Here is a 125,304-nt window from a genome sequence, read left to right as displayed (position 1 = left end):
AAGAGCCATGGCTGAAAGCCAAACGGAGTTGGTCACTAAACAAAATTCCAGTTCCATTATTGGAATTGGTTTGGATTTTCCTCAACTGATGAAGCGCAAGCAAATGTTCTACAGCAGGTTCGCACGTCGGGTGGCAACACGACGAACCTGTTCAATCGTTTGAAGAGGAAGCATCGCAAATGCAGGCAAAACTGCGACCATTTAAAATAAAATCTGTTAAGAAAGGTTCTTTGGACTAAATTGTCTGTTTTTCATTTTTCAATTTAAGATCGTGATAAAATCGAAATCGTGATATGATATTTTTGCCGTATTGCTCGTCTTGTGCCACACTGCCACCTATTGCCAATTTCAAGTAGGATTCCACATGCAATAACACAGCCATGCGATGTGGTCAACGGTGCCAAACACGATGTGAAGGAGGTCAGAGAGATCAGAGCCTTGACTGCTTTCACAGGAACCACCACACATTCAAATCAAGCCTCAACATTGGAGTATACAAACACCAGCATCAGTTGATTCCCTTCACTGGATCCACCAGGAGAGATGGTAAGCAGGATTAGCAAAAACACAACACTTGGGAAACGTGGATATCCCAACCGGGTGTTGTCAAAAGCTCAAACCGTTATCCAAGACATGACAGGACACCCACACAAAAACACAAAAAAATGCATTTCCCAACACAAGTCATCAGGAAACAATTCAGCGGTCCATCTACACCTTCAGGCTTAAGGACACTGCTTTGGCAACAACAATATCCAAATCTTAGCCATAAAAATACAGACTATTGTATGTATACATATCAATTTCCAATACCGTCTCAACTACAGCGCCACAACAACTTTCACCAAGCGGCAGCCTACAGGTCTGAACTCGAAAGCCAATGAGGAAGAGCAAAAGAGTTGCGGTTCATCGCGTGAATGCTTGGAGCTGGCTCCAGAAGGGCGCAAAGCCCCACATACTCCCATGCTAAAATGCCAACATTTACAGCAATATTAAATCTGTTTACAACCTGGTACAAAAAAAAAAACAAACACTTCTGGTCTCAGCTTGTTTCACTAGTCATGAAAACTGTAAGGGGAGTACATCTCCGGTACGCCAACAAAGCTAACGAGAGCTTTTAACTATCAAACCGTTATCGTTAAGTTACAACGGAATTGATACTTTTACATAAAGTGTGCCGGTTTGAAGTTGGGAAATATTAGTCCACAACGTAAATTAGGTAACGAGTTGAAAATAGACAGTTATGTTCAACGTGAGATGAATAACTGGTCTATCAGGACTTTTCATCAGTGCGGAGAACAAAGATTCCTTATTACAGCCCAGATATGGTTGACTTTAATTTGTTAAACTATTATATATACACAGCAGTGATCCGGTTTGCTATTCTAAATATGATTTCGCTTATTACAATCAGCACAAAAGACCAAAGGAGTGTAAATAGAATTTATTGAAATGTGATCCGTAACTTGTAACAGAACTTTTTTAAATGACAGACATAAAACACAATATTATTACTATATACAAGAATAAATATAATGTAAAAGTAAACACAAAAACACATTTTTTATTATCACACGGGAAATTCGGTGCCGCCCGGTAGCTTGATGGCCTTGAGAATGATATATATATATATAAAATAAAAAATACACAGTATCAGCTATGACCCCAGTCCAGCTGGCTCCTCACAGGAAGGCGTTGTAGAGTCTTATGGCCTGAGGGACAAACGTCCTCCTCAACCAGTCCACGGAGCAGCACAGAGACAGCAGCCTGTCACTGAACAAGACTCTGCCGGACTACGGTGTCATGTAGAGTGCTGGACGTTGTTCATATGATGAGGATGTTCAGTGCTCTCTTCATCACAGGGAGTAGGAAATGTCAAACAGACGCACACGTCCAGTCTGCAGGTTACTTCTGAAGCTCTCTGCTAATGATCCACAACGTCACTACAGGAAGAAAATAAAAATTACTTTCATATTATTAATAAAAATGTTCAGTTTAAATTTAACAAAGTAACAGTAATTAATTCTGATTAAAAACTAAACACAGAAAAAGGCTAAACATAATTGTGTAGTATAATGTCTGCAACACAAATAATTATCTCAAGCGTGGTACAGCTTCAGGTTAACTTACCAAAAGTAACGCGAGTCGGGGCAAGTGACATCAAACTGGGAGCGAGGCCAACGAGTTACGGTAGCGATTAGCATAGCTCGGTAGCATAGACAAGACAAAGATGGGAGCCGGAAGTCCACCTCAAAAGTGAAGCCAAATCACGTAGAGCTCCCTCTGGTGACCGACTGCAATATAGGTCATAAGCTTCAAGGGCGCGTTCCGTCATTTTAGGTTTCCTTTTAGTTGGTTGCACAAAGGATGTCAACCTATCCATAAAGCAATCCGGTGTGGCCGCGGGAATTGTAAAAATTCATGCATATACGGTGTATATTCTACTCCAACATTTCCTTGTAACAGGTGGCGGTACAGCAGAGCACAGTACTAATTAAACGAAAGCGCGTCTGGTCAAAGTGTGGCGGGGTCATCGATATCGCAGTTGCACGTGCGCAGAATCTGGCTCCAAAGTCGCAAAATGGCGCCGCCCCGTATCCCCGGAAAATTAGTTTTATCCAATGCAAACAGGTGGCGAGTCATGCTCATATATAGTCTATGGTTTTAACAACCAGGCTCTATCTGGACAGCCTCAAAACGACCCCCATGCCCATTTTTGGAGTATCCGAGTGTGGGCGGAGTCAAGCACAAACATCATGGCACCATAACCCACCTGGGGCTCATTATTATTATTATTATTATTATTATTATTATCATCATCATCATCATCATTATTATTTTCATTCGTTCATTAATAATAATCCTTTAACGTAATCATACAAAAAAAGAACAGTGCATACATGATAGAACGATACCTTACATAACTAAAATAATTGGCTCAATTTTGCACTTCAGAAATACGATGGGTGACGTCACGACGGAAATAGCAGGTGCTCTCACGAGCCCTAATCAGTCAAAGAGGACAGGTGCAACAACGGGTTTTCATCTCGCTAGTAACAGACACTAGCCAAATACTTTTCCTGTTCGAACCTAGACTCCCGACAAGTCCCTCAGAAGTAAAACATATCTACAAGTCCGTCTGCCATTCTCTCGATAAGCGTAAATGCAGTACAAAACCTTTAACACTCTCACCTTAACAATGACCATCCTGCTCCTGTTTGGCATTCACCTTCCCCCTCTCTGCCTTAAAATATTACAACGCAAGACTCGCACAAACCTGCACTCAACTTAATTTCAGGCCACCATGACTCCATAACTAAAGACAGAAGGGGCATCCATAGAAGCCTCGTATCAAGTAAATTATTCTTACTGCGTACTCGACGTGCCGAGTCTTTTCTAAAGTTAGCAAACAGGAGCTAGCAAGCGTTAGCTTGTCTCATGTGCACTGAACTGGACATGGACGAGCTTCACACGAGTGACCAAACTTAAAACAGACAATATTTTATAATAGTAACTTACCGAATATGAAGGATATGCAGCACACACGAGCGTTTTGATGATCGCCTCGGTTCAATCCTCTCGTCTGATGGCGTCTAAGCAAAGTTTTCGTCTATATTTTTGACTCGGAAGGGCAGCTGGTAAAAGATAACGCTTCCGTTTGGGGCTATTAACCTCAATCCTCCGGTTTTGGCACCCGACAACACAGCTACACGGCATTTTTAAAGTGCTAAACGAACGCTAGCTTGTGGCCGTTCGAATCTCTCGCCAGCGCGTTTTCGCCTGTGACGTAATCCTGACGTTCGATTGGACGTTCTTGACTCCGCCTCTTCCGGATACTTCAAATATGGGTAAGCAGGTAAAACGTCGGCGGAAGGTTAACCCGAGACTCATGCAATACTCTTTATCTATATATATATACACACACACACTTCTGTTATTAAAAGTATTAGTTATTAGATTTTAAAGTCATATACAATTATATATATTTATATATAGAAACACACACACAGTACCTTCGTTAAAGAGCACCTGAGGATTTAGCAGATCATACAACGATTTCATAGATTTACATAGTACAAATTTATCAAAGCAGCCACTTCAGATTTAAACGACAATTCCTATTTTGACCCAACCTTAGTGCAGCAATGTGCACATGCTCTCCTCTGCACCTGTCACAAATCATACCTGTGTATCACCATGGCTACTTTAAATATAGATAGTTGACATTACATCATGGGCTGTACAAACGAAATGCACTGAAAGACTGACATCCACACATTTGAGCACATTAGTACTTCCAAATTTATATTCATTGTTATTGTGAGCATTTCCTTTACTCTCATTTTTCTCCCATAGTTACAGTGTGAATAAAGCAACCTCTGCATCCTGGATGTCTCTGTTGTTTGGTGTGGACTGTGGTTAAAAGCTTTCTCCCTCCGATTTCCAGTCCTTTAAAGAAAGAAAAGCACTGAATGTCCTCATCCTCCGCTTTGGCAGCACCGACATGGGGGAGGTCAGCAACATCAAGCTGGTCAACGTGATGAGGGAGCACCGGGTTCATCTCTGGCACCGTGGCATGATTGTATTTTTGGTTTGGACACAAATGTAAGAGGCTGGTGCCAATCCAGCAACAACTGGTGCAGCTCTCTGGGCCCACGCGGACACAATTTATAGTTTCCATCTTTTTGTGTTCAATGTACTTTTGTTGAAAATAAATCCTCATAACAAGGTATAGCTCACATTACAATGAATTTCAATCAAACAACATTGATGGTCAATCACTGGCCATCAATGTTAGAATTCACAGAAAAGGCCACTTAAAAATAAAACTACAAACAACTCATACAATGCTGATGAACATTAAGTAGATTTGCCAAGAGATACAAGTCTAGTTAAAGTAGAATGTTAAAATACTTCAGCTTTCAGTCTTCTGACAAGATCTCGAAACGTGGAGGGGGAAAAAAAATACGAAAAAATCTCAATATTTTAAGCGATAGTTATCTTGTATTAAAACTCACTGATCCAAGGAATGGCAACTTTTATGAATTTGCTGTTAAATGCACCATTTTTAAAACAACACAAATGCGATTACTACTATTCAACTAGTACTAAATCAACAAACAAATCAAAGACAAATCTTCCATTCAGGAAAACATCAACGCTAAAAGTCACACGACTAGACTGCGACGATGAACTGATGATGAAGCGACGACTCTCAAAGTGTCCTGTTAGTCCAGTTGTCGGGTTGAACGCTCACTGCAGCCTGTCTGGGTCACCTGGGGGAAAGTGTGCAAAGGGACAAAAATGTAAAAATGAAATCCTCGAACAAGCACAGTTGTCACTGAAATCACACAGACAGACACATCACCGATAATCAACACACACGCTTTGCAGAGCGCAGTGGTGCTGCATTGGAAATGAACTGCTGCACAGGCCCACTGAGAGGTGGTCGGCACTCATTAAAATGAATGGGGATGGCACGATGGAGTCCGCTTCCAACATACATTCTCAAAAATGCATCATGTCTTCTGTAACTTGCACGCCAGTAGCTTTAATCAAAAGACCTTGAGTTCTTTCCCGCATGAGCCTAAAAAGCCTCATGTAATGTAGAAGTCTCTATGACCTCATCCGGAGCATTCACCCACAATCCTCTGAAAATTTAAAGAATGCCTGGAAGTCTGACCTTGGGGTATTTCTTAGAGACATCATCGCGTCGCCAAGCTCGCCTTAATTCAACTCAGAGCAGTACACAGAGTTCGCTTCACTAAAGTTAATGGGCAAGGAGTTATCTGAACGGTGCCCCATTATGTCCCTAATGTAGAGGCCAGTCAGCTGACTAAGTACACATGTTTTAGCCTTTGGGACAAAAATCTTTGAAGCCTTCAGCAAGATGTTTGGAATCCATGTTGGTCCCGATCTGCTCCGTGTTCTGTTTCGTTTAATATCTGAAGACATTCATGCTGTCTAACCATCTAAAGCCTATTTTATCACGGCTTTGGCTAAACTTCTTGCAAGAGGTTTGATTCTTGGAAATAAAAACATGCTCCTCCTTCCTTTTCTCATTGAGTTAAAGACGCATCCATAATATGATGTGACATACACCTGTACAGTACCTTCCATCAACGTGGGAATAACATTTCTGGAAAACAAACGTAAATACAAAAAAACAAAAAAGAAATCACGTAGTTCTTACAGAATCTCCCTAAACTTGTTTCGACAAAACTCATTCATCATTAACACCTCAATGAAGGTGACAGCTATTGTTATGGCACTGCTACAGTACTTATTAGCCTAATTCATTAGCAGGCTAATTAGCTTGTTAGCCACCGTAGCTGTCGGGCCAACTCCAATGAGCACACAGAGCAAACAGATATAAGTTCACTCACCCAGAAAACGCAGCACTCATTTCTTTCATGTTCCGTTAGAAACTGCAACAATAGCAGCGGTGTTATTGTACAATATTTATAGAGACCACCGCCACAAACACGGCCGAGAGGTTGTCTGAGGTGAGGACTAGCAGAGACAGAGACGACACAGCGGGCCTCCAGTGACGTCTCACAGCTCCATTCCGACACCTGTCACACGACGTGACCACGCCCCCAATTATACTCAATTAACTTTATTAACCCTAACCTTAACAACAATCAAACGGATGAGTTTTACAATAATTCACCCTTCACAATAGCAAACAATAGCTACCGAGATCAAACCCGTTTTGGTACCGGGCTGTAAACATGTTTTAATTTTGCTGTAAACTTGTTCTCAAGCGGTATCTAGAGAAACGACAGTTTATGTTCACTTCCGCATTGGCTTCACTGCTCTCCATAAGGGCTCAAAGCCAGACCCGGAAGTTGCTGCTAATATATACAGTGCATATGACATACAATACAGTATACACTGTACATTATATGAATACAATTCCATTAATGTAGTAGATTAAAAAAAAACTCAAATGTATATTAATAATAATATTTCGGCTCAACAACAGCACGTAGATGCCATTTTTGGAAAACTAAACCACTGTTGTGCATATTAATGAATGCAATTTTGTATTTCAAGAAAACAAATGTGTCAAACACCAATGAGCCTTGCCTATAAGTTCTGGCTCAATGTTTTGATTCACAATTTCAATAAAGATGGGAAATAACCCACAATTGCTCTCTCTTACTTTTTCTATTCATGATATTTTGGCAGTCATGAGGCCATTTCTCCCCTAGAAGGAATTGGACTCTTTACGACTTCGATATTTCAGTTCTTTGCATACAGCCCTGCCTCAAGTACAAATTGTAAAACTGTCAGTTGTTTCTCAATATGACCGAACACTAAAATAATAATTGAATTTAAAGACAAAATAATTACTCTTTACTGGACACTTTCAACTTAAAAGCACAGGGCACATTGTGAATCAGCTTTACCTCACAGATATGACCAATGACAACAAAGTCTCAGACTGAGAGATACAAAAATTATCTTTGTTGATGCTCCACTGGGTGAAGCTCATAGGTAAACATACATCACATTAACATCTCTACCTAAAGCTCCAGGACACTTTCCAATCTGGCCAAAACAACACTTCTAAATCTCACACTTATTTTTTTATTTCCAGCAAGAGTTCATCGTAGCTTTGCAACAACAGAGGCACACGGCATCATTTTGTTCTGCAAAGGATGTCTGCAGAAATAACGACCCAGAAGCTGGCGAACTTATCTTTTGGAAAGTCAAACTGTGAAGGAAACACCAAAGCTAATCTCTTTCAGATGCCCGGAGTCACGAATAAGACAAATCTATATTTAGAAAGAGAGTTTTAATTCCAGACGCTGCCGTGATGTCGCATTATCGATTTCCTCTCCGAGTCTTTCAGAGCAGACAAAGCTCCCGCAGCTATTCTTTGTTAGTTTGTTTGTTTGTTTACTGTCAGCCTCTATTCTCTTTCCAACCAGAAACAAAAAAAAACAAACAAAAAGGTACTGGGAGGGTGAGGATATCTTTGCTTATGCAAACACACACCAACCAGGCATGAGCCAAGGCACAGGTGTCGAATGTATGGTCCGCGGGCCAGAGGCGGCCTAATCTAGCCCGCGCCCTGCATATGCCAGAAGTACACAGAGCACTGCATTCTTTCCACGAAAATAACTACTATTTCTAATTTGTCCACTATTTTAGAAAGAGAAATGGACAGAGAACAACACTGAGACCCAGGACTAAACTGCAGGCAGTAACGTGCCCTAATTGCACTTGTTTCATTTTTTAAAAGGAAACCCTATTAAATGTAAGCATTCACCTAATTTACTTATTCTTCTTTACTCTAAAACAAATGGAAAAAGTCTGGAGTTGTCATTACTTATAGGTTATTATGCTGTTATGGGACTGGTCGGCCCACTTGAGGTCAAATTGGGCTGCGAGTGGCCCTCAAACTAAAATGAGTTTGTCACCTCTGAGCTCACGTGTGCTCAAATATACCTCCGTGCACGCTTTCCGAAAATGGCACCCGTTTGCAAACGCGCGCCCGTCAGTGCGCACAAATGTGGCCGTGAATAGAGAAATGGGCCGACACGCGTGCACTTAGCGACACAGAAATGGAAAATGAAATTACATGGTCGGTGGTCTCATCGCTTTCAGTGAATCGGGACCGTGGACGCAACCACATGTGCGGTAATAGAGATAAAACGCGGCCGCATTTGCTTCTGCTCGGCCTCCTTCCTCTTGGTGAACACGTATGGACGCGTACGCGCTGGAACGATGCCGAGTCCCGGGGCGCAGGCTCCTGAATCTTTTAATTGGACGTGTGTTTTGACAGCCTAATCTCAAGAACAGGACACTGTCTGCCCACTAGAGTGTTTCTAGATTCGCTCCAAGACCACAGAAATGCATCTTTAATGACCAAAGTGACACATTTATTCAGTTTTATAACTGTGCCCTATCTGTCCAGACTGATACGTCTGCCTGAGTCACGTACGGCACTCCCCACACATATGGAAATATTCAGAGGTCATCTGGAGTGTAACGTCTCAAAAGCCATTAGATTGTCAGGGAATGTGGAAAGCATTTATTCTTCTTCTTTATCTTTTTATTTGAGCCCTGTTCCTTGAGAGCACGTCTGGATTATTTCAGTGTTCCACAAAACCATTTCCACTAATGGCTTTGATATAAATGTATAGCTGTTTAGTATGCAAAACAGTTACAATTACGGGCTTGTTACCATTGAAGCATGTCAATATTGGGGCCTTAGCAAGACATAATATACAGAACATAATTGCTGTATTGGAGATTTGTTAAAAACTACTACCATCACAATTGGGTGGGGTTAATATTAGGCACCACGAGAGCATGCTAACACTGATGCATTAGCACTACACAATTACAAATGCACTTGGTCCAAATGTCAGTGCTAGTATGCTAACACTGATAGCATGCTAGCAATGATGAATTGGGGTTAAACAAACGTATGTTTCAGTTTCAGAACTGAGCTCCTGCCGCTACTACTGCTACTAATAATAATAATACATTTTATGTATGTGGCACATTTCAGGTCACAACACACAAAGAATAAGGACCCACAACAAAACAAGCAGAAACAAAAAGAGTGGACAGGGAGAGTAGTGCAGGTCATGAAGCAGGGTCCAAATAGAGAGAGTAGGCCAGTTTGAACAGATGAGTGTCGTGATTTGAATGATGAGATGGAGTATGACTGTAGTATGTGAGGGGGAGCAGGGGGGACTGAAGGCGCATGGTGCTGAGGCATGAGGTAGGGATGGTAAGGTGGCCAGCAGAGGTTGAGGATGCTGGACGGGGTGCACTCCTAGAAGAGGTCAGACAGGTAAGTGGGCACCAGATTATGGAGGGCTTTGTAAGTTAGGAGGAGGGTTCCTATGTCGAATGCGGTAATGCGTGGGGTGATATGGTCAGATGATTTGGTGGGGGTGAAGATCCATAGGCCAGTGAGAAGAGAGTTGCGGCAGTCTATGACGAATGAATGGACCAGGATTTCAGTGATGGATTTGGGACAGTGAAGGGGAAAGTCTGGAGATGTTGAGGTGGATGAATGCAGTCCGGGTTTTTAATATGACGAGTAAACAAGAGGGTGGTGTCCAGAATGATGCAGAGGCTTTTGAAGTGGGGGGAAAAGTGTACGGCGAATCCATCAGTGGCAATGAGTTTTGGCTTTGGTTTCGCTGCCTTTGAGCTTGAGAAAGTTCCTGTTAATCCAGCTCCTGACATCCTCCAGGCAGGGGGTGAGGGAGGTGGTAGAGAGAGTGGGGGTGGGTATGGAGGCCACGTGGGCCGACATGTGTGTCGTCGACATCGCAGTGGAAGTGGATCCCGTGGTGACAAGGGATTTTGCCCAGGCTGAAGAGGTAGGTGATGAAGAAGAGGGGACCCAAAGCAGAACCTTGGGGGACACCGAGTGACGCACCAGAACACCCAGATGTGTGGTTACCAAGTTTTATGAACTGTTGTCTGTCAGAGAGGTAGGAAGTAAACCATGACCAATGAGAGCTTGGCGGTCCTTATCGCTCACTGCCATGCTCGTGTTTGACTGCGATATGAATAATAATGAGATCAATAAAAAGGAGGTGCAACATGCATGGCAACAATAGCAGAGACAAACCCTCTGTTCTTCAATGTTGTGACGCTCACACACGCACACGCACACACACAGTTTATTTCCTGGCAATGGCTCTAGACTTTGAACTGGAGCACATCTGAAAGCAGTCGTGTGGAAAGTGCAGGCAATAAGGCTTTGTCAGGCTGGCACATATGATCCGCCATGCTGCCTGATGTCTGGAATAGCAAGCGGTGTCCTTCAGCTGCATTCGGCCGGTAATATAAAAAGGTTTTATAGTCAAATTGCCCTGTCGGTGCACAGCTTGAAACCGCCACCAAAGCCTTGACAGCACACAGAGCAAACTGAGAGCCAAACACACTACCGTGCAGGAATGCACTTCAACTTTTGTGATAAACTTTCTTTTATTTTTGTCTTTTCAATCCATCTCCAGCAACTGTAAAAAAAATTGAGAAATGTTGACTTTGCAAAGCCTAACGTTACAACCCAAATTTCTACAACACATTTAAGGTCAAGTCTTTTATGTCAGCCAAGGCTAAAGAAAAGGGATTAATTGGTATAAAATCAAGGCACCTTTTTATTTGCTTTTTGTGTGCTCCAGATCATCTCGTGTCAGCTCAGAAAGTTTAACACCGCAAGAAAAACATGCTCCTGCAAACCTTATTTAACTGCCCTTGGTGTCAATGTGGAATAACAATGCACCTCACATATCCGAGCAAATAAAGAGAAAGTGTGAGAGAGTAAGCTGAGGGGAGGGGGGCCGCAGAGAACACAGACTTTCTTGCAAATTACTGCTCCCGCTTTCGTGACATCGGATAGGGGTGTATTTGTTTCATTTCCACTGTCAGAGATGGGGAAGAAGCAGAACAAAAAAAAAAAAAAAAATGAGTGAGAAGGGGAGATAAGGGGGCCGACTGCGGGGAGGAGATGTACTCTGTTCAATGACTGAATAAGAGTGGGGAGATTTGGACAAGGATTTCTCCCTCCGCTCCGTGTCGCATTAATTCAAAAGCTTTGCTCTGTTTACAGAGAATGCGCTGACATTTTCTCCTTGCAGCCTTTGTCGCGCTGTCGCACAATCAGAGCCTAGGATGCAACACAGTAATTATTAAAAGTCAATATTGAAAACATCGTTGTGCTAATTGGTGTGCGTTGGTTCTGACGACGTCACGCAACGTAATTTGGCCTATTTTCATCAAATTATAATAATAATAAAAAAACTAACACATGTCACGGGTGTCAATCTCGTGATTTTGACGGTTGACCTTGAAATCAGTCAATCTCGTTCCAGGCCATTTAACAATAACTCGTGCCACGGGCAAGTTAGTCCGCTTTCCATGTGCTCCGACTTTTGACAGATGCTCGTGATGGATGACCGTGGAAATTGAGCTGAGTAGTTCGAGATGGGCGCGTCGCTCTCAACTGGAACTGCGCTTTAGGCAAATTGCTGAGCCCCCTCCCCTTCTCCCCGTGTCTTCTACTTCCGTGGTCCCCTTTTTTGTACTGCTGGCAAATTGGCAGCTAATATCCAACCCCTGAGGAAAATTACTTGTGAGGACAGTTCCAATCTCAGGGCAGGTGGGCAAACAACACTTTTATCTGGCGGAAATTGGTCAATTAGCTGCAAATAAAGTCAAACGTCCCTCCAGCTCCCTCGGGGGGTTATGAACGACAAAGTGAAAGGGGAAAGAAGAGACCTTGATTTCGCTAATTTAAGACACGCTATGATTTTTAATTACCCAATGGAGGGAGTCTTTTATTGAGCTACACGGCGCCGCATTGTCACCTGTCCTCTCTAATTGTGCGCCTTCGCTCCTGAGGGGAGCTGGAGGGGAATGTAATTACAGTGGGATCAATAGTCGAGCATCAACGATGACTTGGTAGCGATTCATATTATATGCAGATTGATTCATTCCCAGGCATTGTTTAGTTTAGTTGAATGGAAGTCTGCGCGCTCGAGGCTCGAGACAATTATGTGGGCAAGTTCAGTTGTGTCGTAACCCGCGGTGAGAGCAACTAACAGCAGCTTTCGAGGCAATCTTGGAAGCGTGTTGGAAGCTAAAGTCAGTGAACTTTATTAGGTGTAAAGGTTTTACAAACAGCGTCTTTAAAGGCTGAGAAAACCCTTCTTTGTTTAAGTACAAAGGAGTAAAAGTTAGGAACTTAATAAATAACAAGTAATTTAAGAAGACCGTTTCACAAATGCAAATTTCAGTGTGACAGTTACGACAGATGTATATTAAAAGTTCAAAAAGGCAATTCCGATGTTACCGGAGCTCGACCTCTGGGGAACACGAATGTCTGCAGCAGGATTTGCTCCAGTGCATCTCGCAGTCAGTGATATTTCTGTGGCTGATTTACCAGGTGGCGGTGTTGCAGATGTCAGGGGGTCCCAGAGACAGCAGGATTTTCCTTCTGGACACCGTGAATGTCTGCACCAAATTACCTCCACAGGATGGTCAACTGTCTGCATCAAATCTCGCGGCACCCTTGCCAAGAAAGAGGTCAACCGTAGGCTTAGATTTATCTTTGCCGAACCGTGATTGCACACAGTTTCTACCTAGGATTTAACAAGATATTTCACTATGTTTTGGCAGTCCAACCACACCCCACTTCCACTGTCACCTATACAGCTAGGTCACTAAAAAATAAAATCCTTCCCTGACTAAAATTCTACAGGTAGAGTATTTTTATATTCTCACGCCCGGTTTCAACTTCCATCTGGGCTCAAGCACAAGAGGGGAATATAAACCTCAGAGGGAATATGCAAGGACCAGAGGTGAATCGGTACCGATATCAGACTTTTAACATTTCTTCTTTCCTTCAATGTTTCTCAGTGTCCCGTAGAGATGAAGTGAAAGAGAATATTTGATGGATGGGCCATCCACTTGGAAGGCCACTGAGGATATGTAAGAGTGTCTACCAAACACTTTCAAGTGCAAATAATCTACAGAAAGGCATTCCGCACGGCGCGCGGCTGTCTCCTCAGATGCAACGTAGCTACCGCCGCTGAAATGCTCGGCGGCTTTTACTGACAAAACCGGTGCGATTCAAAGTAGACGTCTATGGCAAAATGGCATAGTGGAGAACAGTGACAAAGGATAATGCTTCTAGTGGCTGAGTCATTTTGAGATGACACCAAGATAGATGGAGGTGGGGGGGAATAGACTAACAGAAACAGATAAAAAAAAACAAACAAAAAAAAAACAGAAGATGTATTTAAGGAGTGAACTAGAAACAGGAAATGTCAAAAATAGTACCCTCGCGTAACACTGGTTTTCTATACGGTACATCCCCCTGAGATGGTGACATCACCCCAAGTCCATAAAAGCAGCATTATTTAGTAAAAAGCAGAGGTCCTTTCTTTGCGGTCAGCTTGTGGCCGGTCATTGTGTCCCGGCAGACCGCTGGAAAAGGTCCGTTCGTCAGAATGGGTTTGTCAGACCGTTTCAGCCGAGTGTCCATTACCAAACCCCTGAATTCATGCAACATTTAACTGGCTTCAGCCCAGCTGGTCACTTTCACCTGAACGAGACTCCAGAGGGAAAACCTTTTGAGGAACCGTACACTACAAAAGAGAGACAGCGTGACAAATGAAGCAATATTAACTGGCGTGGGCCAATGTTTGTCCAAAACAGAGAGCTTGATTTCATTAGGATGCTTCAGCGGCACCATGATGTCCCCGGTGGACTGTTCTCTGAGTGAGATCCTTTTAAAGGGCATTTAAAATGTAGCAGGGAAACATTTAACAAAAGCCTTCTTCATTAATGATTAATACCTTACGTATGAACCATTTAGAGGGGCTCGGTAAGAAACTGAAACGTGTTAGAGATAGCTTGATGGTCCATGTTCAGCTGTTTTCTACTGCCATCAGCTGCAGAATTTAGTTCATTTGTATTGTTTCGCTGCTTTGGGCAGGTGTGAACACAGTATTTGAATTTGGGGCCAACAACAATCCGGTCGAGATCTTTGAGGTGGCCTCGGTCTGGTCCCAAGAAAACTCCACAGCGATTTGTCCGTGGTGGGAATGGGATCAGACCTTAATCTTTCCCAACTACAAGTCAATTTGACCTAAATGACCCCAGAGGCCATTAGCTCCCATGTTCTGTTCCATCATCTAAGCAAAGCCTGAAGAAGTGCAGTGTTTTCGCTGTAACAAGGTTTTTATTGCAGATGTACAGTACATGCAAGTCCAGAACACAGGATTATCCCTTTAGATGCATCCGAGCAATACATGCCAATGGGCTTAACGATGCATTTTAGTTGTCTTGTCTCTTTTTTTTTTTTCTCAGAACTTGGTTTCCCGTTGGTTTCATTTTCACAGAAAGTCATGTCAACAGATGCGGAACAAAGGAAGTTAACTGCAGGGCAGGTTTGTGGCTGTCTCAGCCTGACAAGAGGAAGCAGCGTGACATTGCAAACTCTACAGGTAATTACTGCTACATCTTAGACGCCCTTTGTACTATTCCCTTCCCTGGAATACACATTCTTCAAGTCAAGCGTGTACTCAAATGGTTCATAAGGGCTGTGTGTGTCAGTGCCATGTTACCATATCTTTGACACTTCTTGGTTTATTTTGTCTTCAGCTCAGGCTAAATCACAGTGATCACCCCCCACTCGTCGTGAGCGAAAAGACCAGCTATCGACGAAGCCACAGAATGGAGATGGCAGTTGATGAGCTCCGCCCTCGCTCCATCCCAGAGAGACCGGCTGCATTTGCACAGATCCTTTTATACCACCGACAAACGGAACAAGAGTTGAGTGAGGACAGAAATGCTCCAAACACCTCAGGCTGTCTTCATTTAATTTCTTTTTTTCTCAAAAAAAATTGACTTAGCTTTAAAGGCAAGAACCTTACTGATTTGCCAAAAATATTACAAAAGAAATGAATTAAGGAGGTCTAAATGTGAAAGGTTTTAGAGAGTACTAACCTAACCTGTACCCAGCAAAGATGTCAGGACAGTCATTAAACTGGCAGTAACTCCCGCTTGGTCCCCGGTGAGAAGCTACTGTGCGCGTGAGGGGGCTACCGCTACTGCTGGCGAGGGAGCTCGATTTCAGATAAAATCCATGCTGTCAGTCAGTATTACCTGAAACGTTTTGAGTCTGCGCTGTAGGCTGTAGAGCAGTCGCGCACGAATGTTTGACAGCAGGTTCCGAGAGGTTATTTGAAGGATAAAAGGCCACTGATAAAGGCGTAGGGCGCCAAAACAATCGTGAAAGCGCTAGCAGCGGCAAAGGCCAATGTGGTATTGCCTCACGTCCTGTGCAAAAGAAATTGCACCCAAAAACAATACAAAGTTTACAGCCAATGACCACCTGGAATGTACGCTCTGCGCCCTTGTGACTGGAAAGGTGGTCATTCCAGAAGGTAAACCGGAATGACTGGGTCTCCCGAAAAAGCTGGGACAAGTTGCAAACAGTCGTACGTAGCTAATGACAAAATTTGTCCGTTGGGACTTTCAGGTGATGTGACGATTAAAAACGAGAAGAGGCATTTATGTGTGCCTGTCCAACTGTGTCATTGGCCTACTTTTGCTGAATCAATTAACCACGCTGAAAAACTAAAACTCTGAGGGTTCTAACCCAAAAGTGCTTGGGTTGGAGACGATTCTCTCCAACGTAGGGGAATACACTGTCTCGCAGAAGACAGAGGACAATCCATCTCAATCTAAATTATATTAACTATTAAATTAATATAGTATGAGAGTTTGAAATGTAAGACACAGACAGGTACACACAGTGCTTGCACACATTACCCTATTATCTTGTGATTTCTCATTTATGGATAGTCCTGGAATATACTGCATGGGTAAATGGTTTACCTGGGTCAAAAAAGTTTTGATTCGCTGGGTGCAATCTGTGCTGCAACAGCCAAGTCAAGTTGATTCTTACATGCCCGCCACATTGCTCCATGTTATTCTCTTCCAACCGCATCCCCACCTTTTTCGATATATCACTGCCTGGTCGCTTTACCTGCCATTTTTCTCTTCTCGCCGTCTCCTTGTTGTGTAAAAATTTCAAATTACAAAACAGAATCGGCTCAGAACATTAATTTTACTTCAATTTCAAGGTGTCAAGATCAGCATTCATCATAAGCCTATCTGGTGTTACACTGATTAACTGCAGTGTGCTTTGAGCTGAGTGCACGTTCAGTTTAATAGTCATGAATCTTGTCCTGGTTTTAATCATATTTAGGCTACAACGGTTGGGTGGAAATTTAGTAAGCGCTCACTTATTCATATCCCGGTACACACAGCGGTGGAAGGGAGGACACTGTGAATCCAAAAAGTCCTATTAGATATATTAAACGGAACGCACGTAGAGTCTATCTGCAGAATTAAAACACGAGTACTGACTACGAGTGTGGCATTTTCAGGGAAAAAGTATTCATCTGGTTTGGTTCCCCTCCAGCTGGTGACCACCAAGTTCGCCTTTTCCAAATGACAGCGCTGCACCGTGCATATTTCCTCTGTAATTAGCCACTGCTGCATTATTAAGCCCGTTTCAGTAGACTGTTAAAGAGTTGTTTTGATGCTTTTATCGGCGCATATATTCGCATGGCGTGACTCATCTGCTAGACTCTGAATAGATGTGAGGCCGTGGAAAGCAAACGCAGACACGGAACTCCCTCCGCCTCGCTCTGTCCCCTGTTTCTTTGCAAAGCTGCCATCTCACTTAAAGTAAACTGACAGACAATGCCAGTCTGCGCTGAGGTGGAGGACTTCGGAGATTTTTGCATCGTCTTGGTAAGAGAAGTGCGCGATCAAGAAAAAGCTTCCTCATTTGGGATCCAAGAAGGATGGACCCAGGTTCTGCAGAAAGACATGGGTCAATTCATGTAAATCCTGATAATATGCAAATCTGGCAACTCCGGGAAACAACCTTATTGATTCTTGGCATGATTTGATGTCTGTTTCTATACCTAACAAGGTGTTCTGTGCACCAGCTAGGCCGTTCTCCGACAGTCACTGGGAAGCAGCTGCATCTGTGTGCAACAGCAAAACTGTCCAGAACTTCATCATCCTCTAAGAGTGTCTGGCTGTCTGGCTTCTATCAGTTCGTGCCCTACTTTTTAAACATCCTTGCTAAATTCCCAAGAGGGACCGAAAAAGAACCAAAGAAATCTCAAATCCAGCCTGCCAGCCTCGTGTTCTTGACCACATCCGTGTCTATGCCGGCTGTTAGCAGTGCTGATGCTGCCCTCTCGAAGGCCCATTCTGGGTCTAAAGCATAGTGACAACACATTAGTGTCAGCGCCTTCAATTGACAGACCAACATTCACACATCCCATTCTTTATTAGGAATTTGTGTAAAATGTTGCAAAATGCTTCCGAGACCTCTGCAGATCTATCGGTGAACACGCTTTCTCTTTGCCGTTTGCTCGGATCTGTCTGGAGCTACAGCCGGGATGCATTTTCATGAGAAAACACAGACCTCGTGGAGCTTCAAAGGCCCCTCATTTCTCGCTCTCCACAAGCAAAAATGCGGCAGATTCGCCGAAAACGTCTGAATTCCGAGATTAAGTCGACAGCAGCATCAGCAGCAGCAGCCGCCATGCTAGTGTAACCGACGTTTCTCCTCGCAGCGTGTACGTGTCTGTGTGTGCATGCTTGCATGGCTCCGGTTGCTATGGTTATGCCTTTCTCTGAATCAGTCTGCAGGCGGATAAATAATGCACACTAATGCTGGCGCGGTGACAGCACTGCAGCAAGCTGTTGCTCACCTCGGCTCTCCTCTGGAAGCACAAATACAGACATAAATATGCTAATGTCCGTGTGAAGCAACGCGGATGCACGGTTCCGTGCTTCCGTCTGCCCAGATAAAGCTTGTAAACACACTTAGAGAGACAGGAAGAAGGTATTTTTGTTTTACATCATCTTCGGTATCGATTGAACAAAAGCTTACCAGAGCTGCCAGGCTGACAGGCACGTTCCAATAGAGAGAGATATCAAAGTTTGTTTTGACACAAGCCCATCTAATGAAGCAGGTGTATAAACTCTGATGGACTCGATGCCTTCCCCACTCCGGGCTGCATTCAAAGATCTGCACCGGCTCTTCAGAAACCGGTGGAAACAAATAAATGTTTGATTTGACGCAAAGTGACAAAAGAGGGGCAAACAGCCTCCGCGCAGCGTGCTGTTGACTCCGTGTATATGGTCCAGGCGTGACGACAGCGGACTAGGCTTTCGTTTGCACATCTGGTCCGCAGTCGACATTTCGCAACCCGTAGGGGGAAATCTTTTGTAAAGGAGCAGAAATCCAAATGCCTCTTCTTCTGGGAAATGCAACCTAAAGGGGGGGCCCTGTTGACGGAAAGCAAAGTGTGAATTACAGGCGGTGGCGGCTCTTTTACCATTTGAAAGCGGCAAACGTCACATTCTTTAACGGTGGAAAGTGAATCTTCGCTACCTTAGTGGATTTATTGCTTTTTTTTCTTCTTCTTCTTCTTTCCGTTTTGATTTGCATTACACACTTTAATAAAATCACATTAGGGTTTTCAGGCGACACCAAAGACCGAGCCGTTTCCCGGCTGTTGTTTTTGAGGGAATGGAAATGCGGCCCGACGGCTGATGAATGCGCCGCGTGGTTCCCCGGCTTTGAAACTGACGGCAAAGGAGACGTATACATTAAAAGAGACAATTTATTCCTCCGTCTCCATAGGGGGACGCAGGCTAAATAAATTGGCGCGCGGAACAATGTGCGGTTTCATAAATGCGTTGCATCGCTCAGTCAGCGTCGGGGTAGAACAGCTCCTTTACTTAAAGCGATAAAGGGATGATAGAGAATAGAGTACACGGGTCAGATGACAAAGGGGGAAACAAAAGAGAGGGAAGGGTGATGGAGAGTCCTTTATGTTTCTTAGTGAATGCTTGAATGAGTCATTATTCATAAAACTGTCTTGATAAGTGGTGGGGAAAAAAGCTGTTTTTTGGAGAAAGGCTACATCGCTGAGAGTCAGAGTTTACACATGCCACTGGTTCAGAATCAAAGCTTCCCGTCCAAAATGAAACAGACTAATGTCACAAACGTCTGTAGTTCCCTTCTATTTTCAAACCGGTATATTATGCCACACTCTGGCTATGAGCCGCAGAGGCCGCAGAGATGGAAATATAATTAGTAACTTTCATAATGTTCGAAAGAAATAAACACACACTCAAAAGAAGTCAATAACGGCGGGGGGAGAACAAACAGGTTGCTCGCGATAAAGAAAGGGGAATAGGGAAGTGCAATAAGCCGTAACTATCGCAGGTTACTGTTGCCAGTCAAAGTAAATCAAATCCGACCTGGCTGCCTGCTAATGCTGTTTGAGAATATGGGAGAGAGTCGACACACCGTCCTGATATTATTCATTATAAGAGTTAGATTTCCTATATTTTATTCTACCAACGTGAAATAAAAAAAGTCAACAAAATCAATTAGTAAAAGAAATCACCCGGTTATTAAGTATGGCTTGTGTATCGAAAGCGATTCTTCTATTAAGAGGCTGACTTCTTCCTTTAACAGTATTATTATAGGCATTGCGGTTTAGCTAGAATTAATTCTAAACAACCCTAAAAGTAAAGGCTGCCACCGACCTCTGTCTTCAATATTTAGTCTACTAAGTGGAAACAATTACTTTTCTTAGATCGTTTTTCATCTTCATTTTGCTTTTGTTGGCCACATTAACTCTAATATTGTAAAGAAGGAGCATATGACCTTTTCATTTTCCACCGTCAACATTCTGATGAACATATTCTCCATCATCATCCGGCTCTTATGTGCATTTACAGCATCACGCTAAATGTTGTAACATGTTTTATAATTATTACATTTTTATTTTCAATCATTATGATTAAATTACTGCTCGACTATGCAGTAAATAAGAAGTGTTAAGCCGAATAAGCAAAACCACAAATCCTCACAGTGAACAATAATATCCCATAATCTTAATACGAATTTCTTATTAAGATTACGCCGTTGTTCTCAATTTCGCTGTGAGGATGCTTCTTCGTAAAACTGGTCATTATACAGAACGGAGCCGAACCACTGATTGAGAGTCTCTTAATCCGCTCTGTCCAGTAAACAACTTAGTGTTTTGTATAGTCATCAGTCTTACGCAGAATAAGCGCCGCTGAAACTCTCACAGTGAAAACAATAACTGCAACGTTCCATACTACTTAGATCCCAATTTGCGTGTTACGCTGCCGATGCTCGCATGCGAGAGAGTAGAGTGGCTGCGAGCGCAAAATGACATTTGGTGTGGTTACATTGAAGGCGTCAGCTGAACAGGCAAATAAACACATTAATTATAAGACACGGCGCAGGGGAAGGAAGTGAAACTGTAGGGAACTAGCAAACAGTCTGGTATGGCGTTGCAGTGTCCTTCACTGATGGAATATTTGATCAAATTATCCGTCTGAACATAACACAGCTGTGGTGCATAATGCCGATGGCGGTATTTAACATACCGAGAGCGTCTTCTTCAGTTTGTTTCGATGCAACCGTGTCAAAGGCTGAGGGTCTCTCATCCGCGCACCCGCTTATTTCCCACTCCTGCTCGTGCACCGCCTCGTTGTGATGGACAGACAAGGACGAAAACAAGAGAATAAAAGGAGATGGAGAGGACAGACAAAAGTGCAGCAGACACACCCGTAACCCATCCAAACCCATCGTTGGCAGTTTTATTCAAATTCTTCATCAAAACAACCTCCCAGCCTGTAACATCCAATATTTAGCTCCGTTGCCATTCACCAAAGTCCTCAAACATCCATAATAGCGAGCTTTATAATTAGTCTTCACGGCCTCTAATGTTAGGTGAACTGGAGCATTGATTTCCCCACTGGCTGGGCCCACTGATCACCGAGTCACACGCCGAACAAATGATTAACTACGACCTTATTTATTTAATCATTCGAATTTAATTTCTAATTACGTGCCACTCTTTGTATAATCCCGCATTGATGAATGAGACGGGAGGGCGAGGAAGTCATGAATAGTATAGAATCTCGCGCGCTCGATAATTAAAACAGATATGTCTCGACTTTCCGTTCCTTTAAAATCCAAAGTGAAACAGATGGACTCCTTTGAATGTTGCGAGGAGTGCTAATGGCTATTCTTAAACATGGCCAAATTTAAACTATTAATTTCAACCAGTCTAATAAGAAAAGAGCACCAGAAAGCAAAGGGGGAGTGAAATGACATCCGGCTTTGATACACACATTCCACTCAAGTTCTAAATTTGGGTGCAGCCGAGAGTACGCTCCGAGAGGATAATTAGCTTCATCTGGGCCTTATTCTCCCTGTTTTCATCACCGTAATGATTGCTCATATTTTCATTATTTCAGTGCCGAGCTTCTGTAGATCTCTGCAGTAGCCCCGCTATCAAACATGTTTGAAGGCTTAAACAGATAAATAATTAAAGCTTTAAACGCAATAAATAAAATATCGGACTCTCTAATAAATAGTCTGGGTATTTTGGTGGATAGTGGAGCATGGGTCTTCAACAGGGGGCCCCCGACCCCTAGTGGGCATGTAGAGGTACTGCAGGGGGCGGGGTTGCCAAATTTTTGGTTGAGTGGACATTTTTTATACATATTTTTTAATTTTTCTTTTTTAAATACACATTAACATGAATACAATATACTATAGTAAAGGGATAAATGGAGGCAGAAGACGTTATCTTTCAGTCACCACCTTACTTATTCACCTCATTTTACACCACTTAAACCCAACCTACAATCGCCATTGCCAGACGTGTTTGCCGCAATATTTACTGACTGAACAATCTGCACAGACTTCCACAGACTTGACTGAAGTCAACCACAGCTACATTGTCAGATCTCTCTAGAAGAACAAGCACCGTCAATGTCGCCAACGTTCCCAGCCCTAGGCAATCGTTTAACATCCGCCAGCAAACTGGATTCGCATCCGAAAACACAAATGAGAAGCCTCCTATTGTTTGGAGAGTACAGCTCGTCTCTACCCGGCGACAGAAAATGCACTGCATTTCAGTGACAGTTTACACTGCACACGCCTCCTCCTCTTCCTCCGCGGTCGGTCCGCATACTAGTCGCGCGCTAATCCGAGGCTTTGCGTGGATGGAGCGCTCGGTTTCTATCTGGGAACTTCTTGTCACGTCGCATTTGTCTCTGGCGCAATGTGTTGACAATCTCCGTGTTGCTTGCGCGGCGGATGATTGATGGCGAGGGTACGAGCACAAGTGATAGCTTCAGAAAACAATGGAGCAAGTGTCAGTTGACGTGACAGAGTCAGAGAAATAACTGAATGTACAATTTTTTTTTTTTTTTGACCAGAACCGGCCCTCTTGTTGTGCCTCACATCAACGCCAGTAAATAGGATGGATGTTTGCCTTGCTGCCCACATACCTGAGCTCTTTTTTCACTGAAATAGATCCATGTTCAATATGCCGGGAGCATTTTTTTTTAACAGATGTCCTATTACCTAATGCGAGGCAACGTCACTCGAGGCTTTTGTAGCTAAATTAGAAACCTGACAAGTCACAGTACGCTGCACTTGGGCCAATCTCCCAGGTGAACCGCTGTGCTATGCAAATAGGCCACACAATACCGCTCAAAATTGTTTTCTAACCGCATGCCTCGCGGGCCCCTCCGAATGAGATTACTCTTCAGCTCCGTCAAGAATCGCCTAAATTTAACACGAAATGCATTCTTACAGAAAGGAAAATGTACAAACAGCTAAATCAACGAGGAGAAGACACAGAAGAATGAGGTGTGCGGTTTTATCAGTGCATATTGAGCACATTTTGGGAGATGTATTTGTAATTTAACGATGCAAGTCTACAGCTGGCAGGTCGTTTTTGATTTTTAACCCTTCTGCGTGGTTGTGGGTCGACATCTGACTGAGGGTTTAATCACTCATTCCACCCTCGCCCACCCTGCATCACTTAGCTGTAAGTTTTCATGTCTTTTGAACTCCTCGGTCTGAACATCTTTATGAATTATGCCGACGCTCTTAAAGCTCAAAGTTCTGATGCATTATGCTGAAATGCGATACAAATCCGGCTCCGAGACTTTCACGGAATTTGGCCGCTTGAGGTTCATCCCGCAACTTGTGATGCTTTATGCATCTGGACAGATGAATGCTCCGCAAGCTCCTCGGCCTCAAACACAAAGATTTCTTCTTCTTTTTTTTTTTTTTTAAAGTCCTCCATCGTTATTCTGTAAGACACGCGTTTTCTGTTTGATAATTCTTTTTGAGTCGGGCTCCTGTTTTGACGCCAGGGCCGCGGAGAGGAGCAGCGCGGGACCCTGGTGAGATCTCCCCAAGGCTACAAATCAGCACATTTCAGCTCAAACAGCCTCCCCAGCAACACATGCAAAAAATTTAAAAAAAAGTGTAAAATGACCTCAGAAGTACCACTAATTCATCCTGGAATCTTTACAAATGTTTAACTTGTTGGCTTCGGTTGGTGAAATTGCTAAGCTTTGAACTGGGGACATTTTAAAGCTTTTTGCAAATAGCTGCTTATTAAGTTAACAAATGCTCCCGACGGAGAGTATGGGAGTAGTTGGAGTTTTTTTTTTTTTTTTTAAGAGGCAGCCCAAACAGAGTGCAGTCAATAAATTCCAAATGGGAAGGTCACATGGGGACAAGTCATAATCATATTACATTCAGCTCTATCGCTCAGCGCTGGGGAGTCGGGAGGCATGCGCTGCATTCCTGTGGACTGCTGATGAGAAGGCCGTCAAAGGAAGGCGACCCGGCATTGTTCTCGGGAATCAATGGGATACCCATCAAAAAAGGTGCGCTATCTGCAATGTGAGGAAGATCAGTTTGAACGAGATTAGCGCAAATTAAAATGCGTGAAACAGAACAAAAGGGATGGGAAGGTGGTGGGGAGACAGACTGAGGGAAGCCTGATAAAGCCGAGCGAACATCTGCTGATGCTTAATCAAAGTGATCTCTAGCCTGTCTCCAGTGTATTTTTCTTGCATTTATTTATCGCTTTGCTGAAGACGCTTCCTCCCTTACAGTGGCACTGCCTCGCATACAAACAGTCAAATAAATACCTCTTCGGTTCTACAGGCGGACGCCGACTGGCTCCGGCGGACCCATTTAAACTATAGGTGCAAGCTCAAGGGCACCTACGCCTCGTCAATACGACAGCACTCCTTCCATTTCTTCCTCTTTCTGCATTTATGTTGCACTCGCAAGCAAGCATTCTCAACCTCAAGGCTACTGCTGCCATCTGCACGTGGCTAAAAATAACTGTCTGGGAAAACGTTGCTATATATAAGCATAGTGCAGGGCGAGACCCGGACGCGAGACGTCACCGGAAGCCTCCGTTTCCGAAGCGATGCGCGCCGACGCCGAACCCAACCCGTGTGACCGGACCGGCCGAACTTCACTGGCCGCCATCGGCGCGCTCACAGAGGCTCTCTGAATGAAGGCGTGGGTAGGCGGGAGAGTTCCTCACCTCCTGAGGGCCAAGGAGGTGGAAAATAACAGTGTGAGATCCTTTTGCTTTAAATCCTGCACGGGGCACACATGCACCACGCTGAGCTTTTACCGTGGGGTTAGTGTGCTTTTGTACCAAACGGGTTAGCATGGATTTTGTATGGCATTCAAAATGAGCTCAAGTGCAGCTGAACTGAATGACGTGCAGGTTCGGCTAGAGGCGGTGGACAGCTTGCGTGTGTTTTGAATTGTAAGAGTGAATTAAAAAGACATTGGTTGATTTGCTTGGGTTTCAAGCGCTCTAGTAAACTAACACATCTGTCCTGGGAGGTTAAATGAGCCCAGTTTCAGATTGCCGTAACAATAAACAGACGTTTAGACCTGGATTAAGCCGTCATATTGCATTGAAAATCTACCCAGCACCTTCACAGCAGCCATTTCCAGGTATCCTTCCCTCCTTTCTTTCTTTTTCACCAAACTGGTATTTCCACACACTGCTCAGCCATTATGTCTCCATAATACGCTGCCGGGTGATGGTGATGCAAGCGAATCGCTCGCTCATGAAACCGCATTTCTGAGTGTAATCTTGTGTAGCCGCATCTCCGTCTCCAGCTCATGCAGCTCTGGAGGAACCTGACAGAAAATGTGGAGTAACAGGCAGCCCGAGGCGGTGATTTGATTGGTCCTCGCTATGAAAACATGCCTCGGACGCAGCAGCTCTGCTTTGTTTGGCGCCCTTATTCGAGATGTGCTCATGGTATTAATCTGATACAGATTCACACCTGTATAATGTAATGACATGTTTACCTTCGAGGAAACAGGGAACGTATTCAAGCTGATCATGAGCCGCCCTCATTAATCTGGTATTTAAGTATATATGAGATGCGTTTACTTGAATGAAACAAAATAGTGGTTATTATTATGCAATGCAATATGCTATACAATGGAAAACATCCTGCTACACTGATAAATGTACATATTTTTACTTCTTTACCATACAATATCCATTCCTGACAACTGAATAAACCAACTAAATGAAGTAATGTATTAGTATTGTGTAAATATGTTTCCCCTAAGTCTTAGGGAAAACATACTTACACAAAACAGCTGAAATTCCCTCTAGTCTAATTTTTTTGTATCCTAATCATAACTCTCCAGTTATATTTAAGGTAACAATACTTGTGTGCTTTGTACACCCAGCCATCTGCACCAACCTCCTCCCATTGATACCCGTGTAATGGACAACACAGTTCAATTATCATCTTAGTAGAACTTGTTAGAATGGTAAAGTTTACTAATTAGGGCCAAACAAAGTACAGCTGAGGCAAAGGGGAACACAATTATTTTAGCAAATACAGTTTCACAAACTCCAGAATTGGACTTGGCCTGATGTCGAAGAGTGGAGTGGCCACGGCGGTAACAGATTTCGTGACAATCCATCCAATAGCTGTTGGGACATCCACTCAATAGTATACAGTAAGTGTCAACCGTGCGGTGGTGTTAGATGAAAAGTTAGGGCCCCACCGACGCCGGGAAGCTTCCTCCCCCGGGAGACCACGTCAATGAATAGTACATGAGATGTTTCGGTGTGGACCAACAGGCTGACACATTCCCAGCAGAAAGACAAAACCTCTGAAATATATGGTAAGTGGTAAAACAAAATAGTGGTGAAAGTATAAATCAAATGGGACAAGAGATATAGAGTTGCTACAGTGTAGAGTTACTCCAATTTTCAAATGGCCACGCACAGAAGTTTCATTATGCCTCTATTGTAGCATTAAAATTAGTCTGCCAATAAGTAAAGCTCGATGGAACTGTACTTTTTTCTTTACATTTCATGAGGATGTTTGCTCTATTATTACCTCTAATTTGCTACTACCTTCTTTATTTTGGATAAGTAATAGCACTAAGCTGACATTCTGTTTTATTACATTTCAGCCTGTGTCACCTGAGGTAGTGACTTTATTAGATACTAAAATAACTCCGCATGTGGTTTACATTTTTAAATGAATTTGTATCTCCCGTTTCTTTTTCTAAATGCCTGTGTACGTTTTACAGCATTTTACATGAGTCTGTGCTGTGCAGGTGAACCAAGAATCTGCTGGAGGGCAACAGCACATTTTTTTCCTGGGCTATAGCACCTTAGGGATATTTTGTTCACTGGCACAACCGTTGTGGCTCATTCTTTATCGAGCTCCTAAAATTCAAGGTGTCACATTTCTCTTTAAACCCAACACTTTACCAACACCTAATCATCTTTGCTTTTTTCCCATGTCACACGGCTTTCAGATAGAAATGCAGACTTCAGTTATGTGTTATCAAGAGAATTTAAGGAGATTTTGACACGAATTATAAATAGAACACCCCTACACACAAATCATGCCAAATCAAATCTGTGCTCCTACTCACACATCTAACTACTTGCATCTCCTCAAATTATGCAGTAAAAGACACATGCAAGGTAGCTGTTCATTGTAAGCTTACATGCCTACGTTTTAAAGTATGCACACACCAGTCTGACATCTAAGAACCACTGGCAACAAAAGGTAATTGAATGTGCTTGAAGTCTCCAATGTCTTCCTTAAATGCAACCAATAATTCACTGTGTAAGAGCAGGTGGCTATATTCTTATTTTAAAACCGAGCAGTCATTAATACACAGGATGAGATGTTACAATCCCTTGTGCTAAGATCCAAGACAAAACGCATTTAGAGACCCACCAGCAGGCTAGCTACCACTAGAGACCAACGAGAAGACACCAGCTAACTAGCCTAGCCAACAGCAGTAGATAAGAAGTGACGGGATATGCAATTACACGTCAACCAACACTTCTCCTCTCTGTAAAACACAAGGCAAAACACAATTATAAACCCAATCCACCTGAAAAGAAAAGAAAAAAAAATCACCAGCATGCTAGCAGTTGCTATGCTGAATTGGATATATAGCCCCACTATTGGGATTTTGACCAATGGGAGGAAGCAGAGACGTGTCGCCCATATTTTATGCACCACCAAAACCAGGGACACAGACATTCACCAATAGGCCTCACTTCCTGTTGCTTCCACCTCGCCCTTGTGCTACTAGTATAGGCTCACTTCAGAATGTTAAACACTAAAATATATTTTTGCTTGAGTAACCAACCCCACGACAAAAATGTTCCATTTTCGTCCTTTACCCAGGTCCAAAATGGCAAAATATTTTGAACTGAGACATTGTATTTCCACACCAGAAGCAACCTGTAAATCCTCACCCTGTCCCCATATGTTCACAGCTACATTCTGGCACTTAAAAATGACACTTGGCAGGTTCAAGCATCGACAAGATGTGGAGGGCATGTGTGCGACAACCCTCCATCCCGGGATGTTCTGCCCATGGTTTGGTGTACAAGAGGAAAAAAATGAACTATGTGCGTATGTGCTGTTGTTGAATGTGTGCTTGTGTGTGTGTGTGTGTGTGTGTGTGTGTGTGTGTGTGTTTCAAAGCCCATCCTGTGCCAGGTTTCTGCTGTGCCAATCTGTAGCAGCCGTGGAGCATCCTGGACTTGCTCAGCCATCAATCAGTCGCCTGCCATGGCTGAGTGCTTACAGACAGACACACACAACCACAGCCACTCATGAGCTCACACAAACCTCTGAAAAACCTCAGTTCGGAGGAAAAAAAAAAAGAAAAACCAAGGCCACCCGCTACTTTATTAAAAGGCTACAGCTGTTGTGTACGTGGGCACGGAGCAAGAAAGATTTTCTCACCCAAGATTCAACACAGACAACAGGTCGCACTGCTTCGTCATTTTCTCAGCTTCTCTGCTTGTCATTACTCTGCTGACAGCAATCTGGAGGACATAAATTCTCAGTTTCACAAGTTCGTAGGACATCAAATTTACATTTGTTTCACCCTAGAAACTGCAGCTCTACTGGCAAGGATGTTAAAAGGCGAACCAAAATAGCACATTCGACATTAATTCAAAAACATTAATTCAGAAAAGAAATCTCAGTCAATCTTTAGAGTCAGGAGGACATGTAGATGATTCCAAGTATGGAACATATTTCTTAGAACCACATGGAATGATTCAAAGAAATACATGAGAAGCCTGGTGCGATGGCTCAATTATGCGGCCCTGCATGCAAATCATTTCGCACAAGGTGCAGAATTGACTCATGGCACAAATCACCTCACACTGTGTTCACAACATCTTATTTATGCCATAAAAAGACCTCGTGACAGAGGAAACCCTTGCCAGCAGCTTTGGAGCTGATAATATTGCAGTCTCACATTAATAATAAATGTCCGTGATAAGTTTTGTACGGATGCTAGGTCCAAGAACCCCCTAGGGTTTGCAGAGGTACTGCAGAGGGGTTGCAAAACCTTTGGTCGTTTAGACAAAAAAAAATGAATATTTGAACCTGTATATTATTTGAATAGCTTGATATTGAATTCAAAATGATCCTGTCCTTGGCCTGAAGAACATTCAAGACCCCTGCTATAGGACACTCACTTAATGCTGCCATCAATAGGTGGCTGGTCCATGTTGATACATTGTCAAGAAAGACACTTAACTGCAGTGGTGTACTTGGCGCTGGGCGCACCAGGAAGAATCCTAGCTTCAGCATGAGTGGGCCATCAAACACTGATGTTTCTAAATGACTAAGTTTTACCAGCCTTACCGGTCACTGAAATATGTTTCACTGTCTCAGACTCGCTTTTCTCCGCAGAACATAATCTCACACATGCAACTCCCATATGTGTGAGGCGTGCACATGTACCCCGCACATAATTCATTTAAGACTTTGTGGCGAGCCAATTTTTATGTTTCTCCGGTTCTTCCTAGCGATGCAGAAGCAGCAGCAGCAGCAGCAGCAGCAACAAGCGCAGTTTTGTTTAGCGTGGTGCGTGTTTGATGGCAGGCTCGGGAGCTTTAGGGCAAACTGAAACTGCGGGAGGTTGGGAGATCAAAAGATGGCTGGGTGAATGTCCTGGTGGTGCACGTAGGAGATGTGTTATCTTGCTGCTGGGTATTTCCCGAATGGTGATGCAGACGGTGGGGGTTGTTCTTGGCGGGCACTACTGGGGGTCTTTGAACATGTTGCATGTCCTGCGGAGGTGGGTAAGCAGTCTGACCTTAAAACATGAAGGGTTTTCCCCCTATATGAAGGTGAGCGGTATACAATAGAGATGCAAGTGTACCTGTTCCACAAAAGAGTAATGAAGGAGATAGTCAGGATTTTCATTTTTCCCCCAAATGCTTTCGTTCTAGATATACAATCTGGGTATCTGGGTATTGTTTACCATTCATTGCAAATTACTTGCTCAAGAAAATACCATGGCTGTTCATTCGAATGTTTTCAAATGTCAAACATACAACCCGAGACAGGATTCGTAAATAATGTGACGCCGTCAAGGAGATTGCTTATCTATAATGCACGGTTTTGTTTGCTTCACATCCTGCCAGGCGCCGTTCTTGTCATATTTGACAGATCGATAGACATATGGAAATGCGTTAGGCGACTGCCTACAGCTTGGATTAAATATTAAAACCGCTGTATATTTCTTGCGAAATAATCCCTGCAGGCGAGAATGCTTTCAAAGCATAGTGCTTAGCGTAAGCAGAAAGGTCCAGTCCGTGTGTCAAAGGAGATGAACTGCTGTCCGTATCCAGATATAATCAGATAAAGTGACAGAACCTTTTAACAATGCATGATTTACATAGCGCTGCTGTGTTTCGGTCACCTCTTAACGAGTGCAAGGATCATGGTAGGTATCTTTAGGTCTTGCTACAGTCTGTGCTCTCTGATATTTCCATGATACAAAACTTCGGAACAATACGGTATAATAATCTTGGCTTAAGGTAGAAGTGTTGGTTGACAAGTAGTTGCATATCCCATCACTTCGCACCTACTGCTGTTGGCTAGGCTAGTTAGCTGGTGTCTTCTTGTTGGTTGCTAGTTGGTAGCTGACTGCTAGCCTGCTTCAGTTGGACTGGGCTTCGAAATATGCTTTGCCTCGGATCTTGGCACAAGGAATTGTAACATCTCATCCTGTGTAATAATGAAAGCAAAAGTTCTTATTTTCCTCCTTCCCTAAAAAGAAAATCAATGGCCCCACGCCACATGAAAATCTCCAAATGACGCATGTCTAGATTTCTGCCAGTTGGAAAGACTGTGGCGTAAGCAAAAACACAGCAATTCAGGTGTTTGGTTGAGACGATTACAGCAGGTTAAAGATTGCAACTCAATGTAGCTGAAATTCAAAGAAAGCAATCGTAATGACACACTGAGGGAATTTTACCTCTACATAAAAAGGCTTCCCATTTTCTGCATCGGCACGAAACACTGACACGGTTGACGGATTCGCTGATGACAAAAAGTCATTAGAGAAAGTGCAACAATCACCTGCCGCTCCAGCTTTCGTGGCGAAATCAATAATCAAACCCCATCACCAAACAACATCAATCTAACACAATTCTGCAACATAAACTGCGGATTACTTTGTGTGACAAACAATGCCACTGTTGTAAAAAAGAAAAAAGAAATCTCATTTTGTATACAGTCTCTGAGCATGGCACTAATCACAGCTTATTATGTAGTTTTATCGGTTGCCGAGTGGGTTTGTGTAATCATAGAATAAAGTAGTGTTTGTTGTTTTCGGCAACCGGTTTTAAACCCACATTAATGCATATCTTGGATACGTTATGTACAAGAAATACAGCTTAATTTACCTCAAGCTAAGGAGCTCACTCGTAAGGCACAAAAAAATATATAGTTATGGCATTTTTTTCTCCGAGGAAGGTACTTCCCTAGCACACAAGTAACCTTTACTATGTCAGTGTACAGTGATTGGTCCAGTGGGTCGATTGGTTAACAAGACAACACCTTCCAGTGGTGTGTAATCTCATAAGGCTAACACTGAGGCTGTATCTTGACACCGCAACACCAACTGCAAGTCGGCTATTCCAAGCATCCCAATTAGCGGTGCCCTTGACGGTATGTAGTCCTCTTCTGGGAGAGCTTGGTCCAAAAGTGCCTTTGGATACCAGACTGCAATGATCCCCGTCAGCCGAGCATGTCTTCTGACCGCAAAGTGGCGGGACAACATCTTGCTCCATTAGACCGCGTTGCATAAATGCACGTACATGTTCACAGACTGACATGAGGAAAGACATTTAATATTTTAGGAGCTTTATGCAGTCACGGTTTATAAGATAATTTACACCAAAATAAACATCTGGAAGGATACTAAAGGGGGAAATAAAAAAAAGACAAGCCCATCATGAGGTGTCATCGAATGGACAAAGCGCATTGGAATGTGGCTTTTAAAAAGGTATCGAGGCTGAACAGAGCCGCGCGGCAGATGTTTACCAGCAAGCGGGCTGTAAATCCAGGTCAGATCACAAACTGATTTATGCTACTTCTTTTTCACTCTCTCGTTCTCTCTCTCTCTCTCCCACACACATGCTCGCTGCTCCCACGGGAGCCACAGGTGTTGGCATTGATGGCTCTGAAATGAGTTCTCCCTGAATGAGGGCCTCAGCCTTAATTTGAACCACGCAGCTTGGCAGAAGCCCGCGCCGCTCTCCGCGTTCTTCGGCTCGCATCCATTTACCACATTTCCCTGTTCTCCATCGCGATTGTCCTCTTTTCTCAATCACGCTCGTCCTTTGTCCCTCGTCCTTTCTTTCTGATGTCTCCCAGACGTGATTCTTCTTTTCTGAGGTCGCGCAATGATAGAAACGATTTCAGTTCTGACACGGCCTAGACATCTATTAGCGAAGACCGGCTACTGAGTTATAGTTTTCGATGATCTGCTGCCGCATGCACCAGTGTGTGCTGTAAAAGAAAATGTAAAAAGGGAGTAATGCATACAGATATTTGTATAATCCTCTCTTCGGAACATCGTGTTCACATGAAATGCATTATGGAAGCTTTGTTTGCATGTTCTGCGTCATCCTATTAGGGATTTTCAAGTGCGGTGTTGGTCTATTTCAGTGCATTATATCAGTCAAAACAGTCTCTGCACCGATAAAAATATATAAATATATATATATAAATCCTGCAGAGTTTGTGGGATTCTACCAAGGATGATGATGTGAAACAGTGTAGAGCCAATTGCCGAAACTACGGCACGATTTAACATGCGCGGTCAACCGCATAATTCTTCAAATGAGTTTTTAATCTGAGAGATTAAGAGTGTGTCGTGTTGCCGCAAAAGCAAAAGTTGGGTCAGCTTTACCGAGTTTAAAAGGCGCGTCGCCTTTTATCTAATTTGTTGTCATTCTAATTTAAGCTACGCGACTTCTGACATTCGGAATAATCCGAGGAGTTAGGAGTTTACTTCATTACCGGTGCAATTGGTTTCACGTATCTTTGAACATCAAAGGGGGGCATTGTTTGGAGTCAAGGACCTTCTCCGTGCTTTTTGATCTTCCCCCGCCGCCTTCTTGATCGTCAAATAAACACTAACCCATATTAATGGAGGAGCGCGTTCAACAATCAAGCCTCTTCTAATTGCCGGGAATGAAAGGCGGTTCTATTTTTCATGAAAGCAAAACAAGAGTTGGCATTGTCAAAAACGAGCGCCCCGTCCCCGCTTTTATCGCTAATAGCCGCCGAAGACGACTGGAAGTCGGGCCGTTTTGCCACACAAACAATGCCCACGCGCGTGGAGGCTGTGATATTACGGATATTGTGCGCACATGAATTGACAAAAGTATGAATTCTGGGGGAGAAATCTCATCCGAGCTCAATAATAAATGTGAGCCGCTATGCCAAAGAAAGAGACAAAACACTTGTTTGTATTCATACTGAGCGGCGTCTAAAGCTCCCTCTCTGTCGCACACACAAACACACAGACTGTCTTTATGCCAGCATATTGCAGGTCTGGGCTCAGGGTGAGCTGACAGACGCAAGGGTCACCGCCTCACAGCTTGCGATTGAGCTAATTGATGCCCAGTCGCTTCTGGAAAGTAAACAGACTCATGACAATGTCTTTATTTTGTACTTTGCCATCTTACACAGTCAAGGCTACAAAATAGCAGATTGAAATGGTGATCCTTAGCATACTATTGTGTGCCTATACCAGATGTCATCGCAAGTTATTCGAGTTGCCAGTCAGATTGTTTAAAATGTAGGTGACGACAGCTGGCCTACTTTTGTTGGCTGTATATAAACATGGATGAGAGCAGTTTTGAAGCTCAACATGGGTGACTCTGCTTGTCGCCATCTTGGCAGCGTCTGAATCTGCCTTACTCTCGGGTGACTGAAAACTCGGCAAAGAGATGGAGCCTGAGTGAACCTGATGTTTTGCAAGTACGGACAACAATTCAAAGTATGCATCTGAACAAGTACGCCGCCTTCTGCCTAGATATGTTCTTTCCTCGTCCATTTTTATTGAGGACAAACTGGAAGGTCATTTGTGTGGACTTGGCTGTTTGAATCATTTACCATTTTCCATCAGTTAATGTGCAATGATATGATTTTGTGTGTAAAAGGTACACATTAGTGTGAGCAGATAGTACTTCCACCACGTTACAAAGGATTGCGTAAAGTTAATCAATGCAACCAATATCTGGTTAGAATTTCATTATATGGCCTTCAAAGCAAACCAATACAAACACACAAAATCAACGTCAATCTCAATTTTTGGTTTATAAAAGAGGATATTTTGGGTTCCTTTCTCTGAGCTAACGGTTAATGTAGCTGGGAGTTAGCAAAAGCTAATCAATGGCCTAATCGCTTGCCAAATTCCTAACCTGGTTTCTCTTAACAAAGCCGCATGAATGCTAACGCACAAGTTCAAGTTCCCCATTGTTTTAAAAGGCTTCTTCAATAAAAACAAACTGAAAAATTTGCAGGAGGAATTTGGAATGTGTCCAAGTCTAGTAATTAAATCATCTAAGAGGAAAATTGCTTCACCGCAGCAGCAATGCACCTACAATAAAACAATATGAGCGGCGAATAGATACAAGCATCAATGAGGATTCACAGACAGAATTATGTCGTATATCAGCACCGTAAGCCCACGGAAAGAGGAGCGCAAGCCATCCTTACTCATTTTGTGTCCAGGCCTATTAACTCCCCGAGGCAAAGGGCACAGGATGAGATGTGGGAGAGAATAATTGAATAAGATTTTCACCTTTTTTCCATCATTGACCATTTAGGCTTTCGCCAGCACACAAAAGAACTCGGCTCCTACTATGTTGCCAAATTGGAAAACAGTGTCAATACAATTATTTCTGATTTCTACAGGAAGGCACACAAGATCAAAGAAAGAGTGGGTAGAGTCAAAGCGCCCTAATTCAGACTGCGGAAAACCAAGAACTCTCCGGTCTGGGTTCAACCTAGGGCACTGGTGGTGTGAAATGTTTTTCTTCACGGATGAGATGATCAAAAAGGAGAGAAGGTATGGTTTGTAGGTGGAAACTTCAGAATGACACTAACAACATGATGAGAAGGTGACACTAGAGGTTGATCTCTCCACGTCTCGGTGTCTCCGTCTCTCTTTGCAGAGTCTTCTGATGTGCCCGATAATCTATGTTCGTCACAAACGTTGCCAAATTCGTAAAACCCTCCCAGAAAATAGTTTGACCCCAATTATTCGGCGTTGCTCACACCCTGATCCCAGACAGCATCGCTGCAATTAAACCTACAGGAGACAAAGCAAGGGCACAGACGAGCAGTTCATCATCTTTGTCAGTCGGCTTTTAATTTCCAATACAAACCTACGCCTAACATCCACATTTGTAGATCTTCCCGTTAATTGAAAATGATAAGAAAAGCTTTTTGGGCCACCGCTACATTAGTCGACAAAGAAACTTTTTATTTTAAAATAGCAAGAATTATAAAGAGGCATTGGCATTTCAGGCAAAGCACGAGTAATATCAACTACGGAATACGGGGATAATGAGGAATATACACAGTCTCAGCCCAGTAAATGAGGCTAAGAAGTTGGGAGCTAGAGTCAAAAGCAACTACGTTGAGTGACTTCAGTGAACTGCGTTGCACGTGGCTATCTCAGTTGAGTTAAGTGAGGGTAAAACGAAACATTGTTCCTTCGCAGAATGCATCTGACTCCTCACACATTCACCAGGGTCTTCAGGATAACCACCAGCTACAATGCTAATTAGTTTTCACATGCTCGATGAAACAAGAGAAAAAAATTAAGCAGAATTAAGTTACTGATTCAAGGCAGACTCTTTTCTGTCCAATATCAAATCTGCTTTGTACCCAAAAACTAAATAAATCAAAACGAGTGACGGACTTGGCATTGCAACAGTACCAAGAGAAACTTAAAACAGACTGAATATTGTTACGGACTCCCTCACGACACTCTTCTCAAACATAAAATGGGGGCAGAGCGCGCGAGAGTGACATCATGCCGCGTTGGGAGCGGGGCTTTGTCTCTCAGCAGATATTCAGCTTCAAAGCGCTCTCGCGTGTGCGCCGAGGACACCGGGCATCTGTCTGAACATCGGCTACGTGCGGTGACATGCGGCTTCAAAGTGCAACTCAAACATGCATTGAGACCATTGGACATTCATCTGAACAACTCTCTGTTCCAGCATATATCAAAGGGTTCCTCTGCACCGCGGGGCGATCCCCTCAATCCAGCTAATGGGATTAAAATGAAGGGATGCCGGACAAGTTGCTTTCCGCCTTTTTTTTTTACCCGCTAAATGTGTTCTATCAACATTTGACGGCTTTCTTTCGTCATTTAGTGTTTTTCTCTCGGGTTGAAGTTGCAAAGAGCCTGTCTTGTTTGCACAATCATGAAAGAGATTGAAATGATAATGTATTCTCGCGGTTTATTCTTCTGCGTAGCTTCGTCACCTAGATGAACACGAGGGCCCTTGATGGATAGAGATGTTGCTTTCAGCGCGCAGTTATTTGAAAGGCCAAAATGTAAGATCACTTGTCAGCCTCAGCTTCGCTCTGACAGTGTTCTGACAGGCGCGGTTTCAAGGCTGACATTTTCTACAAACCTCTTTGATAACACATCAAAAACGAAATTGATGAGTGATTTCTGAAGACGCCGAGAGCATTTGTTTTCTCGCACACAGCCCTTCATAACCTATGTGACTATTACCGTGCCTTCTAAAAGTACAACTATGACCATTAAAAAACAAACAAACAAAAAAAAAACACAATGACATTTTCTTTGCACTCTTGTTCAGGTGTTTTCAATCAGCTCGCCAGCTCATGGGTCATTTCTTTAGGGGTGAAATGAGGTGAAACGGAGAAGTTGCCAGTCGAGTCTGCACCGTCTCCAACAAAACAAGTCTAATCGCGCAAGTAATTTATGTCCAGATTACGCCACTCCAAAGTAAGGTGTGGTTAAGTAGAAGGGAACGAGGAAAGGGCAGGCTGGAAATTGGACACGCTACATTCTCATTACGTCAAGACAAACAAAATCACACATCATTGCAATCAGTGTCATTAAAAAGGGGCACCGGAGCAGAAAATATATTGGAGGAAGACAATGAATTATCTCACAATTACGGGGAAGGAGAAGACGCCCGGCGTGAAAACCAAATTAAATTCCTCGAGGGCAACTGCACTCCAACAGAAATGAATACAAACCCCGCAAACTTTTGAGTGTGTGACAGTGACATCATGGAGACTTTTTTAAGAAGGTGAAGATGAATCCGTATCGATGAATGAGTCAGTCTAAATCTACAGCAGTCCTCACAGCTTTGTTATGGTCTCTGTAGCTTATTTCCATATTCCACTCTACAAATTAGCTTTAAAAAAAACGGATAATTAAAGGTGTGGCCACATTGAGTGACAGGTTGCTAGCTTAACTTCCCTCCTCAGCTCCCCTCAAAACTCTTCTCATTTTCGAAGCGGCTGGGTGTTAGGTGGCGTCGGGAACTACCGAGATGGAGATGACCAGAGACGCCACACTGAACTTCAAATCTAGTCTCTTCCAGTCACAGCGGCAATCTTTGCGGAAACTGCATTCATGTCATAGCACACAATTACGAAAAAAACATCAGTTTCTATGGATAAAAATGCATTTGTAAATTGTGCATATAAACTACACAAATAGTGATGTGAGCATTAAAATGTTATTCGAATCACAAACATGTGAGTACTATAGACTGTATATAGATGGAAGGCAGAACAGCTCCTCAAAAGTGAAACCAAAGCAAGTACAGCTCCCCCTGGTGACTGGCTGCAGTATAGGTCATAAGCTCCACCCCCTCCACGTCAGTGGATGGAACTGAAAAACTAAAAAACATGTCTGTCACTTTAGGTAGTTAATATAATTTTGATGCATGTTCAAGTGTCAATTGCTTGGATAAGTTTTTTTTTCTGCTAGTTAATAACACTATGAGTCGCTGCACTCTCGGACCGAACTGCGCAGACTCTGGCTCCAAATTTGCACGATGGCGCCACCCGTATCCCCAGGAAAGTAGTGCGAGATTAGGCAATGCAATGAAGCGGCTTGTGGAGAACAGGGTGTTAATTTACACAGAGCAAAATTATTGGTTTGAGTACGTTCAATGTCGGGCCATTTCAGTCGGTCTGTAAAGGGCGGCCGACGTCTGACCCTTTTAATTTAGTAAAATACTCTGAGCAGGCCTCACCGTGGAAAGAGCTATTTAGCCTTTCACATCGCCACCTCTGCCACCTGTGAAAAAAAAAAATCCCACTTCTGACCTCACCAATTTAGTTACTCCCAGCCACTTGGCAGAGATATACTTTAAGGGAGCTCTGACTTGCAAACAAAATACAACTACCTTGCGCATTTCCCATTCGCTTCAAACTCAATAAACACACTGAGGCCAAAACACCCAAAGCATTGGGGAAGGTAGAGACACTAGGGCAAACAAAACTACCCATTCTTCCAATGCCTGGAAGAGAGAGTTTCCATCTCTGGACATGGGAGGTAGAGTGACAACGCAATCTTAAGATATGTAGCTGCTTACCCACAGGTGAACTGCTACTACGACCCACCAGTAGTACCCAGAACCCAGAATCCTGTTGCCCTTGTTTCTGCTGGTTTCTTGAATATTCCAATTACCAAGATGACCGAGAATATTGACAGACAAGCTCAAGCTGTCAGCTACCAAGTACAGACGTACAGACATACAAAGAGCTCTTTGTTTCTTCAGTTCTTATATCAAGGCCAACCTCCCCTTACCTTGATTCCCGCGCACACATGCACATGCACGCAACCGACACACGACAATAAATAAAAGCTGCAGAGGTAATATTTTGTTTTTCAGCACTTAATCCTCCCACTGTCTCGCGATCTCCAGGATCTGCCGTATCCATTCCCTTGGTCTTTGCAATCCCTTCCCCCCCGAGATTACTTTGCTATCACCCATCTATATCCGTCCCTCACTCCATTTCCCCAGTCTGTCACTCCCCTCCCTACTTTTATTTTCCTCTCCTGTACTTTCCCGCTTGTTCGGCTGGCTAATTTCATACTAATGGGAAGCAGTCACTCAGGTGTCAGTAAGATGTAAATGGCCGCAGCCTCTTTTCCTCCATAAACGCATGAAAACAGGAGGAATGCAAGAAATGATGGAGTTAGGACGCAGAGTAAGAAGGGGACAGTGAGGAGAGAAGGAGCGAGAGGAGGGATATCAAGAAAAGAAAAGTAATTAAGGCGAGGGGAGAGGGGGGAGAGACTAGAGACCCTACTCAATAAATCAGAGCTGCAGAGCAACCTGTCAGTCTCCAGGCTCTTTTTATTGGTCACTGAGGATCAGCCAGTATTAGTCACCAGGGTCTCGCTGTGTGTGATTGGACGGATGAGTGGGCAATGTGTGTGTGTGTGCATGTGTAGTGTCCTCGCCGTACAGCGTGTGTGTGTTTGCGTCTGGAAGGATTCCATCAATAACACATGGATCGAGGCCACAGGCAGAGACAAGGAGTCACGACGGAGATGGCGCGGGAGAGGAGCGGCGTCCACGTGCGCCGCATATCCTGTATGTGTGTCGGCATGGAGATGCGGGGAGAGAGAGAGAGAGAGGCGCAAGCACATAAAAAGAGAGAGACAGGGAGGGTAGAGACAGGGAGATAACAAGTGAGGTATTCATGTTGGGTAATGAAAGAGCGAACAGCGGCTGAGAGCGCCGGGATAGCCGTCATTAGACAGGCCAGTCCTGACTAATGATCATGGTGAGCAGAAGCAGTCTGTGTGTGTGTTGGTCTGGTTATGAGTGCATATCTCACCATGTGTGCGTGTGACAATTCATAATTCATGATTCAACCCCCCTCCACCCCGTCTTTAACACCCAAGCATTAGGGCCATTATTGATGACAGGGCTCCTTGTGATTTTGGGGGTTGGTGTGTGGGATCTGCCAGATGAAGACGACACTGTCAGGGCCTTCCCCCACAGCTCCTATTATGGTCAAGTATGGGCAGCAGCAGGGCCCGAAAGAAATGGAGTTAGATACAATCAGAGGGAGGCAGAAAGAAGGGAGTCTCTGTCTTACCATCCCTCACGCACACACTGGCCAATCAGCAAGCAAGGCTGCTTTCGGTGGCACGAGTGATCCCTCGGGAATCCCCCCATCTTCGGGTTCTGAAGCTGCTGACGATCGGAGGATCACTCAGCGTTTAAGCACTCAAGCTTTAAAGCACTGCTGACTACCTGATGTCACCCGCCACACGCTGCACTTTGGGTTAATGGGAGTTAAAGGTACCCTGTGGAGTCTCCTGAAAACGCATTCAGTTATGATTGTAGCCAGCAATTGTCGGCGTAACATCCCTCTACTCTAACCCTGTATCCTGAAATACATGACGACAGCTTTTTCCGACCGTGTACTGAGAACCTGTGCTGTTAACAGGACATGTTTTTCTTCACTTATTGCATGAGCTCTGAGATATGGTACGAATTCGAGGGGTGGTAAACAGAAATGTGCTTTGACCAATTGACATGAATACAGTATTCATGTCACTGAACATTTTGACCACCTTCCTAATATTGTGTAGGTCTCCCTTGTGCCTCCAAAACAGTTGAGACTCATCAGAGAATGGACACGGGCGTTCTGAGCGTGTCCTGTGGTGTCTGGCAACAGAGTGGAGGGGCCTGGGTGGATCATCCCACTCGCTCCTGTCTCTTGTCTACTAAGCTACTGGATATCGAATTTCCCATTGGGCTTATTAAAGTATGTAAGTACATATGTACCTACCTACGTACGTACCTATGTGCCTACATACCCTACCTACGTAAATACCTACCTCCGTGTGTATCTGCATGCCTACCTACATATGTATCTACATGCCTACCTACATACGTATCTACGTACCCATCTACCTACGTATGTATCTACATGCCTACCTATATATGTATGTATCTACGTGCCTACCTACCTGAGTATGTATCGACGTGCCTACCTACCTATGCATGCATCTGCATACCCTACATAAGTATGTATCTACATAAATACCTACATACATACCGACCTACGTATGTATCTACGTACATACCTATGTGCCTACCTACCTACATACGTATGTATCTACGTACATACCTACCTACCTACGTGTGTATCTACATACCTTCCTACATATGTATGTATCTACGTGAATACCTACATACATACCTACCTACGTGTGTATCTACGTGCCTACCTTTTAAGTATGTATGTACATCATCCACCCCTACAAAAGGATTCATTCAGCATCTGTCACTTTGTAGCTGACAGTGAATGGACATCCCAGTTTTGCCTGGTTGCCTAGGTAACTCTATCAAATATTTCCCAAACCAAATGTTTCTGAGTTAAATAAGCGGAACCTAAACCGATGCCAATGACGCCAACGTTCCACTTTCTCACTTTCCTTTGGGGAAGTCAATCAGCTGTATCAGTAGCTCCCATTTTCTGTCGACTCAGTCAGGTTGCCTCAAAGGCGAGATTAGTTCAGGTTGGTACCCGCCCACTCCGTGTGGCTAAAGGTTTTTCTCGCCTGTCATTTTCTCACCGAATTTGCCACTAGAGTCTTCCTGTGAATTCTCCCCTTAACACCTGCAGCTATTCCCTGAATGATGCACAACTTCAAGACTTGCTATAATTTATATTCAGTCAGTTATATAATAAAAACATGAATGGGGAAATTAGCTATAGAGACCGTAACTAGAGCCGGCCACTTGAGGACTTGAATATTGCGTTGGGAAAGGTTGACATGTCTCATTTTTCCTGTGCAGACAATGGATCTTACGGGTAGGTCTCGTGGGCTGTGTGGATGAGCCGGTGCTGATTGGTCGGTCCATCTTTTGTTGGTTGTATCTTGAAAGCATGATGAATGTGCATTGTCAACATGTCCAAATTATACCCTGTAGGGACCCTCTCTGCGTTGCAGACTGAGAGATATATAGTGTGCCTTTAACAATGTGTTTCTTTTTTTTTTTTTTTTTGGAGAAGTGGATAACAACTGTGATGAAGAGAACCTGAGCTCAACCTGCTCGGTGAGAAGAAAAGAAGAAAAGCCCTCTACTTACAGTCTTGTCAGACCAAATGAGCAAAAGTGCAAAATGATGAGAGCTACGTAATCCTACACTGCCGCTAATGAGGACACTACAAATGACAGCGAAACGGGGTAAATTACAATGTCTTTCTGCGCGAATATCCTCGTCCTTCCGAATGCTCTCTGTCGAGCTTCAGATTCTTTCCTCAAATCGCAGTGGGATGCAAGAGTAGAGTTACATAACTCTGATGTCTTCAGTCATTATCAGAGCCGCTGTGGCTGCCTCCATTGGAAATAATGACTCTGCTCTGTGCAGCTTCCCAATCTGGTGCGAAATCTGTCACTTTGTCTCTGGAGGGACACATGATATTCGCAGAAATAATGGCCGAATGTTAAATAGGAGTGTGACCTTTGATTTCATTTTAAATTTGGACTATTACCAGCTGACTGGAAAGTGCCGCGAACCCTTCCCTGCTAGAGGGCCCTGTTTGTGAGAGCCCTTCGGAATACGTTGAATTATGGACCCGTCATTCACAGACACCGTTTATCAGTCTTCTGAGGTTTTTCTTTAGCTTGGTTAGCAAAGCCATAATTCAACCTCGGGATATTAAAATGTCAAGCAGGTGGCAGCAGTTAAATACACTTTAAAAATAGAGGCATGGGGGTATTTTTGAAGAAGAAAAATCAATGCCTGACATCTGCAATCAGTTTCCCTGACTCCCTTCAATCTACTCTGTTATTAAATGAGGGATGTTTCTTCCCATTTCATTTGTTTCTACACTAGGGCTTACTTTTGGCTTAGAAGCTGAGCCTTTAAGTGAAACCTGACCTTTACTAAGTGTAATAAACATCTCCTTTTGGATTAGCAAGCAGACAAACTGCAAACTCAGAAGCCTGATTTTGCCTCTTAGTCTGATTTATAGCAACTTTACGGATTTAGAGACAATGAAATTAAGATAAATGCATTCGGATACACACGGCACCTCTTTACTTTGCGACAGATACTGTTTAATGCTTTATTTTTTTGGCAGGGACTCATGACACGGCGCCAGCTTCTGATCCCAGTTGCACGTGCAGCTCGGCAGCAGTGCAAAGCCATTATCACCTCCAGGCAGGGGGAATAGGAGCGGAGGATTACCTCTGCAACAGTCAAACATTGCTTGACTCTGAGCCATTATCCCAAAGCCCCCTTATTCACTTCTCAGCCTTGCATTCATCGCCTCCAGATCCTCGAGCAGCCCCGCCGCCTTTCACTCCAAACGCGCAGTATGTGTGCAGACGCTGCATGCTGGCAACCACTTCTCCCTGTGGTGTGTTGAGTACAGCTTGCGTGTCGTCCAGCCCGGTCACATCTACAGGCTAAATTGTCTTTTTCTAATTTAATTAGTAATTTAATCCTTTTCTGGATGCTGTTTGGATCCTTGGAAAATGGAGACGCAGACTGATCTTCACCTGGTACTGAGGTAAATATTCCAGCCCTCTAAATTGATTTAATCTGACTCACCTCCAGTTCTTTTTGGAGAATTTTTACCCCATGTTTCCTCAAACATTTACTCGTTCACACTTGTTTATTTATCTGTAATACTCTGCAGTGAAGAAAAAGCAAAGTTCAACTTCTTCTTCTGCTGCTGCTGTTGCTTCATCTTGTTTTGGTTTTGATTGGCGGTTGACACAGGCACATCACCGCCACCTACTGGACTGGAGTACAGATCAATAACTTCATGGCAGCTTTGTGCGCGGTCTCACATGACGTATGTTGTGGTTGCTGCACTGTTATTTTTTTAAATCTCATTAGATTCTCTTTAAGTGTGTGAGCTGAGTTGAAAACGAATGTCATAATAAAACTCTTCCTCCGTCTTCTTTTTAATAAATGACTGGAATGTGAAAACTGACAGCAGAGCATATTTTAGGCTCGCATATTTTAGACTACGTTCCACTCCTTCTCCAAGTCGAATCTGAACAAGCTGGCATTATATACTTCATTTTAGATTCGTGTGACATTAACTTCCGTATAAGCATCGATAATTCCCCTCAGAAATTACAAATAATTGACAGGGTTCACTGCAAACACAAACTTCCATTGCCTAATTTGGCACGCTTCAGTCAAATGTTTCAGAAACTGAACGTGTCCCAATAAAAGTTAAATCTTCTCTTCATGTCATTATTGTTAAAAAAAAAAAAAAAAAAAAAACACCCCCAACAAAGCAGCATCTGAAATGTCCTCAACATCCAACTGACCGACTAGCTGGCAGTCCAGAGACGCGGGAGACATTTTGTTCTACAGTAATCCGACGTCATATTGACTAGGGCAAAGATACTGGGCCGTGCTAGATAAAACGCCTTTCAAAAGCCATTTTGCATTTGGAGACAATGGCGGGATTAGCGCGCCGGCCCGAGCTCCAGCGTCCGCCTGGCCGGACACCAGCGCGCCATTTGCTCGGTTACCATCTTTTGTTTGAGGAGATTTGGTCAGCTTCGTCACGGGGACATGAGAGCCCTGACGCATCCGGTTCAAAAATTTCTGTCATGGATTTCAACCCCAACATATTTTGCCACAAAATAAACTTTTACATTATCGTGGCATTATTAGTTGGCCTGTTTTATTCATTGACTTACACACATTCTGCTTTTCTGTTAGGGCAATATTCATTCAGTGTTGATTTTATAAATCTTTTTTTTTTCTGAAGCATTGTTTGCACGTCTGTTTACTCAAAGAAGAGACACTCACTTTAACGGAAAATGGAGTGCACTGTAATAAATTCACATTATTAAACACTCAAGAGGGACGCAGGCTGCCATGTGGTTACAGCTCCCACACATTTTTAATGGGTCCTTGTCAAAAGCTGCCGCCTGTTGTCCATTCACCAACGCTTTGAGTAAATAAGAGACGACGGAGGGTTGAAGGGTTATCCAAGTGAGAAATGGCCGCACACGCGGGATTCATTATACACATAAACTTGCAAATAACACCCTCTCCCTGTTGTCCCACGATCTGTCACTTATACGTTCTTCGTTCTCCGTCTTAATGGCGGAGAGAGGCTTCGTTATGCAGCTCTGGTCCATGTTAGAGGAGGAAAAGGAGGCCTGACTCACCATAAAGCGTCACCTGAAGTGTGTCAAATCTCAAATAAGCTTGTCAAACAGGTAATGGACAAATGTGCTCTTGATGCCCGGAAGGAGGTGCTGTAAATGTATTAAGGTCAGACCCGTGACTAAAATAGGGGACCCGAGGCGACTTAATAGTACAGTAAAAATCAAGGTGTAAATCTCACCCATCCCAGCCTGGCTGACCCCGGCTGTTAGGTGGAGACCCACCCGTGGCTGACTATTAAACACACATCTCTAAAAGTATTCCACAACCCGGCTGGTCATTTTATTCATTCGCTACTTTTCTCAAACCCTAAAAAGAAAATCTGCAAAACAGCGTCATCAGCTTCAGTGCAAACAATGATTTCCCACATCATCCATGCAAACCATTAGCCTTCTAATGCGTCTTGTCACATGCTCTATAGTCCGATACACTGCAGCTTATTTGCCCGTGCTAAAAACACAATAACTGTAAATCGGATCAATTTATTGCTGATTCCATCGACCACATAATAGAAAATATGCAAAATCACCGCATTCCTCCGTTAAGACCCATCAACGCTGTGGCTTTTTCCCCTTCTTCCTGACACACCGCTCATCATTATCTCTCTATTCGGCGCCCTCCGTGCTAGTTTCTTCATAATAAATAAAAAAAATAAAAACAGAAATAAAGCTACTTTCCCATGCCTCCTGTGGGGCGGCCTCTCTCCACAAAAAGGATTATACCCTGTAGCCTTGATGGTGAACCTCTGGGATAAAGGATTAACTCAGCAGACACCATCACATCACAGAGATGGTTGGGGAGCGCTACCCAATTATCCTCAATATCTACTTTAAGGAGCTTTATGAAGAGAATCTCTTGTTAAAATAAAATCCACTTGGACACGTAATAATCTCTCTCTGGAATATTAAGTGCTTATTCCAGTGCTTATCCAAGTATTGCAATGCACAGACTTTGAGAGGAACACAAAATATGTAAATAAGGGATTCAAGATTCGACCACCATCCTTTTTCTTCAGTTTATATGGTATCAAGCACCAACCTCCCAGGCTTCGTGGAAGTGCCAAAAAACTTCCCCAACTCTAAAGCACGAATATGGTTTAGGTCTTTGTGGCTGATCTCCGCATTCTCGTTAACAGTACCAGCTGTGGGGGTATTTTCAGTTAGCCCCCTTCCAAATACTATTGCTCAGATTTGACCACAACAAAATCCTGGCCCTTGCTTGAGGAAAGTTTCTCTGATCTGACCGCTTTGAGTAAATGCCACTGACTTTGGTGTTCTGTGAATGGTGCATCTGGTCTTTTTATACAACCAAGCCTCTACCATGAACATGTGTTTAATTTTTTTTTTTTTTTTGGACTGAATGGGGCCCTTTGAGGTTAGCACTGATGTTCAAAAGCAAGAAGGTCCGGGTTTGAGTCTGACTCAAGCCTTTCTGGGTGCATTTTCTCTGGGTATTCCAGTTTCCGACAACCTCCAAAGACATGCTTGTTAGGTTAATTGGTGACTCTAAATTGACCCTAGATGCGAGTGCGACTGCGAATGGTTGTTAGTCTCTGTGTTAGCCCTGCGATAGACTGGCGACCTGTCCAGGGTGTACCCAACTTCTCGCCCGACTGCCAGCTGGGATGGGACCCAGCACCCCCCACAACCCTAGGGAGGATAAGCGGTAGTAGAAGATGAGATAAGATGAGGCCCCTTGAAGCCTGGCGTATCTACCGTGATAACGCAGATGTTTGCCAGAGCACAATCAGTCCCCAAAACTTTTGCGAGAGGGGAATTTTGGACCAGCTTCCAGACAAGGCCGGAGATTAAATCTCGCAAAATACCCCATCTGTAACAGGTTCAGGCTTGTTGCTTTCAGGTGCATTTGTTTTGCATGGATTTATTCAGTTTATTTGTTGAGGCAGCCTCTATTTTTTAATCCGTCCATCACAAATCAAACACCTAGGCAAAGTGGACAAACAAGGGACTCCCTCGCATGTTTAAAAGTGCTCGACTGCACATCTGTCTTACGCGATTAGCCGCACGCCTATTTGTGTTTTGGTGCAAAAAAAAAAAGCCACTCACGGTCACACCGAGTCAGGTTGAAGACGGGCGCTCCTGACAAATTCTGAGCTGAAGGGAATAAGGCAGTAACGGGTAGAAAATCAAGACGAAGCTCATTATTTGAAAAGTGACGCGGACTATGGATGGGTGGGTGAAGAAAATTGCCTTCTCTGCATCCTCTTCTTGTGTTAGCGCAGTGTAGCAAGGACCTCTTCACATCGAGGCCTGGCATTTAGCCATCGCGTTAAAGAACGTGTATTTACATGTCACCCCCATAGCCATCACCATGATTAAAGGTCTCCTGTAAGTGTCATCCTTCAATATAAGAGACCGGGTGAAGGGGGGGAAAAAAAGCAGAGGAGAAAGAGAGATCAAGCCTGACAGAGATGAATAGAAAGAAAGAGTGGAAGAGGTTGATGGAGCGAGAGGAGAGGAGGAGCACGGCGAGGAGAGCGAACGCTATCAGTCAGTGAAATATACCCGGCACCAAAAGGAAAAGATCACTGTTCTGGGGGGTGTCAAGTCGAGATGGACGATCAGGACACTTGCTCTGTGTGAGATCCTCTGTGTGTGTGTGTGTGCGGGGGGTAAAAAAAAAAGAAAAAAAAGAAAAAGGAGAATGAATTCCTGTTTGATACATCACAGGCACACTGTAAGTAATGGCTCACTGTGAAATCATTGCAATCTGCCCACTGTGTGCACCCTCAAGTACACACACATACACACACAAAATCAAGCAATCAACACCACCGGACTGGTGGTCTGCTGTGGCAGGTGAAAAAAAAATAAAAAAAAAAATAGAAAATTGCCTGTGGAGGTTTTTAGCATAAAGCCAGTGTGGACTTGTTATTTGCTTGACTGGCATAGAGCTCATGGTTGAAACTACACAAATAAAGCAGCGTATCGTGGGTATATCTATCACTGTAATGTTCAGTATTGCAGGCCCGGTGTACGATTTTGGATTCATAACACCATTTCTTATAGACTGGAATTTTCTAATATTAAATATAATTTGTCAAGAGGCCTGCCATTCTCCGAAAAAAGCAGCACTATGAAATTACTCTGATATTTCCCAATAATTTGGCGCATGATTATAAAAAAAAAAAAGTCAAGTTGATGCCCTGACATTTCCCCTGAAAAGCAGGTTGACATTTTTTGGCTTATTCAGAGGATGGATTTGCATTTGCACAATTTTGTAGTGAGGTTCACGGTTATCAGGGGATGAAAAAAATTGTTATTTTTTTTTGCCCTGGTGGTTTTAAATAACCAGTTGTGAGTCTCAGACAAAGACGTACACGGACTGATCCTGCAGTCCAAACTAGCAAAATCCGTCACTGTTTTGCCTCACGCACTTGCTTGATTTGAAGTCATTTGTCCTATATGTTAATTTGTCCAGTAACCTTGGTTCATGACAGGTAACATTACTCAGAGGCTCAGCTCTGCTTTGCATTGCGGAGCACCTCAGCACATGTTATCATGCTAAGCCAGGGCGGCGAACGCGGGAGACATAATTCCCGTTTAATATTTGATTGCTAGCATTCAGCTCAGAGCGCCGCTGCGGCCGAACATAGCGTCACCACGGGTGTGGAATAATTGTCGTTTTCTATAATTTACGCTCGTACAAATGTTCGTTCGAAAAAAATTAAAATCCCATGACGCTGTTTTTACTGAGAGAATGTTTAACTGAAATGAACCACTTTCCCGCCCGACCGTCAAACTTACAAACAGCGTTGGTTCTATCGAGTCTCCCACTCATCCATTCCTCCTCCTGCCTTAGCCCTCCACCTCCCCAATGCATCCGTACATCCATTCATCCCACCTTCCCTCCTCTCGCCGTCTCGAACAAACACCAAGAAGACTAGACGGGGCTGATTAGAAAACCTCCACATTCATCCTTTCTTTCGCTTGCATTATTCATCGCCTACCATTGAACACTTCTTTCCCATTAAACCTGTGAAGTGTCGGTGGTCGCGGACAATCTGTCACGTGCAATGTACAAACGTGACAGCGCGGCTGCTTAGGAACAAGGACGGCGGCTCTAAAATGCAGTAAACTACAGAATGAGATTCTTTAAAAAACATCAAGCTTATAAAAAGCTTAGGATTCTGATGTAGACAAGGAGGCTATTCAAGAGGGGAAAGGAGAAAGTCACTACGCAAATATCAATGATCACGTACGTGATATGATGATAGCCGCGTGATGGGTGATCATAGGGAGAAAGAGACGCATGCAGCGCTATTAGATTAACGCCTTGATGGGCAGCTCGTCCACCGACAAGAGGGCGAATGGCGGGAGAGGTGAGGAGGTGGTGAAAGGAGGTGCAAATACAATATAACCAGAGGACATCCAAATCATCAAACTGGCGTGTGAAAGACGAGAAGCAACAAACTCTTCCCTCCAAAGTCATGCGTCCACATGGTCCCGCTTAATAAATCTCAATCACTTCACTCCTTGTTAGTATATGAAGCATATGACCTCTGCCTGCTCCATAATTCTTCACGCCGGTCAATTAAAAAGAGAAGAAGACTTTGCACTCCTCGGTATCACATCGAGGAGGTTGTCCAACAGCACCACACTGTGACCTCATTACCCCTTATTACATGATGTATTATTACCAATTTAGCATGTGTACTTGTAAACCTGTGAATTATCTGGAATGGCTGCTCATCCATCATCGTTAGAAAGTGTCGTAAAGGTTGTCAGCGAAGCAGCTTGCGGCGGTCATTTCGAGACATGTAGCAAGAGGCTATAAAAAAATAACAAACCCATTAAAAACATACATTCAAGTCAGCGGTCACGGTGGTAGTAAAACTAGTTTTCACAGTATTAACTGAAAATTACGACTAATAGATTATTAAATATATTCCAGATTATAAAAAGGTTTGTTGTACTGTTTATTGATCATCCAACCAAGAAGGAGGTATTTTTACTTAGGGTTAGGGTTAGGTAGGGCGTTTATCACTACAGAACTGGTTGCAGACTCGTCACCTCTGTCCCACTTAGTATCAAACATATGTGACATCTAGGATTTAAAATTTAGACAAGCAACGGTAAACCATCTAGCCACCTTGAGGCTAGTGTTAGCATTAGTGTGCATGCTACTGTTGAGAGATATTAATACCGACAGTTAAAATCGCACCTCCAATTTCCCAACTATGTTCTCCTCATCACTCATTTAAGTCCACTTCTCTCATGACATCACAAGCTTCCTGATTGGTCATGATAATTATAACCCTGTTTAATTCAACGTTTTACCCCAAACTGGATTTATTAAGACTCCCTACCCCCCTATGTGTGTATGCCATTTATAAAAATACATTCAATATAAAGCTATCCCTTATCTCTCTACTACAATATGTTGGATTCATGTTAATGTGTATTTAAAGACATTTAAATTTGTAGGGGAAATTTAAAAAAAAAATAAAAATATATAAAACAATTGTCTAATCAACCAAAAACCCTGCAGACCCTCTAGGGGTCACAGACCCCCCTGTTGAAGACCTATGCTGAGGTGGATAGTTGTGGTATGATGTTCAAGTCATGTAATTTCATGCATGTTCAAGATTAAATATGGTATTAAATACGGAAGTACTGCACAATTACTTGTGTACTTTGAGCCCGGCCCAAGGGGCATTTGTTTTAATTTCTCTTTTGGGGGTTTTGGTCTCAAACAGTCATCTAATCAGAATCATTTGGGAGTTTATGACGAGAAACGTCTCCCAGATTAAACTGCAGACATTTCCAAGACAACACTTTTTATGACACAGCGGTTGCATCAGCAGCCTTCTGCACTGTGGTCTGCTGGCGTGGCGGAATCACGGAGAGGAACAAGAAAAGACTGGACAAACTGACAAAGAAAGCCGGCTCCCTCCAGGGCTGTCCTCTGGACTCAGTGGAGTAAGTGGCTGAGAGGAGCAACCCCTCTTACCCCCTGCGCCAGACTGCTGGGACCTGAGGTAGCCATTCCAGCCAGAGACTGCTGCGCCCTCGGCACGAGAAGAACCGCTTCCGGAACGGCCTTTGTCCCTTCATCAGTCAGATTCTTTAATGTCAGCGTTTCTTAGCACCGCTGCAGAGTTTCCTCCACAAACGAACGACACAGACATCCTCGGGAAAGCACATCTGTTTGTTCAAATAGATTGGTGGAACAAATACAAAGCCATCCGAGCCTTAAATCAGCCTGTATTAGAAAAAAAATGAGGCTATATGCGGGGGAAGTAAGTGTATTGTCTGGATTGGTAAGGTGCAGAGATGTCTGTTTTTGTGTGGCGAGAAGACAACAGAGATCAAAGTGTGGGAATGGAGCAGAGACAGACGGGGCTGAAAGGGCATGGAGGGTATGAAGGGTTGGGGCGAGCGGGCAGGAAGAGGAAATGAGGAGGAGCAGCGGTTGGACTGGAGGGAAGGGCAAGCCAAGTAAGCACTTTCCTGTCCATTTTTCATCAGGCGGGGCAAATTAGGCCAGGCTCGTCTCTCTTTCTCTCTGTTTTTTTTTTTTTTTTTCGTTCTTCCTATGTGTGTGAGCATATACTCCCGCATTCCTCACACGTCTCCTCTCCTCTCTCGGTAAACCCAGAGCGCGGGATAGCGTCGCTCCGAATACCCTTCTCAGCATCCTGCCTTTTCACCGCCTCTGATTTATTAGTCGGTGGGTGCCGTCCATCACACCGTGACGCAGGGAAGCATCGTGTTTTCTCTGAGTGTGTGTGCACTTCACTCGCCTCCACCACACCGCCTCCTCCTCCTCAGCCCTCTCGCTCATCTCTCTCTCTCCCCTTGTTCTCTCGTTGTGAGGGCATCTCTGTCATCTCGTTTGCCGTTTCATTCGGTGACCCGCCGACTCTTGGTTGACTTCTTTCCCTCTGAAGCCTGTCATTTGTAGTCCCACAGTGTCTGCCATTTGTACTCCCTTACATGAACCGACTAGAAGCTGACATTTGGATAAAGGAAAAATACTTGTAACCCGTGAAGGACAAAAAAAACAAAAAAAAAAAAAATAAAATAATACTTTTAAAGCAACAGGTAGCACATTAAAATAATGAAAAATCCAGAAATCTTCCTGGGAAACAAAATTAAAAAGAAATAAAAAAAAAGGCTGCTGAATTCTTTGATCATTGCTTGGTTTGATTGTTTTTCTGCTGGTTAAATCTTCACGGACGCTTTCAGGCAAACATTCCACATATGCTCCAGATAACGGAGCAACACCGCAATACTGCAACTTTCTAACTTCCCACAGAAAGTTGCATCTCTACCGTGCTACGCATCGATTTTCTGGTTCAACCGCACATGATCCTCCCCCTTGTCAGCGCAAGTCTGACTTCTAGTTCTTTTTTATGAACCTCAGATTCTGTGGGAAAATCGATGGCTTTATACAAGTGTAATAATCAGTTCTGGCGCGCTGTCAGCGGAGGCACGACGGTAAGGCTTTCAACAAGTCTTCACCTCAACCCGGAGGCACAGAGCAACTGGAGCAGAGGTTTATTTAACCAAAGTGTGCTGGGTTAAAGAGAAACTTACACACAGAAACAAAAGAGAGGTCCTGAAGCAAGGCTGAAGACGAAAAGTGGCATGTCAGATGTTTTGTTGATCCCTCCATCTAACCCAATCTCCTCTTTTTGTTTGTGAACCGACAGCCTATGAAGTGGAATGACGGAGACTTTAAATCACAGGGACGATTCAATGATTGGCCAGGAGAAATCACCCATCAGCCTTAGCTTTTGTCTAAGCTTCATCAGCGCCCCCTAATGTAGTGTCTAGGGAAGCAACGTGCTATCATTGTTATCAAAGTTTGCAAATCAAGGGAAAACATTTTAAGATTTTCACATGTTATTTTATGGCGTAAAATATAAGAAGGTAGGGTTTAGGGCTAAGGATAATACTAAGCAGTCTGTGTTACTAGCATCAACACTATGTGTTGAACACATTGAGTTGTGTGAGGTCTAATAGAACGTTTTAATGGTGCATCGTCCTACATAAATCCAGAAATCGCCATGTTGGAGGCACTCAGCAAGGTAAACAAAGCCCACGGACTGAAGTAAATTGTGGAAAATGGTGAATTCTTGCTGTGTTCTTGGCTGTACCAACCAGGCACACCGTGAAAAACATTTGGAATTTTGTAGACAGGCAAAAGCTATCACAAATCAGGTAGAATAAGGCCAGAAGTTATCAGAGGAAAGGAGGCGCTTCTGGTTAGCAAAGCTAAACCCGGATCTACGACACAAAAGCCTGGACAACATCCGAATTTCGGCCCATTTCTTGTCAGGTAATTGAAATGTTGATAGCAGCAACTCATTACTAATTTTGTAGTGCATTGATAATAATATTATTCATATCAAGCTACCACATGTGGTAGTATTGACTTATATCTGATTCTGATCACATTGATTTGCCTGCTACGGTAGCAACACCATTCTTAAAATGTTAGCTAAAAGCTAGCTAGCTAAATTCAGCTGTATTTCTCATTGTGTTCCAGGTAAAAAGTCTGATCTTTATCAAAAGGTTGACCCAGGTTGGGTGCCATCTGTTGGAATGACAGGCCCCCAAAGATCACCTAAAGAAACAAGTAGGTTGATAGCTACTTGGTAGCTTGATATGATTTATATTATTACCATTACACTAGAAAATTAGTTAAGAACCGCTGCTATCAACATTTCAATTACCTGACAAGAAATGGGCCAAACTAATTTGGATGTTGTCCAGACTTTTGCCTCATAGACCGTGGTTCAGCTTTGCTAACCACAAGCGCCTCCTTTCCTCTCATAACTTTTGGCAGTCTATAAAATTCCAAATGTTTCTCACAGTTTGCCCACTTGGTACAGTCTAAAACATGCCAATTTTCCACAATCTACATCAGTCCGTGTGCTTTGTTTAGCTTGCCGAGTGCCTCCAACATGACACAGTGATGACGAGCCGTGAAAATTCTCCATACTTTAAAAAAAAAGGGTAAAAGCACTGGTGTTTAGTTAAAAACAATTTAATCCTCCTTCAGAAACTAAGACAAATAAAACATGTAAGAAACAAAACTGCATCTGTAAGAGTAATTGATTTTCATTGTTGTTGTTATACACACACACAAAAAAGGGCTGGGTGGATGTCAGGGTTGCTGTCTGGGCAACAAAACATCTTAACAATATGAGTCATATGGCTGTTTTGGCTGATTTTCTTATTATGAACTGATTTAATTTAGTAGGATCACAGTCGGTAAGACAAATTAAAATTTTCAAGGATTTTCTAGGATACAAATTTTGATCAGCTCAAAGACTTACAAAGCAAAATATGGATTAAACAGTTTCTACAGTATACGGAGAACCAGGATGACCATAGAAAATGCAGACAGTTCACTCACATTGTTCTTCCTAATTAATCCCTTAATATGACAACATGTTTAATTTGCAATCAGACTTCTCTTTTATCAGAGCTACATGTTCTGAATTGAGCTCTGATTACAGTCCTGTCATGTTCTCTTTTACATCGGGACACCCCCATCCAATGAGAACAATGCAATTAACTAAATGAATGAGGAACACCTCAAGTGGCAGGTTACTCCCCTCAATTACCAACATGCTTTACAGCTGACACTTGGGAAATAAGATAAGCAGGTAAATGTGTTTAGAGTAAGTGCTAACAACAAGGCACTCTTGGTGATGACTAAATGCCCGTGCAGGCTTTGGGAAACGGGGAGGGGGGGCATTGGCAGTAACAATGGAGGTGTTCTGCCAATGTTGCCCGCATGGCAGCCAGCATAGGTTGTTAGTTTGAAGCAAATGCACATTAGAGGAGAAAGTAATTGTGCTCCCCATCCCCAGAATGAGGGAGTCGGCTTTTTAGCAGAGTCGCAACCAATCAGGAGCGATAGAAAATTATTTTGAATAATACATATGTGAAGCCTCGGTGTTGCTATTAATAGACTTTCTGAGCATGTGATCACATAAGTGGGCACAGATGAGCGTGAAGATGCTAAAATCTCTACACCGACATGCAGGGAGCCTTGAAAACATTCACACGGCACATCGACGTACATTGTTTTGAGTTCCTGTTTTTTCCTCTTTCACACAACCTTAGTTTGAACTTGACTAAGAATAGAATGCAAGAAACAAACAGTTGGGTGATTATCCATGACCTAAGGATTTTAGATCCGGTGTAAACAGTGCAGCAGCACCAGTAGTCTTGTAAAGTTTTAAGGAATGAAAGTGTTGGTCTTCACTTTCACCCGGACTAAAATACCTCAACGACGATTGGATGAAAGTTGACATACGTGGATAAATCTTAAAGCCTCTGGGGAAACCATGACTTTTCCCATGGTGCCATTACGAGGCTGACATCTGGTGTTTTGACTTAAATGTCTAGTTGGATGTCAGATGGGTTGCCATTAAATTTGGTGCAAATAGTCATCCCTGTCTGGATAAATTTGAATAATTTAAGTGATCTTCTGACATGCTTGGCAACCTCATTAATTTATTTTTCCTCATTTGTCCAAGACTTTACTTTTTTAGTCTCTCGCAATCTCACATTTTCAGACCCAAGACCTGCAGAAATGGAGCAGGTTCTGACCTCATTAGAATCATTAAAATCTAACCGAGCCCGATTATGGATCTGTGTCGAGTGTCAGTAGTCTCTTGAAACTAAATGGACCAGTGAGGGCCAGGAAAAGAGGCAAAATTATGTTAGACATGTTCACAAATTCACACCGAACCTTGAACTGCAATATACTTCCTGTAATTTTGCTCAGTTTCGGTGTGTGTGCGTGTGTAGATTTTAAGTCTGACTCCTGAATAAAGTGATGTAGATAATGACTGAACTGTTGTCTTTAAGTTGTACAACTTTGCAACTATTTTTCTTGTTGTGTTCGGGAATTGCTTATTGGTGCGCTTCATTAAGGGACTCTTTCTCAACTCGAGTTGTGAGTCAACACGGATGTTAAATGACAAAAAAGCAGCAAAAGGAAGATGCCACTCTACCTGCAGCAGCTTGAGAGCCCTCAACCGACAGGACAAAGCAGAAAGGACAACTACTTCTATTGATTTGCTCATTTGTTCTTATTATGCAGTCACATTGAAAACCCTTTTCGTCAAGCCTATTAGTTTGTGCTCTTGGCTCATCTCCAATGATTATGTACACTTAAGGTTTGAAAATAAATGGAAGGAAATGAAAGCACCTTGGCTTAACCAATCTTAAAAAGTTTACTGATGTGTTGGGAGCATTTCCTTCCGCAAAGACATTTCCTGCAAAATCTAGCATTAACTGAATCCATATTTGCACTCCTATCTTTCAAGGCCTTTGGCTAATTGTAGCATTACTTTGCTCTTTACCTGGCATGTCTATATTAACGCTTCTTCATTGTGGTAATTATAAAAGGAAAAAGAAAACATAAAGGGTTACACTCTGTGTACTCTGTCAGTAACTGTGGTTAAGGAGGAAACAGCTAGCTGAGTAGTTTTAGGAGTTGCAATATGGTTTGTTCTGAGCGTTTTTACTTTTGGTTTGGTCTACATGTGTAGACTAAATTGTAAGACTGTTACAATTATGTATTTTGTTGAATAGCAGTAAAAAGGGCTAAGCTAATGGTTAAAAGTCACGCGGTTGTGTGGTGGCAGCATGAATGGGTGGACTGGAACTCACTCTTAAGCCTTCTTGTATTTGTGAAGGGAGGTACTCATTTGAAAGTCCCAGTGATGTGCCGGATACTGCCTACTTCTGTTAGCTAGGCCAGTTAGCTGGTGTCTTCTTGTTGGCTGCAAGTTGGTAGCTGACTGCTAGCCTGCTGGTCGGTTTTTCAGTTGGACTGGGCTTCTAAATGTGATTTGACTAGGATCTTGGCACAAGGAATTGTAACATCATATCCTGTGTAACAATGAATGAAAAAAATGACAAATGTACAGAGCAACGTGTAATTTGGATTACCATAATTACATCACTAGCTAGCTTGCAGAAAAAACATAAAAAAGCTGAGATGTTGCATTTTACAGCCAGTATGGTATCATGACATGACAAAAGCTAAAAATCAGCATGTCTTAGACTGACTCGGTTGTGGAGTAGGCACGGCTTGGTCTCACACGCCATTCAGTATGCGATGCAGCATCTTTGGTATGAGTAGAGCTGACAATAGCTTCACAAATGTGTGAGGTAAACCTTTGCATGTGTTGCTGCATGACAACTCTACAAACCCCTCCAGACTGCATTTAGTGGGAAAGGAAAACCTTCAGGAGAACAACGTGGGAGGCAATGAATAGAAGAGGGCTGTCGAGCATGGGACACACATTTTCTCATTTATGCTAAACCGACCATACAATATGTATTGGAGAATAACCCCACACATCATAAATACAAAAGCTGATTACAATGCTTTTCCATCGAGTGCAGTGCAGTCAATTACGCTGCCGCCACATACCGTGAATACATCTAATTAACTGAGCGGCTGAGCCTCTGCACTGTCATGTGACTCACGGGGAGTTCAAGGTTGAGCGGTGAGAGCACACACTCACGCATTTTACATCATGTGAAGGCACAACCACCGAAACAATCAACATTTCAGGTCAACAGCGTGAGCCGCGGGAGGTCAAGAGAGGGTTTCATGTGATGTTTATACCGTTAGTAACCTGAGTTGACATTATTGTTGCACAAGGGTGAAACCAGACATAGGAAACAAGGGTTTGCTTACAAATGATTTATGTACAAATGATTCATTTTGAAGGGAAAATATTTCCGTTTCATTTGTTTGATTGGATTCTCTTCACCTACTGTCAGGACCATTGCCTACTGTTTATTGATATCAAGCAGCTGTAGCGTTTTTTCTCCCTGAATGACATCTGTATTCTTGGGACATTTCAATAGCCTGAAGGACAAAGATCTGGTGTTTTGCTCAGCTTGGAGGTGCAGGACATGCACTAATGCTTCAGCTTTTACGTTTTTTTTTTTTTAACATTTTCCGAGAAAGTCTTTATGGAACCTTTCCACCTTAACAAAACAACTGCAGAACATCCATCCAGGGTGCTGGTTTGGAAAAAAAAGGCTTTTAAACCAGGCCCTCTTAGTCAAAAGTGCAGGGGCCATGCAGGGAATCAGTTGCTTTACTTCTTAGAAATGACTCTCAAAAGAAAGCAGCCAAAGCTTGGTCCACTTTCCCCTCAAATTGGATTTGGTAAGAGTTTCAGAGGGATGGATGGATAACGAAGAGTACGGCCTTTTGCAACTACACGGATATTGATTTGCATGGCTCAGACTTTGAATATCTCAAACTTATATTAATGACAGGTTCAAGAATCATCTGTCTTTCAGCTCTCGATTCACGTTGTAAACGGTTCAACATGGGATACGTAGGTTGTATACGTACATCTTGAAGCCACCGATAAATTCAAGTTCTGATTCAGTCACCTCTGGCCACTTTCCGTTTGTACGTTTCCACTCAAAGATTAATCATAAACCACTAACTAAATAACCACAACCACTTATACAACAGCCAATCTGTCTCCAGTAAGTATGCTAACAGTGTATGATACTTATTTGCATCGGCAAACATGTATTGAAACAGTATATTTTCTATGTAATAAACGAATGATGTTAATTTTGTTTTCAGTTTTTGTGCAATTTAACAGTAAAACCATTTCTGAGAGTTTAGATATTAGAAATGGTCCAGGGTTTGCCAGCAGCTACGCATGTTACAGCACAAATTAAACCTGAATTCAGAGGCTTTATTTACAAGCAATACAAAGTGAATGACCTAGATTTGCTTTGGGTTTGTCAAACATTCATTCCCAGTGGACATGCACATGGACCTCTTTTTTTTTTTTTAAACAGAGTTTTCCCTCCATTCTTTATGGAGCACTGATTGATCTCTGTCCACAGGAAAACACCAAAGCACGATTGACACGCCATCAAGAGGGTGAAAAACCAGCACTAACTCAAGAGCCACATTGGCCAAGCAGAAGCCAGAGAAAGCTATTACCTGTTCCAATACAACAACAAACAGTGGCAGGAGTAATAGATTATATGGCAGTGACCCCCACAGCTCAATCAAAAGCCTGTGTTCCTTAACCGTGAGACGCTTGTACGCCCAGTCTCTATTTAATGTACAAAATTGTTGCACCTTTAATGATAAATATCTGTCATCCATCAGTAAAGTTTTGCAATGAGTACATTTTTGTGGGATCGTCAAATTTATGATTCTCTGAACTACTAAAATCTCAAGAAAGACCTGGAATTTATCAGAATTATTTAGCATCAGCAAGCGAAACATCTGTTCTTGCTCTTGGGTTGAACAAGTATTTGAAGAAGCGAGGAGTCATTTTGAAGAATTTCTGTGCAGCAGTTTCATCCGTCTCGTCCGAAACACGACGGTTCATTGTCAGTGTCACAAGTCAAATATGGAAATTTAGACTTCCACTGTGGAAGTTTCCAGTTTTCTTGGCATTTGCATTGGATAATCTGTTACGTGCTGCACAGGTGGGCTCCAATACCTAAAAATGAACTCCGCATGGTTCTCAGCCAAGGACCCAAGAGCAGAAGTATATGTACAGATACAGACAGCATTGTTTGCATACAAAGCAGGTATGTGCTACACACCGAGTACTTTATAACTTGCAGGCGTACGCAACTCTGCCAGATGGATGCTCCTGAATCGCCTCGCTGCCGCAAATAACACAAGAACTCAGCTCCAACTGTACAACCACATCTGTGCTCTAAAAGCAATAGGTCAAACATAAGGCAGCAAGAGGTAACACGACCTAGAGGAAGATGCATTCAGAACCACCGGTGTGCACAACTAAAGCTAACTAGCTCCAACCACAATCTTCATTATCTAATGCCTGAGCTGGCAAGCTTTTAGGCTTATTACTGTAGGCAAATGGGGACAAAAGCTCTCTGTAATTACTCCGCTTCCCCAGTGGGTGAACGCGGCCTTCTCAGGGAGCTTAGCAGTGGTTTTCCATGTAGCTCGCACCACATATCAGCTGGAGAGATACAATACATGCTGTTCTTGGCTTTCGTTTTCCTCCCCCTTCGCTCCTCTTTCTCTCAGTTCCCCGCTTGCTTCTCGCATCCCCACAGCCTCTGTGCAGCTCGCTCGGTTGGCTGAGGTTTATCCGACAATGAAAGGAAAAATAAAACGTGGAATAAATAGGCGGAGGATAAAACGGACAAGAGAATGCCTTTCAGCTGTACTATTTAACCGTTTTGTCATTTATGTAGGCTAGTTTCTGAGAAAAAATGTCATATGATGGATGGATGTGTTTTATGTAGAAACACATAAAACCTTGTAAAGAAAGACATCTAAGTTACATTTAACACACTTTCAACACTGAAGGTGTACGACAACCTATTCGCTCAAGAGATTCTTCTCCAAGGACTCGGTTGTATGAATATAAGCTTTAGATAGTAGTTGTATCAGTCCTCGGGTAAAATGAGTTCTCGCCACAAACAAATCACTCCAGGTAGCGACTGCGAGCATGCCGAGACCACACTCTCACCGGTCTTAGCTTGGACAGTTTCTTTTCTGGGACACAGCGCAATTGCTGTGTTCACATGAGCCCAAATGAACCGACACGGACTGAGGTGTTGAAAAGTCCTGGCAATTTCGTCACTGTCATAAAGGTATCACTTATCAAAAAGGAACAAATTCAACCTTTCTATTGTTGGTGTGTTTTCATTTGTATCAAAGTTGGGGATTAGGTTGCGAGCACTCTTCTTACAAATCGTGCCCAGTCAGTTGTGTAGACAACGACTAAAGAATACAATTTATACATAATGAATACAATACTGAATCTGAAGACCTTGGTTCTTACAAGAGGTTAGCATAATACCACCAACTACCTCACTAATCCGAGATTTACTCTATAGTTTCATAACAAGTACCATCTTTCCATAAGACCTGTGTTATACTCTTTATTACAATTGTAAATTTCTATTAAGTCTGCACTGCATATGATGTGAACTTGTTGAATAGGTTTTATATATATATATATATATATATATATATATATATAGGCTAATGTAGATGTCTTTTCTTTTCTTCAATTTCTCTCAAAAGCTACCAGGTCACAAACTTGTCTGATGGTTTTATCATCTTTTGTGCCCGCCCGCTGAGGGAAACACAAGCTTTTGTTAAGGTGAATATATTCTTTCTGCCTTTGCTTGAAGAGTTTTCTTTTATACTCGGCGCTCAAGAGTCTGCCACGATTTAACCATCTCCTTCAACCGCACTTGAAGTTCAAACGTGGACCCGCGTGACCTTTCCCGAGGAGGACCACGGCGACTTTGTCCAGCAAGTGATGTGTCCGTTCGAAGAGGAAGCCATTCTGCAAGTCAAACAAGGCATTGTCCTCGCGCTAAGCTGCTCACGGCAAGAGAATATTCTGATGTCGTTGCTAACGCGGTGTTACTGTACCTGTTAAACTGCAGCTTCATCACAATATGTTGGATTTCTGTGCTTGCGAGCGATGGATACAAATAACTCTGACTGGCTGGCCGGGTAATAACGAGGACTTACAGTAGTGAAGCAAAGCCACCGTGACGACTCGCCAGTCTAGGGGAACCTTCAAAACCTCCACCATCTGCGTCTGTTCTCTTCATGAGCTGTAGTTTCATCTGTGAAATGAGAATGCAAATCATATTTAGTAGTGTGAGAGTGTGAACTGGCAAGGCAGAACATTCAATTCAGTTCTGATATTACCAACAAGGAGAGGGAGCAGGAAAAAAAAAAAAAAGGTAAAGCCCTACGCAGTGTTCTTGTCACAAGTCCAATTCTACAATGCCTTCATTACAGGATGTGTGGAAGGTTTATTCTGCCGATTTCCACACTCATTTCCCCCACCATAAAACCTTGTTTAACAAAATAACGTATAACTCCATCTGGGACGACTTTAGAGGCTGTTCACACTTTCAGAATGGGACCATTTTGAGCCATTTATTCTAAAACCAAGACAATAAAGTCAGGCCAGAATCCATTTTTGTCATATCCAGATCACACCAACAGAAGTGCTGGGCAGAATACATTAGACATAGTTGAAGTAGAATAGAGCTATGGAGGACAACATGGATTCTGTAGACAGTTGCTGAAATAAACTAGTGACAGGCAAAGCTGGAATGAAGTAAATGGAAGTAAATGGCGCCTATGTCATTACCGTAGTTACACAGGCACAATGATGTGTGGACACAAATTACATCTGATCACTTGCAAATCACTTGAGAAGCAAATCCATTAACAAAAAGCTTTAACGCCAAGCCTCGTCGACTAGTTGACATTTCAAATTCAATCCAATTACAGAAGAGAACAAGTGATACGAGACACGTTTCCTGGGAATGGACCACTGCAGGTTCCAAACACAATTGCCACCCTCACCCCAGTGTTTCGTTGCTGTGCTCACTTCCCTAATATATGCTGAAAAAGAAAAATCTTACTTTTACAACTGTTACTAGAAGCAGTGGGATGCTTCAGAAATACTTTTTATTTTTTCCTCTGCCAAAGTGAGAGCACTTTCCACATAGAAGATTTCTGTCCTTTTCATTTTGACATTTTTGTGCACCAGCGTTCGAATCTAAATTTGACTGCAGCTGACGGACAGCACCGACATCTAAATCTGATCAAACCACATCCTCGCGGTCTTGACGTGGCAGATTAGACTCCTCAACTTTTCCTCACTTGCACAGCATAAACTTTAAATAACAATTTTTTTGCACTTCACCATACGGACTAAATTATGAAATTAATCTCGCCTTCACAAGTGTTCCACAGGAAACTTTCATTATGTTTTCATATCATTATATTATATGCTGTGACAAAGAGATAACCACCAGCTGGGTCCAAGCTATTTTGTCTTTCTAGCTGCCACCATTAGTTTTGTCTTCCTTTATACTGGGATATAGTTCAAAATTTATTTTAGATTTGGCTATTGCATGCACAGAAAATGGAAGGCAATGGTGGGTAAATTCACCAGAGTGGTGCAAATGGACATTAAGACGAATATGGGGCTTTATGAATACCAATGAATGCACAGGAATGAGGAAATACATGCAAGATTGGAAGAAAACTGCATTAATTTACTACTTAATTTGAAAACGAAGCTAACCACAAGCACAATGCCCCTAAATGGCAATCGAATACCTACAAATCTGTGATAAATATGCTTCAGAACCTCAACCTCTAAATTTCCAGTTTCCAAAACAGTTTGACTCGTTAGAAAACAAGCAGGTCATTTTAGGAATCACTTGCTTCCTGTAATCCCTCAAATAAACCAGACAATACCCAGATTTCATCATGGCTTTTGACGGTCTCAAGCCCCAAACTGGAAGGCATTAGCACCAGCCTCAACAGACTTCGACTTCGTAGCAATCTGCCACCGGGTATTCAGATTCGCTTAACATCCACATGTCATTCAGTTCTGATGCGTAAGAAACGAGCAGCATTTTCTCAATGCCTATTTTTTTCCCGTCTCACTACACTGTTGATTCCAATCAAGTTTGAGTGGCATGACGTGCTTTGAGGGGTTATTTATAAAAAAGATCTTGGGTAAGTGATCACAGCTTTTGTAAGAGCCAAGAGGAAATGAACAAAAGAGGTAATTGGTCTCAAACTTTGTTTTTGAACTTTTAAAGACTTCTGAACCAAAGATCATAGTGTTACCTGCTACCAGTGAAAAGAATAAACTTTGTCCTACAGTGTGGGCCCTAAGTGGACTTGCCCAAACAATAAATATCATTATTTTTCCCTTTGCTCCAAACCACCCAAAAAACACTAAACTGCAGGAGGTTTTTCTTCCCTTGAAGATTTCAGTTATAGAAAGTGTAGCCCAATTATACTTTGGACAAACTAATCCTTCACGTTCGTGCTGGTCCCCTGACTGCACCCAAGTCTCCATCCATTTTTCCTCTACTACTACATCAAACTCAATGTATTTAAAATTCCCCATATGCTCGCAGCGCTGACCTTCCGTCTCGTCCTGGTTTTGACCGGCTCCCTGCATACCGGCCCTTGTTCCTAAAAAGGGTAAGATTTACGACTCTGACCTCCAGATTCTTTGATTCAGCTAGCTTGCGTTAGCGTCTTCCTTTGAGGGCCGCCAACATCCATCAGCCTGCGCGTCTTGACCTGCTGACTTTAACCTTTCATGGAGACCTACTTGAACATCTCGTCAGCCCAAATAAACCTGTGACCTTGGCCTCTTGGAGCAGCGAGGACCGATGTACGTTTAGTAACATTTTAAAAAGGCCACTTCAACGCTATAGATTGTGCAAACAATCCCAAGCTTGGGTGGCAATTAAATCCCCTTTCCAGCCTGAGCAGAGGTAGCCTTGTGGATGCTTTGTGTGTAGCATTCTTGCACAAGTCGAGTCAACATTCAAAGCAACACAATGCAGCGGAGATTTGCATAATGACGACACGCAACTCCGCAAGTCATGAGATTGAAAGGAAAAAGCATAAAAGAGGGATACACTTGAAGTCTTTGCCATAAAAAATAGGTACATTAATCTCTGCTGGATGTAAGGTTTTGCACATGCAATGATATTTACTCATTTTTTTGATTCATTGAGCAGGGAACGGGAACCTGCAAGAACCTTTTCAGCACTGAATTCAGTCCCTGAGAATCCTCATTGCATCAAGCACCAGACCAATCAGTGGATCTAGCATCAGCTCTCCGCATGTGCCCTTTTGGATTATTAGGCGTCCCTGATTATTGTAATGAAGTGCATCTTTTCAGACTTTCATTTCGGGTTTTTTCTGATCTTTCAAAATGAGTGGATGGAGCTCAGGCTTTGAGAAGGTCAAAAATCCTCAACTGATAAATAAGCACACAAACATGTCATGTGATTGATTACACCGGTCCAAGTCAAAATAAGTTACTTTAATCTCAAACTTACTGTAGTAGGTAGCAGAAAGATACTGTCAAGAAGGATGATTCCAAAATGCTCTCTGTACAAAAGACAAAAACAGCACAAGGAAAAGAAATCCAGGGGGAGGAAAAAACAAAAAAAGCTCAAAAAATGCATGGAACAAGGGGGATACAAGTAGGATGCAGGATAAAACGTCGGAAATGGGGAACAGCACACTTCATCTGAGGGAGAGAGAAACAGGATGATGTACTCAGGGAGAAGCCAAAGGGAAACAAGGCACAGGTGAAACCAATTAGGCCAGGGCAGACAATCACAAAGGAAGGTGAAAAAAGAAGAATAGGAGGGCAGGAAGTCGAACGAAAACCAGGGAAGACACTTTCAAAATAAAAGCAGGAAGCACAAATATCAAAACCTGGCAAAGCTCTGAAAGACTTTCCCTTTGTCAGCATGAGGTAATGCTAATAAAAATGTGTACAGATATCCACAGTTGGGTGCATTCTAACATGCACTGATCAGGCATAACATTACGACCCCATGCCCATTATTGTAATTCTGACCAATCAGAGACACCCACAGTGATCTGTGGTGTCTGGCAGCAGAATGTTGTTAGGGGACGTATCTCTGTGGAGCTGGCTGCGGCTATCAAGGAGTGTCATTGCTATGGGCTGGGGGTGCCTGGTCTGGTCTACTGTGTGGTACATGTCTAAGTAACATCCACACTCATGCCAAAGTCCCCCAGCAGAACATTGAAATGTCACAGGATGGTCGATGTTATTTACTTCTCCCGTGGTCATAATCTTATGCCTGATCAGCGTAGCTGCTAGACTACAGATGCACTAAGGGATCAACCCCGAGTCCATGATGTTCCGTGTACCTGTCAAGTTCAATCTCTGCTCATGAAACGTATGAGCGGCCATCCTTGTCTGCCCCTTGGCTACCTGGTTGATTGATGGAAACTTTCATGATCCCTGCAGGATGAATCCTCGTGTCTTTGGCAATCTGCTGACCTTCCCTCAAATACCATCGTGAAGAGGATCCTTTTAGGTTCTCCTACTATTTTTAGACACATGTCGCCACAAAAATAGGCACAGATATCAGCGGTTGAGTTCCATCTGACATAGCCGCTAGCTAGCTACTAGGCTGCTGTCGTTTTTCAAGTTGAATTCCATTGACACAATGGTAAGATTAGAAATACCCAACATACTGACGGATAAACCTTCAGTCTCTAATATTTCATGTACCTGTCAAGTTCAATCTCATAAAACGTGTGAGCAGCCATCTATGCTATCTTCCTCAGAATAGCTTAACAAGGTAATGGGTCTCCACTGACTTTGGGGAAGACTTTTTTGTGGTTAGCATGCTGTTAATTTGTTGATCACCTCTTCAGGAAACACTGAACAGCTGATGTATCAATTGAGGGTTTACTGAAACGAGGTGAACTGCAGAATTTGGCTTTAGCCATGTGTGTTTTGGCAACCCTCCCCACTAATCAGAAGCCGTGTGTGGCGGAGTTCCCCTAAAACTGGAAGTGAGAAGTGGTTTGTAACATTTCACTAACAGCACTTGTGCAAATTCTATTCAAGCCCGTTTGATAGCTTCCAGACCTCTAGAGAATCCATTAGCAAACTCAATCACAGACCAGGAAAGCTGATAAACCGGTGCCTCCAGCAGGAGATTTCTCCATGTCCCGTTTGCACAAATGTGAGTACACATTACAGCGGCAAGAGACAAAACAAGTCGCAACAGCATAAAAATTAACGAAATGAACTGATACTCAACTCCTGCCATTGTGACTCCAAGACAGTAACTGCACCAGCTGGTTGAGTCACTTTAATTCCTCCCCATATTTCCAACAGAACATAAAACGCAAGCTCCACTGGAGATACGAGAGATGAGTAAGCACACAACTGAACAGAATACAAAAAGGATGAGAGGATGGAGACAGGCTGTGGCTTTCCACTGGAGCTGCCACTGGCAAAAAGCCTCCTTCAAAATTCATAAACATATGTTAGGGGGAGACTGGGGTATTGTTTTGTGTATCGTGTGCAATTACAGGTTAAAAAGGGAACGTGTGATGTTTGCATCATTCATTTTTAACCCGACGCCGGAATTTCGTGATAAGCCAAACAAGGAAATGGATCCCATATGCTTTGTGTCAGTTTATGACTGGCAGGATTTACTGTTCCGGAACGTGATTTGATGCTAAAAACAGCTTTGCTACATGTGAGTTCAGTATTATAGAGATGCCAATCAATTCATGCACGTGTCTCTCCCGCACGAGCCGACGCATACTGTAAGTTTCAGTGCCTGTAGATCAGTACTGTTTGTACAGACATAATAAGGCTTCTGCAGGTTTGGAGAAAAAAAAAAACACTACAGTCTCATCTTGGGGCTATCTCAATTATCTCTGCAAATGAGATTAAGAAAAGAGGTTTTGATGCTAAATAAGAGTGGCACTGGCCACTGCCATCTGGGCTATGCCTGATTCCACCGAGCTGCGACATAATGGGGTTATATAAAATTCCAAGAGCTGGCCCCAAGTGTGTGAAACACATGTTCTTACTAGACAATGACAAGGTCTTCTCGCATTTAAAGATCATTCTATTCAATATCACCATTCTCTGACTTGCTCTGCATTGCTCATTCAGTTGACTAACCTTATCCTTTCTCACGTCTGAGTCACAAAAAGCCACGTCTGAATTAAAACCGCTACTGTGGCGTCAGCATGTAGCAACTGAAAAGTGTGAACAACGGTACGGGTAAAATGTCACTCGACGAATCCTACGTCTTGACTTGAAAAAAGTTTCAAAACCTATCTCTGTGCAACTGCAAGTAAAAAAAAAGGAAAACAACTAAAATGTAATGTCATGGAATATAATTCACTTTGATGGATCACTCATCTCAAGCAAATTTCTCGACTGTGCAGGGTTTATTTTAAAGCTAAAACCAGCAGCTGTGACTAGCTGATGGACTATTAACACGTAAAGCTCAACACAGTGGTAGCTTGTGCGCGTGCAACCGGGCGCATGTGTGTTTTATTAGTTTGCTACACCAGCCCTCTCTGTCAGCACGCCCCGGCTCTCTGTATTAAACTGTAAAGGCACCACAGGGTGCTGACGGCGCTCAAATCTTTTTAGCTGACTCAATGTTTCACAGCCAGACCCCCTTTGCCAAACACCAGACAGATGTATGCTCTCGCCCTCTCCCGCTTTGTTATCACCTGACCAAAGCAAAACTGCGCTTGGACCCATAAAAATCCAAGGCACGATAACAGAGAGAGCAATGGCTGGAACTTATTTTACGAGTGATGTTTCTACCGAGGGGCCATTTGACATCAGACAAGAAAAACACAGGGAGCCCTGGGAAGCTTCAGATTTGTTTCAGTCCGAGACATGGTACCATCTGTTGTTTATGGCTACTCTTGAAATGAAAAAATGTCAAATAGCTATTTTTATTGTCGCCAATATTGTGTATCTTTATTTCATAGTGCAGCTAAAGAAAGTGATTGCATCAGTTTTGAAAGGCTAACCCTAGCTACATTATACAAAATCTGATCATTTATTTCATATTTATTACATTTTAATGCATTTCCTACAATAATGAGCCTCTCAGTCCAGCCACTGAAACTTGCTAATGACTATTACCTCAAAATACACCTTAAAAGTTACTTTAATTTAGCCTTTTTATGCAAAAGTACCAACAAAATCACCTTAGCACTACTTTTTGTGCATTGATGCAGGATTAAACAAGTTATTTATATGCAAATGCAAAAATAACATGTTAAAAAAAGAATAGGAGAAAGCTTAAATGAATGAGAAAATGTCTATAATATAACCAAAAAGTGGTTTTGAAGCTCAGTGTGGCTGGTCCCGGGGGTCGCCATCTTGGCATTTTGACAAAACAGTACCAAGGAATGTTGCAGCTAGGATATTTACCCAAGGCTAGTATGACTTTTTAGTGGATTTCCTACCATACTGAGTATTTCAGTCCAGCAAATGAAACTTGCTGATGACTATTACCTCAAAATATGCCGTAAAAATGATTTACTTTAATTTTTTTTATGCAAAATTATCAACAAAATTGTGATGTTAGCATCATAGCACTGCTTTTTCGTGTGTTGTCTTTACATGCAGGATAAAACAGTGCAGGCAACAAGTTTTCTATATGCAAATGCAAAAATAGAATGTTAGCAAAGAATAGGAGAAACCTTAAATGAATGAGAAAATGCCCATAAGTTAGCCAAAAAGTGGTTTTGAAGCAGTGTGGCTGGTACTGTGAGCCGCCATCTTGGCATTTTGAAGCACATGATGCCAAGGCAGTTTGCAGCTAGGATATTTACCCAAGGTTATAGCTAAACATTAAGCTTACTGTGCAGCTTGCATGATAAATGATATCTATATATATATGTGTGTGTATGATTTCAATGTAATAAATTCCAAAATGATGCTGCATATTGCAATACTATGCACTTTCAGAGGGAGTGTTTTACTTCTATGCTGCGGCCTGGATTTGTAAATAAATCCCTCAGGTTTTTATCGTGACACTTTATAGAAATAGGCCATGGTTTGTTTGTGTCGAGATCATGAACTCACTTTGCATCCTGAATAAAGACTTATTTAAAGGAAGCTCAGGCAAAAGTGAATATGGGCTCCTCCTGCTTCTTTATTTTCTTCATCTCTTTCCCTGGAGAGACATGTGATATGACCTCTTTTGCAGGATGAACTCATTCAATGATTGATTTGTTTCTCCTCTCTCATCCAATCAGTGCAAAATCCCTGTTGTTTAAATTTGGTGCATGAACTGTCACTTCTCCTCCCCGTCTCCAGCTTATCCAGGTTGTCCTAGGATCAAAACACTGCGGAGGTCTTGTCTCTGTCTGGGTATCCGCTCCACCATGCTTTTCCCCCGCCGGAGTCAAACCGCCATAAGTCCTTTGCAAGCTCATAACAGGTCGAGGTAATTTTCATTCTTCCATATGATCTCACCTTATTGAACTTTTTCAAAACTTTTAATCAGCCCCTTGTGTTATTGCATGCTGTTTGCCTTTATGCCATATCCTGCCGACACTAAACAGGTGAGTATGCCTCTGTGGCTCTGCTAAATGTCAGCAGAGTTAGGCGCCATCCCTTAAGTTCAGGGAGTTGAATGGCTCAGAGACGTCGCAGTCAATTTTCTCTTCTAAAAACACCTTCAAGTCCTCAGCGTTGTCGTAGTTTGATCGTTCACATGGAGCACAAGGATCTTGTTTCCTTGTGTCATATTTATGAGACACTTCGCTCAAAGTTTTCAGGGATGTTGCAAACCCTTACAAAATCTTTGTAGTAGAAGTTTAAGTGGTGCTTTCCAAGCAGTGGGAGTTAGACTGATAAAATATTTATGTGGACAGCTGCACGTACAAAAAAAGGATACAAAAAGGAAAATCACCCCCGGCGGTTGTCTCCTTTTTAAAATAATATAGAGGAGGAAAATAGACATATGAGCCTCTTCTGATTCAATCTTCTAATTTTTAACCCAAACTAACGGGTTAGGACATGATTCATTAGGAACTGCGTCTCTATAAAACAAGATTATAAGGCAAAAAAGGCAATAAAGGAATTTAAATTAGACTCCATTACTGCGCACATCAGCAGTAAAACATGGCAGCAAATTGCCAACAACACCTTAACATCTTTAGATGGATAAAACCCTGGTTCACAGAATGAAGAACACAGAAGTGTCCATACTTTGCTTGTTTCAGTGATTGAATGAAGGTCGAATTAGCGCTAAAGGCTAACAACAGCTGTGACAACTTATTTCTTACTAAAAGCAATGACCTCCTTGTCTCCTTTCATGGGTTTTCCTCAGCACCGTTCTGCCTTTTCCTTTGTTATTTTCTACCCAGAAAATGGTCAGAAATGTGATAATGTTGACGATTTATTTTCGACGTACCATTAGCTTTGCGACGATGAGCCGAAGGGGAATAGCAAGGAATAATAACAATAATAATAGCAGTGCAATAAATGAGGCCATGCTGTCTATTTATCAGCATCGAGACAGTGGTCACTGTCGAAAACCAGGATCAAATGTGTTTTCACACATACTGCATAATTGCTTACATGCCCTCGGGGGCTGTGGATGATGGGGATCCTAGTAAGGTGTTGTTGTTTTGTTGCATCAGCTGTCATAGAGATGCCAGCACCTTTTAATGCTCTGATTCAAATGAGGTGTTATCTGTAAACACCATGACAGTATCTGGGTTGGCGCTCTCGGTGAGGCGATGCAGTCAGCACATCTCGGTAGGTAGGTAGACATAAAGTAGTTCCAAAATGAAATTGCTCGCAACAAGGAGTAGGTGGGTTGTGAATTCTCGGAAAAGACATTGAAGGCATGCATATGAGATTTCGTGGGTGCTCTGTACCTTGAAGTAGTTGTCTACAACCTTAAATCAGGGGTCTTTTTCAGGCCAAGGACCCTCAAAAATGTCTAATCAACCAAAAATTTTGCGACCCCCCTGCAGTATCTCCATGGACGCCCATGGTCTTGAACAGGGGCTGCGAACCACCTGTTGAAAACCTATGTCTTAAATGATAATTACTGAACATATACGGCAATAATCAAATTTGCTATTGTTGCGCATCAAGTATTATGTTCTGATCTGAATATAGCTCAACCCTGATGGTACCATTGATCCTATAAAGTTTTGAAGCCCAATGTGGTTAGTACCGGCAGTCTCCATCTTGCTAGGCTATTCGTATACCCTTTGAAACTGACTTCCTGCCCGCTGTCTTTCTTATTCCTCTTCTTTAGCGATCGTGATATTCAACGTGATTTCAGATGTCAAGTTATCCTGGAACACAGAGGAATTCAAGAGTTAGATGAACTGTGATGTGTGTTGTGGGCAGCACCAATAACTAGGCTTTCGGTTTACTGTATGTCAAACCTTTACTGACAAGCACACCTGTTAGTGTAATTGTGCATTAAAAAAAAAAAAAGGCAGGAAATTAATTAGACGTGAAGCGTGAAAGTAGTCAGTGTAGCGGGTCTTTTCTTTCCGGAAGATGTGAAATGGCGACTGAAAAACGAGGCTGAAACGCTTCCTGTGCAGACACAGCTTGAGATAGAGAGTTTAGCATTATGCTTAAAACAAGACAAAGGCTGTCACACAATGTGTACTTCCAATCACACAGCTCCTCCAGAGTGGGAGGAAGGTAGTGATTATCGGCACAACCGTAAGCGCTGGCTTGTCAGGGTGATGTAAACAAAGGTCTATCTTTTTGTTTTTTTTTTTTTTGCACGATTGTTCCATATAATCTTTATAATCAGGCGCTCAACATTTTTCAACCTGACTGAGATAATTCTGATCAGAGATTCCATCTTAACTGTTCAGATTCTAAATAAAATCATCTGATAAGATGTATTTTCATTTCCCAAAACATTAATCAGAACCTTTTTGTTCTAACAGCAGAATAATAAGAAGAAGGCGACATAACCTGGAAGCCTGCCTCAAATTTGTCCATCCACAAAAAAAAAAAAGGAAAAAAAAAGTCACTTCATTAAGAACTGAATATGCCCACCAATCTAATCATCTGGACTCATATTCTGACTACACTGAATGGACAAAAGAGAACACACATTTTTAACATGGCTGCCTACATCTGTAGCACTCAGCCTGTATCTAAAAGCTGTGCTACCAAAATAAATCTGAAGCCTCTGCTATTAAATGAAAACTGGATAAATGCCCCTTAAAATATCCTCTCCTTAGGCACAAACCAAACGAACCTGGCCCAAATAGATGGGATGAATGTGCCAAATTATGAATGATTTAATCAAAATTGTGATTATAAAGTGAACAAAATGTACGTATAAATATCTAGCATAACTTAATTTAGGTTCTGTACTTTGTCGGCCCAGTCTTTGTCCATTAAGAAAAATGCAAAATTAGAATCCATGGAAAATCAGTAGCCAAGAAAATCCAACCAAAAACTTTCAATACTTGAGGGGTAATCCACCACAGAATGAAAAGAGAGCACAGCGATAAAACAAAAAGGGAAAAGCTAATTCACAATTCACACAAAAGTAGGAGAGTCACCAAGTCATGTGGTGAGTCGTTCTCAGGGCCTTCGCTGAAGCCCAAATGGTAATTTCCTCCATTTTCTCAAAATCTTGAGTTATTTATCCCGTTATCTCGGGAAAACAAAGTTATGTTTTCTCAATGTATTTAATTTAAGAGATTTCTGTCATACCTGATCTGCCATGCTGGCTGATGGCTGCCCTTGATGTTACAATCCCTTGTGCCATGATCTGAGGCAAAACACATTTAAAAGCACAGTCCAACTGAAAAGCCAATCAGCAGGCTAGCAGTCAGCTACCGGCTAGCAACCAACAAGAAGACACCAGCTAACTAGCCTAGCCAACAACAGCAGGTAAGAAGTGATGGGACATGCAACTACACTTCAACCAACACTTCTCCCTCTGCCTAAGAACTAAAATAAAGCACTAAAGGCCACCAGCTAACTAGCCTAGCCACGGCCAGATGCACATGTAGTAATAACAATAAAAATAGCCTGATGTAACATGTCTACTGTGAGATGAGCCGTTTGTTTTGTGCTTTAATGTATGCTAGATAACGATAGTTTGTGGAGATCTTGAGAAAACAGAACAAATTCACTTGTTATCAAGGGAAAATGTAAGAAATAATATGTGTGAAAGCATGGCTGCTTAGGGCTTCCATAGATCTCACCTCACTGCCTTTGTCATCTCCTAATCACCCTCCCCCACTGCTCACCTGTGGCCGCCTGGCTTCAGCAGGTCAGACATGACAGTTCTACAATGCCACCTGCCTCAACTTGCGGCTGTGCCACACACCTCTTCAGGCTTTTTTGAACAACTTGATATTTTGGGTGTATTATGGATATACCATTAACCCCACTTGTTGCCAACGTGTGCAGGGAGACTACATTTACTCCATAATGAACTGACTGAATGAAGCGCATACATAGTTATTAGAGCAGACACTTTCTGCTGAGGACACTCGGCTCCTTTGCAGGACAGGGAACACTCTCGAGGACCAATTATGACTCATCATCAGCCATTTACAGCAGGAGACTGAGCTGAGATGACTGATCATCAGGGCTAGCTCTTGTGCTCCGATGCCCCCTTGATCTGGAGGAGGTGGTGTTAGATAGGAGGCTGACGGAGAACATGATCATATATGGCACACAAACATCCGGTGTCCCGGTGACATCAACTCCGTGCAGTACCCACTTTAACAACACAGTCAAGCGTCCACAGCTGTTGCTGGCTTCGAATTCTGCATTTAAATTTATCTCAAATGAGCTGTGTGCATTACAATTTGCCACATCATAAGCATCGTTTTCCCCCGATGTCAGAAACAGACGAAACGGGACATGGTAATTAGTTTTTTAACCAGAGGGCGTCATTACCTATTCCAAACACAACAACTTCCAGACCTCAGCATCTGCTGGGTGGACTTTGCACGGCGGGATTAGAAGGGAGGGTTGGATTATTGAGCCGGAGGGTAGCGCGTTCCTGCACGTCAGAGGAACGCATCAAATATGTCAGCCGCGCATAACAATGGTGTCGTGCAAAGCGACAACACGTCCAAGGTTTTGTATGTGTGGCATATTTTCCCACCGCTTTACATTGCATGCACTGCAGTTAACTCAACGATATACATCAGGATCAGGAGGACGCGGGTGTGTGAGTGCACGAGGCTAAATTTAGAATTCATTTTCTCATACGCCGGCTAACGCACTCAACCTCTCGACACATATCAGTAATTACGGAATATATTAGAGAGATCAGAAGGCTCCTGCGTGATCCTCGGTGAGGCTGGGCCAGCTGTTTGCGCTCCGAGCATTCTTTGGTCTCTGCATAATCATCAGAGCGCCTTTGCATAGGCGGCTGCTGAGGCTGCACTTCCTGTGATGAGCGGGCGGGAGGTGAGATTATTTTTATGATTTTCTCTCTTTCTCTCCCCCCCCTTTTTTTTCATCTTCCTCTTTTAAGCTCACCTGCACCCCCTTTGCCCTGAGGTGAAGTGCTTATTAGCTGGGATGTGCCAGGAGTGCTGAACTGCTGCCAGCTAGAGTCTATAGAATCAGAGCAAAAAAAGAATCACCCGACGCTTCATCCCAAAAGCAGATAAGGCCGCAGCAGTGTTGTTGGAGATGGATTGCATGTGTTGCAAGATGTGTGATAGGAATGAACCAGCACTTAATTATCCGTAACTTGAAAAAGAATCGGCAGGTTTCGACTGCTGTTTCAGACAGGATGGAAAATTGCTGCGGAGCCGGCATTATCAAAAACAATAAGACCGATGTATTACAAAGAGGACAGGAGATATTATTCTTTGTTTTTGTCGCTGTGACAAATGGAGAAAAAGCTCAGGCTGGGAAGCTTCAGCAGCTTCACATCACAGGATTTAAAAGCCTTATTTGACTTTGAAACTGCAACCGCGCCGGCACGTCGCCTCCTTTGTCAGCTGAATGCAAAAAGAAAATCATGGAAGTGTCTGTTTTTCGGGGAGGGTGGAACTGAGCGATAAGGCCGTTTCGGCCGTTATTGAAACAGAGGAATTGAAATACGACGGGAGCAACAGCTCGGATGGAGGGCTCTGTGGGAGAATTATCTGCGCCATTATGGACCTCACAGTCAGTAATAGCCATTGTGACTGTAATGGCTCAGATGGTTGATAGGGTGAGAGGAAAAATAACCTGCATTTGATATCGGGCGTCACAGGCTGTCATCGACAATGGGTTTTCTTAACAGGTGCACGTCAGAAAAAAGATCTTATATATTTCAATAAATATACTTTTATTATCTTTACAGCGATAAAAACACATTTTTACACGTGACAACTGTTGATGTAGACTGCCTTTCACAAGACCAATACAGACTTTCTTCAACTTAAACTAAATAGAAAAAGAGAATTTAAAATTCAGTGTATGTTGGATGCAATCACGCAGCGCCAACGTTGCTGCCCTTCGCCGCTGTTCAGTTTTTATTCTTCTTCAGACAAATTTCTCCTCAAAACACGCTGAACAAAGTGGAACTCAAAAGGCTCCATTAATCATTAGATTGGATGAGCCTCCGTGTAGCCTGCAGGGCGAAACCGGGGGCAAAGAAAATAAATAAATGGATAAATAAATAAATAAATTCTGTTTTCAAAAGTGCTTCTCACAAATAATTAAAATCAGGGTTTAAGTCTGCACTCTCGAAAAACTAATACGTGGCTACAACCACGATTGAAAGCAACAGCTGGGGAGATTTAACGTAACCGCAGAAGATGGAATGAATTAAAAAGTGGAATATGTGTCAATCTGGTTGAGTTCTGATGCTCATGTGCCAATTGTAGGGGCTTTCAGCAGTGGACAAGGATAAGCATGGACACCCTGACAGGTTCTGACCGGGCGGCAACCTCCGGGTCAATGTAATGAAGCCCATGCGGAAGTGCAAAAACATTGCAGTTCATTGAGTGGCCACTTGAGGCTCCAAAAGGGAGCAATTCCCCATAGACCACCCTTTTTAAAAAGCCCAACGTTACAGCATTATTAAACATGTTCACAGCCTGGTACAGAAAATGGTTTTGGTCTCAATGGGGGATAATTTTTGCCGATACTACATTAAGGTTTAAAATTCTGACTAATTAAGGGCGTTCCCACATTGAGTGACAGGCCTAAGCAGGTAGAGTTTGGTGGGCGGGACTTTAACTCGACACCCATGTCCATATTTGGAGTGTAAGGGGGAGTAAAGCTCATCCAACATGGCGACCTTGGGCCGCGCCCACTTTGGGCTTCATTTCTGAGGTTCAGAATCCAATGAGTGACATCACGATGTGTTTGTCTACAGTATACAGTCTATGGCTCCGACAGCAGTAGCTTGTCTGTTGGATCGGAGGACATGGGCCTACGCTCCCTACATGCATTCGTAAGTTTTTTAAATGGACCACCTAAGACTGGGAAACCTTCCACAAGAGTTTTCTAGCCGTCACAATGTGACCCTTGACCAAATGGTCACAATGTTATAGCTGGTTGGTTGTGATAGTTATAATAAAAGCTTAAGCCACGCCTGGTTCTATAGCCCAAATTCCTTCGTAATACTGCATGCCTTTAACCTCTTCAAGGCTCATAATGAAACACCACTTCGCTATCCTTGCCCTCTGCTGGCGCGACTTCCTCTCTGACTTTTAGCAACAAGCTACCGAGCGATGAACACCTAACGAACAGCTGAACAATCGTTTCACTCGAAATCCCAATACTTCTGTTTAGAAAAGGAGGAAAACAAATGGGTAACTGTGTGATATGACAAACCGGGGAGCTGTGATCCTTTTCATGCGTCATTTTAAGTGACAAATTGCTCAATACAGGCATTCCCTATTGGAAAATCAATATCAACCTGATGAAAAAAAAAATAATGAAAAAATGGTGATATTTGCAATAAAAGGAAAGAATTATCCAAAATAATGGTTTGGTTTACAGAAGCACCTGAGGTTCTCAAATGGGAACTTTGTTTTTATTTTTTTCCCCACTCTTTTTTTTTTTTTCATTCTTGCCTTTCCACGTCTGTTTTCTTTTGTAATGTGTCAGATTGCTGTAGGGCACTATTCGGCTAGGTTTGCTAGGGTGTATTAATGAAAAAAGCACCTGCACCAAAAACCATTTATCAGATCACACTGTGGCCAGCTGACATCGGGGAATGGAGTGCACATGCTTCGTTGTGTGGACAGATGTGTTTATGCATCACTGTGTGTGTGTGTGTGCATTTCTGTTCAAGTGTTACTGGTGTGACACATTCATCACGGGGGACATAAATGAGCTGAACTCAAGCTGTGGAGGGGCACAAGGGGAAAAGAATAGGTGTTATCCGTGGGAGAAAAAAAAATATTAATAAAGGATATGGAGAACGGTAGAGGGATGAAAAACAAGAGGCAAAGGTGATCCTAATGTCCCGACTGAGTGATATGAGTGCATGCATGTACGTGCTTATGTCTGCGGGTGCTTAATGAGGCCTGGGCGAAAGAGTCGCTGCAGAAATGGCTCTTGCATTATGCGTCACTTCACTTGAAGGTCACGCTGTCTCAGGTCACAGTGGTTCAGGTGCCTCGAAGAGTGAAAAAGAAAATGTTGGACGCATGACGGTTGTGTTGTCACAACAGAAAATTGCTGGCACAGATAGAAAATTGGAGGTGATATTGCCTAAGAATGGGCGAGATAAACAAAGCCCGTGGACTGAAGAAGATTGTGGAAAATGGTGACTTATTGCCGTGTTTTTGGCTAAGCCACAGCTGTACACCATGAAAAACATTTGGAATTTTTCACTGTGAAAAGTTATTACAGATCAGGGTGAACGACGCCAAAAGTTATCAGAGTAAAAGAGGCGCTTGTGATTAACGAGGCTAAACCAGGATGTACGAGGCAAAAGTCTGAACAGCATCCGACTTTGTTCGGGCCATTTCTTGTCGGGCAATGGATCATATGAAGGCACATGTGGCGATACTGATTAATATCTGATTCTGATCTCATTTATTAGCCTGCTACAGTAGCAACACATTTATTAAAATGTTAGCTAAAAGCTAGCTAGCTGAAACCTACTGTATTTCTCATTGTATTCCAGGTAAAAAGTGACTTTTATCAAAAGGATCACTCAGATTGGATGCCATCCGTTGGAATGACAGGTCAGCAAAGGTCATCTGAGCTTGATAAGAATTACATTATTATCGTTACACTAGAAATAGTACTAATACTAGAAATAAATGTGTCATAGGTCCTGGTTTTGCAAACCACAAGCGCCTCCTTTCCTCTGATAACTTTTGGCATTGTTCTCCCTGATTTGTAATGATTTTTGGCATTCTATAAAATGCGGAGAGAGAGAGAGAGACAGAGAGAGTGGGGAAATGACAGCTACAAGCAGCTTTTCTTGGACAAATATCGTTCGGCAATTTGGGATAAGATGTATCTGGTAACTTGAGCCCATGTTAAAAGGCTAAGTGTAGCAAGAGTCAATTCATAGATCACAATAAAAATGTGTCCAAAGAGGCAGACTTGAAATATTATCTCTCAAATTGAGGGCCTTCGGTTTAGTAAGCCAATCATTCTCTCACCTTTCCACGTCAAGCTATGTAAGTAACGCAAGGCAACGGTCCAAGAAATCAGCTTCACAAAGCATGATCTGACCCTATTCACCCCACGGATGAAAGATTTCACATTACATTGACATGTTAATCTGTCTACTTGGCGTATGCTGTTGCTTTAAAGACAGGTGTGCTTTAAAAATCCCATATTGCTGTTGGTTAAAAGTGTTGGGAACCCAACACAAGTCCGAATGCATTTACCAAATAACATTGGATATTTTTGGTACAGGCAAAACTTTCCATGTACGCCATTATAACACTGCCCCGTGGACATTTTTAGTTTGGTTTCTATCAAACTAACATTTCAGTCTGCCGCACAGGGTACTTAAAGGTCCAAGGTTATCCTTTCATGACAGGCAGCGCTGCATTGGATCAAGGGCATTTCTGCCTCGCGAGGCGTCTGCAACGAGCGTTCTGGTTGACGTATCCCACCGGGCGCAGGATACCGAGGCCGGCGCGGGACTTTTCGCGGATTACAATGTCTCTCGGCTGACCCGAGGACACGAGGATCTCCCTGAGGAGGAGCCAGGAGAGATGACGCGTGCCCTGCTCTTTAGTCCAGCTGCCACAGTGATCCTCCCTAAAGGAGTGGGGAAATAATGTCAGCATTGCTCGCGAAGGAGAGCGCAGCCACTGCAATAATTCATAAAAAAAAAACTAATAATAAAAAAATAAGGGAAGATTATGGGAATTGCTTATGAAAAAGCTAAATCAGGCATTTTACTGAATTATTCTCGTTTTATGGTATCTAGTGTTTGCAGTGTTCTGAAACTCCTCATTTCAATCAACTCCTCTGGGACTTCTTTTTTTTTTATAGCCCTGCTTCTCTGTGATCTTGGAACTCAAAATAAGTGATGTGATATGCATTGGGACACTGGCCTATCTAAAGCTTTTAAGCTGTCGTCCATCTATCCTTGAGTGCTTTTTGGATGATGGATGTTTTGTATAGAGAATATGCCTTTTATCTAGACTATGAGACAATGCGAGGAAACAGGACTTTGATTACAAATGCCATTCGCTCTAAGTAGCTTTTGCCCCAATTTGAATTATTTTTTTTTTTTGTCTTACCGAAACTAAAATTATTTGTTCAAGAAACTGACCCCGTTTTTTAGGTCATTTCACAAAGGCTGCTTTTTATTGCTTTAATGCTCCCGGTTTATCAAGCCAGCTGGGTTCGATAAGTGAAACGCTCACTACAGTCAGTTCGCTTTCTAAAGCCAAGGGCTCTGTTTGCACCGAGCACACAGCCATGCATATCTGATGTTGTTGTCCGTGTGATATTAAATTCAGTCTGTGCAGAGGAATCTGCATTCATGGTGGTTGTGAAGATTTCTTCTTTAATAAGCAAAAAAGTGTTATTACGGGAAAAGGGACAAAAAACTTTCATACATTTTTCAGCCTTTCCTATGTTATTGTCCTCTGGGTGTTCAGTGTTGTTGTTGTTGTTGTTGTCTTGCAATATCAGCAAGTATCAAAGCATTAAAAGTATCATGCCAAGTATCAAAAACCGTATTTCCTTAAATGACCACTTGAGTCTGGTTCCAAAAGCGAGTCAATCACCATAGCCCCGGAAATGAACGTGTTATCAGCCTGGTACACAGAACGATTTCAGTCTCCCAATTTATTACAACTGCACAATTTTTTTATGTAACTTGTTATTAATTAAACTAATGGGATGAGGAGGGAGGAGGTAGGTTGCAATAATGAAATGTCAACTTGTGTGCAATGCAAATCAGGGACAAAAAGCTCTCTGGTCACAAGGCAGGTGAAATCAAAATAGAATCCAACAAAAGTTATTAAAAAAATAAATTAAAACACAAAGACTGGGCGAACATAACAAGGTCCAGGTGAAACACACTAGGATAAACAATCAAGTACCACTTGAAATAAACAGAATGGAGAGGAAAGTGAAGAAACACGAGTGAATCAAAACAAAGAAGCACACAGGTGTAAAACAGAAGGTAATCCCAACCAGTACAAGAAGTAGCTTACAAGGTTAAATGGGGAAAGCATACATGAAAACCCAACCTGAATTAAAATTCCAAAAGCTCACGGCAAAATAATAGAAGAAAAGTCCAAAATTTAGTATCGTGAAAGGGGTCAGGCAAGATGGCAGCCAACAGCGACACCACGTTGGGCTTCAAAACTTCTCTTCGGGGACACTATGACTGACGAACCATTGGTTTATACTACAAAGCAGGTCATGCATGGTCAGCAGCAAAAAGTGGGAAGATTCTCACCCTTCTTTTTTCACTTTAGTAGCCAACTTAATCCGTTGCTTTTTGTAAATTATGAGCGTTGTAAACAGGGATGTGGTGGGCAATTGTGGACCTCCTACGTGAGCTTTGTATTGACTATTGGGTCGATATCGTTATTTACACGCATGTATTATTTTACACAAATTGATGTCCTTTTGCTATATTTCTTCCATTCATTTGGTGCAACCACTTAGTCCACAATAATTTGTGTTAAATAATTTGACCACATTTATTTTACCTCCTACCTTGACTTTTTTGGTTGTTGCATATCCATTCTGTTGCATATGCAGACGGGCCGACGCAAGCAAGCATTTGAATAAAAAAAATAAGTATGAAGGTTTGAGCGGGGCCACCTGTCGCTATCTGACAGCCTGTCCGTTCACCATCACAACATCTGGACCCGTGACAGAGAGACAAAAATCCCTTCTTTGTCACACTGTGTGACAAACACCAAACTGTGAGTGGGAGCCGGCAGTGACACAGGAGCTGTTGAATTTAAATGAGTTCATTAAAAAAAAAAAAGAAGAAGAAAAAAAAAACACAACAACAACAAACACCTCAGCGCTAACATTAGCAAACTAAGCTATCTCCCTATTTCTGTTGAAAAAACATTACATATTATACAGTAGGTATTTGACACAGTGGGTCTGTTGTAAAAGAGGAGGACATGTGTTGTATTAAACATTCATATGCTAAACAGTGTGATATTCTCTGACTGCACACAGCTGAAGTAGAGAGCGGTGAACTGCCGCTGTGGGAAACACCCCCTCAAAGCCTTGAGGATTACACAGTTCCCACTAATGTGTCCCAATAGACAGTTTTATCCTATTTTGCAAAGTAGAAAAAAAATATTCACAATAGCTTTATTATCATCACAGTTTATACATTTCTATACACAAATAGAGAATTACAGTTTAGTTTGACTTCAAGGATGCAAACGAATTACTTCAAATTTCACTTTTAACTGTAAGGGATGGATTTGATTTTTATTTATTTTTGACATTTCACACTTCAGTGAACAAAATGGCAGAGTTTGGGATCCAACAATAGCCCTGAGCCAGCATTAAAGCTTTTTTCTTTTTTTTTTAAACACTTTGATTGACAGAGCTCTTGGCTGGGTTGTGCCATTATGTAACCTGATTGGCAGGGCTCAATGACATGCAGTGTACCTACAATGTGAATAGTGTAGCTGGAGTAGGCAAAAAGAGAGTGACAACAAGTTTAAGACAGATTAACTTTTATTCGTGACAAAAATTGGGAAATTTGAGCTCAGGGCTACCTGAAGTCTACACCAATGTCCATTAAAGTGCTGTGCTGGACCAGTTTTGGGATGGTGGAACTAGAGGACACTTGTCTTGTAGTTGAAGGACGGCTTTATTTTACTTTTTCTTTTTTTTTCCCCAATACATATTTCCCAAGCTGACATTTGTATTCAAAGCCGCCACCTTCCTGTGACAGTCTTCCTTATCAGCACTTCACGGAATGAAACCATTGTGCATCAGCCATGACAGATGAACTACACACTAAAACATTATCAGCACTTTGTCATAGCGGTGAATGACTACAGTCTATCAAAATTCCGTCCGTGGCGCTCGGGAATATAATATGTTCGTTATGTAGAATTTGGATGTGATAAAGGAGGTTGATGAAAATGTTATTATAATGGCTTTTAAGAAATGGTACGCTGCACATCTTTTCTTGGAGGAGCAATTACTCGGGTTGGTAATTGTGTTCTGCCTCCATGTAATACAAAAATCAGCTGTCGGGTTGTTTTTTTGTTGTTGTTTTTTTCTCGAAAACATGTCACATGAATATTCTAATTTGAGAATGAAACAAAGTCGAAATAAAAGACTACCAAGAGGCATTGGCACCCCGCTCATTCGCCAACTCCTCAAAGAAAACGTTTAGTAATGAATGGTTCCACTATCCTTGAAGAATTAATGACAGGATAACGGCAAAATAAGGTAATTCATTCACTTTCATTTTTGTAAAATCACTACAGTATATGGCTGCCGGTATAGCTCCACCAAGGGGAGCCATTGCTATGAGATATTGGTGTCTGGTCTGGTCAAGGTGGGTAGTACACGTTGAAGGAGTATCCACATGAATGCAAGGTCCAGAAGTTTCCCAGCAGAACACTGAATTCTCACCAGATGGTTAATTGGCGTACTTAACATAGTGGCTACGCTAGTGACAGCAAACTAACGCAACAGTAGTTGCGTGTTTCAGGGGTGCCCAAGAAGAAGCATTTACTACGTTATTATCTTTTTAAAATAAGGCTCACGGTCTCAGGGACTGAGTGTATGAGTATATTCTCTCAAATGTGTTTTCCTCATCCATTCTTGCCAAAACAGTCCATTAAAACATGCTAACTGCTGTTTACAGGCTATCATGTTTGAGATGTTTTGCATCCAGTTAAGCCCCGCCCCTCAAAAAAACATCATATTGTTTACAAACTGTGAAAGGGTCTATAGTACGACAAACCACAGCCACCAACTTGATAATACAGTTGAACCAACAGGTCTCGCAGTTATTTCTCGCAGTAGTGCAATTAAAAAAAGAGCTATGATCCATAAAAGGAAGGGAAGAAAACACAGACACGTGAACTGGACAAAACCCCTTTCACTTTAAATACCATGTTGTTGTTCTTTAAATGAATCTAATGCACAGAGACAATGTGAGAAGTCCATCTCCTCCGCTGAGGATTATATTATATTACATTTTTTTTTTCCCCAGGAATAAAATCTGACATTTGTCTCTATACTGAAGCATACACAAGTGTATATAACTGCGAAGTGCCACACTCATCAAGCACATCCTCACCGTTTTCCCAAGCCTTAAAAGTGAGCCCTTTTTTACAGGAGAATAAAATACAACGAAATAGGCGGTGAATCCCACTTTGTTTCCCCCCTTACAGCTAAACAAATGCGACATATACTCCGGCAAAACAACCTGAGGGAGAAATAAAGCAGTGGGATACCTTCTTAAGCCGTTTAAGACAAGGGATGCGCACAAAAAACATCAGTCTGAAGTGATTGTGTTGCATGACTGGATAGAGAGCTGCGGGGCGACTGCTCCATAAGACGTTCCTCGATTTCCCCCGACGAAATCCTAAAAATAGCTGACTCCACGGGCCGAAGACGGTGGGGGATTAAAACCCAGGAACGTAATCCACCTCTGAAACCTCTGTAATAATACCAACACTCTTCACGTCGCCTCTAAAAGGCAACATGTGAACACACTTAGCAATGCAAAGACCATTGCGTTGACTCTCTCAAGTGTGCATGTTGGACTGATGCTGGTTAAGTGTCTGCCAATTAAATCAACTCCAACAGTTGGCTGGTGCAAACTGTGCAATATAAAAACGTTAGACCTCACATAACCATTTGCTTTGCCAATTTGAATCACATTACGATAACTAAAATGTGACATTGTGCCTCCGGGTATGCAGCGTATTGATCTACAAGCCAACACTGCACACTCCTGAGAATGTCAAATATTTAATGAAGTTGTTTATTACATTTTGATTGACATCTTGAGATTATCTGCGATTGGAATCCAGAGTGATCATATACATGGTGGTATATGGATTATATGTATAGAATTATATATAGTGGTGTACCTGTTGATATATTACTACAATATGGTGAAATGGTGAATAAGTGTGCCTACGCGTTGCTTAATGTCATCATCAGCCACACATCTGAATGCATCTGAATGCACTGTATTAGTATAAATGTAGAATTCATCTCCAAAGGGCTAGGATTAGTGCATTCACCCAACACTTATCTACACAGCCTGGGTGGTAAAGAATTGCCTGCAGCTGTTTTTTTTTTTTTTTTTTTTTGCTCATGAACGGGCCAGTAATCAGGGAGCAAGAGTAGGACGAGGAGGAGCTCAGAGTTGCTGAATGGGATATGCCTCGGCTCAGACCGGATTTGGTCTGCCTCATTCACAGACTTGACCTTTTTTTTTTTTCAGTCAGCATAATCCCACCTGTCGTGGTGATCACGACTGTCCATGCCATGTTATTGTTTGGGATTTTTTTTCCTCCCTCCTCTCTGATGCCTGTTTCCATGCCAATAGGACAAGCAGGAAGTTAAAGCCTACTCCACATTAACAGTCCACATGCGCACATTGCACTACTTTGCTAAAATGAAAGGAAATATCCATAGTTGTAGTTCCCAGAGTACTTAAGATGTCCAGACGGGCAGGAATCTAAGAGTAGCAGGAGGAGGAGGATACTTAAGTTGTAATGAATTTCAGATAGTTTGCAGGTATAACTTAGTTTGAAGCTACCTTGGGAAAGTCTACAGCATACCTGCTTCCATACTGTGCAAAGTTAAATGCAAAAGTAAGTTTAAAGATGAAAAGTCATGACAGCTACGTTTCCCCCCCGTCAGTTGTTATGATGTCTTTAAGGTTTCAAAACAGTTTCTTCCCACTGCAAAATCTCCGTTTCATCAGTTTCCTTTCATTAAAAGACCTCCTGCTTTGCTCAAACTCTGTTTATAGACACCTTGGTTGTGATGATTTCCTTGAACATCTTCATTACAGGGATCATCAATCAAAAGTCCTTTTGAAATATCAAGCGGTGACAGCTAGGCTTAACACAGTGATTACACACAGCTAATGAGGAAATAAATGTTGGCCTGTGTCGGGATGGAAGAATCAAGGCCTGAGTGCGACCGGGCAGCCGCGACAGCACTCTTCTCCGAGTTGACATTTATAATCAAAGGCTGACATCTGTCATCACTCCCTGAGGGGCCTTGTCTGTTGTGATTACAGTTCAGATGAAGCCTATTTGCATAATAAGTGCAGTTGATCCGATGGGAGCTTCTTTGACTTTCTCTATTTTTGCCGAGGCTTGGTGTTCGAAGCTACGCATGCACCCTGAAAATTAATACGTTAGACCTTCTTCTCCCAGGTTGCTGATCATCGAACGGGACATGACACCGTTCATGACACGTGCCTGATTATGGCGATTTGGAAAACCCATCAGAGCACTCCAAGTCTGACTCATGATCACCGACACGCCGCTGTTCTGGGAAAAACGAGAGAAAATTATAGTGCCGACAACTAGTGCCTCGTCCTCTGATATTTTGGAAATGCCAAGAGGTCACCGTAATTTCACACCGTCCCCACGGCCAAATTAGGTGCGAGGAAGCAAGCGGGTACACATCCCACAAGCTGGTATGAAAACACGTGGCAATTGCAAGAGTGGAGACTAGAGTGCTCATATCACAAATGAACGATGATACACTATTAATACCTGTGCTGTTATTACAAGATTCAGATTGTTTATTGATTTTCATTTGAGATTCTACTCGTGTCAACTTGAAGTAGATTGATTATGTTTCAGCAGCAGCAGCGGTGGCTGCGGCGGCAGCGGCGGCTGCAGCGGCAGCGGCGGCGTGGCTCTAGGGATTGCAATGCCAGTCAGTTGGTCTGTTAATTGGTCCATCACTTTGGTCCAGGCTGAAATATCCCGGGAACTATTTGATGTATTGGCTTGAAATTTGGTAGACACATTCACAGTTGCCAGAGGATGAATCACAATTGGTTTGGTAAACCCCAGAAATTAGCTCTTGCGCCACCGGCAGGTTGAAATTCATGGTTTTCGGTGAAATATCTGAAAAACTAAACAGTAAATTGCAGATATTCGAGTTCCCCAGAGGCTGAATCCATTTATGTCAATCTAATAAATGAATGTAATTGTAATTTATTCCAGTTGTTCCATTTGTCCACACAGTAGTGTGTACAGCCAGAGCAGTGGGCTGCAGTTGGGTGATTGGGAGGAGGCAAATCTGGGACTCAACCCTTGTTGAAGTGGTGCCAACAGCAGACACAGTTATTCAGGGACATTTGCCTACATCTGTAATACAATAGTTTGCAAACCAGGATAATTTTTAACAATTTCATAGTTTACATGAATCAACAAATATCAAAAAATCACAAGAAGAAGTTAGTTTCACTGCTAAGATGGTTGCCAGGGGGTATGCCTCCATCGACTGACAGCTGAATGACAACATATTTTGCTGCATTTCAGCACAGAAATACTTCTCATTGATATTCATTGTGTGGGAGATTTGAAGGAATGTTGCCTTTAAATAAGGCCAACAGTCTTTTCTCCCTGCGGTATCATTTCCATTTGTCCATAATATTGATGGCATTGAATTTTGTGCTGTACAGTATTACTATATTTAAAAAAAAAAATGCACATCATAGCATTGGCCAGATAATAAATAGCTGTAATACTCCCCGGCTAAAGCTTTGTGAATGCGCAGCAACATTTCCGTCCTCTGCTACCCACCCCCCACCATTCTCCCCCCAACCTCATCAAATATATTACCCCTGCATCCCTCCCTCCTCAGCGCCACACTGCGCTACCAGCTATTTATAGCACAAACATATTGATCACTCTCTGCACCACCCTCTATCGTCTTGAGCGAGAGAGCAAAAAAGAGAGCGGGGAGGCTTTCAGAGCCCACAAGTGCTCGTGCGCACATCATCCTGCATCTGCATGTTTGGGGGGCATGTATGTGGAGTACGTTTGTGGGCTTCTCGGGGAGAAGGTTCGCTCTGTCTTTCAGTTCTAGACGGAGTTAACTCTTAGATTAAACAGTGTCACGGGGATATAAAATCCCTGGATGTAAAAATACGCAAATCACTCCACCAGTTCGACCACTTTGAAGCTGCGGTATGGAAATTCAGTATTCGACATCCGATGGTGCCGTTCAAACGCTGTAAAAAGGCATCACAAAACACAGAAGAACAGGCCCTGTTAATTCATCATATGCTTCCTCTCCACTGCAGCCACATAAATAATCCTCACTATTTTTAAAAAGTCTTCATGGAAGCCATGTCACACCATGTAGCCAACGGATAAGAATCACTTCATATAAATTCTGCCTTACATTTAGCACATCCTCGGCATGTTTACAGTCACCTACGCCGTGGATTACTGTGCATCACAAGAGGATGCGGGTTATGATTGACACTTCCCCTTAAGCGACCGTGCAAATCCCTTTGATTTCGCCAGATTTGCAAACTGACTTCACACATTCTCCTGCCTCCACTCGCGGGTTTGAATCAGAGAAGCCGCTGCCGCCTGCCAATCAAGGCTGTGGATTATAGCTCTCAAGCGAGTTCAGTTTGGATAAAATGATAAAATGACCACTTACATGCCCATTTAACTTAAGAGTTCACCGTAACAATTCGGTGTCTTTGTGGTGAAGCCGCACATTAAATACCTACACCTGTAACACTCTACCAAGGCCTCTTATCGGAAGTCACCCCAATCTTCTTTTCCCACGGTATTTACCGTCAAATACAGCTCAAACTACCGGACACCTGTATAAATATTAGATATGCCAGTGCCATGTTCGGTTCTTCCTATCTCCAAATGGTTCAGATTAGACAACTGTAAATGCACGAATCTCCCGGAACCTGCAAAAATGTAGTAATCCCCGCTGTTTGCTCCCACACCAGTAGCCGTCTCATCAGATTTGATAATCACAAAATGACAGCAGTCCTCACACTCCTATCTTCTTGGCAAATATATTTCTCAGTAGGCCATGTGGAGATTGTGATTGTACAAAAAAGAAAAAAAAAAATCTGCTTGGGGTTTTTAGGGGGCCAGTACATAAAAAAAAAAAAAAAAAAAGGGGGAGGGTTGTGGGTGTTTATCGAGCAATCCAAAAGCCATGTACTGCGCGCCAAGAGTATCTACTCGTGTTTGCTTTGAGTGGGTCCGACGCGGCAGCTGTTTGGCCACATGGATTTCCATTATGATGAGGTTACAGGGGGGAATATACTGCAGTGAAAGACTGGTGAAAACAAGCAAACAACATATTTTTGCATGCAAATATTCACATAATATTTGGAGTTTCGAGGCCAGATGCATGGATTTAAATAACTGAATCCTTGCATGTAGCATCTGTTCATAATTTCATAGCTGATCTTGGCGGGTAAAACGAGGGGCGTGTTCTCATGCACAGCTGAGTTTGGGAGAAAAGGTCTACGAGTTGGTCTGGTGGTAACATGTCAAAAAAAAAGCCCCAGTTCAATGTTTTGTTGACCCATCCATCCGCCAGAAGGTCGCTATTCCACCTGACTTCCTTTAGTGCTGTCATAATCACTTCAAAAAGGCCTTTCAAACTTGAATGGAAACAGGTGGTGTTTTGAGGAACTTGATGACATGACTAATGATGTTTTTTGGGAGGACAGTCTAAATATAAAAGCTCCAGCTGTCTGGTTTCATAAACCTGAGGTGTATATGTTGTTTTCGGTCTCTGCTGGATATGGCTTACGATGCGAGACCTCAATATCTAGGTCCTGTTTTTATTTTCCATTGTATTCATGCGGCGTTTTTCATCCATCTCTCACACCTCCTGTCGTTTCAGATGCCCCTCGTCCTGCCATTGAATGTTTCCCACCTAGCATGTGACTCTTGTGATTCCTTACCCTTGCCTGTTTTCTCGTATTGCTCTTTTGCCAATTCCCTACGGGATTGTCCCGGTCGTCTTTGGACTACCTTTTGTGTAAAAACATGTTTTTTGAGGTAAGATATTTTTGCATACTCCTCTGCTGGTGTCATGCCACCGAGTCCTTTCAAACTGGTTCTCGCATAGAAACCCAAAGGCACTAGTTTTAAAAAAATATTGTGGTGTAGCTTAAAGAAACCCTTTCACAAACATGTCACAAGAAAAATTTTAACATTTCCCTACTGCAATCCTAACCCCATTTTTAGATTTCGAAAAATGGCACCAGATTTCAGCTCATCTTCTTAAGTCTGTGACCACATTTAAAGCAAACAACTGTAAACACAGTGATGCAGGAAGGTGGGAACAACAACTGGCTTCATTATTTTCATTTTACCTCGTTCAGAAAACAAGAAAGTGAAGGCCATGTGAAATAAATTCTGAAAATCAAGATAAGAAGACACAATTAACTTACGGAAAGTGTTTACAATTAGATCCAGTGCGCTCTGCTGTGTAAGATAATGAAGTACAAAGAGCAAGAGAAGCGAAGTGAATCAATTTACAGGTGACACTAACATTCTGCAGCGTCACGTTCCTGACTAGAAAGAGGTATTCTGCATGGCAGCTGTAATGCCGCCCAAGGGGTTGCTTTCCCTTTAATCCCACAGCAGCAACTTCTTGCCAGAAAAGATTTTAAGGGATTTCCGACCACGTGGCCGCCTTCTCTGACTGTTGTCGGGAGCTCTGCCAGCGTGCGGACGAGCGAATTAGTTAGCAACCTTGATTTCGTCTCTGTGTGTAGCAGGCAGCTCTCTGGCCAGGAGCCAGTCTTTCAGGCCAAATACATAGGTTATGCAGTCAATCTGCATGAATGTTGACACAGCTAAGAGTGAGAACTTGTAGGCCAGGGGAGTATTCTCGCAAAATAAAAAAAAGGCCTTCACAGCCACTGCATTTTATCCACACCTCTAACAAGAGGTGTAGCCGGTTGACACAATCAAGGCCTTACACCATTCTAAGACACCTTTGCAGCAAATGTCGTCTTCTGGGTGACATGCTCATGACATGTCTGCCTGCTTTGGTCCCTCAGTGAATCTATGTAATGTCCTGTTTTGTAGTTTTACTTTATGTTTTACCTGTAAACAATCCACACAGTTCTTCTTCTTCTTTGTTAAAAGACTCATTTGAAATTAAGTTTCCAGGTCCCCTAACATCTGAAGAACATGTTTTATTCGCTGGTGGTTTTGGTTCTCACATCTAGCAAATTTTACTGCTTTTGTTTACTCCCACCACCATCAGCAAGTTTGTGTCCCCAGTGCAGAAAGATGTGGCTTTTAGGGACTACTTAAAGCCACACCAACTAAAAGCCGAGCAACTAAAAGCTCAGATAAACCCATGGTACAGTTCGTACGGAGGACCAAAAGTGCCACGCAAATGCCATCCTACTTTTTTCATCACCTAGCAATACTGATTTGTTTTTTTTTCCTTTTAGGGGCTCAAAAAAAGTTTGTCAGTAAAAAAACAAAAACCCTTAAAGTACGCAAAGTGATGAAGAAAAATAATAATAAGAATAATAACTGGCTGCTTTTGGATATGTTTGAAAATGAACCAAAGCGCTGTTTTTCTCTTTGGTGCTGTTGTCAACAATACATGAAACATGACTTGAGTATTTTTGACAAAATTGTCTGAAAGGACATTCATTTGTTTTCATCTTTTTTCTTTCGGCGTTTCTACATTTCTTATCCCCTCAGGCTGGGGACTAATAAAATGATTGAAATCTCTTTGTGTGCGGCGCGTTCTACCACCTACACTGGATTGTTTTCCCTCAGAGCACCATCAACATCATTCCCACCTGCTCCTACTCTATCCACCCTGAAAAACAAGCGTGTGTGGAAAAATATATATATATATATTAACTACAATGCATCAAATAGTGTCAGAGTTGCATGACTGTATTAGTGTAGAGAGGATTCAAGTGCTTCTGACATCACCAGAAACCACACATACACTGCCTCGGTCTGCGTATGGACTGAATACTTGTCCCATCTTAGTGTTGAGACATCCATTAAGGTTTCCCCTAATCGCGGTGCGGAATGATAATGCCTCCCACTCTCGCTCGCTCGCTTTCGCACACAAACACATAGGTGGTCCTGCTCCTACGCCGCCGCTTACACGACGACAGCGCTACGTGAGAGTGTTCGCCAAACAGCTTGGCTGAGATAGGCGGTCACGTAATTGATGAAGGTTGGCAAAGCGAGTCGTGGAGCTAATGAATCAAGACAATGGGCAACAGGTTTAATTATGGCTTCAAGGAGGGAATCATTAGAGGAGTTCATCTGGGAGAGGTGAACTCTCTCTCTATAGTTCCTAGCTGGGTCATACGATAAGGACCTTTATCGCACAGGTCTAATCATGCGCCATTACTTATGCGCTGAAGCTCTTGGGTTATTCCTCTTTTAAGATCCCGGGGTAGCTTGAACTTCCTCTAGGGTTAGCTTCTATCAGGGAGATTAGCACTTCAGCAGCTTGTCTTGTTTGACTGATGAGAAAGAGCAAAAGGAAGTTTTTAAACGTGGCCTAGGAGAGTCCTCATGGGGCAGCCCTCATTGAAGCTCATCACCCCACCCCGAGTTTCCCCCGCTGCTATTAGTCCGTCTTATCGCCCTGTTAGCTCGAGCTGCTGGAAGGATTAGGTTGAGTTTACCACAACCTAATCGTCCGGCAATTGATGTGACTGCAGGGAGGGCCGACTTGCGTTGCTACAGTGAGGCTGTTTACATCACAGTTGATTTATTATGTCCATTCTCAGGCCATTAAGCAAGAGGTAAGGGTGTTGCGGTGCAAGTTCAGTTTTAAACATTTTGGTTTAAGGTGCTTGGACTCCGAAATGGGTGGGGATTACTTAACCCTGACAATGGACATAAATAAAGTCCCAATCTGCTAAGTACTACAGCACATTCTGTCTAACTTGTCACGGCCAGTTCAATATTAAGCACATTTCCATGGAAAATGGCGATGCTTACTTTCTAGTAGTCTCAAACTAAGTCCCAAAAGACCCAGGAAATACAAATGTATAATGCGTGTTCATGTCTGATCAAGAACGATGCTTAAACATTGCAACTAAAGCGTTCACACATAGAGCAAAAAGATCAATAGTTCCTGGGAGGGTTCCAAGAACGTGGCTTGAAAAAAAGGCCCAGTGAGTGGTAACAAATATCAAAAGAACAGGTCGGGGATGTTTATTTCTCATAATTACAAGAACAGGCAATAAAAACTACACTGACGAGTAGCAGTTTTAATACAGGTCCCTTTTAAACCACAGGATGCATCCTTTATACTGTCCTGTCACATTGAGGCAAAGGAGCTTTGCTATTCACCACCCTGTCTTTGTCGCAAGGGCAGCAGAGGGAATATGGGACCAATATGGTGTTACATCAGATCGCACTTGGGAGTCCCGGGGAAGAAGTGAGTCTACTTAATATGTGGCAGCATATTTAATTCATACTAAACGCTCGCCGTATTCTTTGTTGGAGTGAGTTGAAAACGCCACTAACATTAACAACGCAATGAATCATCCAGGGACGCCTGGTGCCTCCTCTGCTTCCTGAAGGCCATTATCCCACAGAAGTCCCTTGGTGTTACGGTCACAGTCACCTGTGCAGTAAAAGGAAAAGCCAGGAGCGGTCGTGCCATTTTCAGTTGATTTAAACATTAATGTCCTGCAGAGTTATGTTGACATCCTTTTTGAGTGGTTAAACTCAAAGGTGGTTTACGTGTTGAAGTATATACCTTGTTATTTTCACCTTTTCCACATTATCCTGTGCTACTGACAAGCTGTCATATTTGTAGCCTGCCCTGCAGCTGTTAGTGGCATATTGGTGTTTTTAATATATTCACGTTTTAAATTGTTTAATTTAAGCAGTAATTTGCTCAAGCTGAATTTTCGGCTTTTTTTGTGTGTTCATTAAACAACCACAGATTAATTATGAGCCTGCAAAATCTCTCAGGGAGGACAGTGCTGCCAATGTTTGACAGTATGGACATGATGTCTCAAGATAGCAGTGGTCAGTGGGTGAATTTACTAAAGACTCGCTGTTAGTAATACCACCAGCAACCACTAGGCTTCTGTCCTTTATCGGATTCATTGCATCACATAACATTTCAATCTTGCTATTGCTACACTCCCATTACTTAACCGCATGTGTCGACACGGTAAAGCTCGCGGTTTTTGAATTACCGTAACTCACAGTGGTTCGCGCTATTGACAAAATTGTGTGGTTGAACACTGGGAAGTTGTGCTTTTGTCTGGAAGACCTTCGTAACACATCAACATTATAACTAGCTTCGTTTTTACTAACAAATTCCTGGGTCTCCATGGTCTTGCAGCATCCCCCAACCTGCTGCCAACAGCAGCATTACCATAATGGCAGTGTCAATTGGTGAGCTACAGTAATTCAAATACCACACGCTTTTTTTTAAAAAAAAAATTTAATCCAAGGGCAGATGTTAAGTGGCTTAAAGTACTCTCCAATATTTAAATGTCCTTGCCTTCTTAGCCTTCTCGCTGTGATCAAGCATGTTCCTGGCTTGTTCCCTCACCATGGAAAGCGTGACCCTTGTGTCTTGATTGGCTGGCTGTCCGTCCCAGCAATCAAAGAAAAAAAAGAGGTAACATATGACAAAAGTCCTTCCCAGAATTCAAGCAGATTGCATTGAAGTGTCTGCAATTAAAAAAAAATCTGTAGAAAGAAAAGAACAGCAGGAACGCTGATTGGACTACATTTAGACAGCTAGCCAAACACTTTGTTTGAATGTGTTTGCAAGAGCGCACTGTTCAGGGCGTCTTAGCATTACCTCTCAACTGCCCCGGGACCCGAATCAAGGTTGAATGCAACACTGTAACGATATTACATCATATTATTTCACAAATCAGAACAAATTATAGGTGTGCAAGCCCCCCAAGACAATGATAACATAAGGTTTTGACCCATGTGGAGAAATTATCTGTTCACCTCCGCGGAAGGTGAAAACAGATTTTCAGCCTCAGCACAGAGCTGCTGGAGGTGGTGAGGAAACTCGACGGGGCGCACATTTACACCAGACACAGAGGTGAAACATCTGGGTAAGCATTTAAGACGGCGGCGCCCGCGCTGTTCTTGCAGCCTCGTGTGTGTGTGTGTGTGTGTGCGCGCAGGGAGATGAAAGGTGAGTGGAAAAGCTATCAGTTTGAAGGTGATTTCTGTTTTCTGATTCACAACCTACATGCCTTCTTGATCCCTTTGTGCATCTGAAATGCGGGTCTGCATAAAAAAAATGAATATACAGATTTATTTTCTGTAATTTTTGCAATTGACTGTGCCTCAACTGTGTGTTGACACAAAACGGTTAGATTACCGTGCTATGTGGGATCACGCTGCTTGTTGCAATTCGAAAAATAACCGTGACATTCGAGCCACTTCCATTTCTTCCTTATCGCTGTCGACTCAAATGTACCGCACAGAAACCACTAAATGCTTGTATTGCAGCAGCTCTTAAACTCCCCCTGGCTTCTTGCAAGGGGTAGATCTCATAGATCAGGCTCATTTGGCCTAGATGTGTTGGACAGGTGAACAGGGCCAAATGCAATTTGCAGCAATGTCCAGTTTTCAAATATAATTGGCAGCATTGACTGAACTCGCGCCATCAAGGCCGGGCGCCTCAAGAACGGATGAATTTGTTTTTGTTGCCCACGAAGTTTCCAGTCAATATGCTAAAAAATGGAACCACGAAATGCCATTGATTCTTTCTGAAATAAACACGGCAGGAAGGTTAACTTAATAGCACGAGACAGACTCTGTCAGCAACAATGGTTTACATTAATCAATCTCATGACGGGTTTACGTGCTCTGCAACCAAGTGAGCAAACTGACTCTTTCTACTGTGGAGCTTCAATTTTACTAGACGTATAGCAGAAGATGAAGTTAAGTAAAAAAAGATGGTCCCAAGTTTTCAGTATACTGGCTTTGGTCAACTTTCTTCAACACTTGTTTGAACAACCGGTGTCACGTCATGCCCCATGCTAGATGTGGAAACAATGGATTTATTCCAGGGCACTGTTGCACCCTTGGAGACCTTCCATTTGCAATGTGCCAGCTCAAGCTCTCAATAGCAACAGGCAGCTGCAATCTTTCATTAATGCCGTTATTCTCATTCCTCCCTTTGAAAAACTGCGAAGGTGTTCGTGTGCATATTACAGGCCCTAATGAAAGTTACCGAAAGAACTGCGGGGAGGAAAAACTGTCAAAGAATTCCAACACGTCTGTTGCAGTGACATTGGAATAAAGACTTTTATGATTTGCAGAAGGGAGGAGAGCAGTCCACGTTTTGCTTTAACATTTTGTTTCATCTGTTTTAAACCGCGAATGCCTTGCCGTCCTCGATTAAATATGTTCGATTTGTCGCCTAATCTCGCACATTAGTTTTTCATTTTGCGGCTGGAGGGCGTCCATGTGCACAGATGTCGTCCTTGAGATGTGACGTCCCTGTAGGTGGATTCGAGAAAAAAAAAAAGAAAAAAAAGGCCACAGCAAGAAAAGCATTGAGCGGAGAACTTCCTTGTCTCGAATGCGCGCATTTGCAAATGTGTTTTTGTCCCGGCGTGTTTGCGTTGAAGCGTCCTCGACTGCTGACCTTTCTCCTCAAGTAAATCCATCCTCAGCTCGCAAAGGCTGCTTTCTTAAAGAGAAGTGTGTGAAAAGTAATTTTTAAAGGGTGAACAATGGGTGCTGGCGTGTGCTCGCAGCCATTGATTATCTCTCTGTTTGATCTCTGCTTTGTGATTCATGGCTGATGGAGAGCAAGATTTTCGGTTTCCTGAAAGAAATAAAAACTATTGAATATTCCGCCTGCCGCAAACATTGCACCTATTTGGAGAAAAGAAGAAGTTATGACACAAGAATGAGCTTTTTGTGCCATTGTCACACTGCAAGAGATTATGCTGTTGCAACATCTTTCATAAGTGTGGCTATATTGTTTGTGAAATGACTTTGTTTATCATCATTTCAAACCAAGAAGAAAAAATGTTGGATTTCTCATGCATGCCTCACAATTGAAGCTTTGAAACGACTTGACAGGCATCAGTGACGCCCCTGATCCTTCTTACGGTTTAAAAGAACATTTTACAGTTGCTAGAGCAACAGACTGTAGCCTACTTTATGGGCAGCTTTTGAAACCCTTTTTATTAGCTCCAGCAGCACTTTCCCATATAGGACGACAAATGTTAGATGGATTGACGTGAAACAGCGTGTGTATGATCATGCTGTCGAGAAGATTGGTGACTTTGACAGCAATCAAAAAGCCGTAAAATACCTGCAACCTAATGCTGCACCCATCAGTAACCCGTATTTTCTGTTCATTGTTAATTGGTAAATGTTAGCATGGTAAAAATCAAACTTAGCTGCTTAAAAAAAGTGACCATGGCCTATCTTGAATATTGGCATTTAGTGGATGAGACTTGGGCCGAACAAAAATACAGGTCCAATCATTTTTATATAAGGATTCTGTCATGACCACTAATGTCTGACCGCTAATTGCCTTCATAAAGTGGGCCCGTGGGGCCGTGAGAGAAAAAATAAAAATAAATAAGTACAGTGCGTAATCCAACATTTCATTGTACGTAATTAGGCAACAATGCAAGTTAGTCTGGCAGAAGTGGCTTCAGTCTCAGACCATATTGCACAGACTCTGGCTCCAAACTTGCAAGGTGGTGCTGCTTATATCCCTGGGAAAATAACACCAGTTTGGTCAATGCAAGGAAGTGGGGCACATATTTAAACAATCCCATGATCTGAACGAGATGAATAAGCTGGACTGAAGCGTGCTATGAGGGAGAAGCAACTGCCGACGCGTGGGCCTCTTCAGCCAGGTCTTTTATTCACCTCTCGCCAGGTGCAACTGGTTATGTCAATCAAGGCCAATGCACCACCTAAAGAAACCTGCACTGCCACCACATGCCAGAGGGGCAGAAGCACTTCAGTATACCAACGCATATAGTAGGTAGGCAGGGGTTCCCTACGTAATCTCTCTGTCAGTTTTGGGGTCCTTGCCCTGAAAAAAGATCTATAACTACCAATCAGGACCATAAACCCATTAGGAAAATGTTCACTGACTGTAGGGTTATCGTTTTATAGTCATCTACGATCTGTGGTTCAAAATATTTATGCAACCAGGGGGTCGTTACTCAGAATGCAGGAGAAATGTTTCAGCACTGACTTAAATCTTCAGACCTCTTGACTACACCCACTCATTCTACCCAGTCTACAGCCAAAAGCACAGCTGCTTATTTTGTATATTCTTAATTACAGGGAACCCCTATCATTAATATGGCTATTGATCCTTGTAGAGGACCTTTACAAGTGGTGCTGTTGAATTTGAAGATACCTTTAATTTAGACACCATTAACTGACTAAATGTCAGTTCCAAGTATATAAAGGGTTTTAGTTCTTGCTTAAAATACCTCAGCCGTGGGCTTAGTAAGGATCTGAAAACTCTGCCTCTAACTACAGCTGTTGCTTCTAGTTCTGGCTCTACCACTCTGAACTTTGAAGTTTTTCCCCGCCTGTTCACAACCCGGCCGTCTCCGCCTGAACACTCGAGGCGGGAACGGATGAAGCTCAAGGAGTGTGTCGCTCACACCGACACCATGTCTCCGACACGCAAATGCACAGTGAAGAGGCGTTCCAGGTGAGGAGAAAAAAAAAAAAGGTCACAGGAGTCACACACTCGATGGTGGACCAACTGGAGTGGAAGGTGTTGGGTCTACGGTTCTTGCACAGTGTCAAAATAAGATGGAAGTCAATGTGTTATCGATTTGACTTTTACTTCCACAGAGATGTTGTTTTTTGTTCTGGCATTTCAATTTTGAACAGTATTACAGTATAACATTAATTATCCCTTAAGGGGGGTCATTTTGTATATTTTGTATTTGTAATTGTGATTCTTAAGCTTATAACGGCATATTTAAATCTCATATTCATTATACTTTGTGTTGATATTTGTATATATATGAATCAGTAAGCCACACATGGTTTAAAATTCATTAACATCAACAAATTGACTGCGGTGTTGGCTCTCCCCTTTGTTATAGCATTACCGTTGGACGCAGAGTTCATATTTTGATTGAGATTATATTTACCCACCGGCAAACCCTCCCCATGGAGAGTCTATTTGTGCCTACCAAAATTAATGCAGGATTTAGAAAATACAGGATTTAAGCTGTTTACACAGACGCACCGAGGCCAACAAAAAAGGCTGGGAAAGTATCACAGAGACGGCTTGTATACAGCCATGCAGCCAGGATGCTATTTGGGACAATTTGTGCCTCTCACACCAGTGGAGCCTGATTACCTCTCACGGGTTTGGACTGTTGATATGTCAAAGACACCGGCTGAGACAATTTGGTCTGGGAACAAGACTCAGTCACGGAGGCCTTATCAGTTTCAAGTGTTTACTCCTTCAGCCCACCAGAACACACTTCATTTCACTCTGAGTTCCTTGTCGCTCTTTTATTCTCTCCCCTCTTACTTTAACAGACATTTTGACTGAGATTGTTTAAATTCTCATTTAATTTGCATAATCAAAGACTGTTTTAGTCGTGCGTTTGTTAATTGCACACATGAGTCGCTCACATTTTACTGTCACTTAGCCTTTTTAGTGGATTCTATATTTGTATTTCATGCCAGCGCTTTAAATTCCCCCTAAAGCAGAGTTTCTCGAAATCCACAGATCACATATATTGATTATCTCTGGCATCCAAGCTGGCGCATAAATTTATGCTTGCATCGGTTTAGAAATCAAGCATCTGGAGGCATCTCAGCAGATTATAGGGTTGTAAATGCCATACGACAATAATAAATAACCTCTATGGTTGTATGGTACTAGTCCTATATTAGGGGATTAAATATTATTCTGGTGCCATCTAAAAAAACTGATGGATGTTTATGGCTGGAATGACCGTGAGTGATTTAGTACGTTTGTGTGTCCGTGCCAAATGATCGCTGCGAAAGCCTGAATGGTGACATGCAAGAAGCTAGAGGCAGAGCTTTAAAGAATAACTTTCTACACAGCTGGGGACTCTTAATTTAAAGTAGCTCTACTGTACATAATTTGATTTGAAAAAGTTAATGAATGTGGGCAAAAATGATAAGTAAGTTTGCCAAATGTCAGTTAAGCTATTTTTCCAAAAAATTACTGTCCCATTAGCGGCTAAGCTAATGGGACAGTAATTTCACACAATTTATTCTAAGGATACATTTTTGTATCCACCCCTGTTCAACTGTAGATCCGTTTATACTCCAAGAAAGGATAGTAAATTAATTGAATCATAAACCATACTGTAGCTAATACGTCCTGACAGCTTACTCCATTTGTGGCCTTGTGGTTTTTCTTCACTCAAAGGTTGCAATGCCAAGGCAGTTTGTCACTGATGACCTGAAGTTTAATGTGACTTGATGAAAGTCACCAACATGTATTTCAACCAACAAATATTTCCTTTCGAAATGGATATAGAAAGGGTCAAGTTGACAAGCTAGTGCGAAAACAGGAGGAGGAAAGGTCATGTTTTCAGTTTCTTCCAAATTACGTAGTTGGTCACTCTGATGATTTCCAGCAGGCTATTCAATAAAAGAAAGCCAGCGATCAAATCAAATTCCGGGTTAACCTTTGACTCTTTTCAATCACGACTGGAAAAAAACATTTGGATTTGAAGACGGTAAGAAAAATTCCTCTTTTTCTCCCATGGATAATTCAGTCAGTGGAACTAATTTACTACTAATACTATAATTTCATTTATTTACCTCATTGTCCAAAATGAATGGACAGTCAACATTTTAATTGGCATCACAACTCACCCAATTGACACAGTTCCACTACTGGCGCATAATCATCTTCCAGTGAGTGAATTTTTGGAAAACATTTTTACAGACATCTGTTTGACTAATGATGTGATGGGATGAGTGAAGGGAGATGGAGTGAGGGAGACAGAAAGACTGAGGAACAGACTGATAGAAAGTGAATATAATCAACTCTGCGCTGGTCCCTTTACAGTCCACATTCATACTCTCAGCTCCAGGGAGAACCTTAATGGACTAGAAGACAGGGAAGATGGGGAGTGATAGATATTACTAAATACACAAAGATAGATGGAACTCAATGGTGAAGATGAATGAATCTACCTGACAAATGGGGAGCGAGCCTAAGTAGTCTAAATAGTTCATTGCTTTAATTTAAAATGCAAATTACATAAATTCAGTGTGATATATGAATAATATAGTAAAACCTTTAGCGATTATTCCACAGAAAATATATCACACAGTAATAGTTTAGTAGTTTTAAGTTGCAATAGTTTAGGACCAGCAAAGACAGATATGGCCTAAATATGTCAAAACCATTTCAAATGAGCACACTTAGAAATATTAAAATTAAAATAAAGAGTTCAGTGGAAACTCATATTGTTAAAATTATACAGGACCTCAAATGGAACCTTGCGGTACACCACTAGAGATCTGTGAAGGTTTAAAAGTGTCCTAATTTGAAACGATCTGTTTGCAAGTCCACTGCAAAACCTGACCTTGAATGTTGGCCATGTATTGCAGGTGGCCCAAGAGGTCCGAGGAATCGACTGTCTCTAAAGCAGCTTAGAGATTTTAGAACAGAATAAAAATTGCATGATTTCTGAAATCTAAAGATACCAATAAATCATTTGGCACCCAGAGGAGAGCTGAGTCAGTGCTGCAGTGCATCCTGAAACCTGACTGGAATATGTCCACGGAGTTATGTTCTAAAACTGAGAAACTGGGAAAAGAGATTTTTTTTTTCACTTGAGTTTCATCAAAACAATGATTTGGAGATTGAGACTATATTATAAACATATGTGGATGTGAATAAGTGAATATGGACAACAAAAGTGGAGGCTCTGGGAGAGTTGCCACTCATCTTTGTAGTTGTATCTTCCAGTTACGTATTCTGTGCAACTGCTGTCCTGCTCTATTTATTATAGAGAGGTTGACTATGCAGCAGTCAGCTTTGCTTTCGGCTGTAGTGCGCAGCAGTTTACAGGTTTTAGGAACAGTTTTAGAACAAAACAAGTACAGAAACTTTTTCTCAGTCCTCCAGCTTTCCCCGGCTCACCGAATAGACTTCAGTGTCAAGGAACCATATTGAGCAAACACAGATTTCATATGTTTCAGAACAAGAGAAAAGAAAAAAAGAAATTAGATCAAAGTGCACACATACCGAGCATAGCATTAACTCTAGGGAGATGAGGGGCATGGGGGCATGGGTGACATGAGATATTATAGTGTCAGCTCTGTGTGTGGAGAAAAAAAAAAAAAAATCTTTTCCAGCGTGAGGAGTTGCCTTAGGGCAGCCAGTTCCCCGAGGCCGCTGTGCAGTATTCGCTGCATTGATTAAAACTTTGTGGGTGTGGAAGTTTCTTCACACAAGAGATAATTCAATGTGAGCACATCTCACTGTCTGTAAGAATAACGTGAGTTTAGGGTCGCTACTTTTGACCACACTACCATGTTACTGGAGACGATGTTTAATCGTCAATAAATGAGATGGTCTAAATGTTTTGTACACTTGTAAATAGATATATCCTGTTGTATAATTCACTCACAGTTGCCAGTTTGTGTGGGACTACAACAGTTTGAGTCAGATTGGTGAGTATATTCAGGTTACTTTTGGATTAAAACTCACTTCTTTTACCATTGCTGTCAAGCTGATCTTCATCCTCATAGTCAGCACCACGGATTCAGTTATGCTTGACATTATTTTGTGCAGGGTAGAGGGGATTTTGGGCAGCCGACTGAGAACCTGTGGTTGAACTCAGCCCCATTGTCAGACTGTTTTTCCGGTGATGGATGGGAGCTGGCACAGCTTGGAACTGACATTCATAGTCCGATACAGTCCATAGAGAGATGGCTTCCGCTGGGGCATAAATCACAACTGTTGCCGAGACTCAGAGCTAAGGCCCTTCAGAGGGCCATTTCAGAGGCAAGCAACCGTGTGTGCTCGCGAGAGAGAATAGGTGCGGACTGACAGTTTGCACAAATGAAATTGTGCACGGGCAATAGCAAAAATGCCTCCTAAACTATTCGACATGCCCAACAGACTTCCATTTACCATTCATGGCTGCAGCGAAGAGCAGCGTACCATTCAGTACTATTATGATTCAAGTCTATGGGGCTGATTCAGGTGATATTATCCATAGAATGTGAGCAATACAAGCATGAGAGACTTCTACCCAACCTTAGAGAACCTTAGAGATGCATAACACCCTAAAGTATTACGATAATACTCTTATAGGACATTGAAGTGTAAATGTGACCGTAAGTCCATATTCCAGATCTTGTACCATCCTCCTTGTTTCATATCAGGCAGATCGAGATGCTTCATTGGATTCTTTACACTCTTGGTGTTTAAGTTTCTATAATCCATGTACAGCATGCTGATGTACGCATTGTTCTCCTTATTTTTCAAGGGGAATATTGGCAGTTCATCAGTTCGAAATCCCTTCAATGGGTCGTCTTCTCAGCTTTCAGACATTTCTGATCACCAGTGATTCAACCTAGGGTTTCCAGAGGCCCCTGCCTGTCTTGAGCTCGAACTTGAGCTGCCTACCAAGGTCAGCCTTAAGCTGCCAGTCGTAAATGTTGGCTAGATGCCTACTTGTTGATACTGAGTGCTCCCGGGGCTCCTCCCTGTCCTTAACAATGCCAAGCGCCTCAGCAACTGTCTGCGATATCATCCTCGGCCTTTTCCTCCAGGGCCTTTGGGGGTCGACATGGCCTTGACAGTGTTTCTGCCATATCACAATGGTAAAGGACTTGTGGATTTGCAAAGAAATTCTAACCTGACTGAATGAAGAACATAATTTGCACGCGGCTTGGCTTTCTACAGCTCTGACAAATTTGGAATTTGGTCCAAATACAAGACGTGTGATGGATTATGGATCGCTGCACAAGCTATAACATGGAATGAGAATATTGCACCTTGTACAACAAGTATCTTAAAACATCAAACAAATGATTTTAGTGGCCCAGGTCAAACATAAATATAAGTAAATAGACCCTCTGTAGTTCTTTTGACTAATAAGGGATCTTTGCAACAGTTGCTGTGCTGAGTCACTTGCACAATAGAGTATTATCAGAGGGTGAGAGGTCATTATTTGCCAGAGAGAGCTCGATGAGCGCTGCCAGGATACAATAGGAGACCCGGTTCCCTGCGGTATATTTTGCACTCCGAGTTGCGTCAACTCTCTGGCGCTCCCCTCTTTTCTTTTTCCTCCCCTCCCTCCCGATGCAACACACTTTCTCGTCGCGAAATGTCAGCCACGTCTCGAGAGGAGGAGGAGACGAGGAGGAGGAAGGCCGGCGTTCCCCTCCCGCTCTTCTAAAGATCAGTTCGGTTAAGTTCAGTCCGCCTCAAAGGCTGGCTGCTCAGACTCGTGGGTCTGAAGGGAGTAAGGGGGCAAAGAGACAGACGGGAGGCAGCAGAAAAGATGGGTGGCTGGGGGGAGTGGCGTGGCAGCGAGGCACAAAACGAGCAAATAGCCCGAGCAGAGGCAACCCAGGGAGCTCAGTGTGTGCTTGAGAGGTTTGCTAATAGGTCATTGTTCTTTATTGCCAAGATGAAAGCAGCTTGAGCAAGCTGAGAATGTCAAGCCCACTTGTTCATTTGCATAGCTGACTATTTATTGTCTGTGTGTGTATATGCACAAGAATTAGGATGTTAACACTGGGCTGAGACGCTAAAACACACACATTCATTCCCATTCATTGTCTGCACCTCCATGCACACGTCAAACACACACATGTGCATTCAGGCACTCGCTGCACACAATGTATACGCAGCTGTGCACACACACACACATTCACGTAGACATTTAGGGCGCTAACGCAAGTATGAGTGTTCTCTCAGCTTAAATGGTGTCAGCGACGGCTCCCACCGTGAGACACAAATCTGGTGGCGCTCATCATCTGGTGCTCCCATCTGTCAGGCTGAGTGTGCCCGCCGCGAGATAACGCCGAGCATGTGTGTCCAGGCGAGCTGCGGTTATGCGCAAGACAATATAATGCGCATATGTGCTGCATCTATGTGTAATAAACGCCAAGCGTGAGGGATTCTGTGCGAAATGCAAGGGCATCCAGGGGAGACAGTGAGAGCATGCAGATATGCGAGCAAGCGAGCGAGCGAGCCTGCCTTTCGCCACTCTCCCTTCGGCCAATCCGACGTGCAGGCAGCTCTGATATATAATTCAGCACTTTGCATAATGCGGCCTGCCCCAGTTTGCAGAAATAAAGACTGATAACCCTTTAATTCTTTAACATGCACGCACACACACACACTCACTCCCTGAAACAGACACACGGCGCCCACAAAAAGCTCACAAAATGTAGCAGGTGGGCTAAGTCATTTCGAAGCCAGTTGACTTTTTGGACACAAATGATATAATCGCTGAGAAGGCTGGCAGTGGCGACTGAAACCGAATTAGGTTTCAGCAGGAAGTCTGATGGGTTTATGTACAGTGGAAAATATTAAAAACCGAAACGTGTGAAGTTTCCAAGTCATTTCAAACAGTCGGAGGACCAGAGGGATAAAATAACTATGAAAGTATGCTTCAGTTAAGAAGCCAGTCCATTGTGTCCAATTTAGCAGCGTTTAGTGGAAAAGGTCTTCTCTAGAGCCAGCATTTGTGGAGAAATGGCAGTGCAACATGGGAAACGACTCTTATTTTAGAGTGATTATACACTAATGAGCACATAATTGGGAAAATTAGATATCATTTCGGGTGGTGCACGTCTAAGAAACATCGACACGAACTCCAGGCTCTCAAGTTTCCCAGCAGAACATTGTATTGTCACAACACGATCGATGTTATTAACTTCTCCTGTCATTGGTTTTAATATTGTGGCTGGTCGGTGTGTATAGTATATATTATACTGTCTTCAGCTGGCAAAGAAAAAAACACCAAACGAAAAATGAAAATGTTCACAAGCATAAAGACATAAATGTCTTTTATTTTTCTTTGTGTCAGAGCTCTATTATTGTTCGAGAATGATTTAAACTGTGTTTCTTCAGAACAGTGAAGGTCACTAGAGTGCATTCTGACTCCTCATACTGTTAGATAAATGAAAAAACAAAACAAAGGAATTCACATTTGCAGAGATTTTTTTTAGCACATTTCTTTGCGTGAAATGAAAAAATATATACAGTACTAGACGTGCCAGAATTTTAGGTTGAAGCTAAAATGGGGTGGGGTGGCATTCATTTTTAATACAGTAATTCCCATGCAAAAACACTTACCGATCAAAGTAAATACCCCTCTCTGAAATTATTTAACATCTTCCAAAAAATTTAAAGTTAACGGTTATTGAGAGTTGTTGCCCAACAGTAAACTGTCTCCATCTCCATTAACTTCAAAATTCTTACATGAATACCTACAACCATAGCCACGTTTCATAGCAGTTATTTTCTTAAGGTATCAATTAGTGTGACAATGATTATTCTTTTCATTTATTGTGGTAAATTACGTGCATCACAAACCCAAAGGATTTTACACCACACCTCTTCAGCTGTGAATATAAATGCATGTTTTTCTATAGGGTGAGACACTATGCTTCTTCAACCTTGATCAGTTCTAAGTAAGAAAACTGACAAAATATAAAATGGACATAGAATTATTTGGAAAACTGTGGAGTGCTACTTGTAACATCTTCTCTCTGTAAATGCACACAGGTTAGCCTAATTAAAGTGAACTGGGAGGGTGTGAAATTTTGATTGACACTTGTTTTGAAGCTTCAGACACTGTACTAGGGGCTTGTTTCCAAGGGAACCTGTTTACTAGTTTCTGAGTCTTTCTTTTCACATAAAATGCACTGAATAAAAGCAAAAATAAAAAGAGTATCACACTGCAATTACAACAAAATTCAAAAAGGTGATAATATGCCTTATGTTTGCCCAAAACAACAGTTTATTGTCTCCTCTTGGAATCACTTGGAAGCACTGCACACTCAAGTGTCTGTGTCAATATGTTACTAGATGTTCTGTGACAAAAAGGCTCATGTATGAGATAAATAGAATAAACTGGCTGAAGTTATATGACAAAAAAAAATAGTTCAGTGAAAATTATTTTATAGAGCCCAGTGTCATCTTATTCTTTCATAGGGGGAAAAAAGTGTTGTTTACATAATTACATGGGTGACTGAAATTGACTTTGCAGGTGTTTCATTGACAAATGAACTAATGAATTTGATACGGATGAGAAAAGATTTTGCATTTCAGCTGATTAAAAATATTGAACAGTATGTGTGAGGAATTAAAACAATGTCCACACTTAAAGAAGTTAAAACTTTGGTATAAAGAGGATGTCTTTATAAGATACAGGGATAAAACAGGGGTGTGAAAGGAACCCCTATATGTGTTATATTTGTATATTACATATTATTATATTTTATATATATTACTATATCATAACTTATTGCAGTAGATATTGAATTAACATAGAGAAAAGAGGTGGGATTTAATAAACTTTGGCTGTTAAACTTTCATTCATTCATTCATTCATTCATTCATTCAAGTACTTCATGTCATACATAGAACAGCTGAGCAAACAGAAAAGTACTCAGAACAGGAGGAGAAAATGAATTGGAGTAAAGAATGTTTTATGTGGTGTACCACAAGGTACAATCTTGGGTCCCCTTTTATTTGCATTGATATCGCTTGTTCAAGCACATAACCTCAGTGTTGATGTTAATATTTAAGGAGAGTAGGAACCAAGTCTTAGCTGTACACGTTGTTACATGTGACATGTGTTTTATTTTGGCGTGAGCGATGCCAGATAACACATTTCCATTGGCACATTGAGGTGAAGGCCCCTAGTTCTTGCCTGACAGAGCAGCTTAGGGTAGAAAGCAGAAAACCAGTTTATGTCCACTCACACGGGAAGATGGCACACGAGACGGAATAACCAAGATCTATTTATCATAGTGACACACACTTACACACCCGCTCATGCAGTCCAGCAGCACAGAATGCAAAGCTCAAACTACACACAGCCCCTAGTTCAGTTTGTGATTTTTAAATGGCATGCGAGGCGCCTGGAGCAAACATGTTCACACATAACCCACAAACAAACAAACATTGCATTTGTGTGAAGGAAGAACAGAACAGAACTGCACACAGTCAATATGTAAAGCATGCGTATAATCTCAACATACATATTGTTTGCCTTGACGGACAGAAAAAGTGTATTTGTTTTAGTATCGTCCTCACAAACCCAGTTTGCGTTCACTAGTTTTGACTGATTTAATTGACTAAATAAGAAAAAAAAGTCCATAGTGTAGAGTGTATATTTGTGTACACTGCGGTGCACTGCGGTGCACTTGTAGCAAATTTTCCCACACTGTGCTCCCTGTATGTGCAGTGAATGTAAATGTATTCCTTCCCACACAAATTCACATGCATGTTGTCCAATACTGGACACACATGAAAACGTGGCCACCCGTTAACATTCTTTGACGCACTTGCACATACTTTACGCACACACAGGTTAGGCTGCTTTGCGGTAAACCCACATACAGGCCTATAATCTGGTCTCTCAAGGTGTTGGGACTTATCTTTAATTCAGTAGGGGAACAAGTCTGCCAGCTCCTTGATTGCTTAAACCACATTATCCCTCCATTCTGCATCCTAATGAATGTCCACCAGGCAAAGGGATGTGCGCGGAGCGGCGGTAGGTAGGGAAGGTATGTGCACGAGCGTGAATGTGCATGCGTGTTTGGACACACATCGCCGAGCTCCCTGGCTCGCCTTGAATCTTCATTATGTTTAGCTGCGGGGCACAAAAACAATTTGTAACTTCACAAGGTGATGTAGCCACTAAATGGCTAAATGGAACCTTTTGGGGGCAATGGCTTGTCCGCCATACCACCTTCCATTTACCTCGCCACGCTAAATGGTTTATCATAAAGACAGGATGTTACAATGCCCTCTGAGTATTGTTTCTTCACATTGTATTGGACACATTTCGACATATCTGCCAGCTTTGACAATCATCTACCAGCTACTTCTTTGTAATAATGAAATAAATAAATGCATGCCTGTGTGAGCTGTAACTCCGAAGCAACTTAATATTGAAGAATTCACAGCAAAAAAAAACAAAAAAACAAAAAAAAAAAAACAGTCACATCATGTTGAGGGACAGTTGAGAAATTCTGCTTCATTATGTTGCCAATAGATGTGGTGTTTTGACACTTTTTCACACTTTTCGTGTCATTTTATTTTCTTCCTCCTGCCTCCTCCTGAAGCACTTTCCGCATTACATGGAATACAATTTCATATCTGTCAACCTCCCAAGGTTTTCTAGCAGTCTTGTGTTGCAAAAATAAATGAACACATTTCCGAAAGTGTTATTAAAGGTTAAATGGTTTCAACACCAATTTATGACTTGGTTCAAGAATGAGAACACGCCTCACGTCTGTGCTTACTTACTTACGGCGTGTCTACCTTTTCTCCCTGTTTATGTCAGTCCTCAACCCTTGCTAACCAATATCTTATGCAGAGCGGTACCTCAAGTACCTTGGAATGTTTACTTCATTTCAGCCACACCAGGGATTACCCTGAGTGCTTCTCTAGACACCTTTTCCGGTTCAGGGCCCCATCCAGCCAAGCAATACTTGACTACATTACAACTCTCTGACAGTTTTCTTTGCGAGTCTACCAGAGCCATATTCATAGCCACCTCAAAGATATCTACATTTGCAGAGAGATGCCTGCCTTTTCAAATGAAACTCTTTTTCAGGAACAAGGAGCTGAAGCGTTTCGAAGTGGTGCTCGCCGAGTTCCCGTATACTTGAAGATTGTCCTCCATCTCGGCATTCCGGCCTTCAACCGATCTTTTTGACCCTTCTTATCCTTTTCCTTTGACCGCTTACCCCTCCCTTTCAACCCCTCTCTTCAAACCATCTCGTCTCTTCTCTCTAAAACCCTCCATCCCTTCACTTTGACCTCTCATCCTTTCTCCTCAATACATCTCATGTCTTTTCTTTGCCTTCAGTTGGCGTTTTTACCAACACATACAATCATATTTTAGCTTTTGTACCAGAATTGTAGTTCTTAGTCCAACTCTCTGCAGTGAAATAAACCACATTCATGCCCAATACTTTATAGCTAAGAAAAATGGACGAATTGTCAGCTTTAAGGTTCACCCAGTTTATATCTGCTGCTTATATCTGCTTGTGTCACCATTTATTGTGTCTCCTCTCTTGATCCGAATCACTACAAGCCAGCGCACAGTCATTTTGTAGAAGCTCATCACGATACACCCCCCCCCCCCGAAATTTGCCTGTGAAATGTGTCACTACTTCCCAATTACTTCTTCTCCATCCACTTATTTGTTCACTAATTGGACTTGCAGCCCTGATGCATTTATGTATCGCGGCGCAGTCAGCAGAGCTGGAAATAATTCAGTGCGCCAAATTTTTGAATTACGACAACATTTATGTGATAATTATTTGTATATTTTGTCAAAACATCATGGTTTATGAATGCAATCTTACTCGGCGGCTGAATGGAGGACAGCTTTGTTGTCGGAGCTCCACTTCGGCGCGTGAATGCACAATCAGGGAGAATTCACAGCTCACTCAACAAATATTAAAACTCGGGCGACTTGGATGGAAACCGGTGCAGACGCGTGTTTCTTATTGTGGTGCATGAGCTATGTCGGAGAACATACGATAATGAACAGAGAACAATGGGCCCCTAGGAAGCTGGGCAAACACATTTAACAATTACAGCGCCGCTTCTACAAAATTGGAAATGGCCGTAAGTAAAGCGAGTTGTAAAAACTTAGGGTTCACTATTACAGAGATATTAAGCGCTGGAGCTGCAGGTAATAATCTGTTTTTGGGCGCGAGTGTTCAGCATTTTGGAAATGAACTCTTCATCCATTACTGTGTAGTTAGTGATCATTAGTTGGACCCTCTTCCATTCCAACATTTACTAAATTCTAATTTCATGCTCTCAAGAACAAGCTTTAATTTCCCCCAAGTCGTCAACCACAGCTACCCCCTGGAGAGACATGTTGAACATTAATGCAATTATTACGCAGGCATATGCTGCAGTTGTTATTTTGGCACTGCGAGGCCCTGTGGGCTAATAGGCCTGTCTGTTGCCCAGATGCTCATAGGAAAGGTTTTGCCTTTGTGTATGTGTGTGTGAGAGAGGGAGAAAGGAGGGACCAGACAAAACCACAGAGCTCAACAGGATAGTCTGTTTGCAGCAGGGGTGTGGTGCATTCAGGGGCCAGCTAGCTTTAAACCTTTCCGAGTGTCGACTCTATTTATGTAATTGATTTTGTTTATGGCCCTGCTCTGTGTCTATGTAACGCACAAAGGGTGTATAGATGGTGTGCACGCTCTCAGAGCACATACAGACACATTAGTCATGTTCTCTCTGTCTCAGAGACGATGATCACATCAAGTCCTGTGCCTCTGCCCATGCACCCCAGCTTGTGCACGCTGACAGTAACCTCCCACAGTGCACTCCCATCCCAAGGTGACGCTCGCACGCACGCAACACAAACGCACACGCAGACGGACACACAAGGCCCGGGGTGACACAGATGACAGCTCAATTGTGGGTGAGTCAGCTCGTCTGTGTCCTTGTCCAGACATGAGAAGGAGGCGGTGTTCGGTGCGCATCATGCGTGTGTGTGCTCCAGCTGGTGGGCGGCGGTGGCGGCGGAGAGAGGTGCAAGGTGGAGAAGAAAGCAGCAGGGAGATAGAGAAAGAGAAATGGAGAGGGAAGTAGTAGGTGACCTTGGAATGTAGCCAGCGGAAGGCGGTGTTCATGTGACTAAAGAACAACAAATTGATCTCCCTCTTAAAACCCTCTTGGATTTTAAGCCTACAGTACATCTACGACATTTCACTGCAGCTTACAGGTAGTACTGAACACCATCTGGTTGCCATATGACACTGTGAATAAGAGGTGCCAACCGGCCAAAAAAATAAAATAAATAAAAATGTACCCCTAGTGGAAGAACACGTTGGATTCAGTTATGGTGTGACTTATGTAATTAACTGAAATATGTCAGCGCTGGCAGAAAAGAGAAACTTATTATGCCATGTAAAGACATTTACATGGCATTTACAAAGCTATTGCAATCAAGTAGTTGATTGCATTAGTAGTTGATTTTCAAATTTTCAAACCTAATAGCGATCTAACACAACTGCAGTCGTGTTTGGGCTCATTAAAGAATGGCTTGCTTACAAGACTGCCATTATGGGAATTTGCCTTTATTAGCTTGTCAGCTGTCTGAAGCGAATAGAAATATGGGGGGAGAAAAAAAATCCCTGTCTGGATTCCAGATGGTTTACGTGTAATGCATTTGCACACTGACACTTTTTAACAGCATATTTTGAGTCCAAAACCTTGGCGTTTGATGTGCCAATTGGCTACTATTGACAAGCAGAAGGTCTGGACCATTTCGGTTTCCAGAATGTCGCCAACAGAGAGATGTATTTAAAAGGTAAGCCTTCATATTTTTTTGGCTACTTGTAGCACTTTAGTGTAGTGTTTGTAAGATCCATGTGTGAGAGCATGTTGGCGGCAAACCCCGTTTGCAAGTTTTGTGCTACTACTCCCACTCCCAGAAGTTGGTGGAAGGACCACTGGCGCTGAAAGCTTGGAACTGAAACAAAGACTTTTTAAACTGATTTTAAAAAAAAAAAAGGTTTAGTAAGGAAATGAGAAAAGACGCAAGGTTTATGATACAGTGTTAGAAATAGTCATTTAAATTATGCCAATAGACGTCAAGGGTCTGAGATCATTGACGGACATTGACCATTACAACATCCTGTGCATAGTGGTGGTCAAATAAAAAGGGTTCATGACACTGAAAAAGAGAAAACCTTTTTCAATTTTTTAGACTTGTTGCAACTCTTTTGTGGCACTTGTGAAGCCCCAAAGCCACCAACCGAATGTACAAATCTCTGTAATTTGTGGACCTCCAATTCGAAAATGAAGGCAGCTTATTTTATTTCCATGTCCGTTTAAAATTGGCCACCAAAAGGAGTTCTCCAATTGTTTTAATTTTACCAAGAGTGGAAGTCAATGGCCTCAGAAACCTCAAGAAATGACCAGTAACACCAATCTTGCTAGGTTGCACATGTCACTTTGTGGCAGGACTGAGCACTAAGAACCTTTTGAGTTGATTGATTTGGATCAATAAAGAATCGAAAAGGTTAAATGAGGAGGTCTGGAAGTTTGTATGACTTGTGTTGGGCAAAACTTCGGCAGAATTCAGCTGAAATTTTGGTGAAAGTAGAAGTGGAAACCGAAATAGGATGTAGAAACGAAATTAACCCAACTGGTGAGTTGGAGTTTTTACAGAGCGAGCCAGCAACCAACGCACAAGTATAAATATCTCACACCGGCGGAGGGTCCGTGCTTCAGGTCCTTCAGGCGTGGTCATGTGCAGAAGCATAATTACAGCTTTATTTAGCATAGGAAAATTAAGTAACATACAACCAATGACTGTTTCACATTGATCCGACACTCTTCTTTTGCCTTTTTGTCAAATTTTCAACATCATCACTTGAGCAATTCAAGCACCCCTAAAAATAATCCAGCGCTTGTTTTAAGCGTTTTCATTAGCGGCAAAGCGCTCTGTGAAATCTAAAGGACACTTGAAACGCTATGCCAGTCAAAGTCAAAATCACTTTCAAAAGGCGAGAACGCAGGGGCAATCATTAAGAAATTATTTTTTTTGCACCGGGCTAAAATAATGGCTGCGTGTCTGGCGAGCTGTATGAGAGTTGCACTTAAACGTCTGCTTCGAAATTGTTGCCTGCTGGCAAATGGGACGTTTCGGATGATGAATTAGTGCACTTCGTCAAGGCCTGTGCGGACATAGAGTTTGCTGCAGTGTTATCTGGGTTTTAAAGTGAACGTTCATCCTCGGATAGCATTTTGTGTTAGGAGAGACAGTGGTGATGTTATGGAAAGACAAAACTTGGGGCTGTTCCACAGACAATGCTATGGGCCATAATGGCCGATTTTACCAGGATGTAGGAACATTTTGTGCTACTCATCAGGAAACTGAACGAAACCTTATGGGCAGATGAGTCACCAACTCAGATGTCCAGCAAATTTACTGTACTTTTCTTGGCATGTTTTCCATTGTAACAACCACAAATATTCTTGCTTTGGTTCAAATTAAGCTATTATATCTAGTACCAGGAGAGGGATCGACTAAAAGAGGTATAGCGCTCATCTATACAGCGCTGCTGGACAAGAAGCGAATAAATATGCAAGTTTGACATGTGTGATGTTCGTGAGAGGCTTTCAGAGTTTCTCTCCCTGTCAGCACTTAAACCATGCGTGGCTGTTAGGGCTTTGTAAGCAGTTCTGTCAAAACTATTACCATTTGTGGATTAGTTTAGAGCAGAAAGCAAAACATGTAGTCCATACTGTATGTATGTATATATATATATATATATATATATATATATATATATATATATATATATATATATATATATATATATATAATACATATATACACACACATATATAAACAAAAACAAAAGACAGGAAAAGGAACAAAGCAGTGTGAAATATCAGTGTGTTTTGCTCATGGCTGGAAACCTAGCCTTTGCAGGGGGCCCTTAAATCAAGCCCTTGTTGTGAAAATGAGACACTCTATTAAGCCGCTTTCACAAGCTTTATCATGAAAAGCAATGCTCGCTACTCAATGTTATCTGAAAATATAAATTCACCGGCAGCAACCAAGGTCATCTTTGCTTCAACTCATGGCCAACATATCAAATATATTGTGAGGCAAACGCTATGTTGCTTCAGAGGTTTTATATTCAATAGAAATGTTCACACGTGATTAAAAGATAGTCATTGCCATCACGTATCAAAAGACATTTGATCGCGTGGATTGGCCTTATGGCCAACTTTGGACTTAAGACTGGGTAGGGGGGTGGGGCCCATAACAGCATAGTGGCTTTCAAAATTAGATGCATTATATAAGATTACATTATATGCAGATGATGTTCTTCTTTTTGTCACAAGTCCGTATTTTGATATCTCTCCTTAGGGGCCATGCCGGTGGGATATGATTACAACGTGCCAAACATACCAAACTTTCCATTCCTTCGATCAACTTCAGGATTGTCATACTTTAGCATTTCTGTGTCTATAAGAGCGATCTTAACAGGTGAATGGATTTGCCAATTTACTGGATTGGACTGGCTTTAATTTGATAATATAAGATGGAATATTCCATGGACCACAAATGCCTTAAATGTAAAGTGGAACATACATACACTGCTTCTGGAGCTGTCCAAGAATATCAAAATTCTGGTGATGTGTATTTAAGGAAGTAACAGTAATATTTAAACACAGAATATGTAAAGATCAAGGCCATTTGATATCCCCCATCCCACTCTTTTAATTTTCTTCCCTAGTTGATATGTTAAATCTGATATGTATTTTTTTAAAGCAAAAAACAAAATAAAAAGATAAAAATCACTTATCAACCAGATGGTACTCCCACTCCTCACTAAATGGTCAGAACGCCGGACTCTTGTGTATCCTGAGAAGTGCAACCTGTTTCAAACATTTTTTTTTCCTGGGGAAAAAGAAAATACATTTAATTTTGTTCACCCTTAAACCAACACTGTTTTATATTTGAAAGGAAGAAGAAAATATACATTTGTTTTCACCGTAGAGAACAAAGGCAGAATCTGGCTCAGCTTGAGGTAGTTAAGTGGTTGTGACTTTGAAGCCATTTCCAGCTGTGAAGCAAGTCAGACATTAGGTTTTTTATCCCACGTAGAAACAAAGTTCTTTTAACATCAAAATTAAATTCTCAAAGAGAATTAAACCAAAACTTTGTACCACTGCAAAAAACTGCTTTTTCAAGAAGGGCAAAACCCTTTTTTTTATGTTTTCCATAATAATATGTCTTGGAACTATTAAATCCTTACATTGTATCTACTTCCCAGACAATAGACTCTGAGGAATTCACCCTTTCACTCCTGACGAAATGTCAGTTAGCTGAATCATGGCTGTTTTCTGCTCCTCCATGAACCTGGTGTTACGTTAAACTCAACTAATTGCCAAGTGTCAGAAAAACATTGCATACTAATGATCAAAATAAAGTCATTAAAGTCCAAGTAATTTCTTCCATCTTCAGTCTCTGGAGATGGCAAGATATTCTGCAAAGAACTCCCTCGACAGACTATATATAATGTATTCATACAGTGTATATACACTGTAATCCTGCTCTAGTGTTAAGGGTCTCCTTAGAGCCAGATGTGTTTGGAATACCCCAGCAGGAAGGGCACCGGAAGGCATCCTAAACAGATGTCAAAACCACCTCTACGCCGAGGGTGTCGAAGCCCCTCACAGTGTCCCTAAGGATTGGTGCAAACTCTAGGGATTGACCAACTTATGGTATGTCCAATTGCACTGCTGAGGAGAGGATGGATTCAACGCACAGCCAAGTCAGGAATAAATTTCTCTCTCAGAAATTCAAGGATCAGGTCACGTTCAACAGTAGCAACAGGGACCACAATATTTCTATGCAGTACCACATCTCAGAAATAGTTGCCTTCCTTCCTGAACCAATGGTGGTTAAATGTTGGCTCAGCAAACTACGTGCTTAGCTGAACACCAGCAGAAGCCTGGTACATCTGACAATAGCCCCATCAATTTTGAACATAAAGTCTTTGATTTGTTCATCGTTGCACAAGGGTTCACTTCTAGTGAGCCTATAAACAACTCCAGGAAAGCAGCAGGAAGACGCTCATGAAAATCTAAAGGGTCGGCAAACATTGGGTGCATACTGTGTTCTGTTATTGACCATAATCATGTTATTTTTATGTCGAGGATGCATCCTAAATGGCTCCCTTTGGAGGTTTATGTGGCACAACCCAGCTGAGAGGAGACTCTGGGGTAGAACCCGAATACGCTTAAGGATTATGTACAGTATCTTTACTTATCTGGTAGGGTCCCTCCCAAGGAAGGACTAGAATGGGGAGCTGGGGAGAAGAAATTCTGGAATTCTCTGCTATCCTATTGTCACCATGACAAACCCTAGGAAAATCAGATGAAAGTGGATAGATGGATGATATATCATCTTCTCAGATTTGCCCATTCAGAATTCAGACAGAGAATAGACTGAAACTATTGCTGTATGTTCAGTTTGGACTGCGCAATGTACAGCATGCAGGAGCTTCTAAGACCAGGGTTAAGAAGCCAGGCCCCGAATTTTGTCCAGAAAATTTTCTCTCCATAGCCGTTTTACACTTCAGTATACACTTGATGTAAAAGGAGGAACCAATCATTTGTCTGAAGAAGACGGTCATTATTCGAGACTGTCAGGAAAATATAAAGGTGGTACACCCGAAGTGTTCGAAAATTACAGCATTTGTTGTTTATTCTCACTCTGATATTCACATTTCCATCCACAGAAACCGTTGCAGACGGTGGAAATCTGTCAGAAAATGACTTCACAGCGGAACTCAATCCCATAATAGGGCAGTTCCTGACACAGCCCGCTTTGAACTGGCCTAACTTTACCTCTACCTGCAAAGTGATGGCCTCGCAAACAGAGCATGCACAGACAGTCTGCTTGTTAGACATAACTTATTCATAACGCTGTCATTATCTCTTTGATCTCATTACAGAGTCATTCGCACAGAAGTGAGTCTCCCACAGGTTAAAGCCCCTTAAAAACGAAAAAAAGAAGGAGCAGCGTATACTCATTCAGACCTCGGAGCTCAGCTGAGTCCTTTCATGACACATTTTTCTCCAAGCTAAGCATGTCCCTGCACTTATTCCTTAGCATTCTCCGTTTTGCGCACCATTTTGGCACGCCAAAATCAACATAAATGTCATCTCAAATACCACACGGAAAATTAACAGCACCATTACATGATCGCACTGTGGGATTTTGTCAAAAAGGCCATCAGTGGGTGGGACAGGGATGCTTCAGCCTCGGGCGTGAAGAGTTTGTCGTCGAAAAAAATACATTGCAGTTTAAATTCTGTGCAGCTGCAAATAAAATAAGATGTTTATGCACAGACCGTCTCGGAGACACCTGTCCCCCTGTTTGATTTGCATGTGAATCTGATAATAACACACTTGCCAACAACTAACTGTCAGGATGTCTGCTCATGCAGAGCAGGTGAATGTAATGTTTACCGTTCGCTTTACAGGACAGAACCGTGACAAAAAAAAAAAAAAAAAAAAAAAGTGGCGGGCATGTTAATCTGCTGTGTGCTGAAAGCATCCCCATAGCGGCTGTAAACCCCAGACTTATTTAAATGGCAGATAAATGCGAGCAGACACGTTAATGCCAAGAGGAGATGGAACCCAGATAAAGTACTCAAGCAGGCAGAGCAGGTCCAAAATCGGTTTAATTGTTTTCTGGCAACGGAACGCCTGTATTTCATTAAAGCAATGCTGAAATAACTAGCTGAACACCTGCAAGGCAGACACGCCAAAATGAGTGAAATTCTGGTCAATCCAACTATAGCTGCACATTTTTTGTTGTTGTGGTTTTTGTTTTAAATTAATCCTTTGCCATGGTTGATCCGGTCGCTGTGAATTTTAAAAAATGCCACAGTTTATGAGCATCCTTACCTCATCCTCTGCTTCTTATTTTTTTTTCTCTCCTGTTTTATGTAGAAATATAGTGCCTACTTTAGGTAAGAAATGCATGTAAGTTTTCATCTGGCACATTTTGAACACCAGTGTGTTAACACCGACACATAAGAGCCAGGCTGCTAGCTACAACCGCAGCTCTAGCATCAGTTTTATTTCAGAAACTCAGATCACTTGGCAAAGGGGAGCTATATTAAACCAGATGTAATTGGTTTTGGTAAATTACTTCTGTAATTTAATATAATCTCTAAAGTTAAACTTTATTCCCAATCCAAATTGAATAATCAGCAGTAAATGACACCCAGAAAATTAAATGTCTCAGTACAAACAACCACTATCCAGAAGTGAAAAAGGGGTCTAAATGTAAATCCCGACTCTTAGACCAGAGGTTAAAGTGCTTATATATTAATGTTCCAAGGTCTCACTATCTAAATAGTTCACAAAAGGTCACTGGGATGGATAGAGCACAAAATATAGACGGTTCTGCAAACAAGTGTTGGGCAAACTGTGGTGTTAAATAGGACCCAGAATCAAACAGGATGGTCAGTTTAAGGGATGTGGGGAGAAAATTAATTCAATTTTAATTTAACCAAACTTAAACTGCTGGAGATCAAGGAGCAATGCTCTTCTTCAGTGGTATCCAAACCTGGACCCTGTCACAGTGCATATTCTAAAATGAAGCTGCTGATTCACAACATAAGTAGATTCTATCAGAGCCAAAGTGGCATTTTCCTTAGTAGTAGTGCAGTGCTTCCTGTTCTGTCTTGTTATAATAAGGCACCTGAATAAAAACACCTTATATAACCACCACAGTTAGAACACTCTGATCAGGAGGAATGTTCAACAGGACTAAAAGGTTATGGTGTAAAACTTTGATAATTCATTCAGGAGGAAAATATTAGAGCCTTGAATATAAAGCCCAAGAAGGAGACTAAATAAGGACACCGATACTGTTTTGCCAAATAACAAAACTGAGATGAGTAAGGGGCTGAGAGGTGCAAGCAATTTTTTTTAATCTGTTTTTATACCCTTCTCTCCAGGAATTGGCCACCACGTCCCATAAAACAGTATTGGCTCGATAGCAATGCAAATAAGCTGGAAAGAGACATTCAAAAGAAAGTAGCAGAGCCCAGAGAGGCAGAGCGTGCATTGTCATAAACGGGGCATCAGAACAGAGGGTCTGGCTCCCAGGCTGTCAGGAGAGAGGCAACAAGACGCCAAATGAAAACACATCATAGCAGGACGTCTTCATGTCTCGTGGTCGGCAGTGACTACAGCGGGGGTGAAGTGAATATTTGCTTTAAAATATATGAGTGGAATTCACAATACGGAGGGGGAGGAAGAGACCCAGCTACGAGATGAGATAGGAGTTTCAAATCCAAATAGCATATTTCATCACCGTTCAGCATAGGAATTAGGCGGAAGCGTGTCCACAATTCCTTGCCGAAAGAATACTTCCACCTCCTTTTGATGAAGACAGACTCTGCATTAGGAGACGAAGAAATCGCATCTGTTCACTCTGTATAATTACATAAAGAAAACACTGCACTTCATTATTTCCTTGAAAGGAAAACGGATTGATTGCAGGCCTTCGAGCCCAGTTTATATAAACCCAGAATGGCTGTGTTATGTTTTGCCTGTGAGCTCATGCTGAATTGATTCGAAGGAGGAGTTGACACAAGGGGAGGCAATACACCCTCAGGAAGTAGTTTGCAAGACTTTAGCTTAATGCGGTGTGAAAACTACTGGCTAATGTCCGATAAGCGCAACGTCTTCAAATATTATTTGGCAATGTTTGGGATTTTCTGACATGGAACATAATACTCCACACCTCACTGAGCTGGCACAGGTCCGGGCTTTGGCTTCCTGCTTCTAAAGTCTTCTCTGTGAGAAAACAAAAGAGGATAAAGAACATTATGAAGCTACTTTGGGGTAAGACCCAACCTGAGAAAGGTGATTATTAAATGCCCATCAAGTGAACTGCTGGATTTATTTTCTGCTCAGGCTATCAAAGTGTCCAATAATATCAATTAAACTCATAATAAAATTAGTTTTAAAGATATTCAATTACTTTTTATGTAGCTCTCCACTATCCAGTTATCTTCCATAACAGACAGCGGTTGGAAACACAAGACTCATAACTTCTTATTTCACTGCATTACGAGATAAATCCACAATACTTCATTTAAATGATAATAGTCAAAGCATATTACTGACCATGATAAGGCTGTTGAAGTTCACCTGAGCAAACTCCTGATGCACAAACACACGGAGACTGACAGTAATACGGTGTAATTATGCCTCTGCAGCAGGTAACCTGCAGCTAGCTGCAGGAGAAGCGTGATGAGAATCCTTACCCCTTCCACCACGGTTAAGCGTGTGCACAGCAAATGAGAGGATACTGTTTCGCTCTCACAAAGTGCACCACAGTCCATAATCTGCCCGACAAGTCTACTCGTTCATTTGGATGTCGAGTGGGGTTTAGGTTTGTGTGTTAAGCTTCATCACCAGGGAAAATTACATATCATTACACTGGCACCCACGCAAATACGGAGAACCAAATGGGCCTTTTTCCCTTTTCTCTCTGAAGCCTCTTCAAATATCTTATCTCATTAAAGTGTGGTTACAAAGTGTCCTTCCAGTTTTAAAACTCACCATACTTTGTAAAGTAGTAAAACTTTTGCTAGCTGTTTGCTAGCACACTGGCAACACTGGAACATGATAGTCAAAATAGCTTTATATTCTCCATGCTGTGGCCGTTATATTTTATTATCAGCCTTCTATATCACTGCATTCTATTTAAAGAGTTTAATTAAAAATGTTACAGTAAAGCTTTCTTTGGCAGAATGCAAACTGACATTGAGAACCAGCACTGCCAAGATAAAATAAGTAAATACAGAAATACACAAAATGAATACATTTACATGCCATTAAATGCGCCAAAAATAATATTAAAATCAGATGTGAGCACTGCTTCAGAGAGTGTTCTATTCTTAATTTTAAAGGCATATGTTTTTGTTTCTAATTTTGGCAGCTCCAGTCCTCCATATTCTGCAGCCTAAGTGACTGCCAAGCACATTCTTTTGTTTGGTTCAGTTATGGATGGCTAGAACTATCACATTAGGACTTAATAAAAAATAACTAAAAGTAAACATCTATCGATTTATGAAATGTAGCATGAATAAAACTGTATTCTTGTTTAAGGGATTTACTTATTCATGATTACTTGTGAACATACGTGCAGACAAGCTAGCAGAGGGTTCGTAAGGCTCGTATGAAACTTAGTACAATATGGTACGAAGTTCCATACGAGCCTGACTGTACAATAAGCTAAATTCTTTCTCTTTCTCCATTTTGTGCAATAATTCAAATACACAGATACATAGATAGACATAGCTAGACATAGATAGACATAGATAGACAGATCACCACAGTGTAAAATGAGAATAAACAAATGTTTGATGGATCATGAAAACCAACTGATCTTCATTATGGAAAATTCACACGCAGGCGTGCAGAAACTCAAGGCTTATCACATCCGATATTTTGTTTGTAAGAAAACTTTCTATTTGCTATGCTATGTTTTCTGGTGGGGATTTCCTCCCAACATGGTAGCTAATGAATAATTAAAGACATACTGAAGGCAATAAGGTCTAGAAATGAAGCCTGGCTGTCAGTAAAAAAGCAAAACACCCAGGTCCCAGTGTTATTTTTTTTTTCTTAATGTTTCAGAAGTGTCTGGCCAAGTTTATCAGATAAGTAACCTTGATCTCTCCCAGTAGCTTGATCGCGCCCTTATTTTGTGCTGAGTCTCTCTGAAAACAACCCGCTCACTTTCACCTTACATCGCCTCCAGTCCTCCGTCTCCCAGCTTTATCTCTCCCTTGAAATCTCCGAGCTCGACGGGCTACACCGTCAGATGAATGCGGAGCGGCTGCACCCTCCTGACCTCTGGTTTTAGTCTGTAGCGACCCTTTATGCTGACATATAAAATGTTCAAAGTTAGGCATGAACGCAGTCTTTTCACCAAGCCACAAAAAAAAAAAAAAGAAAAGAGGTTAGAACACTGCAGTTTTGCAGTTATAATGATTTAGATTTTGGCAGGATCGCCTCATTATTAGGACAAAAAAGTTTTTAATGGATGACAGTGGCAGAGTACTAATGAGAAAATCTGCTGAACTCAGATCCTTGACAAAGATGACAAGGACGCGGCATTGTCCCTGTATAAGTCATGTTGTTTTCAAGTCACACGTCAGAAGACCTTTTTAAAATGAGGGCAATTAACCTCGGATAACAAACCACAGTCTCATTTGTGCGGCCTGTGCCCAGCATAAATGTGTGTTTGCACAAGGTAACACCGAAGTGCTTGTGAATTCTTCTCACTCAGGTTCTTCCGTGGAAAGAAAGAAGAGTAGGGAGGGTGGAGGGAACTCTAGACCTGGGAAATATGATTCCTAACATATATAGAAAAAGCCTCTTATGCATAAGTCTAAGGGCCAAGAGTAAGCCAAAGTCTGGTTTGGCATTGTTGGATGCTTTACAATATTATGCAAATGTTTCTAAAAAACTGTATTATTCTATTATATTTTGAATTTATGATAAATAAAACTCAAGGACCATAATGCAAGATGAGTCATTTACTTTCCTCTTAATCCTAGTTTTTACTTTTTTCAGTCTCCATTAACGCCTGAGCAAAATATCCATTAAGTTCACTGGCTAGTTGCTGGCAGTGTCCGTATGCAGTTTAGTGGGCTTTTAGAGGTTTTTCGCTGAAGAAAAAAAAAAAACAAAGAAAACAGCCCGTCTGCCGTTGCCAAAAGCATCGCTCAGAGAGCAGTAAAAGTAAACCAAAACAGTACATTTGCAGGCTTTACAAAGCAAAACAATGATAGGAGAATGAGTGCGATAAAGCCAGATGAAGCTAAACGGAATGGAAGAGTTGGGTGATAATAGGAGGGCATCCCTACAAGTGACCATGATCTGGTATTCCACTGGTGATATAGAAATACTGCGGCTTTATGGTAGCCTGGTGCACTCCATTCAAATTTCATGATGGGGTAAAACCTTTGCAAGCTATTGGACTGTCACAGCGTGCAGGTGATATAGGACCCAGGAGCAGGACGCCAAGCGATGAGGTATGAGTTCAAAAATGTGTTTGATCAAAACAAGAAAAACAACAGAATGTGCTACAGGCAATCTGGAGGGGAAAAAAAAACATGAAAAGAACATCCACAAGGATACATGAACATGGGAGGATCACAAGAACATGGCAGGAAAAAATGGCATGACAGAGAAGAAAGGGAGAGCCAGGGCTATATATACACAAGTGGGCAGAGGGATGACGAGACACAAGTGAAACTAATCAGGGTGCAGCACACCAGGAGAAACCAATGAAGCAATCAAAAGGAGAAGACACAGGGAGTAACAACTGGCAGAAAACCAAGGAAGACCTTAACGAAATAAAACTCAATATATGTTCATGGTAAATAACACAGAATCATGACACTGACAACATAACAGCCAATCAGGGCAACTAAGCTTGTGACATTAAGGAGTTCTTGAAAAATACCTTGACTTTCTCAATACCTTTTATAACAGACAAGGTGGCGGACTTTAAAAAGCTCACTCCTCTGACCTCATTATCAACAAATGCAACCAAACATTGCTCGGATGAATATTATGACCATCAGTAGTTGGCCCGACAGCATAATCAGTTACCAATGGAGGGGATCCAGACCAGCTTTCAGCCACAAAAAGCTGCAGAAGTTGATGTGGCTTCCAGGCTACATTTATTTTATTTATGCAAACAAGCCCAGAGTGCTGGACGACAGAGTTCCAAGATGTCAATTAAAGGGCATTTAATGTTGCAGTTATAAAAAGTACTACAATACAGCATTGCATAAGAATGAGATTTGCTATTGAAACCTCCTAAATGTGGTGGGCTACTCAAAAGTACGCAGAGCAAGGCTTAATGCTGATTGCACTATATTTAGAGGCAGTCTAGAATGATGTCTGGCACAGTGGCAATGCACTGCCCCAATGGAGAATCTGGCACGGTGCCAGGGTAATATGTTAGGTAAGACTTCCCACCAAGGACTACTTAGTCTTCGAAGACCGTCTGGAAAAAAAAGAAATAAAACCTGAGTAGAATTAATTGAGCACAGTCCTGCTTTATTGTGGATTTAGCTTTTCGTTTGCAAGAGGATGTTACATCTCCTTTTGAAAGCGACACAATGAGGCTTTAAGTTGAAGTGCAAGGGCAAAGCAACTACGTTATCCTATAGAATCCTAGGGAGTGCATTTGTGTTTTCTTTATGCAATACATTTACATGCACAGCTTAATTGAACTACGCTCGA

At 42.3% G+C, this 125,304-nt stretch overlaps 1 long non-coding RNA gene across 1 annotated transcript; it reads right to left on the bottom strand.

The window, feature by feature from the left end:
- Positions 1-4,278: 4,278 nt before the first annotated feature.
- Positions 4,279-65,644, bottom strand: LOC125000946. The gene is made up of 3 exons (XR_007111418.1): positions 65,381-65,644; positions 62,013-62,110; positions 4,279-5,276 (listed from the first exon to the last, which is right to left on the bottom strand). It is a non-coding gene; the product is annotated as an uncharacterized LOC125000946 (long non-coding RNA).
- Between the last annotated feature and the right edge of the window lie 59,660 nt (positions 65,645-125,304).

The sequence above is a fragment of the Mugil cephalus genome, chromosome 23 (assembly GCF_022458985.1).
Source record: "Mugil cephalus isolate CIBA_MC_2020 chromosome 23, CIBA_Mcephalus_1.1, whole genome shotgun sequence".
Classification (NCBI taxonomy): Eukaryota; Metazoa; Chordata; class Actinopteri; order Mugiliformes; family Mugilidae; genus Mugil; species Mugil cephalus.
The sequence above is the reverse complement of the archived record's forward strand: the minus strand, read 5'-3'. Positions and strand labels throughout refer to the sequence as shown.